Genomic DNA, 144,179 nt, shown 5'->3' with positions numbered 1-144,179 from the left:
ATGAGATATAAATAAGATGGAATGGTGAGTCTCATGCCATATAACAAACATGATAGGCACTTATAAATGATAAGTAGGCCGAACCAGTGACACTTATGACAAGCACATGGAGTTTACTCTTGTCAATGTTTTGTCATAAATCATATCAGTGCATATAATCTTTAGACCTGAGATAACACAGTTATCTTGTATATAGGTAGTTTGAGTTTGATACTGCTTTCATACTTGTACTATGTATGGGTATATCGGCATGTGTTGGCTCCTACTAGTTATATATGGAGGTAGGTGTTGATCAAGATGGAATCTGTTCCTCTAAGTAAATAGAGATAAAATCCTATATTCATTTAATTGTTCTTGATGTTTCAAGTTCCTGGCCAGGACAGATAGATTTACTCAGAAAAGAGTTTCTGATGAGAAAATCTTTTAATCAAGAACTGGAATTAAAAGAGAGCATAATATTCATAGCAAATGGAGTTTGACATAAACCATGACTCCAGCTTGAGTTGGGATTTTGTAACAGAGAGATTCTAGTGCATGGTAACATATGATTATAGGCTCATTTAAGGTAAACCTTATTACTAATTGGATGGCCATGGCATGCTATGCTAGGTATTAACCATGGTCTATGAGGTGCATAAAATGATTTAGAGAAATCATTTATGGTAAGAAAGAGTTCTGATGATATTAAGAGTTGATATCATGTCTCATTGCCAATTAGTGATGAGCCTAGTAAGTCACACACATACACAAGTTATCACCTATTTAAATATGATTTAATTAATTAATTAAAGAGTTTAATTGATTAATTAAATAGGTTTGCTTTGCAATTAAATTGCAAAGTCCCTAGCATGACTTGAAACCAAATCTAGATTATTGGATGTGTAGTATAAATTAAATTTATATTTAAAGTGTTTAAATATGAATTTAATTAATGAGAAATTAATTAATAGAGATTAATTTATTTATTTATATTTGATATAAATTAATTAGAAGAAGAAAAATAATTATTTTGGGTTAAGAACTCAAAATTAAGACACAGGGGCATTTTGGTCATTTCACAGTGTGACACGTGGCACCATGAGATGGTGACACATAGGATTACACATAAACTTGCCAAATGTTTTTTTAATCATGTAAGATGATTAAAATCAAGATTAAATATAGGTTTGACACTTGGCACAATGTGATTGGGTCACTTAAACCTAGAACTAATCAAAGGGTGACATGTGGCAAGGGTTTAATGTGTTAACTTAGCTATTTAAGTGTGGTTGTGAAAAGAAAAATAACCAGCAGCCACTCCTCTCCTTTGTCACGCCATTTTGAGGCTTTTCATCTATTCTTCTTCATCTCTCATCAATTCAAAGAGATTAGTCATCAATCTCTTGAATTAAGAACACTATAAATTGTTTCTAGTGTCCTGTTTACATCTCTAATCTCTTAAAAGGCAGAACTTGAATTTCTAATTAATAGAAAAGGCTTTAGAAGCTATTCAAGGGCTGTCATAGGTGTTCTTGGTGTGGACAAGCTAGAGGGACAACATCTGATGTCCTGAAGACGAATCTCAAAGGCACAGACACGCTGCAGTGCATCAAGAGGTTAGTGTAATCGTTTTTAATTTAATCTAGGGTTTTAAAATTAATCTGATTAATTTTAAAATCTTAAATGGCAAATATAGATCCAAAAACATATTAAAAGAGTTTTAATATGTTGTTTATCATTGAAATCAAATAGATAAAAATAAATCTTGCATGGTGCATGTGACCCTAGGTGAAAATTTTTGAATTCAATGGTATAAACTTGTGTTTTTCACGCTTCTGTTCCTTCACTACCATCCACCCCATCTTGTAAGGATGAATCCAAACTATTGGATCTGAGACAGTTAAAGCATTCTAGCACGCCCCAATCCGCACCTTTGATCTTATTTGTAAGGATAGATATTGGGTCGTTCTATTAAAAGTAACAAACATATGTTAAAGCATTTTAGTACGCCCCAATCTGCACCTTTGATCTCATTTGTAAGGATAGATTTTGGGCCATTCGATTAAAAGTAACAAATAGATTCAACACCTTTCATTCCCAGCCATTTGATTTATTCTGTAAGGCAGAACCCCTAGCCATTGGATTAGAGAGAAGAGGACAATAGATTTTTGAGCTAAATCTCAGCCCTCAATTCCTAGCCTCTTTAATTCTTGACCCTCATATTTTATTCTCAGAAATCCACACCCTTCAATCTTGCCATCAAAAATCTTAGCCGTCCATTTGAAGACCCTCGTTCCATATGAATATCCAAAATCTTCACTGTAGAAGGGGTCATTGGGAGCTTAAGTCTGGAGTTCTTGGTCTTTATTTATGTGAGATTTCTTTTGGTCTTTGACCTTTAATCTTCAAGCTTCAATCCCAAGTTCTTTTGTTTTTCCTCTTAAAGATAGAGTCACTAAAGAGGGGCTTTAGAAATGTGTTTTCTAAATAATCTTGACTCTACAAATCCCAATACACCTAGGTCCCCATCTTCAATAGATTTGTTCAATAGGTTAGTGGTCCATTTTTGGGGTTTTAGTCATCAGGATCCTGTCCTCGTCACTCTTGTCACTTCAAAAGGTGTTTTGGTCGGCCTAGCCCCCAGCAGTCCCATTGTGACGTAAGATATCAACAAATACTCTCCTCCCACTTCTAGAGTTCTTCACAAGTAAATGCTTTTAAAATAGTTCTTCTTCTTATTAGGTATAATTAGACTGCATTAGTGGCATAAGCTAGAATCTGGACTTTTGAAAATGTCTAATCATGCCAAACTTTTAGATAGTTTAGGTTTAGACTGGCATACCTCACAAATATTACTGTTTTCTATTATAATAGCATTTATGTCATTTCATTATCTTGAAAAGCATGTGTTTCTTTTTAGTAATGTAGAAATAAAGTTCGAATGATAATAAATTGTGTTTAGAGTTCAGAGGGAAAGATAAGAGCTTAGATAGGATGGACGAGAGATGAAAAATAATGAGTGAAAAGGGATGTTAATATGGGGAGTTCGATTTGATTAGAGAGATCAGAAATAATAAAAAGGGGTTTTAGCATAAAGAATTTGGATCTTATTACAGATCAGAAATGGTGAGTATTGAGGGTTTGACAAGCCAGGATGAACATGCCGAGTTTGGGTGACTAGTAAAAGATCGAAAAAAAAGAGAGCAGGAAAGGAGTTTGGATAATGGGAAAGAGATCGGAAAATAACATGCACAATTTGCCATTCACATATTCATGTAGAAATTTGAAAGTAAAAACGTTCTATTCTTTAAATCATTTTATAAATATTCTCGTTTTTATCCGCCTACAGTATTCAAAATAACGAAAGTTTAGGAGAGAGTTCTCTCCTGGAGCTCATATCCGTTAACATTCTCTAAAAATTTCTCAAAAAGAGGGAGAGTCCTTTCTCTAAAATTTTCTTAACGATTTTTAAGAACTTTGTAATTCAACATTATTGGTTCACGAGAGAGTCCTTACGTGAGCCTCATGCTAGATCATTTTTGTTTGGGTCTAATGGAGAGTCCTTCTTAGAGCTCTTGCACTTGTAATCTATCTAAATATGAGGGAGAGTCCTCCCATAAAGAACATCCAAAATTAACCATCTATTTTATAAACATGTAAATAATTTAGAAGTGGATTAATGCCGGTAATGCCTTATGAATAATTATGCCGATGATGGGACTTTTTTTCATTAACTGAGAGTTCTCATTAATGAAAAAAACTCTCTAGATATTAATTAACACATCCTTTTTGAATTAGAATCCTAATTAAAAGGAATAAAAATCTATATCTGTATCAGTTCAGATATAAAATTCACTACACGCACACCACTCCCTCAATTATTTAGATGCCGATGACGAAGTGAATGATGAGTGAGCCGAGAGTACTCCTCGTTCATTGTGAATTTTTAGGGACCGAATAATACTTCTTCAGAATTAGAGCCCTAATTCAGGGAGGGAGGGAATTAATATAATATATAACAAATTAAATAAACACAATCTCAACTCACTTTAGGGTCATCCCATTTACTCGTGCTCTTAGGACACCGGGAATAGTGAAATATCTAGCATTTCTATAGTAAACAGGGGAACCAACATCATAATTTTAATCCCAAAATTGTTAGCCTGAAGTTATAAAGAGCACATCCTTAAATCTACTTGCCCTTGTTGAGGGATGATGTGGGGTGCCTAACACTTTCCCTACACGTATACGGACCCTGAACTTAGAATCTTTATCTTAGAAGTGGTCAAACCTTTTTCGAAAATAAAAATAGTTTTTTTTAATTTTTCTCAAAATTAAAATGACGAATCCTCACTTTTCACTTTGGTGAGAATCGTCCAACGACCGTAAAACCCTAGCAACAGCTTGGCGACTCTACTGGGGAACTCCTTAAAACTCAAGTCAAGAGGTCCAAAAGTGGATTTAACTTTGTGCTATTACAAATTAATAATTATGGGGTTTAAATTACGAAATATTGAGGCTTTAGTATTTGGTAAGTTTAAATTATTCTTTTGTCTTTATTACTAACCGTATAATTATTTATTTTGTTTAAGTGTTTTATTGTGTTGCAGCACTGTTATTTTAATTCCCTTGAATAAGAAAGAGGTAGATATGTCCATTCACACACTTAACACTTACACAATATCCTCACACACTTCAGCTCTATACCCGGGCTTTCTTACCCTCTAGAAATTAAGAGGGAGTTGTGTAGTGGTATCCATGGGTTCTACCCTGTTAGTATCCGCAAGGGCTTTTGCTCATATTGAAACTCGTTTCATCTACTGTGATACCCGTGGATTTTCTCATTAGCACCATGATAATGGAATGAGGCTCTACTATTTACAGTAGGGACAATTTGGGGACCTTTTAAACTTTAGAAAGTTAGATCCTGAGCTAAATTGTCACATTAGTTAAGAACTTTAGCAAGCCACCTTTAAGGGTAGAACCATCCCATTAGATAGCACTCGCCTAGTGTTAAAATTATCTCATCTTAGGATAAAAGGGACGTACTTTCTTCTCTCTTACTCTATTTATTTTGCTATTTTTTTGGACAAAGGTAATTTTGAATCGTATTATTTAAACAGTCTAAATATCTTCCTACTTTAATAGATTTGTAGACATTTTTATCTTGACAGTATGATTCAAAATTACTTAAAATTATGCATTTACATTTTACTTTCTAATTTAATTTTCCCTTTTATTACAGGTATTGTAAGTCATGTGTTTGCAAAGAGTAAACAAGAAAAGTTTAGATGGCATCCTCAAGCCAATCAGCTAATGAGATTACAAGGAAAGAACAGAATGCTCAACAATGTTATAGTTTAATTAAGAATTCGGAGTCCTTACAAATGAAAGAAGGGGATATGGAAGCAAAGGCTCACTCACTACCTCCATTCGATCTAGATAAGATTGAGGTCAGATTAGTTGGTCTTGATGATTTTCTCAGTAGTTGGAAATTACCTCCCCCACTCGCCTAAGTAAGGTTTGAGGAGAAATATGGGAAAATTGCCACTTTGACATGGGTCAAAATACAAGTTTTTGCTCTAAAAGCTTTGTTGTCCACTTAGAACCCTGTTTATAGGTCTTCTCTTTTAACGACATCGATACCACCCCAACGATAGAGGAGTATCATGCACTACTAGAGACCCCTATGTGGCCCAAAATCGTGTTTATCTTCACCTCGACTATAGGCAGACGTGAAAATGGTTTGCCAGCATAATAGGAGTTCCAACAGAAGAGACCAAAGCTAGGGAAACTGTCAAAGGCAATACTCACCGGTGGTTTTAGAGTTATATTAAGAAGAGTCTAGACCAGCGTATTCAGAATGGAAGATGGGAGGTAGCTTTGCCAACATTAGCTTTGAGTATTTATGGGTTGATTTTGTTGCCTGGGCCCCTAGAAATGGTGAGCTAGAATGTTGTGGGGCTATTCTGGGCAGTCCAAAAGCAGAATCTTAATCCCATCCCTGCCATCATCGCTGAAACCTTTTTGACTTTGACGTATTGCTGACAAAGGGGGAAAGGAACTGTCAAGTGTTTTGTTTAACTATTGTATCTTTGGACTTTGAGCTATGTTTGCCCATGAGGGTTGACTTGATACTCATATCAGCTCATTATTGAAAAGATGTTAAAGATATCAATAGGCAAGAAAGACGAGCATCAATGGCAAGAGCTAATTCTAAGATTTAATAGTCAAAACTACTATTAGAGAAAGTTGTGGGCTTCTGGCCAACCTTTCATATTCAGCATAGGGGATTACCAATTTGTACCTTTGGTTGGACTAACCAGATGCACAAGTTACTCGCCGGCTTTAGTAATGAGGTAATTCGATTCTACCCAGTTTATCCTATGTATCAGGGGATTTTGCCGAGCTCATTTCTACTATGAGGCTGGTAAAGGGGATGAACTAAAGGTTCTGTGCAAGTCTTAGGAGAAAGTAACCTTGATGGAACAATTGCCCAAAGGACCTAGTAAAACAGAAGGATATCATATATAGAGAGAAAAGAGAGATCAAGGGTACAAAGTTCCTAAGTTCATGGGCCTAAAAAATAAATTGCCTTAAAAGGACACCATAGAGGATTACTTAGAAGAAGCTTATGCCAAGTTGGAAATTCATTTCCAAAGTATGGTTTTAGAGAATTAATAGTTGAAGGAGCAAGTAAAGCAGTTGAAAGCGAAAAAGGATCTATTAGCCCAAAACACTCGATAGGCTTTGAAAAAGGAAGAAAAGAGGGTGAGAGAAGAGATAGAGGCAACGGAGGTATAGTACAAGGAACATAAAGCTCAGTGGGAAAGAGGAAAAGCCATGCTCCTGGGCAAATAAAAGAGGTCTGGATGCAAAACAATAAGTTACAAGAAGAGTTGAGTCGACAAATGATGCTAGTGGCCAAATATAAATAAGAGAACAAAAAGAAGAGGATTGAATTCAAGGGGCACGTGCAGTTGATCAATAACATTCTAAAAGAGTATACTAGGGAAAAGAGTGAAAAAGAGTACTAGGCCACTCTCTATCACGAACTAAAGGAAAAGATAGATAGGTTAGAGAGGATGGCAGTTCAAGGAAAATGGGAGTTACTACTAGAATCAGAATATTTCCTGCGAACATTTGATAAGAGAGGTTGTATGAGTACCTTAAGAAATGCCACTGCATCTTGAAGAATCTTCCTGAACCCAGACAGTAGTAACATTCTGTAATATTTTTTAGCAAGTAAACAAATAGTTGAGTTTTTAAATGCAATGAATTGACCAAGTTTTGTGCCTTTGAGGAACTGTGAATGAATAGCATAACCCCCATAGGATTCAGTCTCGTTAGGGCTATGTGAAATACCATGTGTGTTACATGAACAAGTATCATGGATACATACATGGTCTCGTCATTCAAAGCTGAACTATTGAACAATGCCATCATGAAGTTGACTTGATTTACTCTTCACAAATGTCGTTTTAGCAATCATTTGCCACTGTATCCTTTTAGTCAATAAGGTAAAGAATTATGATAAAAGAATTTAAGATAATCAAACTAATGCATGCATACATTTCTTCCCAAGAAATAACCTACATTGCTTGAGACAAAGTAAGCCTAGTAAAGCAATCTACTATGCCAATAAAGGTTTACTTATCTCGTTCTCGAACAAGAAATATCAGGAAGAGCAGGAACAAGTTCGAAGCCTCCAAGGGTAAGTTGCTAACCTGATGAAACAAGTTTCCGAATTAATACAGATGATGAGGGAGTTAGCACGCAGCAAAGAAGCCATAGTGCCACCAAGCTTGCCAATAATTGCCCCATAAATAATGACTGGGGATTCAAATCCTCCATATTACCAAGATCAAGCCTCATCTTCCTTTGTTTTCCAGCATCCAAATACTGAACCAGTAGTAGTCACCAACCCTCATACCTCTATATTTCAAATTAATGAGCTAGTTTATCCTGCTCACTAGCCTTATAGTTAGACCCTGCTTTTTGCTAAATATCACCTGCCAGCCCCTAATACATCGGGAGAAGCAGTATATGAAACAAGCAAAGAAAAGGGGAAAGTAGAGAGTGAGAAACTAAAAGCCCTAAAAGAACGTCTATGGGCTATTGAGGGGCTAAACATGTGTGGCTCAATACATGTGTCTACTTTGAGATTAGTCCCAGATGTCATGATACCACCAAAGTTTAAAATTTCGAAATTTGAGAAATATAATGGCATTTCGGATCCTCGCATACATTTGGCCACTTATATAGCCAAGATGTTAGCACTTTCAGATGATAATAAGTTACTAATCCACTTTTTTCAAGAAAGTCTTTTCGGCCTAGTTTTGCACTAGTATATTCAATTAGACATAAGTATATTACACATCTGGAAAGATTTAGCAGATGATTTCATAAAGCAATACAAGTTCAATTGTGATGTGGCTCCTACTAGGAGGGATCTTCAAAGTTTGATGCAAAAAGAAGGAGAGAGTTTTAAAGAATACGCACAAAGATGGAGAGAAAGGGCCACGGAAATGCATCCACCAGTAATTAGACAATGAGCTCTGTTCCTTGTTTATTGAAACTCTAAAAGCTTCTTATTTCAATTTGATGATTGGGAATACATCCAACAATTTTTCTGACATCAAATAGACAAGGGAAAGAATAAAGGCTAATATGAGACTAGGGAGATTACAAGAGGCAGTAGGGGAAAGTTCAGTAAGAAGAATGGCGAATTTAGGAAAGAAAAAGGAAAGGTAAGTACATGCGATGACACAACATGCCCATTGACCACGCCCCTCACAAAATGCCTACTATCCCCAATTTCCCTCCCAGAGCCCAATGGTGGTTAATGTCCCCCCACAATTCCTGAACTATTCTCACCCTCGTCCATAATTTCCCCCACAAACCACTTATACTCCAAGACCTCCGACCCAACTAGCTCCTCTCATTCAGCCACCAGCTCCTTAAACTAATCCCAGACCACCCAGAAACCCTAATCCACCCCTCCTAATGCCTTTGTGTGAGATCTATCCCTATCTGTTGAGCATCAACCAAATCGTGCCCATACTATTAGACCCTCTGCAACCACCTTACCCTAGGTGGTATAATTCGGATGCCAAATGTGAATATCATGGGGGTGCAGTTTGTAACACCCTCCCCGTAGCAACTCCGTACATTCTACTGTTCCGGTGACCGGTGTCGGTCCGGACAGCTAGAACTTCTGGAAAAATATTTAAACTAAAGTGAGGAACCATAATTACCTCAAATATTAATGAGAAAAATTTAGTAAAAATTTTAGAAATAAAATACAACCAAGTCAAATGAGCCGGTGCCCAAGCGATGGGTAACCCAGAGGGAAGTTGCGGTTCTCGCAACGAGGAGCCCTAGACCCGGGGGAAAAATTATAAAATAATTTTTGGGACTCCAGAGAAGGGTCATTGAGGTTCCTATGGCATTAGAATGCCAAGAAAATATTTAGAAAAATTTTTCAATCGGTACAGACAATTTTGACCCGTTAAGCCAAACGGAGGGCATTTTGGTCATTTCGCCTTCAGAGACGATTTTTGGCCGACTTGTCCAGTTAAGTAAATAATTATTATGATCTAAAATGTGAATAAATATTACTAAAAATTGAATTGAAAATGAGTAGAAAAGAAAAGAAAAAAAAATGAATTAAATGGGAATTTATGACATCACATGATGTCATTAGTGTACCTTCACCCAATTATATGGTGACACATGGCTATAACCCATTAAAAATCAATAAAATGGGCAGAAAATGAGAGAAAAATGCAGCTTTCTTCTTCTTCCCAATTTCCATACGTGAACCTTTCTTCCTCCATTAAAATTCATTTCATTTTCTCTCTTCCAAACCTTGAATTCTCACCACTAAACCTTAAATTCTCTTCATTAAAACTTGTCCACTCATCTTGGGAAGGTGTTTGGCAGCCTAGAAAGTGAAGGAAAGGGAAGTTTAAGCTTGGAAAATTTTGCCCTACAAGAGGTTAGTGCCTACTTATATATATACTTCTTTGATTCCATGTTAGAAGCTTGAAATAAGTGAGAAATTGTAAATTAAATGAATAAAAGTTAAGTGTATGCATCCCTTGAATTTTGGCAGCCCAAAGGAAGGAATGAGTTTGATTGTATTAATGGACTTAGAGTGAATTGGAGATTATGTTTAAAGTGTATACATATATATATACAAAGAATGAAAGAGTTAACTAAAGAAATTGTGAAAACCATGACTTTGAGCTAGGGTTTAGGAGTGAAAATTTGACTTGGCTTAGGAAATTGTTAGAGAACATTTTAATGGTCAATTAGTGACTATTTTAGGTAAGTTGAACACAATTTGGACTGAAATATAGCATGGCAAAGTGAATGTGTAGGCTACCTAAGGAGTGCAGCAGGGTGACTGAAATTTCAGTCCACTTGGACTGCCATATCTTTGGCTGTGTTGGTCCAATTGGTGTTTGGCCAATTGGACATGAAACTAGGCTTATAATGGCACATTTTTGCTGAAGAAACTATGCCCAAAAGACCAAAGCAAGAGGACCAAAAGTTGGCCCCAATCCGGACACCCTGCAACAGCACTTGCAGAAATGACCAAATGAACAGTAAACTGTTCATTTGGCCATAACTCACTGTAGATTTGGTCAATTGACCTGAAATTTTTACGGCAATAAGTTAAGATATATACAAACAACTTTCATGAAGAAACCTACCCCAAATTATGACCAGAACCTAATCAAATCATTGAGCAAAGTGAAGTTTACTGTACTGAGATTTCCAGAATTTTCATTTGAGCAGCAATGTTTGGAGGACTATAACTCTCTCTAGAAAACTCGGATTTAGGCGATTCTTGAACCGATGGAAACCTAAGGCATAGTAGAACATTTCATATGAAGAAAGTTAGACCAAATTAGGAACTTAACTTGATCAAATTACTGACCAAAGTTGGATCAAAATCTGTAACCCATGATAGCGGCATGAACGATTGCACGTGAACAGTAAACTTATTTTGGCCATAACTTGAGCTACAAAACTCCAAATGGAGTGATTCAAAAAAAGAAATTCAACTAGACAAAATAAGGAACATTTTCTATGAAGGAAGTTTTGTCAAATTCCAACAGTAAATCGACAATTGAAACAGTGCAACTTCGGAGCACCAAAACCGAAAATTGGCAATTTTGCCAAAATGACCTAAGCTTTGAGAAAGTGACCAAAACCAACAAGTTTTAAATGAAAAATGTAGTATGTTTGAAGTGCCAAAGTCAATGTATATATTTTCTATGCAAAAGTCAACATTTTAGTTGACTAATGAAGTGAATAGTGACATGAAAACTTGAAATAAGCTTGGAAATGGATTTGATAATTGATTCCAACAAGTTTTAAATGCAAAATGTGGTACATCGGGAGTATTAAAACCAATGTAACTATTGTCTATGCAAAAGTCAATATTTTTGTTGACCAATGAGGTAAATAGTGACACCAAAACTTGAAATTCAAAATTTGAAATTAGAAATGCGTCTAGGGGACTTTAAATTGCAATTGGCAATTAATACTAGTAAATGTAAAACTCAAAATGTGGGATCTTGGTGTAATTAGAATTAATATATCCATTAAGTATAAAAAGGTCAACATTTTGGTTGACTAGTATGGTGAATAGTAATCAAAATGATTAGTGAATTAAGATGAAGACCTAGAACCAATTCTAAGCTTAAATGCTTAGAATTGTATGACAAATATGGACTATGCATCCTAGTCAAAATTGTTAAAAAGAAATTTAGGCCATAAATTTGAAATCCATAAAATATTCATGGATTACTTGAAACATGAAAAATAAGTCACCTAATTGATGTGAATAGATAGTTAGGGGATATATGCCCATCACAAATGGAATTCATAAAATATTAGTAACTCAACTTGAAGTATAAAATTTGTAATTACATAAGTAGACTCTTGAATGTATAAATGAGAAAGGAAAAATGTTTTGAATACAATGGTACATGTGAACCATTGTTTAGAATTGGGATCAATATGAATAACATAATGAATGGATAAATAAACCATATTAATGTATGAATGAGACATTAGTTCTCATTATTGTAAAGAGGAGAAGTATTTTGAGTACAATGGTATAAAAGGATAATTGATGTGAATTGTGATCATATAAATGATCAAATGAATGTATGAATTATGATTGAAATTTATCATGAAATAATGAAGTCATAAAGCACAATATATTAATATTTTAAAGTATCAAATGCCCTAGTATACCTAACAAGATTGGTTTGGATAGTTTGGCATGCCAATAGGGTATTGTTTTAGCAGTACTGCGAAAGGCTTTATGCTTGTATTCATAGCTTTATGTCCGTATTCATGGCTTTTATGCCCGTATGCATGGCTTTTATGCCCGATTATGTGATATCATGGCTTTTTAGCCATACTGACTGCATACATGGTTGACGTTCTGCGTCCCATGGTATGATGGCCCGAGGCACCGCGGTGTCCAGCGCCAACGACCCGTTATCTAGTCCAGTCGTCTAGTATAGGTTACTTGGGCAGTCAATTAAAGTATTATTCAATTCAGGCAGCTAAGTTAAGTTAAGTATAATGAAAATCCAGTACAATTAAATTAAGTATTGAATGAATAAGCAAAAGAGATTAGGAAAAGAAACATAACAAAAATATAAATTGCGAATCAAATGCAGGACTTGAAATACAATACGGATAGAATAAATTATATACCGCTAGTATTCTTGAAAAGTTATAAACTAAGCACTTCCAAAGAGGAACAAACTAGTATATAAGATCGTTGATACTAGAAATACCATACCAAATTAAATTGATTCTTGAGTATCTGAATTATCATTTATTTCTTTCTTTACTTGTATATATTATTTCTGGTTATATTATTGCACCACTAAGCGAGAAATGCTTAGCGCGATGGAATTGCTTCCTCGCGCAGTAATCAAGGTAAAACCATGGATCGTCGATCGAGATTTTTGGAGTCCGGATCTGCGAAGTGTCGAAGAGTTCAAGATTGTCACCTCCTCAAGAATGCATGTAGATAGGGCTCATTTTATACATGTTATGTATATTGTTCATTCCTAGCACATTGTAAATTATTTGTATATCTTGTACAAAATAAACTCATGTAATTAACCTATGAATTATGGAAGCTATTCAAAGTAAGTATTTTAATATGTGAATTGAATTTGAGTTATAATGAGATTATACTTGTGAATATTGAGATATTGAAAATCTAATGAGATTTCGAGAAATCTGATATCGTATTGAGATACATTATGTTTGAAAATTTTGAGACTATTAAGTTTGAGAAATTGAGTATATATTGAAATTGTCTTTGGCGGAGTTCGGAAGAACTGTTAGTCCAAATTACAGCCCACTTTGTCGGATTATCGTTAAAATTTTTGAAATTTCCAATTTAGTTAGATTTTGATAAAAGCAAAAATAGCCTAAATCTTCAATAAAGTTTTTGAATAAATAAATCAAGGACTGTAATGAAATCAGATAAAATAGAGTGCTCCGGCATACTGAGTGGCATAACTTGCTCACTGCTGTAGTCGGGTAAGGGGTGTCACATTTAATGGTATCAGAGCGCGGTTTAGGCGTTTCTGGACCTAGATAGATTGCATATCATGCATTGCATTCATAAGAGTCAAGGTGACACTATTGCAGATCTGTATTTCCTGTTTATTTTAGGTTAAGGTATGGAATAAGAGAGTGAAGAGACAATGAGATAGCGAATGGAGATGAGAAGGAGACTATATTTAAGATGAAAAAGGATGAGTACATAACTGTTTGAGGATAGGATTGAGACTAAGGAGAAAGTGAAGTAGGATAACACGGAAAGGTGAAGAAACAAGGAGTTAGCAACTCCCGATTATAAGTCGGGTAAATTTGAGGACGAAATTTAAATAAGAGGAAGAGTTGTAACACCCTCCCGTAACAACTCTGTACATTCTCTATCGTCTGGACCGGTGTCGGTCCGGACAGCTAGAACTTCTGGAAAAATATTTAAACTAAAGTGAGGAACCATAATTACCTCAAATATTAATGAGAAAAATTTAGTAAAAATTTTAAAAATAAAATACAACCAAGTCAAATGAGCCGGTGCCCAAGCGATGGGTAACCCAGAGGGAAGTTGCGGTTCTCGCAACGAGGAGCCCTAGACCCGGGGGAAAAATTATAAAATAATTTTTGGGACTCCAGAGAAGGGTCATTGAGGTTCCTATGGCATTAGAATGCCAAGAAAATATTTAGAAAAATTTTTTAATCGGTACAGACAATTTTGACCCGTTAAGCCAAACGGAGGGCATTTTGGTCATTTCGCCTTCAGAGACGATTTTTGGCCGACTTGTCCAGTTAAGTAAATAATTATTATGATCTAAAATGTGAATAAACATTACTAAAAATTGAATTGAAAATGAGTAGAAAAGAAAAGAAAAAAAAATGAATTAAATGGGAATTTATGACATCACATGATGTCATTAGTGTACCTTCACCCAATTATATGGTGACACATGGCTATAACCCATTAAAAATCAATAAAATGGGCAGAAAATGAGAGAAAAATGCAGCTTTCTTCTTCTTCCCAATTTCCATACGTGAACCTTTCTTCCTCCATTAAAATTCATTTCATTTTCTCTCTTCCAAACCTTGAATTCTCACCACTAAACCTTAAATTCTCTTCATTAAAACTTGTCCACTCATCTTGGAAAGGTGTTTGGCAGCCTAGAAAGTGAAGGAAAGGGAAGTTTAAGCTTGGAAAATTTTGCCCTACAAGAGGTTAGTGCCTACTTATATATATACTTCTTTGATTCCATGTTAGAAGCTTGAAATAAGTGAGAAATTGTAAATTAAATGAATAAAAGTTAAGTGTATGCATCCCTTGAATTTTGGCAGCCCAAAGGAAGGAATGAGTTTGATTGTATTAATGGACTTAGAGTGAATTGGAGATTATGTTTAAAGTGTATACATATATATATACAAAGAATGAAAGAGTTAACTAAAGAAATTGTGAAAACCATGACTTTGAGCTAGGGTTTAGGAGTGAAAATTTGACTTGGCTTAGGAAATTGTTAGAGAACATTTTAATGGTCAATTAGTGACCATTTTAGGTAAGTTGAACACAATTTGGACTGAAATATAGCATGGCAAAGTGAATGTGTAGGCTGCCTAAGGAGTGCAGCAGGGTGACTGAAATTTCAGTCCACTTGGACTGCCATATCTTTGGCTGTGTTGGTCCAATTGGTGTTTGGCCAATTGGACATGAAACTAGGCTTATAATGGCACATTTTTGCTGAAGAAACTATGCCCAAAAGACCAAAGCAAGAGGACCAAAAGTTGGCCCCAATCCGGACACCCTGCAACAGCACCTGCAGAAATGACCAAATGAACAGTAACTGTTCATTTGGCCATAACTCACTGTAGATTTGGTCCATTGACCTGAAATTTTTACAGCAACAAGTTAAGATATAGACAAACAACTTTCATGAAGAAACCTATCCCAAATTATGACCAGAACCTAATCAAATCATTGAGCAAAGTGAAGTTTACTGTACTGAGATTTCCAGAATTTTCATTTGAGCAGCAATGTTTGGAGGACTATAACTCTCTCTAGAAAACTCGGATTTAGGCGATTCTTGAACCGATGGAAACCTAAGGCATAGTAGAACATTTCATATGAAGAAAGTTAGACCAAATTAGGAACTTAACTTGATCAAATTACTGACAAGAGTTGGATCAAAATCTGCGGAACCCATGATAGCGGCATGAGCGATTGCGTGAACAGTAAACTTATTTTAGCCATAACTTGAGTTACAAAACTCCAAATGGAGTGATTCAAAAAAAGAAATTCAACTAGACAAAATAAGGAACATTTTCCATGAAGGAAGTTTGTCAAATTCCAACAGTAAATCGACCAATGAAACAGTGCAACTTCGGAGCACCAAAACCGAAAATTGGCAATTTTGCCAAAATGACCTAAGCTTTGAGAAAGTGACCAAAACCAACAAGTTTTAAATGAAAAATGTAGTATGTTTGAAGTGCCAAAGTCAATGTATATATTTTCTATGCAAAAGTCAATATTTTAGTTGACTAATGAAGTGAATAGTGACATGAAAACTTGAAATAAGCTTGGAAATGGATTTGGTAATTGATTCCAACAAGTTTTAAATGCAAAATGTGGTACATCGGGAGTGTTAAAACCAATGTACCTATTATCTATGCAAAAGTCAACATTTTTGTTGACCAATGAGGCAAATAGTGACACCAAAACTTGAAATTCAAAATTTGAAATTAGAAATGCGTCTAGGGGACTTTAAATTGCAATTGGCAATTAATACTAGTAAATGTAAAACTCAAAATGTGGGATCTTGGTGTAATTAGAATTAATATATCCATTAAGTATAAAAAGGTCAACATTTTGGTTGACTAGTATGGTGAATAGTAATCAAAATGATTAGCGAATTAAGATGAAGACCTAGAACCAATTCTAAGCTTAAATGCTTAGAATTGTATGACAAATATGGACTATGCATCCTAGTCAAAATTGTTAAAAAGAAATTTAGGCCATAAATTTGAAATCCATGAAATATTCATGGATTACTTGAAACATGAAAAATAAGTCACCTAATTGATGTGAATAGATAGTTAGGGCATATATGCCCATCACAAATGGAATTCATAAAATATTAGTAACTCAACTTGAAGTATAAAATTTGTAATTACATAAGTAGACTCTTGAATGTATAAATGAGAAAGGAAAAATGTTTTGAATACAATGGTACATGTGAACCATTGTTTAGAATTGGGATCAATATGAATAACATAATGAATGGATAAATAAACTATATTAATGTATGAATGAGACATTAGTTCTCATTATTGTAAAGAGGAGAAGTATTTTGAGTACAATGGTATAAAAGGATAATTGATGTGAATTGTGATCATATAAATGATCAAATGAATGTATGAATTATGATTGAAATTTATCATGAAATAATGAAGTCATAAAGCACAATATATTAATATTTTAAAGTATCAAATGCCCTAGTATACCTAACAAGATTGGTTTGGATAGTTTGGCATGCCAATAGGATATTGTTTTAGCAGTACTGCGAAAGGCTTTATGCCTGTATTCATGGCTTTATGCCCGTATTCATGGCTTTTATGCCCGTATGCATGGCTTTTATGCCCGATTATGTGATATCATGGCTTTTTAGCCATACCGATCGCATACATGGTTGGCGTTCTGCGTCCCATGGTATGACGGCCCGAGGCACCATGGTGTCAGCGCCAACGACCGTTATCGATCCGATCGTCTAGTATAGGTTACTTGGCGATCAATTAAAGTATTATTCAATTCAGCTAAGTTAAGTTAAGTATAATGAAAATCCAGACAATTAAATTAAGTATTGAATGAATAAGCAAAAGAGATTAGGAAAAGAAACATAACAAAAATATAAATTGCAGAATCTGCATGACTTGAAATACAATACAGATAGAATAAATTATATACCGCTAGTATTATGAAAAGTTATAAACTAAGCAATTCCAAAGAGGAACAAACTAGTATATAAGATCGTTGATACGAGAAATACCAGACCAAATTAAATTGATTCTTGAGTATCTGAATTATCATTTATTTCTTTCTTTACTTGTATATATTATTTCTGGTTATATTATTGCACCACTAAGCGAAATGCTTAGCGCGATGGAATTGCTTCCTCGCAGTAATCAAGGTAAAACCAGAGACTGTCGATCGAGATTTTGGAGTCCGGATCTACGTATGTCGAAGAGTTCAAGATTGTCACCTCCTCAAAGAATGCATGTAGATAGGGCTCATTTTATACATGTTATGTATATTGTTCATTCCTAGCACATTGTAAATTATTTGTATATCTTGTACAAAATAAACTCATGTAATTAACCTATGAATTATGGAAGCTATTCAAAGTAAGTATTTTAGTATGTGAATTGAATTTGAGTTATAATGAGATTATACTTGTGAATATTGAGATATTGAAAATCTAATGAGATTTCAGAAACTGGATAATCGTATTGAGATACATTATGTTTGAAAATTTTTGAGACTATTAAGTTTGAGAAATTGAGTATATATTGAAATTGTCTTTGGAGTTCGGAAGAATCATTAGTCCAAATTACAGCCGACACTTTGTCGGATTATCGTTAAAATTTTTGAAATTTCCAATTTAGTTAGATTTTGATAAAAGCAAAAATAGCCTAAATCTTCAATAAAGTTTTTGAATAAATAAATCAAGGACTGTAATGAAATCAGATAAAATAGAGTGCTCCGGCACATTGAGTGGCATAACTTGCTCGGCTACACTGTAGTCGGGTAAGGGGTGTCACACAGTTGGTCATGCAACCAACAGCTGTGGAGCATTGAGGAGTAGAGTACAATCTCTTATTAAAAATGGCTGGTTGAAGATAGAGGGAGGTAATGTAGCTCTAAATGTTGGAACCAATCCATTGCCTAACCATGATGCTGGAAGAGGTGGCAATGTGAATATGATAGACTTTTCTGTTGATGCTTTAGAACTAGAAGTTGAACAATTACAACTATTCTATGATGAAATTTTTCAACTTCATCATCCTACACCTACACTTAAACCACACCTACACTTAAGCCATCAGCTCATCATCCTCCTCCCATTTAAAGCTCACTTAAATCAGACCTTCTATTTCCCAGAACAACACAATCCCATATGAACCCGAGCCGAGTTCAATTTCACAACCTGTGCTTGATAAAGAGATTGAATACATTACAAGAAGTGGCAAGCATTAGGCTCTGAAGAAGTAGAAAAGAAGAAAGGGAAAGAAAAGGAAAAAAAAAGTGGTGAGAAATGATGAGGGTTCTAAAGAAAAAGAAAAAGGAGAATCTAGTGGGAGGAAGTCTGAGGAGGAGTTGCTCTTACAAATCATGAAACAGAGTGAATACGATGTGATTGAACAATTGAAGAGAATACCTGTAAGGATTTCGTTATTGTCGCTTATCATGAGCTCAGAGATGCATCACCAAGGGCTACAAAGGATTTTAAATCAGGCTTTTGCGACTCCCGATATCATGCCGGGTCAATTTGAGAAGATTATTGGGCAAATTTGAGCATCAAATTCTATTACCTTTTTAGAGGACAAAATAGACCCTATTGGCTTGAGGCACACTAAGGCTTTACTTGTGACAGTGAAATGCAAAGGATGTATTATGATAAGGGTTCTGATTGATAATGGATCTACACTCAATGTACTACCGAGTGCAACTTTGGCTAAGCTCCCAGTGGAGCCATCTTCAATACGGCAAAGCAGTATGATAGTCTGAGCTTTTGATGGAACAAAAAAGGATGTGCTAGGAGATATAGAGCTCCCACTCCAAATTGAAGCTTGTACTTTTGACGTCACCTTTCAAATGATGAACATTGAGTTGGCTTACACTATGCTGCAAGGAAGACCATGGATCCACACAGCTAATGCCATTCCTTCTACCCTGCACCAGAGGATTAAATATGTCATGGATGGGAAGATAAATACCGTGAGGGGAGAAAAGGCCATGTTAGTAACCAAGCCCTAATCCATTCCTTATATAGAGGCGGCTAAGCAGGCCTTAGAAAGTTCTTTCCAAGCATTGGAGTTGCAAGGGATGCCCTTGAATGATGGCAGAACCTCAATCATGGTTGCCAAGATAATGCAAAAAAATGGCTATGAGGAAGGCAAGGGATTGTGGGTCAGACTGCAAGGAATGGTTAAGCCCATCATGTTCACCCAAAGAAAGGGGCATTCAGGCTTGGGATTTAAAGAAGACGTTTTGATGGATAAAAGGTTCTGAATGAGAAATATGCTCCAGGATCATAGATTCGATTATTCATCTGAAGAGAAAAGGAGCATTCCTCAAATTGAATACATTTTCACCAGGCCGACTATTAAGAAAGCAAAAGAGGAAGGTGAAAAACCACCATTAGATGTGTCCATCAATGTCTTGCAGCCGAGTCCCATACCTGAGATGCTGATTGTGCCGTTTGCAAAAGACTAGGAGCTAGAAAATTGGGAAGCTAAAGATATCCCGATGCTATTCTTCAAGTAATATATAGTTAGTTACCAACACTTGATCACTCAGTCCATGGTGTCAAGTGGGGTTTTGTAAATGGACCTTTCTTATAATGAAATATTCATAAATTAACAGCGCATTTTCCAAATTCTTTGTCCAATATATTCTTTTTGTTTAAACCCATTATTAAATTTCGTTGTTTAATATGTACCATTTAATTTCTCCAGGTCTGATGATCAACCAAAACACAATAATTCCATTGACCATGAAATTCCTCGCATTAACTTTGAAAGACCCATAATTGCCATGGATTCAAGTAATTCGGATGAAGAGGAAGAACCTGTACCCTTGAAAGAGCAAATGGGAAAACTAGAATGGAATGAGCCTACTCTTATGCCTTGTGGCGACGAGATGAATACCTTAAATTTAGGGACAGAGAAGAATAAGAAAGAGCTCAAAATTGTAGATAATGAGGAGTTAGAAGACATAATTCAGTTGCTAAAAGAGTTCATTGGTATATTCTCATGGAGTTACAATGACATGTCAGGTCTCGATCCTCAAATAATACCTCATAAGATCCCTCTGACCCTGGGACAATCCTGGTAAAGCAAAAGTTAAGAAGAATGAACTCTGATGCACTGCTCAAAGTTAGAGATAAAATCAAGAAGCAGTATGATGCTAGGTTCTTAGAGGTTATAAAGTACCCTGAGTGGATAGCGAACATGGTCCCTGTAATGAAGAAGGATGGTAGAGTGAGAGTCTGCGTGGACTATAGGGATCTTAATAAGGCAAGCTTAAAAGATGACTTCCCACTCCCCTACATTGATATGCTGGTCGATAACGCAGCAGGACTAGGGAGATGTTCATATATTGATGGAGCCTCATGATATAATCAAATTTTAATGGATAAGGATGATAAGGAAAAGACTGCCTTCATCACCCAATGGGGAGTATTCTGTTAGAGGGTTATGCCTTTTGGATTAAAGAATGCTGGAGCTACATATCAACGCGTCATGGTCACATTATTCCACGACATGATGCATAAAGAAATTGAAGTTTATGTGGATGATATGATCATTAAGTTTAGAGGAACTGAAAGCCATGTGTAGGTGTTGAGAAATGTATTTGAGAGGTTAAGAAAATATCAATTAAAACTAAAGCTGACAAAATGTGTTTTTGGAGCAAAGTCAAAAAAATTGCTGGGATTTATAGTTAGTGAGAAAGGGATAAAAATTGACCCAAATAAAGTTTGAGCCATTCAAGAAATGCCATCCCAAAAAATAAAAATGGACGTGCACAATTTTTTAGGTAAATTGAATTACATATCTAGATTCATCTCTAATCTTACAACTAAGCCGAACCCATTTTTAAGTTGCTAAAGAAGAATAATACTTCAAAATGGGATGAAGCCTGTCAAGAAGCTTTTGAAAAGATCAAGCAATACTTGTCAAATCCACCTGTACTAGTTCCTCCAGTGGTCGATAGACCGTTAATTTTATACATGGAAGTCCAACAAAATTTGACAGGTTATCTTTTAGGGCAACATGATGATACTGGGAGAAAAGAAAGAGCTATTTACTGTATGAGCAAAAAGTTTAACAAATGTGAGTCGCAATATTCATTTATAGAAAAAACATGTTGTGCGTTGGCTTGGACAACATACCGACTCAAGCATTATATGTTGAATTACAAAATGTGGCTCATCTCCAGGATGGATCCAATCAAGTATGTTTTTGAAAGCTTATTCATACCTGGAAGAATAGCAAAATGGAAAATCATACTTTTACAATACAACATTATCTATATGATAAGAAAGGCAATAAAAGGGAGTGTGCTTGCAGACCTCTTAGTAGAGAATCCGATCAATGATTATAAGGCTCTAGATTTTGAATTCCTAGATGAACACATCAATGCAATAACTGAAGAAACTAAGGGGTAGGATGATGTTTGAGAGATGTATTTTGATGGGTGGTTAATCTATCTAGAAATGGGATTGGAGCATTATTAGTGTCCCCAAACAGGAAACATTTCCCGGTGGCAGTTAAGCTGAAATTTGAATGTACCAATAATGTTGCAGAATATGAAGCCTGTGTCATGGGTTTGCTAGCTACCATTGAAATGAAAGTCAAGAAATTAAAGGTGTATGGAGACTCTACCTTGATCATTTATCAGATCAAAGGAGAATGGCAAACTAGAGACCCAAAGCTAATCCCATACCAGAAGTATCTCCTAGAACTGATTAAAGGGTTCAAAGAAATCTCTTTTACTCACCTGAGTCTTGATAAGAACCAGTTCACAGATGCTTTGCCCACTCTAGCAGTTATGACTCAAATGGAAGAGGGGTAAAGAACGCAATTATTGCAGATCAAAGCAAGAAGTGAGCTAGCATATTGTCTTATGATTGAAGAAGAAATAGACGGTAAGCCTTGGTATCACGACATTCAACTGTATATCAAAACCAGAGAGTATCCTCTAGGGGCAAGTAGAAATGAGAAAAGGATGATCAGGAGGTTGGCAATGGGATACTTCCACAGTGGTGAAATCCTGTACAACAAGAGCTTTAAAGGTGAACTGTTAGGATGTGTGGATGTAAAAAAGACTAAAAAGATTCTTTTTGAAAGTCATGAGGGAAACTGTGCCACCCATGCCAACAAACATATGATGGCCAAACAGATCTTGCAGTGAGGTTACTATTGGACTACTCTGGAAAGGGACTATATTGAATACTTTCGAAAATGCCACAAATGTCAAATTTATGCTGATCGAATAAATGTCCCACCAACTTTACAACCTTGTAGGTCCGTGGCCATTTGCAATGTGGGGTGTCAATGTCATTGGTCTAATTAATCTAAAGGCTTCAAATGGGCACATATTCATTTTGGTGGCCATCAACTATTTTACTAAATGGGTTGAAGCCTCCTCGTATGCCCACATCACTCAAAGTACATTTGTAAAGTTCCTTAAGAATAATATCATCTATAAATATAGCCTCCCTAGTGAAATTGTCACTGATAACGCTAAGAATTTGAATGGCCCAAGTGTTCAAAAGCTATGTGAGCAGTATAAGATTTCGCTACCTCAATTCTTCACCCTATCGCCCCTAAATGAATGGAGCTGTGGAAGCCACCAATAAGAATCTCAAATGAATAATAAAAAAGATAACCATCACCTATAAAGATTGGCATGAAATGCTTCCATTTGCCCTTCACGCCTATCGGACTATAATAAGAACATCAACTGGGGTAACTCCATACTCACTAGTGTATGAAATGGAAGTTGTCTTGCCAATTGAGATGGAAATTCCCTCTCTGAGGATATTGAAGGAGACAGAGTTGGATGAGACTGAATGGGTCAAATCAAGGTTGGATCAGCTGAACTTAATTGACGAAAAGAGATAAGTAACAATTTTCCACGGTCAGTTATATCAAAACAGGATGGCTAGAGCATTTGATAAGAATGTACGACCACGAGAATTCTGGCCAGGAAATACTGTCAAAATAGAGTGACCCTTGAGGTAAATGGTAACCAACTTATGAAGGACCTTATATGGTTAAAAATACATTTTTTTGGTGGTGCTTTGATCTTAACTCATATGGATGGGGAAGAATTGCCAAGGCCAATAAATGTAGATGCTGTAAAGAGGTATCATGCCTAGCAAAAAAAAAAAGAATGTAAGAGTGAAAACCTGAAAGGGTGCTCCTAGCAAAACGAGGGGAAAAAGGCGAAAACCCGTACAGGCACTTTTTGCAAAATGAGTGAAGGATGAAAACCCGAGAGGGCATTCTGAAAAAGTGAGCATTAAAAAAAAAACTAGGAGTGAAAATTTGAAAGGGCACTCCTGATAGCACCAATAATGGAGGAATAAGGAGTAAATGGCTCGAGGCTGAGAGGAAGCAAGTCACCATGACACAAGAGCTCTTCTGAAGATTGTTTGAATCACTGGCAATTAAGGGGTCTTAAAAGCCAATTGAAAGGAATTCGTGAGATTTTTCCTTTTATCCTTTTCTCTTAAATTTGTACACTTGTCGTGTATTCCCTTTTCATCAAAACCGTAATGCAAATATTCTCATATTTTATGCATAATTCACCTCTAGTCTCTTTACTTTGGTCATGCTCTATTAATTTATCAAAGTTTTATTATAAGGTAAGAATTTAAACACAGGTGACTTTATATATTGCTTTGAGATTGCAGGGGATAAATAACTAGCAAATGATCAGTGTGCTAACACGGGACACTTCCAAAGAGCCGAGACTTAAAAAAAAATGTAGGAGTGAAAACTTGAAAGGGCGCTCCTAGAAAAACGAGAAAAAGAAGGTGAAAACCCGTACGGGCGCTTTCTACAAAATGAGGAAAGGATGAAAACCCAAAAGGGCATCCTAAAAAAGCGAACAAAAAAAAATCTAGAAGCGAAAACCTAAAAAAGTGCTCCTAAGAAAATAAGGTAAAAATGCAAGAAATTACTCCCCGTAACCAACGCTTCAAAATAACACAATGTGGACAGCTAATGAGTCAAGTTTTTGGGTTTGTTCATCAATCATTTAGCTTCAAAATCGCATTAAGTAAACTTTTGATTGGATGAACGTCTTGCATCAGGTCCACTTGGTATTCTGAGCATCAAGGTATACTTATAAAAATTTGTTCATTAGCAAGAAATTAAAATTCAAAGTCAACATATTCATTTATTCCTTAGTAACAGTTAATTATTTTCTTTACATCTACTTTTCAGTAGTTATTTTTCAGTTATCAACCTCTAGATTCAATATCCAAGTTGATTTTAATTTTCAACAATTTACTTTTCTATTATCAACCTTTGGATCCAAGATTCAAATTGATTTTTTTTAATTTTCAGCACTTTAATTTTCAGTTATTAACCTATGGATTTAAGATCTAAGTTGATTTTAATTTTTAGCCATTTACTTTTCTGTTGTTAACCTCTAGATTCAAGATCTAAGTTGTTTTTTAATTTTCAGCAATTCACATTTCTGTTATCAACCACTGGATTTAAGATCTAAGTTGAATTTAAATTTTCAGTATTTAATTTCCAGTTCCAAGTTAATTTTAATTTTTAGCACTTTTACTTTTCTGTTATCAACCTTTAGATTCAAGATCCAAGTTGATTTTAAGCAATTTACTTTTCTGCCATTAATTTCTGGATTCAAGATCTATATCGATTTTAGTTTTCAGCACTTAATTTTCAGTTATCAACCTCTGGACTCAAGATCCAAGTTGATTTTTAATTCTCAGCACTTTTAATTTTAATGATTTTAGTTTTTAGCACTTAATTTCCAGTTATTAACATCTGGATTTAAGATTCAAGTTAATTTTTAATTCTCAACTTTTTTAATTTTTAGCATTTAATTTCAAGATTTAAGTTGATTTTAATTTTAAACAATTTACTTTTCTCTTATCAACCTCTGAATTCAAGATCCAAGTTGATGTTTTTCAATTTTTAGCACTTTAATTTTCAGTTATCAACTTATGGATTTAAGATCCAAGTTGATTTTAATTTTTAGCAATTTACTTTTCTATTATCAATCTCTGGATTCAAGATCTAAGTTGATTTTTAATTTTCAGCACTTTGCTTTTTTATTATCAACCTCTGGATTTAAAATTCAAGTTGATTTTTAATTTTCAACATTTAATTTTTAGTTCCATGTTGATTTAATTTTCAGCCATTTACTTTTCTATTATCAACATCTGGATTTAAGATTCAAGTTGATTTTTTAATTGTCAGCACTTTAATTTTCAGTTATAAACCTCTGGATTCAATATTCAAGTTGATTTTAATTTTTAGCAATTTACTTTTCTGTTATCAACTTTTTGATTCAAGATCCAAGTTGATTTTTAATTTTCAGTATTTTACTTTTCTGTTATCAACCTCTGGATTCAATATCCAAGTTGATTTTTAATTTTTAGCATTTAATTTCCAGTTCCATGTTAATTTAATTTTTAGCCATTTAATTTTCAATTATTAACCTCTGGATTCAAGATCCAATTTAATTTTTATTTTTTAGCTCTTTTGATTTTTAGCCATTTAATTTTCTAGTTATCAACATCTGAATTCCAGATCCAAGTTGATTTTTATCATTCAACAGTTTAATTTCTAGTTATCAACTTCTGAATTCAAAATCCAAGTTGATTTAAATTTTCAGCTTTTTAATTTTCAGCATTTTATTTTGATATTCTGTTTAGATTCTTCAATCTGCCCAAAATATGGTTTTATAACTTTACATGTTTTCTATATAAGAGAATTTCATTCTCTTCAATAGAAAATATGTAAAGAGGAGCAGCTGTAGACACCATATTTTGGTCGACTATTAGATTTATAACTTGTATAATTAATATACAATTTTCTCATTAAAAATTGTAATGCAGTTTTAATTTCATAAAAATGTTATTTTCTTGGATGGATTTTTGATCTAAACATTATCTGATCTCAATAAGTTACTTTAATTGTGGCCCGATCACAAGTCACTTCTTTGAACTCGGCAATGGTCCAAGTTGCTTTCCAAATAAAATTTTCGAGATTATTCGATCTCATGGACATTTATGTTCAGTTATTTTCCAATCTTCTTCTCGGGCCTTTTGGCTAAATAATTCCAACTTCGTGGAATCCCCTCGAAGCCACAGGGATCTTTACTCCGGAGGATAAAGAACCGATCTTTCTAATTTTTTAGCGAGGAAGGGAGATTGGTGAAGAGCCCACAGCGCTGCTTCACTAGGAAGAACCAAAATTCATCTTCTTTTCGCCGAGCAAGTCTGTGTAGTTCAGTAAAGACCTTCACTGTGGGCTTGAGCCCTTTAGCTAGGCATAATCCTCTTAAGGCCACCAGAGTTCTCCAGGAGTTCAGATGCACTTAGGAGATGCAAACTCTGTAGTACCTCAGGACATCCTTGTAAAATTGGTCCAGAGAAAATGGCAGCTCGACCTTCAATTGTTCTTTGTACACTATAATAAGATCTCCCTCCTCAAAGAAGTGATCAGCTCGAAAATCCTCATGACATCAAATGAGCTCAAATGAGTCCGTTGGAAGATTGAACTCTTGGCTTATTAGTTCGAGATCGGATATCCCAAGGATTGAGGGGAGCTCGTCCATGAGTAGAGGCTCCCTCCTTGACACCAGAGCCTGCTGCTGGTTGGTCCCGGTGGGCTGGAGGATGGCAGTAACAACTTTAGGTCGCCCACTTGGTCTGACCTCATCACCTTCATTAGAGGACTAAGAAACATGAACGGAAGGTGGGCTTGCAACTCTTTAGCCGTCGATGCCTCTCATTTTTAGGCAATGAAAGTAAAAGTGACTGAAAAAAGATCAAAACTATTACCTAATCGCAAATTGATGCCGAAAAAGCTAGGAAATTGAGAGAGTCGTCGAAAGGCTTGAGGCAAAGGGAGAAAGCAAAAGTAAAAAAATGATTAAGCCCCTCCCCTATTTATACAGATCTGAACATTAAATGCGCACAAGACCCTAGGCAGCTCATCGATCAGCATAAAATTTAATTATATCCCAATTTTCGATGTGCATTAAGAGAAAATTAATGGAGAGGGGCCAGATGGAAGAGATCGTTTAAAGGAGTTCTGACTAGAGATCAGATAGGAAAGGGTTTGGACGAAAGAGATCTGCTGAAGAGTGTATTAGAAAGAAGAGGGATCGAAAGGACAATCAGGGTAAAGCAAATAATAAAGGACATAATAATAAATAAAAATAGAATAAATAAATAAATAAAAATAAAATCGAGCTTAAATAAAAATCCATTTCATTTCCAAAAGGTCAAATTCCATCATTGGGTGGTCTTCCCCAAACCAATCATTAATTATGTACCTACACTCTACTCTACATTCTACCCATCTTGCTCACACAGTTCGGACTCCTCCCAATCTCAAGATGTCGTTTAATAGATATGTGGAGATCAAGAGGGTAGCTCTCCTCAACTATGGTAAAGACTACGAAAAGCTCAATGTCATTGTCGATGTCATCGACTAGAACCAAGCTTTAATTAGGGCCCCTGAGATGGTTAGGAGCCAAATGAACTTTAAGAGGTGATCACTGATATCAAGATTGAAATTAGCAGTCCCCTTGCTCAAGATCGATCTTTGGCTCAGACTGGTAAGCTGACTAAAGATCGGAATGGTGGTTATTTTGGTCCCAGATCGGCTGTTTAGTCCAGTTTCCTCTCCATCATTGGATGACATTCTCGTAACTCTCTGACTGCCGGTGTCGTCCATTTTCAGGTGATAGGCAAAGAAAGTTATCGAAAAAAGATCAAAACGATTGTTATGATGAAAATTGGCATCGAAAATATAAGGCATACAGGAAGAATACGTTGGAGACTGACCAGAGAATGAAGGTGAAAATGTGAGAATGACAGCCTACCTCCCTTAGTATATATAAGCCTGGGCATTTAATGTTCGCAGAACTCAAAGCAACTCATTAGTTAGTGGAGAATTTAATACTTTTCATATATTTGATGGGCACCGACATTGACGAGATACAGAGAACAGGTAGAAAAGAGATCGAGAAGATAAGGAGAGATCGGGCGAGAAGGTTTTAGGTTGCCAACCATAATAAGAGATTGGAATTGGAAGGTTGGGAAAATCAAAAGTTAAGAAGTTACTTCAAGCCATGACCCTTAATTCACGAGATTAACTCCCCCACCACCAGATATAAGTTTGTTAAAGCATTTGGGGTACGATTCAATCTCCACCATCCATCCCATTTTGTAAGAATGAATCCAAACCATTGGATCTGAGGTAGTTAAAGCATTCTAATACACCCTAATCCGCACTTTTGATCTTATTTGTAAGGATAGATTTTGGGTCATTCGATTAAAAGTAACATACAAATTTAGCACCTTTCATTCCTAGCCTTTTGATCCGTTTTGTAAGGTAAAACTCCCAGCCATTGGATTAGAGAGAAGAGGACAAAAGATTTTTTAGCTAAATCTCGACCCTCAATTCTTGGCCTCTTTAATTCTTGACCCTCAGATTTTATTCTCAGAAATCCATACCCTTCAGATTTTCACCTTTAGTCTTCAAGCTTCAATCCCAAGTTCTTTTATTTTTCTCCTGAATATAGAGTCACTAAAGAGGGGCTTTAGAAACGTATTTTCTAAAGAATTTTGACTCTATAAATCCCAATACACCCTGGTCCCCAACTTCAATAGATTTGTTCAACAGCTCATTGGTCCGTTTTTGGGGTTCTAGTCATTAGGATCCCATCCCCGTTGCTCTTATAACTTCAAAAGGTGCTTTGGTCAGCTTAGTCCCTAGCGGTCCCATTGTGACACAAGATATCAATATCTGCTCTCCCACCACTTCTAGAATTCTTCACAGGTAAATGCTTTGAAATGGTTCTTCTTCTTATTGGGTATAATTAGGCTATGTTAGTGGCGTAAGCTAGAATTTGGACTTTTAAAAATGTCTAATCATGCTAAACTTTTAGAGTAGTTTAGGGTTAGATTGGCATACGTCACAAGTATTACTATTTTCTGTTATAATAGCATTTATGTCATTTCTTTATCTTGAAAAGCATGTGTTTCTTTTTAGTAGTGTAGAAATAAAGTTTGGATGATAATAAATGGTGTTTAGAGTTTGGAGGGAGAGAGTAGAGCTCAGATAGGATGGACAAGAAGTCGAAAATAATGAGTGAAAAGGGATGTTGATATGGGGAGTTCGATTTGATTAAAAAGATTGGAAATAATAAGAGGTGGTCTTGGCATAAAGAATTCGGATCTAATTAGAGATCGAAAATGGTGAGTATTGAGGGTTTGACGAGTCAAGATGAACATAAAGAGTTCGGGTGACTGGTAAGAGATTGAAAATAAAGAGAGCAGGAAAGGAGTTCGGATAATGGGAAAGAGATCGGAAAATAAAACGCACAATTTGTCATTCACATATTCACGTAGAAATTAGAAAGTAGAACTATCTTATTCTTTACATTATTTTATAAATATTCCCGTCTTTTATCCACCTGCAGTATTCAAGATAACAAGAGTTCAGAAGAGAGTTCTCTCTTGGAGCTCTTATTTACAAGAGTTAGCATCCGTTAACATTATCTAAAAATTTCTCAAAAAGAGGGAGAGTACTTCCTCTAAAATTTTCTTAACAATTTTTAAGAACTTTACAATTTAACATTATGGGTTCACGAGAGAGTCCTTACATGAGCCTTATGCTTTATAATTTTTGGTTGGGTCTAATGGAGAGTCCTTCTTGGAGCCCCTGCACTTGTGATCTATCTAAATATGGGGGAGAGTCCTCCCATAAAGAACGTCTAAAATTAACCAACTATTTTATAAACATGTAAACAATTTGGAAGTGGATTAATGCCGGTAATGCCTTATGAATAATTATGCCAATGATGGGACTGTTCTTCATTAACTGAGAGTTCTTATTAATGAAGAAAACTCTCTAGGTCTTAATTAACGCATCCCTTTTGAATTAGAGTCCTACTTAAAAGGAATGAAAATCTATACCTGTATCGGTTCAGATATAAAATTCACTACACACACACCACTCCCTCAATTACTTGGATGCTGATGACGAAGTGAATGATAAGTGAGCCGAGAGTCCTCCTCATTCATTGTGTATTTCTAGGGACCGAATAATACCTCTTTGAAATAAGAGTCCTAATTTCGGGAAGGGAGGGATTAAATACAATATATAACAAATTAAATAAACACAATCTCAACTCACTTTAGGGTCATCCCATTTACTTGTGTTCTTGAAACACCCGGGATAGTGAAATATCTAGCGTTTCTATAGTAAACATGGGAAACAACATTGTAATTTAACTCCAAAATTATTAGCTTGAAGTTATAAAGAGCATATCTTTAAATCTACTTGCCCTCATTGAGGGATGATATGGGGTGTCTAACACCTTCTCCATGCGTATACGGACCCCAAACCTAGAATCTCTGTCTTAGAAGTGGTCAAACCTTTTTCGAAAACAAAAATTGTTTTCTTTAATTTTCCTCAAAATTAAAGTGGTGACTTTTTACTTTTCACTTTGATAAGAATTGTTCGACAATCGCAAAACTCTTGAGACAGTCACTTTTGATTGTTGATGTTACCTCTTGCCTCAACTTGCATTATTCCAATTAATGTACTTTCTTCCAATTTGTAGAGATTTTTTGCACCAATTTTCTCACCCTTCATGCTGATAAAAGCACCTCGGCTAACTCTCATGACTCCACCATAAATAGAACACGCATAACCCAAAGAATCTAGTTTACCCAAAGAAATTAAGTTTCTTTCAAATTTAGGAATATTTCTTACTTCATCGAACACTTTTACTCGATCACCATGCAGCTTGATCTTCACTCTTCCAACACTTTTAACTTCCATCTTGTTTCCATTGGCTAGTTTTACTTTTTCTCCTTTCTTTTTTTAATCACATCAAATCGCTCCTTCTTCGAGCAAATATGGAATGGGCAAGTAGAATCCATTAACCAATCATCTTGTAATGGATGTTTTACCTTTCCTTATCATCATTCACATTCAAACATTCACAGTCAATACCATTATCAATTACAATTGCAGCAGTTTCTTCTTTTTCGTTTCTGCAACTCTTCTAAAATAGTTTAAATTTTGCAAGATCTTTCATCATCTTCATACAATTATATTGAATGTCCCCCTTCTCATGACAGTAGTAGCATTCTCTATCTTTATGGTCTACTCGTGGTCTCGAGTTCAATCTACTATTCCTTCCTTCTACAATTGTTTACATGTGGATTGCTTTTATCTACTAGAACTAGCAACAAAAGCTCCACTTTCATTGTTATACCTGTCTTTTTGAATTTCTCATCATCCATGATAACTGCAATAACTTCCTCCACCTTTAAAGTCTCATTCCCAATTGTTAAGGCTGTTATCAAACTTTTATAAGATTATGGGAGAAAGGTTAAAAGTAAGAGGGTTTTATCTTTTTCAGTAACCTTCACACCAATATTAGCCAATTTAGTAATTAATTTATTAAAAACATTAAGATGATCCCTCACATCAGTACCTTCATCTATTCTAAGTTAATACAGCTCATTCTACAAGTACAAGCAATTTGTGAGTGATTTTGATATGCACAATCTCTTTAATTTCTTTCATAAAATAATTGACGAAGTCTCCTCTAAAATATTATACTTCACATCATGAGCTAATATCAATCAATCGTACTCATTGCTCTTTGTGAAAACTCCTCTCAATCATCATCTTTTATAGTTATTGGTTATTTCTTGTTCAATACGTTAATTAATTCTTGTTGTATAAGGAAATTCTTCACAGTGTTTTGCCCCAGACTAAATTATTTTTTTCATCAAAAGGCTTCACCTCAAATTTTGTATTCCTTATTTTTAACATGTCGAACCACAGTTCTGATACTAATTATTGTAAAAATCACACCCACATAAATTAAAGAACATAAAATTTAACATGGTTGGGTCTGCCTACTCTATTAAATAAATTCACTATCAAGAAAAAAATAATTACAAATACTAATTATTTTTCTCACCCTTAAAATTCTAAAACAAAACTCATGAAATTTGATACGCCTTTCTATTTTGTGAGCTCTTTCTAATATAATATAATAGCTAACCAACTAATCATATATATAAGCCGTTAAAATCTAATTCTTCTAAAATTTTAATTATTAAATTTTATAATTTAAATTTTATTAAATTATTTATTTTATCTAATTTTTTAATTATAATTTAATTCATAATTTTAATTGAGCTTGTGCTCTAATAAAAACCTTTAAATACGATCCCAATCCCCTGAACTGGAAACTATAACGTTAACTAGACAGTGGCGGGCCCACTATGCCAGGGTTTTTAATCTTCCATCCATAAATAAAGAAAAAATTTGACAATATGAGATGTGTAAAGTTATGTTTATAAGTTATAAATCATGAATCCTGCCTTTACAAGCGAGGTCGTCTCTCTCTGGGTTTTAGAGAGAGAAAACTCTCTCAATTTTTCTTCATTTTGTTGCTTCAATGGCGTCTCTTTCGCCAGTCACATAGCTTTGCGTGCCCTTGTTGGGCAGGGGAAACTCCTCTCCTTGCCTAGCGATAGGTCGGCTCTCCCCATTTCAAGTGGCTGTACATATTTACTTTTGGGTTTCTTTAATAGTTTGGGGTTTAGAGAGAGAGCTTTTTGTTTGATCTACCATGTTCTGAGTTTATTCTCCAATTTGTGGTTGATTTGGTGCCAATTTGGTGAGTTTGTCTCTAGATCTACCATATTGTAGGCGTTTGTTTCTAGCCTATATGGTTGCTTGCAGGATTCGTTCTTCATCCGCGTCATGCTTCATGCATCTCTAGCTCTAGGAGAGTTCATTTTATGGGGTGTGGTACCTCGAGGGTCTCTTGCCGGCTTATGCCATCAATGGCCGACCTTTGGCTTCACATGCCGTTTGAGCTCTGCCTCACCACTCTATGCGAGCTGTTAATTTATCTTGCAACAACTTCACCTTGCATGGTCTCAGATCTTTATGGTTTTTAGCTGACCTTGCTTTGGAAGTTCTCTAGGTGCTCTGGGTGTTCTCTGAGTTGAGTTTCTTGGCTTGGTTTGGAAAGCTCTAGGTTCACTGGAGACTATCTGGGTTAATCCTCGGCCCCTACGTCGACGGCGTAGTGGTTCCTGGCTTGTTCTTTTGCCGAGTCGAGTCCTAAACCAGCGTAGCTAGGGTTGTTGTATGGGCTTTGGCCTTTTTTTCTATAGATTTGTATTTAGGGGCTTTTTAAGGTTGCCTATTGTTGTAAACCATGGACTTTGTAATTGGGCTTTTATTGAATGAAGAATATCTTTAAAAAAAAAGTTATAAATTATGAGAGTTTTGTTTGTAAGTTACATTATCAACGGCTATATATACAGAAAACAATTTTGACTGATAATTATTGTTAATTTTGCCGTGTAAACTCCTTCCAAAAATTTAGGGATGCTATTAATAGCGTTTGAACCTTGCATGATCTACATGATTCGTAGTTCTTTTTTTAATCCCAAAGGACAGTGGAGGACTAGTCAAAATCAAGCCCGAGGAAAAATGCAAACCACAACCAAGAAACAAACATATCTTTTAAAAAAAAAAGAGAGAATTAAAGATTTGTAGATACATATAAAATGAACATATGTTGAGAGTAGATTTGCACCATTTCTGGAAAACAAAAGCTAGCCATGACAAAAACATTAGATTTTCTTCTTTCAACCTATCTTTTTCTTTCTTTTCTTGTCTTGTCTAGTGATGCTGCTGCCGCTGCTGGTGGTGAGCAAACAATGTCCCATGGCCAATGTATGGCACAGACATGTCCAGCCAATGCTGACCTTAACCAGTCATTAGTAATTGAGAATGCCACTCCGACTGGTAGTAACTTCACTTTTATATGTGATCCTTTAAGGAAAGCTCAAATTGGAATTGATATGTCGACTTTTGCTTTCTGTGATAAGAAGCTACCTTATCCGGCAAGGGCAAGAGATTTGGTGGGTCGAATGACATTAAGCGAAAAGGTTACCCAGTTAGGAAATAATGCTACGGCATTGCCAAGACTTGGGCTAACTAGATATGATTGGTGGTCTGAGGCACTTCATGGTATGTCTAATGTTGGCCCAGGAACATTTTTTGACAATCTTGTTCCTATTGCAACTAGCTTTCCCACTGTTATTCTCACAACAGCTTCATTTAATGAAGTACTATGGAAATCAATTGGGGAGGTAATGCATTTGATTATTCATACAGCTATACATAAATATGTGGATTTTAATGTAAGATAATCAACTTTGTTGCTATATGCAGGCTGTTTCTACAGAAGCACGAGCTGCTTACAATCTAGCACGAGGTGGATTGACGTATTGGAGTCCAACCATTAATGTAGTAAGAGATCCTAGATGGGGAAGAATCACTGAGACACCAGGGGAAGATCCTTTAGTTGTTGGCACATATGCTGCTAATTATGTGAGAGGTCTACAAGATATTCCAGGAACTGAAAAAACTGCTGATTTGAATTCTAGGCCACTTAAAGTTTCTGCTTGTTGCAAACATTATACTGCCTATGATGTTGATAATTGGCAAGGAGTTCAACGCTATTCTTTTGATGCTAAGGTAATTTCTCTATGAAAATTTGAATTCAATGACTATTAATTTTGATTTCAAAATAATTAAAAATTTCAATTAATTAATGTTTTTCAAGGTAACTGAGCAAGATATGGTTGAGACATTCAATAGGCCCTTTGAAATGTGTGTTAAAGATGGAGATGCTAGCAGTCTCATGTGCTCTTACAACCGAGTTAATGGAATTCCTACTTGTGCTGATCCAAAACTCTTGAATGAAACAGTTAGAGGAGAATGGAATCTCCATGGGTATGCTTAAAATCCAAATCTCGTTATGGAAATAATTAACATTGATTAAAATTTAGATTAATACTAAAAAATATATAAATTGTCCCAGATATATAGTTGCTGACTGTGATTCAGTTGAAGTGATTGTGGATGCCCACAAATGGATGAATGTAACAAATGAAGAAGCTGTTGGACTATCACTAAGAGCTGGTAAATTATTATTACTATTCTTAGTTTTGGCCTGAAATTAACCACTAGTATATAATTAACTAATTACTACCTTTTTTTCAAAAAAAAAAAACTAATTACCACCTTTTCTTTGTTATAAATATGAAACTTAGGATTGGATTTGGATTGTGGAGTTTATTACACAAAATATGGTGAAAATGCAACAAAGATAGGTAAAGTTGAAGAGGCAGACATCGACAAGTCATTGGTAAACCTCTATGTTGTACTTATGAGGTTGGGTTATTTTGATGGTAATCCTACATTCAATAATCTTGGCAAGCAAGACATGTGCACTGCTCAACACATTGAATTGGCAACCGAGGCTGCACGCCAAGGCATTGTTCTCCTAAAAAATGATAATGACACATTGCCTTTAAGCACTTCCAACTTGAGAACTCTAGCAGTGGTTGGACCTCATGGAAATGCTAGTGAAGCTATGATTGGAAATTATGCGTTTGATAACTGGAAGCCTGGAAGACCTTGTCAGTATACCACTCCTCTTAATGGCCTTTCGACATATGCAAAAGTGAACTATGCACCAGGATGTGTTGATGTCCAATGCAAGGATGCAAACTCGATACCTCAAGCCGTCCAAGCTGTAAATGGAGCTGATGCTACTATTCTGATAGCGGGTTTAGATTTATCAATTGAAGCTGAAGGATTGGATAGAAATGATCTTTTACTTCCTGGAAACCAAGTTCAACTCATTAACCAAGTTGTTGATGCTTCTAAAGGTCCAGTTATTCTAGTAATGATGTGTGCAGGAGGAGTTGATATTAATTTTGCTAAGAATAACACCAAAATCAAAGCCATCTTATGGGTTGGATACCCTGGAGAAGAAGGTGGTCGTGCCATAGCAGATGTTGTTTTTGGCAAATATAATCCTGGTAAGGATGTTGTTATTTTGTTAAATAAATGGACTTATGTTATCACTTTATGTTATTATCATATATGCAAGGTAAATAATAAAATTTTATTCTCAGGAGGAAGACTACCCATCACATGGTATCAAGCTGATTATATTAATAATTTCCCCATGACCTCCATGCAATTGAGGCCAGTCGATAGCCAAGGTTATCCAGGTAGAACATACAGGTTCTTTACTGGACCCACTGTTTTCCCATTTGGTCATGGCCTTAGCTATACAAAATTCGCTTATCAATTGACACCACCACCACCCCAAAAAAGTGCAATCACCATAAAACTCAACAATCAACAACATTGCCGTGACTTGGAATACAAAAATGCCACTGCCAAACCCCAATGTGCTGCAATGTTGATTAATGAATTGCAATGCAAGGAGCAAATTCAATTTGATGTTGAAGTTCAAAACGTGGGAAGCAAAGATGGGGATGAAGTCATCTTGGTTTACTCTTCACCGCCCGCAGATATTGCTGGAACTCATATAAAGCAAGTAATTGGTTTTAAGAGGATTTCTGTACCTGCTGGAAAAAGCCAGAAGGTTCCATTTAGTTTCAATGCTTGCACAAGCTTAATGATTGTAGATGTTGGTGGTTCTCGTCTCTTGGCATCTGGTGTACATACAATCACAATTGGAGATGGTTTAGCTTCGTTTCTCATTCAAGTTAATTACAATTGATGGGTGAAATCAGTTCTATAATTGTAGGAATTCTTAATTACTTTGGAAAAAAAAATTGAAATTATTCATGAGTAGGGTTTAGTATGTACTAGCTTTTATTTTAACTGCGTTGCACGTTAATTTATTCGTTATATAAACTCGTGACTTAATTTTTCTTAATTTTTTATATAATATAATATTATTATTGTATATTACTTTTAATAACTAATTTATTAAATTGAGTTATTTATTAGTATGACTATATTTTACTTCTAATTTAAGTTAATTAAAAAAAGTTATAAGAAAATAAAATTAATAAGTTATATTAAATTAGTCAATTGAAATATTATAAATACAACACATAAAATAAATTTTTTAATATACATTACTTCAATAATTAAAATATTATCAATAAAATAATATAAATATGATATGAGAAAATGAATATTTTGATTTTACAAATTAAATTTTATTATTTACTAAAAGTTATATTCAAAATAGTTTTAATTTTTTTAATAAAGTTATTGTACTCCATTTAATTAAAATAGAGATTGTAATGCAAAACATATGTGTTTTATTAGGAGTGAGCATTGTTCAGTGCAAACTGAATAAACAGAATCGAACAGTCTTAATTTTGTGATTCGGTTTGATTTTTAAGGTCATTGGTTTGATTCGATTTTATATTATAAAAATTTTGGTTATTTCAGTTCGGTTCAGTTTTAAAAAGAAAAAATTGGTTAAACCGAACCGAAGTAAATAGTTTTATTGATTTTTAAATTGATTTATTTTTATGAGAAATTTATGAATTATATGTAATTATATATATATAAATTATTTAATTTCATTAATTAATGGTTATTAGGTTCAAACCAAAATCAAAATCAAACTAAATAACTTGAAAATCAAGTCCAAATTAAAAAATAATAAAAAATAAAACGATCGATTTGAACCAAACTAAACCAAAATAGAGCGATTTGATTCGATTCGATTTTTCATCTATTTCGGTTCGATTCGATTCGATTTCTAAAAAATATAAATTAATTTTCATAATTTAATTCTGTTCGATTTAATTCGCTTCGATTTAAACCGAATGCTCACCCCTATGTTTTATTGCTTGACTTTATCTTATTGTAATAAAAATTTTAGAATTAACCTTTTTTTATAAAAATATTTTTATATTTTTGAAAAAAATAAAAATAATAAAAGGTATTTTTGAAAATCCCGCTATTATCCCTTCCTACTTTTTAAATTTTTCTTTATCTTCTTACTATTATAGTCAATTTTTTTATTTTTTGAGAATTTTAGTTTGATTTTAAATATTTATTTTTTTAGTGAGCAGTAAAAATTAAAATAAATTAATAGTCAAAATTATAACTAAAAGAGAAATCAACAATTAAAATTATATCACGCAAATTAATTTAGATCAATTTTGACTATAGGTTAAGAAAAAAAATTAAACCTATGCTAAAATTGTAAAAAAATAGCTATAATTATAAAAATTTTAAAAATATATATTTTTTTAATATTAAATCTTTAAATTTCATATTATTATTTACTATTAATAAAATTATTTATGAGTTGAGATTTTTATTTATAAAAATATTTTTGAAATAATATTTATAGTAAGATTAAGATTTTAATACGTTAAATTATTATTTATTGTAAATTATAAAATTATAAAATAATTTAACCTTCATAAATTCTTTCATTCATATTTTTATATTTATTAATTAATTATTATTAGAAAAGAATACAACACAATAAGTTAAAAAGTTAGATTAATAATTAAATAAATTATTATTATTTATTAATTTATATATACATAATTTTATTTAATGTAAATTAAAAATTAAAGAATTTGAAATATATATATATATATATATATATATGAAAAGTTAAATTATATAATTTAAAAATATATTGATATAATTATATATCATATATTAATTTTATTCTTTAATACATTAATCCTAAATATTCATATATTGATATAATTAAATAATATTAAAAAATAAAAAAACTTTTATGTCAATTATCAATTTTAATAAAAATTTTTAATTATTTCAATTTAATCATAAACTTTTCTAAATATTTTCAATTTTAATAATAAAATTAATTAAAAAAAAATTTACTCATTGGTAAAAATAATTCAAATATTTTTATCTATTATCAATTTTATCTACTTCTTTTAGTTTTATTAATATATTCATTAATTTTAATATTTTTATTAATTTTAACAAACTTCATATTGATAAGAATAAATAAATGAATAATATATCTAATATTATTATATAAATTTTTAATTTTTTTCTCTCTTTCTTTTTACTTATACTTTTAATTCACAACTTTCCTTTCATTTTATTTCAAATTTAAAGTAAAAAAATCAAATATTTAAAAATAAAATATGAACAAATAATAAAAATTAAAATAAATGTAATTATAATTTTTAAAATGATAGATAAATTGAGTAAAATAATATTTTAATCAATTTAAGAATAACTATTAAAATTAATATAAAAATAAAATGAATGCGTAATATTAATAATGTATATAAATATTTGAATTATTTTTATTAATTAAATAATTCAATTAAACTAATTGCTAAAATTGAAACATCAAAGTTTTAGATTAAATTGATAAAATTAAAAAATTTAGCTAAAATTATAGAAATTTATAAAGGCTTTTTTAGTCATTTAGCTATTAAATAATAATATAAAATTTATATAAATAGATAAAAATTTAAAATAAATATAATTTAAATTTGATAATATAATTTTTTTATTATATTTTAATATAAAATTAATATTTATTTTTATTTTAAATAATTAATTATCCAAATAAAATCTAAATAACTTTTATGAATAGTATTTTTTTAAAAAAATTAATATATTTATAAATTATAATATTTTATTGATGTAAAGAATACTAATAATATTAAAAAAATCTAAGAATTTTTTAATTTTACTTAAAATTTTAGTTAATTTTATTAAAATTATAAAATTAGTGTTAATTTTGCTCTATTTACCTAAATTAGCAAAAATTGAAATGTAATTATAATAATTTAATTAAAGTTGTCAATAAAAATTATTTTTAATTTATTATATTGAATAATAATATGAGAATTTAAAATTATTTATTTTTATTCTTAATAAAAATGAAATGAATAAAATTTGTGTATATATAAAAATAAAATTTAAGTTTGATTAAATTTATAATTTTATTAATATAAATAATTAAAAAAAATCTATAAATTTGTGACCAATAATGTGGTTCATGTATTTGAATTAAATTAAAAATTTAAATTCTTAATTTTAATATGTAGTTAATGCAAAATTTTATTTAATTAAATATTTAATTTTTTTTAATAATATTGTTGTAATTATATTAATTAAGTAGTTAATTTTTTTAATAATAATTTTATAATAATGTGAAGGATATTTTTATTTTCCAATTATTCCCCCCCTTTCCAGTTATATATATATTATTAAAATAAATTAAATAATTTTTAGTAAAGTAATAATACTTATAATAAGATTATAATTATAAAATTACGATATTAAGAATTAAAATATTTTTTTTGTATAAGTAGAATCATTATTAAAATAATATTAAAATTTTAATTTATATTAGTTATTGTAATAATAAAATATGAAATTATTATGTATTTAGTGACAAAATATTTTGTTGTTAAAAATTATTAGTGACAATATAATCTATTTGAATTTAATGTAATTAAATTTTATTTATAATAATAAAAAAATTGTAAATTATTTAGTATATGTGTGATATACGTGCTTTAAAATTTAATAATTATAAATTTAAAAATGTTAACATTCATAACTAATGAAAAATAAGTAAAAGATGTAGACAAAATATATAAAAAAATATTTAAAACTAAAAAAATTTTAGAAAAACCAATTTAATGGAAAATAATAATACTATTCAACACTAATCAATCTACATAATTCTATGTTTGTGCATATTCATTAAAAGATTAACAAATCAATCAATTAGTTTTAGTTTAATAATATAAAATCATCTCTAAAATTATGATGTCTCAAATTCAAGTTATACTAAATTAACAACACCACCGCCATCAAATGCTGTAATCATCATAAAACTCAACAATCAACATTGCTGTGACTTGGATTACAAAAATGCCACTGCCAAACCCCAACGTCCTTCAATGTTGATTAATGAATTGCAATGCAAGGAGCAAATCCAATTTGATGTTGAATTTCAAAATGTGGGAAGCAAAGATGGGAGTGAAGTCATAATAGTTTACTCCTCGCCACCTGCTGATATTGTTGGAACTCATATAAAACAAGTAATTGGTTTTACAAGGATTTCTGTAGCTGCCCAAAAAAGCCAAAAGGTTCCATTTAGTTTCAACGTTTGCAAAAGCTTGACCATTGTAGATTCTGGTGGTTCTCGTCTCTTGGCAGCTGGTGGACACACAATTACTATTGGAGATGGTTTACCTTCATTTCCAATTCAAGTTAATTGCAATTGAGGGGTGAAATCAATTTCCTAATTTTAAGAGACAAAAATTTTGGTAGCTTTATCGATTTATTTATTTATTTTTTATACTTATAATCAGGAGTATTTATAGATTAGCTTTCAAGCACCGAGATTAAGTCTCTTCTCGGGTGATTTTAAGAATATACTCCCCCTATCGACTTAGTGTATTTGAAATAAATAATCTTAAAGGACTCTCTAATGGAGTCAAATCTTAATTGATAAAGAATGAGATCGAAGTTCTCATCTTTACCAACTAGACCAACTCTTTTGGGTTTTGATAACTTTATTAATTCATAAAATTTGTCAAAATGTTATTTTTAATCACTAAAAGATTAATATTGTAATTGTCATATTATAATAAGAAAAAAAATATATATATTTCCTCCATGTATCTTTATATGTCGATTTTTAAAAGTTATATTATTCATAATTATTTGTCGTCTTTAAAAGAATAATAATATTAATTATTTTTTTATAATTTTATTATTATCTTTATTAAACACAATAACTATTTATATAATTTTCTAAAACACATCTTAATATCTCCCCTCTCTCCCTTAATTAGGTGAAATAAAGAGTAATTTAGTCAAATTAAAAAATATTTTGTTATAATTTATGTGAATTAATTACTTTCTTAATAACCATACAAAAATCTTAAATGGCAAATAAAAGCGGACGAAGAGTGTATTTAATAAAATTTTTCACAATAAGAACTTTCAATTTTCCTTAAAATGCATTGCCTAATTATTTAGTCAAATAATTAGGTTTTACAAAAAATTCTCAAGGAAGGGGCTCTGCTTTCTCTCTAAAAATTTCTTCTACTCCTCATTTTTCTCATCTTTTCTTTTTTTCTCCTTTTGATCTCCTATTTGGGTGGCCATTCGTGGCAACCTTTCCCCTTTCTTTTTTGTTGTTTTTTTTTTTAATTTTTTTTTCAATAATTTCAAATTCTGTATTCGTTTAGAATAAATTTTAGACATATATCATGAATCTATCATTGTTGATAGATTTTGAGTGAATTAAGTCTCAAATTTTGAGCATATATCATGAATCTATCTGTTTTCGTTGTTAATATATATTTTTTTTCGTATTCTACAAAGTGTAGATCCTTCTTTCAATAAGAAATCTAAATTTGGAGGTCATTTAATAAACCTCATAAAAAAAAACTGTGGACTCGAAGAGTGGAGCATGCAGTTCGTCCATTCACCAATTTCTCTGTCATTACTATCAAATTTTCTAAATTTTTTATATTATTTTTTATATGAGTAATTTGTTTCATTTATATAAAAATATATTTATATTTCTCTTTTATATTTTATTTTTAATTAATGACATTGTTAACATTGCTTCTTGATCTATCTCAATTCAGTTTTACTCTGTATAAAGGGCAATAATTAAATTAAGCTAAAGTTGCCCTTCTTTTTAAAATCACCATATACTCATTTTCGACTAATAAAATCATAAAATTAAAATTCTTAAAATTTTAATTATTAATTCATAGACAATCTAATCAAATCACCAAGGATGATGTGCTTAAATATAAAATTTGAAATTAAAGACATTAAGTCTCTATTTGTTTTGCAAAAAATATATTTTTAAATATTTTCTATATTTTCTAGTATTTGAAATACTAAAAAAATAAATTAACAAAAAATATTTTTCTAATTAAATGAATAATTATGTTATTTTTAAGGAAAATGATTTCATTTTATTAAGAGAAAAAGTGATTTTTCTAATTTCTAGACTTTAATAATTTTATTAAAATATAAAAACACTTATACATATTTAACATAAACACATACTATTAATTTAATATTACAACCAAGTAATTCATGAAAAAGAAAATATTTTTTATAAAAAATATTTTTCATATTAAAATTATTTTATGCGAAACAAACGAGATCAAATCTATAAATTTATAATATTTTGTGAAATATGATCCCTCTGTAAATTTATAAATATGATCAATCTATAAATTTTTAAAAAATATGATCCCTCTATCTCTTCTTTTTAATAGAATATGATCATATATGTTTGCATATACGTTCAACCACCGTTCGGTGATTTATGCTTAGAGACAGTCCAATAAAATGGGCTGCAAACAGAAACTAATTTCAATTAAATATTTTCATTTCAAACTCCACATTAAAATATTAATAAAATTTTTTTAAAAATATTTTATTAATGTTATGAGTAATTTTATAGTGTTTTTATACTAATTAATTATTTTTATTAATTTTAATAAATTTTTAAGTTTACCAATTAGGAAATGGTAAGTTATCGAATTTATTTTAAAATTATTTATTTTTATGATAAAAAGAAAAATATTTACTTCCCTCTTGTTATGTAGCCATCAATTGTTACCTAATCTATTGGCCAAAGATATGTGTTCCCTCAGCAAGCCTATGTATTAAAGAATTTTAAAGCAAAGGAACTGAAAACAAGCCGAGAACATCGGAAGGGGCCATATTCTTGACGTGCAGGCCGTGTAATTGTAGCTAAGTGTAAGTGTAGGCCCAATATTTGGTTCAAATCGAATTAAATCATCAAAATTAAATTAATTATATTATTATATTTTAAAAATTGAATTAAATTAAAATAAATAAAAAATCGAATTAAATTGAATCGCTATATTTTAGTTTGATTCAGTTTGAATTGATTGATTTTTTAGTTTGGATAGATTTTTTAATTTAGATTTAATTTTCAAGTATTTGATGTAATTTTAATCTTGGTTTGAACTTAATGACCATTAATCAATGAAATTATACAATATATATATATAAAATTATATATAATTTATAAATACTTTATAAAAATAAATTAATTTAAAAATCAATAAACTGGTTCAATTATTTTTTTTTTTCCAAAATTAAATTAAATTAAAATAATTAAAATTTTTAAAATATAAAATCAAACTATATCAAGTTAAATTATTTTAAAAATTAAATTAAATTATCGAATTAAAATAATTTGATTCAAATCAAATAATCCTCATTTCTTATACACGTTGCGTCCAATTCACGTCCCATCTGGATATCCAAAGCTCTATAAAAACTCAATTTTCATCAGAATACGTATCTTTGGCCGACAAACACAACCTAGCCGACTTGTAGATTCAAGGAGGAGCTCCCAAAGATTTAGAAGCTTGGACTGAATCACCAGCTAATGGGAATTCAGAGTTTTTATTCAATTTCTCTTGCTTATTTTAATTTCAATTTCTGAACTACATTATTAGAATAATGTTTTTAGATTTTGTATCAGTTAAACTTGTGGTCAATTTTTAACTTTTATAATTAATAAGTATAATCTTTTTCAATTTAATAATAAATAATTAAATAATATCAAAATATAATTTATTATAAAGTAAAAAAATATTAAATTATATATTTAATTTTTTTATTGATAATTTATTACCAATAAAACATTAAAAATATAATGAATCAAAATAAAAAAATGAAGATGCACGAAATTAATTTTTAAATAATTTAAAATTAATTTACATATTCAGCCTTAATAAAATAACTATTGCACTTAGTTATAGAATTTAAACGCTATGCATTTGAACAAAATTTCAGTAAAAAAATTAGCAATTGTTTATGGTTGGAAAAGAAAGGAGTGGATAGAAAATAATGTCAAGTGAATACGAGTGGCTCTAAATGATTATAAGATTACATTTATTTTCCAATAAAAATAAAAATTCTATAAAAAATATTAAAAAAAGTAAAATTTTCAATTTTTTAAATAAAAAAGATATTTTATTAATTGAAAATAAAGTATAAAAATATAATATAAATCTATATATTATATTTTTCTGTTTAAATAAAATTAACCATTTATAAAAAAATATATAAATAATCTAAAAAATTTGATAGCATTAAAAGAACATGTAGGTTAACTAATAAATAGGTTACACGTTACTTTTTTAGTACATGATCTTTTATAAACTCATCTGATAACTTTCAAATTTATATTTTCTATTGACGAAAAGATCTACACTTTATGGAGCATTTTTCTCAAAGAAAAATAATAATTCACCATAAAAACATATACATACTCTATTAAAATAGAAAAATACAATAAAATCATACATTAAATGGTTAAATTGCACTAACCGTCCCTAAATTTAGAGGATTATTTCATTTTCATTTTTAAACTTTAATTTGTTATAATAAAATCCCTTAACTTCAATTTGTTTTGTTAAAAGTTCTTGTAACTTGCAATAATACGTTTACAAGTAAAAAATAATGAAATTACTCTTTTACCCTTTCATTCTCACTTGTCTTTTCTCAAATAACTCTAACCTACCCCACCTGCCTTCTCAATTATCAAATTTACTCAAGCCCATCTCTTTCTTCCTTTGTTTCTTTTTTCAAATAGCTTATATTCTCAAATTGCTTATTTTCTCTCTTAAGTTATTGAAGGTGATTGTCTCTACTTTGCAAGTCTCTCATATCTTCAACCTCCATCCTCAAACACATTTCTATTTGTGTCTCCCATTTCACGTCTTCAAGCTTGAAATTCAACACATCCACATATTCGATGCTTCGGCAGATTCGACGCTTCCATAGGTGGTTTATCTTCGGTTAACCAACTCCTTTACTCCTCCATCAATGAATTAAGATTTTCTATTGTCTCCATCAAAGCCTTATTGGCCATTGCTTGTGGGCAAAGGTGGGTCACCTTGTTAGGTTTTGCTTGGTTGTTCAAGAACAAGGTTTGTTGGATTACAAGAGTTGTAGGGCTTTATGATGTCTAACTATTAAAGTTGTTGGGTTTTATACATTTGTATGCTTATTGTTGAAATTATTAGGTTTTTGTATTTTTGGATTGTTAGAATTATTGGGTTTATTGTTTGGTTGTTGAAATTCCACTTGTTTTGATTGAAATCTATACATTCTAAATTGAAAATTGGTTGAAATTGATGGATGTGAGATGTTAAATGTTTGATTTGAAATTTCAGAATTTGGTTAAAATTGGATGTTAGGGAGTTGTTGGATGTTTGAAATTGATTGATAATTTTAAATTAATTAAAATTTGATTAATAATAATTAATAATTTTATTAAATATAAAAATATATATAATTAATAATATAAAATAATTTTATTAATACATAATTGTCAATTTATTTAATTATGAAAATGAGATAGAAGGATAAAAGAAAGGCAGAGGTAAAGTGGTAATTTTATTTTCGAGAGAGAGGGATAAATGTAATAAAAAAAAGTAAAAAAATAATAAAACTAGAAAAAAAAAAAAAAAGGAATGAGTTGCCAAAATCACTACCACTTAAGGAGAAGATTTATATTAAAAAAAGAAAAAAGAAAAAGAGAAAGATGGATGAGAATAAGGGATTTCTTGAGAGATACAAATTAGAAAAAAAAATTGAGATTTTGATTTTATAACAAGAAAAAAAAATATTTTATTATAATTTAGGTGAATTAATTACTTTCTTAATAACCATACAAAAATCTTAAATGGCAAATAAAAGCGGACGAAGAGAGTATTTAATAAAATTTTTAACAATAAGAACTTTCAATTTTCCTTAAAATGCATTGGTAATTATTTAGTCAAATAATTAGGTTTTACAAAAAATTCTCAAGGAAGGGGCTCTGCTTTCTCTCTAAAAATTTCTTCTCCTCCTCATTTTTCTCATCTTTTCTTTTTTTCTCCTTTTGATCTCCTATTTGGGTGGCCATTAGTGGCAACCTTTTCCCTTTCTTTTTTGTTGTTTTTTTTTTAATTTTTTTTCAATAATTCCAAAACCTGTGTTCGTTTAGAATAAATTTTGGGTATATATCATGAATCTATATTGATAGATTTTGAGTGAATAAAGTCTCAAATTTTGAGTATATATCATGAATCTATCTGTTTTTGTTGTTGACATATTTTGTTTTTTTTTGTATTCTACAAAGTGTAGATCATTCTTTCAATAAGAAATCTAAATTTGGAGGTCATTTAATAAAGCTCATAAAAAAAATTATAGACTCGAAGAGTGGAGCATGCAGTTCGTCCATTCACCAATTTCTATGCTTTGTCATTATTATCAAATTTTCTAAATTGTTTATATTATTTTTTAAATGAGTAATTTGTTTCATTTATATAAAAATATATTTATATTTCTCTTTTATATTTTATTTTTAGTTAATGATATTGTTAACATTGCTTCTTGATCTATCTCAATTCAGCTTTACTCTATATAAAGGGCAATAATTAAATTAAGCTAAAGTTTCCCTTCTTTTTAAAATCACCATATACTCATTTTCGACTAATAAAATCATAAAATTAAAATTCTTAAAATTTTAATTATTAATTCATAGACAATCTAATCAAATCACCAATGATGATGTGCTTAAATATAAAATCTGAAATTAAAGACATTAAGTCTCTATTTGTTTTGCAAAAAATGTATTTTTAAATATTTTCTAGATTTTTTAGTATTTGAAATACTAAAAAAATAAATTAACAAAAAATATTTTTCTAATTAAATGAATATAATTATGTTATTTTTAAGGAAAATGATTTCATTTTATTAAGAGAAAAAGTCATTTTTCTAATTTCTAAACTTTGATAATTTTATTAAAATATAAAAACACTTATACATACTTAATATAAACACATACTATTAATTTAATATTACAACTAAGCAATTCACGAAAAAGAAAATATTTTTTATAAAAAATATTTTTCATATTAAAATTATTTTCTCCGAAACAAACGAGATTAAATATATAAATTTATAATATTTTGTGAAATATGATCCCTCTATAAATTTATAAATATGATCAATCTATAAATTTTTAAAAAATATGATCCCTCTATCTCTTCTTTTTAATAGAATATGATCATATCTGTTTGCATATACATTCAACCACCGTCCAATAAAATGGGCTGCAAACAGAAACTAATTTCAATTAAATATTTTCATTTCAAACTCCACATTAAAATATTAATAAAATTTTTTAAAAAATATTTTATTAATGTTATGAGTAATTTTATAGTGTTTTTATACTAATTAATTATTTTTATTAATTTTAATAAATTTTTAAGTTTACCAATTAGGGAATGGTAAGTTATGGAACATATTTTAAAATTATTTATTTTTATGATAAAAATAAAAATATTTACTTCCCTCTTGTTAGGTAGCTTATCAATTGTTACCCAATCTATCGGGCAAAGATATGTTTTCCCTCAGCAAGCCTATGTATTAAAGAATTTTAAAGCAAAGGAACTGAAAACAAGCCAAGAACATCTGAAGGGGCCATATGCAGGCCGTGTAATTGTAGCTAAGGGTAGGACTGAGTATTTGGTTTAAATCGAATCGAATTATTAAAATTGAATTAATCAAATTACTATATTTTAAAAATCGAATCAAATTAAAATAAATGGTAAATTGAATCAAATCGAACTATCATATTTCAATTTATTTCGGTTTGAATAGATTGATTTTTTAGTTTGGATAGATTTTTTAATTTAGACTTAATTTTCAAGTATTTGATCTGATTTTAATCTTAGTTTAAACTTAATGACCATTAATCAATGAAATTACACAATATATATATATATATATATATATATATATAATTACATATAATTCATAAATACCTTATAAAAATAAATTAATTTAAAAATTAATAAACTGGTTCAATTATTTTTTTCTCTCTAAAATCAAATCAAACTAAAATAATTGAAATTTTTAAAATGTAAAATCAAATCAAATCGAATTGAATTATCTTACAAATTGAATTGAATTACCAAATTAAAATAATTTAATTCAATTTATTTAATTTAAACCAAATAATGCTTATCCTTGTGACACGTTCCGTCCAATTCACGTCCCATCTAGATATCCAAGCTCTATAAAAACTTAATTTTCATCAGAATACGTATCTTTGGCCGACAAACACAAGCCTAGCCGACTCGTAGATTCAAGGAGGAGCTCTCAAAGATTTAGAAGCTTGGACTGGGGAATCACCAGCTAATGGGAATTCAGAGTTTTTATTCAATTTCTCTTGCTTATTTTAATTTCAATTTCTGAACTACATTATTAGAATAATGTTTTTAGATTTTGTATCAGTTAAACTTGTGGTCAATTTTTAACTTTTATAATTAATAAGTATAATCTTTTTCAATTTAATAATAAATAATTAAATAATATCAAAATATAATCTATTATAAAGTAAAAAAATATTAAATTATATATTTATTTTTTATTGATAATTTATTACAAATAAAACATTAAAAATATAATGAATCAAAATAAAAAAAATAAAGATGCACGAAATTAATTTTTAAATAATTTAAAATTAATTTACATATTCAGCCTTAATAAAGTAACTATTGCACTTAGTTATAGAATTTAAACCCTATGCATGTGAACAAAATTTCAGTAAAAAAATTAGCAATTGTTTGTGCTTGGAAAAGAAAGGATTGGATGGAAAATAATGTCAAGTGAATACAAGTGGCTCTAAATGATTATAAGATTACATTTATTTTCCAATAAAAATAAAAATTCTATAAAAAAATACTAAAAAAAAGTAAAATTTTCAATTTTTTAAATAAAAAAGATATTTCATTAATTGAAAATAAAGTATAAAAATGTAATATAAATCTATATATTATATTTTTTGTATAAATGAAATTAACCATTTATAAAAAAAAATAATATAAATAATCTAAAAAATTTGATAGCTTTAAAAGAACACGTAGGTTGACTAATAAATAGGTTACATGTTACTTTTTTAGTACATGATCTTTTATAAGCTCATCTGATAACCTTTAAATTTATGTCTTCTATTGATGAAAAGATCTACACCCTATGGAGTGCTTTTCTCAAAGAAAAATAATAATTCACCATAAAAACATATACTGACTCTATTAAAATAGAAAAATACAATAATATCATACATTCAATGGCTAAATTGCACTAACCGTACTTAAACTTAGAGGATTATTTCATTTTAATTTTTAAACTTTAATTTGTTACAATAAAATCCCTTAACTTCAATTTGTTTTGTTAAAAGTTCTTGTAACTTGCAATAATAGGTTTACAGGTAAAAAATAATGAAATTACTCTTTTACCCTTTCATTCTCACTTGTCTTTTCTCAAATAACTCTAACCTACCCCACTTGCCTTCTCAATTATCAAATTTACTCAAGCCCATCTCTTTCTTCCTTTGTTTCTTTTTTCAAATAGCTTCTATTCTCAAATTGCTTATTTTCTCTTAAGTTATTGAAGATGATTGTCTCTACTTTGCAAGTCTCTCATATCTTCAGCCTCCATCCTCAAACACATTTCTATTTGTGTCTCCCATTTCACGTCTTCAAGCTCGAAATTCAACACATCCACATATTCGATGCTTCGGTAGATTCGACACTTCCATAGTTGGTTTATCTTCAGTTAACCAACTCCTTTACTCCTCCATCAATGAATTAAGATTTTCTATTGTCTCCATCAAAGCCTCATTGGCCATTGCTTCTAGGCAAAGGTGGGTCACCTTGTTAGGTTTTGCTTGGTTGTTCAAGAACAAGGTTTGTTGGATTACAAGAGTTGTAGGGCTTTACGATATCTAACTATTAAAGTTGTTGGGTTTTATACATTTGTATGCTTATTGTTGAAATTATTAGGTTTTTGTATTTTTGGATTGTTAGAATTATTGGGTTTATTGTTTGGTTGTTGAAATTCCACTTGTTTTGATTGAAATCTATACATTCTAAATTGAAAATTGGTTGAAATTGATGGATGTGAGATGTTAAATGTTTGATTTGAAATTTCAGAATTTGGTTAAAATTGGATGTTGGGGAGTTGTTAGATGTTTGAAATTGATTGATAATTTTAAATTAATTAAAATTTGATTAATAATAATTAATAATTTTATTAAACATAAAAATATATATAATTAATAATATAAAATAATTTTATTAATACATAATTGTCAATTTATTCAATTATGAAAATGAGATAGAAAGATAAAAGAAAGGTAGAGGTAAAATGGTAATTTTATTTTCGAGAGAGAGGGATAAATGTAATAAAAAAAAGTAAAAAAATAATAAAATTAGAAAAAAAGAAGAAGGAAGGAATGAGTTGCCAAAATCACTACCACTTAAGGAGAAGATTTATATTAAAAAAAGAAAAAAGAAAAAGAGAAAGATGGATGAGAATAAGGGATTTCTTGAGAGATACAAATTAGAAAAAAAAATTGAGATTTTGATTTTATAACAAGAAAAAAAAAATAATTTTAGCATGATTAAAAATAGAGATAAGTATTCAGTTAATTAAATGGAGTTGAAATTTAGAAAAAATCAAATTTAACTGAAATAAAAATGATAATAATCAAATTAACTGAAAAAATAAAAAATATATTTAATTTAATTAATTAATTAATAAATATTAATAAAAATAAATTTATAATTTATTATTTTAAAAAAATAATAAATATGATTTAAGATTAATAAGAACATAATTAAAAATTAAATATTATTTTAAAATTATAATTAATATATTAATTAATAAAAAATTAATTAATTATCAAATTAAAACATTTAAATAAAAAATTTTTATAATTAATAATTAAAACCAAATTAAACTTCGATTGCAACCGAATAACGTAACGCCTATTTTTTTTGGTTTTTTGAAAGATGCGATTAGAAAGATTCCAATTCTCAAGCAAAGCTGCGCCACCCAGGCACCCACCGCACACGTAAGTCGAAAGGGCGTTTCATAAAGAAGATCCCCACCATCACTTCCACCACCGCCTCCGCCCCACCAGCTCCACCCAGCCACCCACCAGACAGCATAAAAACGTTTCCGTGCGAACCGTACCATACAATCGTAGCTTCCTAATTTAATTAATTGTCTCCTATAGCGACACTTGGAGTTAGAATCCTTCTCCCTTAATATTTTAAAAAATAATAATAAAGAAACAAAAGCAAGAGACGAGACCATTCTCTCTCATGACATCGTCTTTTTTTGACTTTTTCCGAGGTGGACCCATCACCAACCTTGAGTCCTCACCCAAAATATCGGGTCCACGAGAATCTACGGTGTCTCCGTATACGATACGTATGTATGTTGTTGATGCTATACTCTCTGAATTGCCATATCAAAATTGCATCCACAAGAATTTTCTATCTTCCACAAAGGAAAATTGATCTTCTCTCTCTCATGCATTTATAAAGCATGGATTTTTCAAAGGAGAATAACGTCACTACCGCCTGATAGCTATGTACCCTTCTAATGGTATGCCCTCATCTCTCTTTTTTTAATAATTTTGTTTTATTTTTCTTTTTTCAACTCTTTCTTTTCTGCTTTGTGTAATTGCGTCTGTATTCTTATTTTACTTTGTAATTCTTTTTTGGGTTGAATGATTGTTTTGACACAATGATCGGTTTTCTTTCAAGGGTTTAATGGGGATGCAATCATAGCTGTTTCTTTGTTTCCCTGAATAATCGAGCATACTTGCTTTTTTTTTTATTTTTTTTATTTTTTATTTTTTAAATTGAACGAGGTAATTTTTTTAATAATATTTGTTTATTGGCTGCGGGGGTACCACTGTGGGATTTTCCAGGCTTCTACGGAAGGTGCCATTTGACTTTGAAGCCAAAAAAAGCGAGTCAGTTCATCCGAACAAGGATTTGGTTTGGTGGTGGTGGTGGTGGTGGTGATGATCAATGTTTTGATGGTCTCGGAGGATTTTTTTGTTGATGGGTTATGATAGGATTCATGGGATTTTGATTATAATGGAAACGAGATTGAAGTCTGTTATGGTCTCTTTCTTGGTTTCTCTCCATGGGTTTGAATATTCGGTTTCTTGATTCTGGTGAACGCAAAGTTTGAATCTTTAGAGCTAAATTGTTAATGGGATGCGAGAGATTTACTTCCTTTAGTTCTGGAAGGTGCTTGCTTGAATTCGAGCCTTCTTCTTCGATTCAGCTGATGAAGAACACGAAGATAATAAGGTTCGGCTGAGGAGTTCTTTTTTTTTTTTTTTGTCTTTTTGGTATAGCAATTTGTTCTAGGTTTTCAAGTATTGAATTACTGAGATAAAGAAGCGAAAGGGGAAATAAATGGAAGAAGAAAATAGTTCCTGGATAAGGCGGACAAAGTTTTCTCACACAGTTTGCCATCGTTTTGATTCTTCAAGACTGGCCTCTTTCCCTATAGCCATTCAGGCTGAGAGGAATTTCGAGTTGAAGTCAACGCCTGGACTGTCATCTTATAAGAAATCTGATTCCTTTTCCAATCATAAATCATCAGTTCCTAATAATTCTCAGATTCAGAGAAATCCACTCACCAACAGGCAGAGATCTTTGTCTCCTCTCCCTGAAACAGTCCTTTCTGATGCTTTTGAGGAAGCAAGGTCTGATAGAAAGAGATTCTCAACTCCACATCCTCGCAGGAAAGATCATGACAAGGGAATCAAGGGAAAGTTTTTCCGTAAGGAATCTCCAGAAACCAAGCCATCCAGTCCCGCATCAAATACAAGCCCACTTCGGCAGTTGTCTTCAATGAAGGGTCATGAAAAATCAAAGTTCAAGAAAGAATCTTCTTGGACGAAGTTTTTTGACCATGCTGGAGGAAGGGTTAATGCTGTGGAAGCAGCTGATGAATTTAGCGTGGATATGTCCAAGCTTTTTCTTGGGCTTAGATTTGCTTACGGGGCACATAGCAGGCTTTACCATGGTGTATACAAAGATGAACCTGTTGCAGTTAAAATTATCAGGGCACCAGATGATGATGAAAATGGAACTTTAGCTGCTAGATTAAAAAATCAATATGACAGAGAAGTCACCCTTTTATCTCGGCTTCACCATCCGAATGTCATAAAGGTGATCAAATGCATTCTTTTTATTGTTTGATTGCATATGTTATCTGTTCATAAAAGTTAACTAAGAAGTCACTCTTGCTTCTGTTTTTTTGAGCTTCTTAGAGAAATCATGTGATTTGAAATGTTTTATTTCCAGTTGCTGATTGGATTACCTAATTGGAAAATCGTAGAAATAAACTTCTAATTGCGATTGAAATGCTTTCTTATTTAACATTCTTTGATCTGCTAATGCAGTTTGTGGCAGCATGCAAAAAGCAACCGGTTTATTGTGTTATAACGGAATATTTATCTGAAGGTTCCTTGAGGGCATACTTGCACAAGCTCAAGCATAAGTCTCTCCCCTTACAGAGGCTAATTGCAAATGCTCTGGACATTGCTCGTGGAATGGAATACATCCACTCTCAAGGTGTCATTCATCGAGATCTTAAACCGGAGAATGTTCTTATTGATCAAGAGTTTCATCTGAAGATTGCCGATTTTGGCATAGCTTGTGAAGAGGCATATTGTGATTCATTGGCTGATGACCCAGGGACTTACAGATGGATGGCGCCTGAGATGATAAAAAAGAAATTCTATGGCAGAAGGGTTGATGTGTACAGTTTTGGGCTCATTTTATGGGAAATGGTGGCTGGAACAATTCCCTACGAGGATATGAACCCCATACAGGCTGCTTTTGCGGTAGTGAATAAGGTATTATTTTTTCCTTAGCCTTGTGTGTATTCAATGTTGTTGTTTGTTATAACTGTAGCTAGGAACATTTCATCTTATCTTGTATCTCAGTTTTCTCATCCACCAGCAAGTGATTAAGGGTCTGGACCTCCTATTGGTGCAGTATGAAATTAAGGTTTTGTTGAATATGTGCTAAGAACTATAGAATTTGCTTAATTGTATTTATGAGCCTTTATGAAAAATGTTCCTCACAGTCTTAAAGAGAAATAACTCTCCACTCCTTTTATTGAATTCCATTACATTTTCTCAACATAAAATGGTCAGTGCTCCATGGTCCAGAAGAATTTTCTTTTTTTTTTTTTTTTGGTGTGGGCGGGTTAGGTTGTGGTGTGGATGGAATTTATTGTCTTCCTCCTTGGAAGTGGTAGAAATTCCAGCAACATATTAATCATGCCCAGTCAGTGGTTATCCACTGACAGTAAACTTGCATTCCTCAACCAAACATATGAGCAGAGACAATAATCATAGCTTTCTGCTCTTAGACTTTTTTTTATATGTAAAAATTGCATGATAATTCTTATTTTCTTGGCTAAAGATGCGTCATCTATGAAATGTTGTCATCAGTCATCATAGGCATAGGTATAAAGGCTATTGAGATACTTGAATTCCATATCATTTGCACAATTCTTTTGATGTGAGATAAACGAACAAGTAAGTTACTGCCATAAAAACTGCGAACTTTTAATGTGTATTGAAATAGACTTCATCAAGACAAGGATCTTCTTTTCATTCTTTTGGAGCTAAGTGTAGCCAGTGAAAATTTAATATGATGAAAAATATTTGTCTTTCATTGCAATAGTAGTTACAAATTTGTTTTGATGAGATTGGTTATGCAAAGGTTCAAAAAGTAAGATGATCATTGTTTATTCCATTATTTGGTCTAAATGAGAATAATTTATTTATTGCATCTAATTATATGTTGGAAATCCCAATTTCTTGCTGTCAATTTTGGGAAAGGTTTGAACGGGACTGGTAACGAAGCATGAGATTATCATTATTAACATCTTTTTATTTGTTTTGTGTTTCTCATTGTTCAATTAAAAACTTAGTTTTAACATTAGAAAATTGTTGTCTTTGCAGAATTTGAGACCTGTTATCCCTCGGGACTGCCATCCTGCAATGAGAGCTTTAATTGAGCAATGCTGGTCTTTGCATCCTGAGAAGAGGCCCGAGTTTTGGCAAATTGTGAAGGTATTAGAGCAATTTGAGTCTTCGCTTGCCTGTGATGGAACCCTGAATTTGGTAAAAAACCCAACTTGTCAAGATCATAAGAAAGGTCTTCTTCATTGGATTCAAAAGCTTGGTCCCGTGCATCCTAGTAGCTCCCCCATGCCTAAACCTAAGTTCACATGAATCTCTCGTATGACCTGGCTTTTGTAATGCTCTGGGTCACTTGTAATTAAAAAGGTTTGTTTTTGAAGCCTCTTTATTTGTACTTCTCTTCTATGTCACATTCATGTTAGAGTGAATTAATAGATTGGTAGGATCCATTGAGGTGAGGTGTCTTTGCTTCACAAATATACATACAGCAAATTATCACATTTTAGGGTGTTCTGAACATTGTAAGCATTGGAGAAGAAAAATAGTGTTTTTTCAGAGGGCTATAAAGTTCAATAGCATCTCCATTTTGTCTTTTTTCTTTAATCATGTATCTAGTATTTTGATGTTATATTTGTTGTTGGTATGGTAACTTATTATATTCTTAATTTTGTTTATTATCAATGTTAAGTGAATGATATGTCCAATTACCTCAACATTATGGGGAAACTACATGTGTTTAGGTATTAAATGCATGTAAAGTTTCAGTGCTCTCTTTTTAATTTGCCCAAGGTGTTGCTTTTGTTGTATCAGAAATCAGTCATAATAATGTGTTTCAGGTGTTGTGTGGTTGAATCCATACACTGTATGATTATTTCCTTTTATTTAATTTCATCTGCAATTTATTGATGATACTATCACGTTAAGTAATCCTCGAGTGGCTACATCGTATCTTATGTATTTATTATTATAGTATCAGTGAGTAAGTGATGACGGTGAAATCCGTGATCATCTATGCATGTTCACTTGTGACTGAATAATTTTTCATGGATTTGCAAATTGCTTGTAAGTCATTGTCCGAGTCAATTTGATGTTCCTTTTACAAGCAACAATTGGTACATTGTTTCGTCATTATTCAAATTTTTTGGTCAAAGGATATGCCATTGTATGTCTGTCAACATCTTCAACCAACATCTTCTCTTTCATTCATCTTGGAAGCATTTGTGTTTAATGATAAGTGTTCTTCCTCTGCCCAATTTCCTTTTCTGATCATAGTTTGTGAATCTGTGCACACTTGTGCCTGTGAATTTTTTCCATTTCTTCTTCCTGGTTTTGTTTTGGATATTTATGTGGAGTTGGTGTCTAATAGAGCTTAATGGCAAAAAATGATTCGTGTAGCCGACTCCAACTAGTTTGGGATTACGTCTTAGTTGTTGTTTGTTGTTGTTCTTCCTGGTTTTGTTGGATGTATGGAATAATAGGTACAAAAATCCACAAACAAGAAAAGTAGGGCAGTGGATACCTCTGTTAATTCTCACATTGTGTCCGTGCCTGCCTGCCCCATATTGTCATCATCATTGAGTGTGTGCAAGTGGGTTCATCCAATCTTTTTCCAACTGTTATAGCTTTTATCAGTAAAGCAAGAGAGAGAGAAGGAAAATGATGTCTCTGCTTTGCAGGGAATGGCCTTTTTTTGCAATTGCTAGTCAATTTGATATCCTTATGCTATGAGGCTTTTATCTTTCTTTTGACCCATACAGGTAACCACATTTCCACTGGCAAAAATATCCCAACATTTATTGCTTCTACGATAGTTTTTGTAAAAGTTGCTTTAGAAAGTTACATTAATGGCACTCACCCAGCACTGGTGAAGGCTTATTCAAGAGCTGTGTACTATTTTAGCTGTTTGGACAGCTCTCTTTTAATTTTCCCTCTGCCACTTTCATGATGAGCAATGAATCTCCTTCTATAATTAACTTTAATCACGACTTAATAATGTATTTGTTTTAAATAATAGGAAAATTATTATTTAATTTTTATATTTTAATTAAATTAGTTAATTTATATATTTTAAAAAATATATTATTTTATTTTTATATTTTATTTTTATTTAATTATTTAATTATTTAAATTTTTTATGATCTTTTTTGTTAGTTAATTTTTCTAAAATGAAAGGATTAAATATTAATTTAGTTTGTATTAAGATTTATTAATTAATAGAAAAATTTATGGAGTTAAATAGTTTAAAGGATAAAAAAAGAAAATTAAATAAATAATTTTATTAAAGTTTAAAAATTAAATAATAATTTTTTTCTAGATAATTATTAACCAAGAATCAACACTATCTATGGATTAGGTGGGTGAGCTCGACAGGTGCAATGAACCCAGGATCGGATGATGATGATGATGGAATGTGTGGGCCAGATTGAGTGATGTAATTGGATTGTTGCATTTCACATTATCTTGTCCACCAGGCTAGACTTTGGCTGGGCTTGCGTATACTGTTACGGGAGTCAAATTCCAAGGTTTTTCATGTCAAGTTTGCACTGAAGGTTTGAATCATTGTAAACAAGAACAAAGATAGTTCAAATTTTACATGTCTAAAATAAGCTCTGTTAGTTGAATAAATCTAAATATTTGTATTTGTTTTTCATTTTATTTAAATTTTTTATTTTTTATAATTAAATTAAATCTTTCAAAATTAAAGAAGTTTTATTTAAAATTCAAATTAGAATTTGATAAATTATAATTTAGTTTATGAGATTTGATAAAATCTTGCAACTTAGTCCTTTAATTTAAATCATATATTTAAATAGTGTAATAAATATGTTATTCTTTCCAAATTAATTATTCTTCCTGTTAAGAATTTTCCATGTTTGTTTTGAAATTTTTCTGTGAAGTTTTCTAATATATGTTTTTTAGATTTTAATAAGTAAAATTGATTTCTTGAAAAAAAAAAAAAAATCTTGTACCAAAAAACAAAAATCCGATTAAGTTGGGTTTATAGGTTACGACTCAACTAGTGAAATTTGTCTTTATAGCTTCAATCTTTGCATTTCCAATTGCTATGATTTGTCTAGGGACTAATGGTGGATGGAGGTGGGTCTCGATGCGATTGTAGCATGTGAGACTAGATTGGGGCAGGAAAACTCGTGACTTCTCGTTTCTTTCTTAGAAAATATATATAATTAAAGGTATTTTGATCATTTTTGCTATAATTAACAGTTAATTAGATAGATGGACTAAGTTATAGATTTTGGTAAATTTCATGGACTAATTTCTTGGTTGTGAAAGTACAAGAACTAAGTTGTAAGTTTTGCCAAACTACAAGGATTAAATTGTAATTTACATATTAGAATTTGGAGATAAAATTCAAGTGTTGATAAAATTTTTTTAATTTTAAAAATTTTAATTTAATTATCAAAAATTAAAAGGTTTTGATAAGATAGCAAAATTTTTTAACCAATTGGCCTTAAAATAATTTTAAATTAAATATTTAAATATTAGTGATTAATAACTTTTAATCTTTTTACTATTGATTGTGAACTGTTAATAATTTTTAATTATTTATTTAAAAAAAAAAACTTTTTGTTTGGACTAAACTCAGAAAATGAAAGAGTGACTATTGGCAAAGTTTTCAACGTACTGAGACATAAAACTTTTAATCAGTATAATCCCTGTCCCATGTTTGGGTGGCTGTGTATAATTTTGTTTAGGTTTTTCGGGTTATAAGTATTGAGCTTATCGGGTGAGGGTATTTTTTAACCTGCTGGGTAGGCTCACTCGTTGTTGATGATTGTTTCTGCAGAGGAGAGGCAACTTGATGTGCCTTGTAAGGGATTAACAAGAATTGGACCTAGTCATAACGTGAAACGCATTAATATGAATTTCCAAGGTATGAAAAAGAACTACTCAATATTTTTAGCAATTATTATTTTCTTTTTAATAATTGGCTTTCAGTAAACCCGGGTTGATCTCTATGAATAAACCCAGAATAGATTTTTTGGCATAAACAAAGAAGAAGAAAGTGTTTTTGGAGAATTCGAGAAGACGCTGTGGGTGCCATGAGTCTTTCTATGTTGAGCCGAGAGGTCACTCAGGTGGTTTGGTGCTGTGGTGGCGGGATGTTTTCCCAATTCAAATTTTGTAGGCAACGAAGAACTGGATTGATGTTAGTATTAATCAAGATACTCCATGGCATGCAACTTTTGTATATGGTGAACCTGAGGTTCATTTTTGTATTTCTTTTTTGAATGACTTGCGTAAGTTGAAGATGATAGGAGATTTTAATATCTGTAATTCTTCAAGGGATAAATGGGGAAGGAGAAGGATTCATAATCCTAGTGCTTCAGCATGCAATGATTTCTTGATTGAAGAAGAGTTGGGGGAAATTAGTTTTAAAGGAAATCATTTCACTTGGTCTAACAAGCAACAAGGAGACACAAGAATTATGGAGCATATCGACAAAGCCTTAGCTAATGCAGAGTGGAGGATGTTGTTTCCTCAATGTATGTTGGTGCATGAGAAGATGGTTACATAAGACCATAGACCTTTTCTGTTGTTCAGTCATCCGAAAGTTTGAAGGAGAAATTCTTTCCATTTTGATATGAGATGGCTTTCGTCCCGAAGGTGTCACAGCATTATAAATCAAATATGGACTCAAGGATCTGATGTCAATTTATTGTTTAAGCTTGATGATTGTCGAATGGCATTGTTACGATGGAATCAATCTCAATCTCAATCTTAGAATTCTAGAAGGATCATTTTTGAATTATCCAAGAGATTAGATCAGCTTAATTCAACCTAGGAGATGATCAAACTATTGCTGAAATTGCAGAGGTCAAATTTCAACTTAAAAGGCAATGGCAACAATAGGAAATATTCTGGTTCCAGAAGTACGGAGTGAATTTGTTGAAGTATGGGGATAAAAATTCACGGTTTTTCATGCATCAACATTGCAAAGAAGACAAAGGAACCATATTGCAAAAGTTCATAATGCCTGAGGAGAGTGGATATTAAACAAGAAGCTCTAAATTTCTTTGTAAATCTGTATGGGGATGAAGAGGCACAGATATCAAATGAAATTATCCAACTAATTCCTCAATTAGTTTCAGATAACATGAACAATGATCTTTGTAAAGAAGCTTTAGAAGAGGAGATCAAATTAGTAGTGTTTAGTCTTGGGGCGCATAAAGAACCAGGACCGGATGGCTTTTAGGGGATTTTCTATCTAAATTATTTGGAAACAATCAAACATGGAGTGGTGGGATTGGTTCATGAGTTTTTGCACTCGAGAGTGTTTCCCCCCTCCATCAACTCTACCAGTATAGCTCTCATTCCCAAAAAAGGTAATCCCCAAGCCTTTTCAGACTATAAACCTATTAGTCTTTATAATTCCATTTACAAAATTGTTTCAAAAACTTTGGCTAATCAACTAAACAAATGGATGTGTGAGATCATTTCCCTATTGCAAGCTGCTTTTGTAGAGAACAGGAGCATACAAGACAACATTCTTATTGCCTATGAAGCTTTTCATGCCTTAAAGCACTGTAAGAAAGGGAAAGTAGGATCCATGGCAATTAAAGTCGATGTCCATAAAGCATATGACAGTGTTAACTAGCAGTTTCTTCTAGTTGTTATGAGAAGATTGGGGTTTTGTAACAAATGGATTGCTTGGATAGGTCAATGTGCATCAACAGTTGAATATGCAATTCTTATCAATGGAAACAAAACTAAACCCTTTCATCTTTGTTTAGGTTTAGGGCAAGGTGACCTTATTTCCCCCTATCTTTTTCTGTTAATTTCTAATGTATTGTCAAGATGGTTTGAGCAGGCCCAGCTAAGGAATCAGATCCAAGGTTTCAAAATTACAAGACATTGTCCAACATTAACTCATCTTCTTTTTACGGATGATACTATTGCGTTTGGCAAGCGTTGTTGCAGGAAGCCATCCAAATCAAATCCATTCTTGATGCCTATAGTGCATCCTCAGGTCAACACATCAATCAAATGAAATCTGACATATCCTTTAGCTAGAACACTCCAGGAGTAGAGCAGAGATGTAACGACTCGGCCTGGGAGTCGTTACTAGTGTTAGGGATCGGGTCAGCTTAAAGCTGCTGGAATCCATAGCAAGCATAAAACCCGTGAACATACCTGTAATATCTGTACTATCAACCCTCAAATATCTTTAACATTACACTTTAGTCTTTTCATCCATACATAAATATCTTTAACATAAAATGGTTCATAATTTGAACCTTAACATACATAGAAAATCACCAAAGCATAATGGTTCAACATATACACTCCCAAAAGAGTTAACATAAACATAAACATCATCATTTATACTTAAAATATTACATAACTCCATTTTTTTTTTCATAATTACCAGCACAATACCATCCATTCACATTTTATATGTCCATCTACCCATATATCATACATAAAGAAGAGCATTAAAACTACTCCTGCTCTCTCTCCAAAAAACTTTTCTAATCCTGTAAACCTGCATCTGGGGTTAAGGGAAATGGGTGAGCTTACAAAAGCTCAATGAGTAAACTAACCAATATTAATTATATTATTCATTTCATACATATGCAATGAATCATTTACATGGGTTTTCACATCATAAACATTTCACTAAGATGAACTTTGTCACCAATGACTCCCCAAAGCTAATGTGCTGGGCTCATACAGAGGCTCCTTAGAACTTTCGCTTAAAACATGACATGTACCATGCAGTCGGGGCATCGTAGAGATCTCCCCTGATGGGGTATCTTAAAGATCTCCACATGAGATTTTTATGGTTCCATATCATACATAACATAACATAATCATAATATGGAGAGAGTCAGTGGGTCATCCATAATCCATCATGCACCAATAGCAAATATGCAATTATGCAACATATTCCTATTCTAGATACATACATCGTAAATAAAATATGACATGATGCATGAGAATGATCACAAATTAAATTTAAAAAGTTTACAGTTATTAAGGTTAGAATTACTCACCTCTTGCAGCCTATCAATCTCCTATCTTGAACGGTAGCTATCCTCGGATCCTTAGCCTTCTGAGTCTTTCAAGCTTGATCTTATAAAATTGGACCCTAAAGAGTTATACGAGGTTCTAGAACTCTATAAATATACTAAATATCTTATTCTAGGTCTTTAGGAACCATGAAATTAGGTTTTGAAACCTTAGAATCGAAGGAGAAATAAAGTGGGCAGAACCAAGTTCAACTGTCAAAGTCTTAGGCTTCGGCTGTCGAACCTTGAAACATCGAGTGCCTATTTGGGGCAATAGTCACTGCCGCTACTTCTTAAAGGTTAGTTCTATTAAACATTGAGTGCCTATTTGTCAAAATTTTTTTAGTTTTTCTTTCTTTCTAGTGATATTTCTTAAAAGTTAGTTCTTTTATTTTCTTTTCAACACTATGCCATGTAATGTTTAATTCTATGTTCCTTGTTTTCAATTTATCTTGTATGTTCATATAGATCATGTAATCATGTTTAATTTAAGGGGATAAATAACTATGCACATATTCAGTTTTCGATCCCTCATGTTTTATTATTTTTTGTTATTTTCTTAATCTGTAAAAATTTTAGGAAAATTATATTCCTATTCTTCACGAAATTCTATTAATTTTAGGCTCAAGAATCACTGAAAAAGCTTTTGTATTTTGTAAGTTATGGCTGTTTGAAGTTAGGGTTCCTGTAAAATCTGATTTGTAGGATATCCGACTTGTGGAGCCCATATCTCCCTTGTTTCTTAATATTTTTGTGTAAATCTAGCATCTAAAATTAATTTCAGAATCTTATGAATCTTTTTCAATTGGTTTTTCATTCATGTCTGTTGTGGTTAATGAGTTATGAATTTTACAAAAAAGTAGTATGATTCTTTCACTTAGAAAAGTTACGATTTATGTAGACCATTCGGCTAGGGTTTTGTTTGATTTATAAATTTTATGATCTTGTATGATATATAGGCTATCTTCTGTAATTTTTTTTTTTATGATTTTTAGGCATATCTAACTATTTTAAAAAAATCAGATTTCTTGCTACCATTAATTTGCCAGAATTTGGAAATTGTATATTTATGCATGTTATTATATTTTCTTGGGTTTTAATTGATATTTGATCTATTTTTCCATATTCTTTTAATTCAAGAAGTGTTATGAAGTGTTTGGATAATGTTAGAAGACTTGGACCCTTAGGTAGTTGTAACTAATTAGGAATCTTAACCCTTTAGGAGACTAGAGTTAGAATCCAATGTAAATTGTTATTAATATTTTCTTATTTTCTTTTATTTTTTTTGGTTTCTTTATTTTTTATTACAAACAAAATTGGTAAGTAGCCCTAAGGTAAGTACCAAAGAGGGCATTTGCGTAGAGCTTACATGAAGCTAAACGGGAGTAAGCCAGGGATATCATTGCCATACTAGAAGAGAAGACCCTTTTTTAAGGGTAGCTTGCCCCAATAGCAACAACAATTACTAACAAGTAAGTAATCCTAAATTCCCAGAATAACCATTCGCATGAAATTGTAGTGATAATAGGATTTTTATTTGGTAAATTAAAATTAACTTCGTTTTTAATTTAACTGACATTTTGCATGTAATTAATTTAAATAAATACTTTGTAAATAAAAATTAATCTTATTTGTAAATTAAACTAACATTGGCATGTAAAATAAATTGAATTTAACACTTGGTAATTGTAAAATAAATTTGCATGTTAGAAATCTTTATTAGGTTGTTATTGTTTGGGCCTTATGTGATATTAGAATAAATTACACATGTATATAATTAACTTAGTTCAATTATCCTTAGGGTAACTTGGTGAAAATTAATTAATTAGGTTAAATAGAAACGTAGGGTTATTTGAAATTGAATTTGTTTGTAAATTAAATTATCAATAATACATTAATTTTAGTCATCTGCTAAATATCATTTAAATAATTAGCAACCCCATAGATATGAATTACTTGTGCATGAAAATTATGTGCAAACAACAACCCTTTTGTGAATTACTTGCGTGTGTAGGATTAGAATTGCATTTTTAGGATAAAGTTTAATAAAGGAATGATAAACAAGACTTCTAGAAATATTAGTAGAGGACTGGCACTCGAATTAACGAGGTTAGACCAGGCGTAAGGGGTGCCTAACACATTCCCTTTATGTACCCACTATCTCAAACCTAGACATTGGGCTATAGTAATGACGGTTGTGGAAACTCTGCAAGGAGTAAGTTGCCATCCATGATCCTCGGAAGAAACACTGAATATGTCCCGGTTATTATCCGGGTGGCGACTCCTGTCTATCTATGCCTTCGTGGCATAAATCTTAAGTATTATGGTAGTGTTATGGGAAGACAGTATTTACCAATGGTTTGATTCTATTAGGATTATATGAAGTGCATGTCTAGGAAATGCTATCTAAGGAGGTGGTACTTAAGTGAGACCATTGTGACTCCACCATCTTTCCTGGGTATTACCTGGTGTATTTTATATAATTCTAGTGGATGATATATCGCCTCATGCCCCCCTCCTACAGCATGCTTGCTTGAGAGAAATGTTAGGATGGGTGACATCCTGGAAAGTTTTCCATTCCACCTATGGGACAAAACCGTAAGGCTCAAGATGGCGTGGGCCAAAGCGGACAATTCCTCTGGTGGTTGGAGCGGGGCATTACAGATGGTATCAAAGCCGGACCCCCTCTAGTAGATGTGTGGTTCGAGGACGAACCAGGCAGAAGCTAGTGGGCCTGTGATGACCCGACCGGGAAAATGGTCCGATGAGGGCAGGGAGTGACATAAGAAAGTAAACTCCCAATAGGCTTCTAGGATGGCGAGGTTACAATACGGGGCACATAAATAAATCAAATCATACATTGAAATGGGAGAAACTAATCACTAGAGGTGCCTTTTGGTAGAATATCCTGGAGAGTTAAAAAAACTCTGGGTTAAGCATGCTCGCTTGAGAGAAATGCTAGGATGGATGACCTCCTGAGAAGTTCTCCATTCCACCTATGGGACAAAACCATGAGGCTCAGGATAGGGTGGGCCACTCCCTTGTAAGTGAAGTTTTAATTTTCATCAGAATATTTCGTCAAGGACAGATATTTCAACATCGGAAAATAGCGAGTATTACAAGAGAACTATAGTGGAGCTTCTTCAGATTCCAAATTTTGGCTCTTTGTCTAAATATTTAGGTCTTCTAGTTAAATGGGGAAGATCCAAGACTCAATCGCTATCTTTCCTTAAAGACAGAATTATTAGAAAGCTTCAAGGTTGGAACTACAGATATTTGTCGCAAAGGGGTAAAGAGGTATTGATAAAAGCGGTCATCCAAGCCATCCCGTCATATGTTATGTCCATTTTCAAGCTACTAGTTGGTTTCCTTGAAGACATTCAGAAGTTGATAGCAAAATTCTGGTGGAGGCATTCTCTAGAAAAAGCTAACATTCATTGGTTGAGTTGGGACAAGTTGGCATGGAGTAAAAGTGAAGGAGGTATGGGTTTTAAAGATTTATCTCTTTTCAATGAAGCTCTTCTAGCTAAGCAAGCATGGAGAGTCTTGAAGAATCCCCAAGCTCTTTAGGTTCGGATCCTTAAAGGGTTTACTTTCCTTTTTCATCGTTTATGGATGCAAGGCCTGTGTACAATCTATCATGGGGATGGAAGAGTCTCATGGTGGGAAGAGAAGCTCTAAAGCCGGGCTTACGATGGCAAGTGACGGGTTCTTCCTTTATCAATGCTTGGAGGATCCATGGATACCTTCCCTACCGGGTTTTAAAGTCTCCAGCACAAGACGAGATGATAGTCCTATAATTTATGTTGTTGATTTGATCAACTCTCAATCTAATCAATGGGATTCATCAATTATAAGGGACTACTTTTCAGCAGCAGAATGTTTGGAAATTCTTAAAATTCCCATTGGTAATGAAACAAAGGAGTTGGAACTGATATGGCACTTTTCGAAATACGGTAATCCAACAATGAAATTTGTTTATTATATTCTCAAGAAGGAGCAAGTTATAAACCAGGTCAGATCTTGCCCATCTTCATCCTATAATCCTTGTTCCCTTTTTTGGAAGAGTATTTGGTCCCTCCTTGTTCCTCATATGATTCAAACGAAATCTCCGTACTGAAATCTCTAGCTACAAGAGAGAATTTATTCAAACGAAAATGGGTTGAATCCTCTATTTGTCCTTTGTGCAATCTCCGTACTGAAAACTGTGGAGCACCTTTTCTTTTTCTATAACCACGCCAAAGCAGCATGGTTTGGATCAACTTTGGGTTTTATTCCCTCTGAGATCGGGTTCAGGTCTTTTAAAGACTTGTGGGAACTGACGACCGATGTTTCGTATGGTAATGATAAAAGAGAATTGAAATTGGTAGCCCTCTTTTGTCGGTATGTTTGGAAAACTCGTAATGAAGCAATCTTCAAGTCTGTTAATCCGGATCCCCACTTGTTTTAAGGTTGGATGTAAGACTAATCTTTTTGGGTTGGGATAGTGGCACAGCTAGAAACTTTAGTCAGTGGGGTCAATACTGAATCACTATGAAAACTTTCCATGTCAATTTCTACACTAGATTGTTTTTAAGATTTTTGCTCATTTGTTGCCCATTAGTTTTTTTGACAATTTATGATTGCTATAAGGGTTTTCTTTTGATAAGAAATTTATCTATTGTCTAAAAACAATATTTTAAATTAAATTTAATTCTTACAAAAAAAATAAGTAGATGTAATTGTATTAGAATGATATCAAACTAAATGTGTCAAAACAAAATATAAATTTTGATACATATTAGGTTGACATCAAACTAAATGGATTGAAATAATTTTTACATGATTAATTTATTAAAATTTATACTAATTAAGTCAAAGAAACAAAATAATATCCCTAGAATGAAGCAAATAGAAATTTTGATTATTTATCTTTATAATTACAAAAAAAATTTTAATTGAAATTAACAAAATTAGAATGAAAAATTTAACGAATCTTAGTGAGGCTATGTTGAACTTTTGATAATAGAATGACAAGAACTAAATATAAATGGGGGAAATTAAGAGAAATAAACAAAAAAGGAGAAAGTAGTGAATTAGTGGATGGAGGAGACAGAGGCTCGATAATTTATTTCTTTTTCATTTAATTTTCTGGACACTCTTTTTATGAAATTTTTAACTATTTTATGGAGTCAAAAAAAAAAAAAAAAAAAAAAAAAAATATATATATATATATATATATATATATATATATATATATATATATTAATGGGTTATTTGACTCGCAATATATGTGGCACCACTATTAATCCGGAGTACAATTATATTAAAGCTCTTCTTATGAATAGCGATACCATTATTTAAACTTCCATTCAAGTATCGCACATAAATACGAATTACTACATGGCCAACCTTTCACGGGTAGTTTCTTATATCTTTTAAAGGTATGTAAGATGGGAAGCAAGAATGGTTCCCCAAGATGAATAACATATTCAAAAAAATGTTGCTCCAATATTCCAACCTGCAATTGGCGAGCAATCCCAAATTGCGGGGGAGAACAAGACAACAAAGCGACCATACGTACATGTTTGTTCGCTTCTCCTGCACCAAGGCCCAAGCAAAGGAGATATTATATAGTATAATGGTAATTTCATGTCAATATTTGATATAGAATGATCAACCCATCATATAAGGACAATTAAGTATAAAAATATTGTTATCACTTAGAAAAAAGAAACTATTTTTAACATATAGATAAAACTGAAGTTTATGGGACTCATTTTAATTTAATTGTTACTCTATGATTAATTTGTCATTTCATATAGGATTGCTTACATGCAATAACCGATTTATTATATAGTTTTTCATACGTAACAAGATAGGCATAAATTGGATCCGACCTACGTATCGCGATCAACAACATAGAATTTTACTGAAAGCATTCTGATTCCCAAGGAATAATGGTAAAAAATAGTGATGGAAATGGATAGACTATCCGAAAAATATTTTACCTAAATTCACACTTATTTAATATTTTTTATATTTGAACTAATTTTAAATTTAATTATTAATCTTAAAATCATCTCAAATTTAATTGTTATTATTAAAATACTTAAACCTATTTAATTTTATATATTTTAAATATTTTTCTATATAAATTATTTAATTCTCTTTATTTAAAATATAATATATATATATATAAGCGTTAAACAAATTTCAATAACAGATATCCAACACAGATGTTATTCTTAAATACAATACGTGCCCAAATTGATTATATATATGATATTAAATTTATCTTAATAGAGTTCGATTCGCTCGTGTATCCACCAACGCTCTATATTGCAATGGAAAATCTGTTCTCGCACATTGAAAAAGATAATTTAACCAACCTTGCTAATAGGATCCAATAAAGATTTGCTGCTGTCTTTTTTTGGTTTTTGGAAAGCTGTTGTCTCATTTGACACCAGAAATTAAAGTAGGAACCAACAGTAAGGTTCTATAACGATTTGAAAACAAGAAAATGTCTCTGATCCTCTTAGTACCCAGTCCAAAGTGATATGATCTCCCCATTTGGTTCGTAGCTAGTCACTCGCAATCACATTTCTCTCAAGGGTGCAGGGCATACCCTTAACTCAAAGCTACTTTGAAGGTGGGGGCCGCTTTATTCACTGTTTTTTATATAGTGCTCTAGACGTTTCAGCTTCCTGGTGCTTAAAAGTGATACATAGACAGAGAACATTTTGGGTATGTGAATGCGAAGCTATGGAGTTCCCATATGGTCGGCTTCTCTTTAATTATTATGGTTGTCTGAAATTACTTCATCAATCAAAGACCGTGGACCTGAAGAGATTATTGTATGCTTCTAGAGCACATGCTCTCTCTCTCATGAGACATGAAATCCACGGCTCTTTAATTTAGAAAATAATTATAATTATATGTCCATGAAGAGCACTATATTTAGTGCTCTGGGTGCACGTTAAAATTTTCGGTGAACTTGTGCCTTGTAATTCTTTTTCCACTTCCCCTTATCACCCACTTGCTTTTTGAAATATATAGAACCAAAAATTTTTTGGCTAGCTAATTCTGTTAATTAATTAATTAATTAATTAATATAATAAATATAAAATATTCAAATATGTAGGTGTGAGATTCATTTTGTATAATTTATAAAAGAGCTCATATTTATGAGTGAAATGCCCTTAAATTTTTTTTTAAAATATTCATAATTATTCATTCATTTACTATAATATTTTAAGGATAGCCAAGTGAATTTGATAAAACTAGCCAGTCATTAGTACTTATTAGCAAATTAATTAGTTGGTCCATCAATACAAAGTTATGGATTATGAATACCTATTGGATAGGGAATTAAGATATCTAAAAGAAATAAAAGCAATGAAAATAACATTACTGAACTTTAGTTCTATACTTATATCAGCATTTGGTGTATAAAAAAAAGAAAGAAATTTAGGGTAATGAGACTATTTTTAAATTAGAGTTAGAAAAAGAAATCTGCATGGATGAGTGTTTTCTTTATATTTAATTTTAGAAGATTATTTTAATAGAGATTCAGGATAAGTTAATATAGTTGTTTAGTGAAACCATCGCTATATTCTTAAAATCAAACAATTTAATCTATAGTTTTTTTTTATTTCATTACAAGTTGGTCATTTTATTCAATTTTTGTCTAATATACCATTATTTATTTTAAAAATAATTAAAATATCCTTAATATTATTTTTAATTTGAAACAATAGAGTACTTGAAGTGTTATTTTACTAAAAAAATAAGTTCTTGTACATTTTAAATACAATAAATATCAAATACATTTTAATTATATAAAATATAAAATATTTAAATAAATAAATATATTAATTATCTCCAAATATATTTTAAACATAATATATTTAAATTTTATATATAATATAAATAATAACTCTATGAAATGCTAAATTTTAAACATAATAATAAATAATTTAAATATATTTAATAGTAATATTATAGTTGAAGTATAAGTAATTATAAATTAATATAATTATAAATATTTATATTTTTTTTATTAATTTGTCATAATAGTAATTTAGGACATGATAAATAGAGAAGATATATATATATATATATATATATATATATATATATATATATATATATATATATATTTTAGTCATATATAAAATTATTTAAATATAAAATATATTGAATGTTTAAATATTAAGTTTGTATGATGACTATTTTATTAATAAAATAAAATTTTAAGGATATAATTATTTTATATTGAAAATGTTATTAAAGATATTTTTGATATTTTTATATTAATTAACAATAAATTAAATAAAAATTGAACAGAGAGACTATTCTATTAATAAAAAAATAAAAAATTATAATTTATTTATTTATTATTTAATTAAAAATTATAAACATAATCTAAGAGTCCGTGTCTTAATTGAATATTATAGTTGATAGGTGTATTGTTTTTGTCAACTATTTAATGAAGAGTGTTAAGGGCCCGATTTCATCAAGTAGTATAGCGACTGCATTACTTATTTAAATATCAAGCACTGTAGTGACTTCATCAAGTAGGTTGAATCAAATCGACACTCAACCAACATTAAAAACGTTTCATATTTAAACAGAATTGTATTTAATAAATTTAAGATTAAAAAAGAATTTTATTGTGATGTGTCTTATCTCATATTTAGATATATTTTTATTGGTCTGAATTATTATCTGATTCAAATAATTCATGGTATAATATGAATATGATATTTTGTGAATTTCGAATGTAGTAAAAATAGGGCAAAAAACCTATTAAAATTAAAATTTACTGAATTTTGAGAGAATGTAACTTATCTTAATTTTCATTTTAGCAGAACTTATATTTAGTATGTAATGTAGATTTTATAATCAAACCACATAAATCTTATATTTATTTTCCTTATTTTTTTTGCACAAAGTAATGTGCATGCCTTAGATTTATGTCTTTAGTTTTGTTAAATATGATATCAAATATCCTACTAACTATCTAGAAAAGTTGGTGAGATTGTTGTTTACACTATAAACTCCTTATTATAGTGAATCTGTATATATCTTCTTGACTATACTACTTAAGCTATTAGGTCTTAACTTCTCTTAATTTGTTTACTTCTTTTGATCTATTATGGTTTAATCTAATGGCCAAAGGCATAGCATTTATCTAATAAATCCATATTTGAATTCCCTATCAATCCCCTATATAAATTAAACAAAAAAATAAAAAATGTTTACTTCTTTTGGCTACTTTTTACCCATATATCTTTAAGCCATTTAAGTTTTAATTTTATTCTTCATCAAGAAACCATGTAGTTATATCCATAAGTAGTTGAATCAGTATCGTGGAGCTGATCTCTACAAAATCAAGAGTTCAAATTCTAAAATTGTTCTTGCTGGAAAAACTTTACCTAAATATCATTCTTGACTTGCGCGAGGAAATCACGTGTTAAAAAAAAAAATAATTTTTTTTTATCCTCACTCTTAAATGAAACTTTCATAAAAAATTCCATAGAGATACTTTGAAAGAATTTGAATAAAAATAAATGGATTTAATAGGAAAACATTTTCCATTGAAAATGCTTATTTCTTAAACTTAATTATTAAATTTATCTGGAAAATTAAGATCATGTAGTTATTATGCCTTCTATCTACATCATATTTATCAGTCCATCCCTTTATTTTCTTTCTCTTGTGTGTGTATCCATGTTGGACGGATAATCGATTCATTGTGTTCATATAATGTGAATTAAGTTTATGGTTAAGTTTCAAAAGAAGAGGTTGGATTATATGGTTTCTTAAACACTTAGAAATGATTGTGTATTCACTATTAATTAATTAACATTTGGTATAATAAAAAATAATAAATTTATTTAAATATTTTTAATTTTATTTTAAAAATAAAATTAATTTTATTATAAAATAAGGTCCAATTAAATTTGATTTTTTTTTCATTTTAATATTTTTTAATTATTGAATTTAAATAATGATTAACACATTGAGCCCACTTAAAAGCATTCAGCAATAATTAAATGCATTAGATAATGCTTATAAAATTAGTATTCACCAATAATAATTAAAAGCAATCATAAATGTGAAATGGAGTTTAGTAAAAACATATATTCAGCAATGTATTCCAATGCGTATGATGGAATTATTCTTGATCCTGCAATGATGATTCCTATAGATGATTAATTATATATATATATATATATATATAATATTTAAAATTTTATTTTAAAAGTGAAATTAATTTCATCAAAACCAAATCAAGTAAACTTGTTTAGTTACTGAGTAAGGAAAATATCGATTTATAATTTTAATTCAGTTATTATTTCGGTTCAAATTAAATATTATTAAATTTATATATATTAGTATATAAATTAATATATAAGAATAATTTACTAACAGAATTGATTAAATAATTTAATTAAAGAAGTAAGAATAATTTTTTAAGGTCTTGCTGAAATTTCAGCAGAGTCTCCCCTATAACTGAACCTAACTCTCTTGCAAGAAAAATGCAACAGCAATACACAAGGTCTCAGGCCCACCATAACAATTATAATGCCCATCCGGGGCCTACAAGAAACCTAATCTAGGTCCAAATCAGTCAAACTCTAGCTCGAGTCCCTAACTCCTTTACAGTCCAAATAATTATTTTTAGCACTTCAAAAAATTATAAAAATATTTCTGCAGATCCTCCACAATTTTCTTGTATTAATTAAAATCATTTTATTAAATTTTTCTAAGCCAAAAATATTTTACAGATTTATCAGCTAGCTTAGTTAAGGTAAAAATTACACTACTTGAGTTTGGAACTACCTTTGCAAATTTTGCTACTTGGAATGCGTCCGAGATGTCTGAAAATGCTGGGAATAACTGTAAACACGACCTCTTTTTGGGACAGCTAGCTAGACACCAGACCGGGTCAAAACTCAGCGCCGAGTGCCAATGAGTTATCGCCGATCCGATCGCATCTAAATGAAGCCCAAAATTATTAATAATTATTACATAATTATATTTAATTTATGAGCATTGAAAATGCTTGAAAATCTCACCAAGTGATCTGGACAGTTCGATGATCACCTATTTCATCACTTTGAGTCCATCGGTGATCTCATATCGTTGCTCTGACGGTCGGATCATTGGGAAAATGGCCGAAAAGCCGCTGCCATACCCATTTCTCTCCCATCTTTCTCTCATCGGATGTTCTCTCTCCAGCCACCGTTGGAGGAGAAGTTGGTCAGGTCTTGAAGCTTGTTGTGCCAAGAGTTGAATGAGCCCCGCCTTGCCAAAAACAACCAACTGATGACTTCGGAATGAGGCTTGGAAGTTGCTACCTCACACGCGTGTCCTCCCCTCTCTCTCTTCATTCTGGCAGCTGTGGGAGTTTTTGCCAACATCCATGGCTGTTGGAGGATGGCTAGATGGTGCTGGAGCTGCTGGGGGAGGTGGTTGGACTCTTGGCCAGTGGTGGGTTATTTGGGTGGTGGTCGAAAAACAAAGAGAAAGAAGGGGAGGAAGAAAGAGTCGCGAAGAGAGAGTGTGTTGGGGGGGGGGGGGGGGGCAGTCTTGTTGCCCGTAAATTGATTGGTCTCCTTTTTTTTCTTTTTTTTGGAACTTTCAATTACCCTTTTAGTCCTTAAACTTTTAGATATATTCAAATAGGTCCAAAATTCTTTTCAATTAGGTCTCAAAATACAAATATATGTATAATTTAATAATAAAGAAATACAATAATTAATATTGATAATAATAATAATAATAATCAAATTAATAATAATTAAATTAAATCTTAGAACAAGGTTAACAATAATGAAATAATATATTTTATTAATTGATTTAATATTAATTTATAAAACTAATCATTCCAATTAAAATTAGACTATTAAATAATTTATAAAATATGTTTAGAAATAACATTAAAAAAAATATATAAATGAAAGTTTCACAAAAATTATAAATTAGTTAGATAATATTAAAATGATATTTAAATACTATGTAAAAATATAAAATTTATATTTTAAAATTGAGGTTATTACAATTAATTTCAAAACTTATGTTACTTTTATTTTTTAATATGTGTTATTTAATTTATTTATTTTATAATAATGTGATTAATTTTTTATTATTATAAACAAATATTTTTCTAGATAATTATTCAATTTTAATTAAAGAAATGTTATAGTACAAGAAGAATTATGTTTTTCATTTAAAAGAAAGCTAAAAATATAACTTTTCTTTAAAAAAAAAAACAAAATATAACTTTCAAAACAGTGAAAAAAATTGAAGTAGTTATTTTTTAAATTATTATTAAATTTTAAAATTAATTCTTTTATTCCTTTATTTAAAAAATTATCACATATAAATATAAAACTATATTTTCTAATTTTTTTTTAAAATTTATCATAATTTTTCGTAAGTATCATTTAAAAAAAATTGTTTTTAGCTAATACAAAGACAAGTCATTTGTATTTGGACAATAAATCACCTTTTTTGGTATAGATTTAATATGGGTTTTGTGACATGAACCCACCTAACTCCATCTCAAAAACTAGTTCGAGGTGGAGATTTGCGAACCCATATAAATAGTATTCAAGACCTTCCTTATCAATCGATGTGGGACTTGGAGATCTAAGAACGCATCTGTCACGACCCAACCTATGGGCCAGACTGGCACTAGGACCTAGGCTAGCCTAAAACCCCCGAGGCCCATAGTACGCCTAACTACTTCTCAACCCAACTCTAAGGCCCATTTGGGCCCAATTTCAAGTATTCAATCGAAGAGAGTCCGACCATAAAATGGACCTTTTAACGGGGAGTTTTTGACTCACCGGACCTATAAACACAATATATAATCAATTGGGGAGCTCAGCTCACCCTCCACATACTCATAATAACATAAAATCAAATGGGAGCTCAGCTCCCTCATCTAATCCAACCATACATGCATTTAATAAGTTTACAGGCCCAACATGACAATTATATTACAGTCCCAAATCAAATAAATATTTCTAACACATGTGGAAATTCTAGGAGTTAATAGAATTACACAAACATAAATAAACGACCTGCGAAGAAGAAAAGCAGGTTAACCACAACAATAATCCTCCTGTAGCCTGGAAAAATAATGAACAGGAGTGAGCGTTTGATTCAGAGAGTAAAATATCAATTTTAACCATAATATCTATAGCTATCTAAAGCTAATGCACTCTGTGAAGTAAAATGCAACATCGTCATAAATTTCATACAAATCACATCAAAAAGGCAATTTAGAGCACTCACACACCCGATAATGTCAAACAATACATATATGGGAGCTGATCCCCTATACAGCCCTCTTAATCCAACCTGTGCCAGCGAAGAACTCAAGTCGGACTTTCGCTTAATAAACCAAATCGGGGTCCCAGCGAAGAACTCAATCCGTGTCTACCCCGAAGGACTAGGTCCCAGCGAAGATCTCAAGTCGTGTCTACCCATCCTGTCCATTGCCAACACCATACCACATGCACGCCAACTCATGCACACTGCTCCAAATTACCACAACAACATCCATGGCACTTTAACAATTATGAATGCAACATAAAACATGCCTAGTGTTTAACTACATAGATACATATTTATAAGTGATGTATGGGCATGCTTGCACATATAATAATTGTCACACCCTACCCCTTAGTAAGATGTAACATGATCCCTTAGTATATTTAATGATTTACCGTACTTCGCATACCGGTAACCCATTAAATATACTACAAGGGATTTTAAAACTATTTTCTTACATTTTGGAAGTGGTAAGCATTTTGGTAGGAAATAAAAACATTTAATTGAAGTTTGAAAACTAGTTAAGATTTTTGTCCCATTTTATTTTTCTGTAAATTTTATAAAAATTTCGGCAGAGTGCCGTCTGTATTTGGAAAAAACAGTTCTTCAAAAACCTAAAAACAAAAACACTTCCAATGATTTATCTCATCAACTTCATCAAATCAAGATCCATCACAACCAATCTCAACAGCATTTCTCAAATTCTAAAAATTCAAATCAATAATTTCCAATTCAAATAACATCCAAAATAATATTAAATAATTTCATTCAAATTAAAACAAAATACTTTCATTCAAGTTAAAACAAATTACATACATCATTCAAAAAATTTACATAAGGAAAAATCCAAAATAACATTATTACAATTTACTGTACAATTGCTCAACTTTACATTAATACATATGACATTAAACTATTTACATCAAAATAAACTATAAGGGTATAACTAAATACCCGTACAAAAGCCTCCGTGTAGTACCAAAGATCAGTAGCTCACTCTACTGCTTTTTCCTTGTTTCTATCTGCGACAGCAAAGAAAGCTATATCTGAGTATAAAAGTACTCAGTGGTGCATAATAAATATAAAATGCAAAATATAAAATATTTGTCATTAATTCATAGTTCAAAAATTCACAATCACATTTCGCAATTTCTTTTTTTCAAATCACATTTATAACACAACTTTGATCGAACAATTTAATAATCATAGTATTGCCAATCAATAATATAACTTAGGCCATGACACAAAATTTCCAAACATGCCGTGTTGTACACCACGACAAGGCAAAGTCACCCCACTAATCGAAATCAATGAGGGAGGTGGCTAGCTAGCTAATGAGTACTCATCCAAACTCACCTCCTGACTGGGAAACCAAAGAGGGAGAAATATAGTCAAGCTCACCCCATAAATGGAGGAGGAACATAATAGGGACTGCCATGCCAAGTGTGAATCAAAACAATTTAAAATTATAATGTTCAATTATAATTGATACAACAATTAAACAAACTTCATTTCAAATCTCCATTTCCAAAGTAGGCAACACACAAATTCTCAAATAAAATTTCCAAGGCCATAACCAAATTCAAAACCATATTGTTCAAATATTTCATACAAATTGATAAATAATTTTCATTTTAAAATTCCATTATAAAATAGACAACACAACATTCTCAAAATTCATAAGGAATAAAACACATTCACAATGTATAACAAATCAATTTTCATTGTGAAAACTATAATTTATAAATTTTTGTGCACAAACCTGATGTGAGTCGCCTCTAGGCCTTGACTCAGTTTGCCCTATCCTTTTCTAGGTCTTTTTCAGCTGAAACACGCAATATATAGTGTTTCAGTATCTTATCTCACAATAAATCCAATAATTAATTCATAAATACTTAATTCTAGCCTCGATATGCTTAAACTAATATTTTTGGAAATTTTCATTTCAGAGTTACTATTCACGATACTATTTAAGTCAATTTGTTGACTTTCTAATGCTTAATAGGTATGGGAATTCTAATTTCACCCACATATCACATTTTGGTTACCTAACTTGTTGGTTTTGGTCATTTTCTCAAAACTTAAGTCTTTTAGGCAAACTTTTAAATTTTTAGTTTTGGTGACCTATTTTGCACTGTTCCATTGGTCATGCTACTGTTAGAATTTAGCCAAGTTTTCTTCATAGAAATTGTTCCTTATTGTCTTAACTTTATTCTCCTTTTTGAATCACTCAAATTGGAGTTTTTTAGCTCAAGTTATAGCCATTTGAATCATGGCTGCCGGATTGGCCTAACCCAGATTTTCTGGGTACCAAAACTGATTCTGGCAGTTTTAGGTCACTAATTTTGGGTGGCCAAATGACTTGGTTAAGGGCATAATTTGGGTTTGTGTTCTTCATGAAAGTTGTAAGTATACATCTCAGCTTTCTACTGGTAAAATTTTAGGTCATTTGAACCTACCTAGCCCAAGATATGGCCAAATGAACAAATACTGTTCATTTAGTCATTTTTGTACAGGGCAGAACACCCATTTCCGGATTTGGTCAATTTATTCACTATCCTATGGTCACTTTTTGGGTATGATTCCTAAACGAAAAATGTGTCATTTTGTGTCTAGTTTCATCCTCAATTGACCTCACACCAATTGGGTTGGTAAATTTCAGTTTTGGTCCCTGAAAGGGACCTTGGTCCTGCTGCCTGCAGAATGACCATATCCAATCCGAATTCAAACTCAATTCCAACACTTCCTACACATCACAATTGGTCATACATGACCATTCCTCAACTCAAGCAAGGTCAAACACATCATTTAGCTAATTCTCACATTTTTCCTCCCAAACCCTAGGTGCCAACCCCTAATTTTCATGCAATTCAAATCTAATGTATTCCAATCACCAATCCATAGTTTACATACATAATTCAAATTAAACACCCATTCAAATGCATCAAATTCACCCATTTCAAACCCTAACTAAGGCTGGATGAATTTTATGTTTGGTCATCCAACAAATATTTTCTTTTGATTTTAAGTTAAACTCTATGCAATTCCTACTTATTCAAGTTCATTCCTATGCAATTTATTCAAAGTAATTTAGAAAGAAGCACTTACTTGTTGAACAGAATTTTATCTTTAATTTCTCTCAATTTTCTTCAATTCTTCTCCTTCTAATCTTCCTCTTGAGGTCTAATTTGAGGTTTCTACTATTTTTCACAAAAGATTTATGGTGTAATTTGGGGTTTAAAAAGCTTGATAATAAGCTTTAATGGAGGAAATTGGAAGAGAGGGTGAGGAGGAAGAGAAGTCACGGCAAGAAAGAAGAGAAAAATAAAAATTTCCTTTTTTACTTTGTCTTTTTATTAGTGTAATTATCCTCAAAATAATTAAATTAGAAATTAAAATAATTTTAGTGTCATGCATACATCACTTAAGTGATGTCATAATGCCTTTACTTTTTGAATTTTTCATTTTCTTTTTCATTTATTTTTTCATTAGTTCTTTAATTTAATTCCCGACTCCGAAATTTTCTTTTCTCCGATTTTATTTGACAGTCAGGTCAGGAGTCAGCTCTAGGGGTCAATTGACCAAATTGCCCTCACAGGTTCGACCCGATTTGCAAATAATTTAATATTTCTTTCGGATCCCTGACCTAATTATTTGACTGACTTAACAATTCTTTTTCGTGATTTTCTCTTTTCTACTGTGTTTGCAATAGTCCTAAGGACCGCGACATCACATTTTACGGTTCGAAATTTAAGTTTAAATCGACCTTGCAGTCCTTCCCAAGAAGGTCACTCATCGCTGTGACTCTCGGCTCATTTAACTTCTTGTGTTCTGTTTTTCTTATTTATACTTAACTAATTGACAATTACTAATTATTTTTGTTCAGGGCTTATCTAGTTGTCTTAGATGTGGTTCTAATCCTTTTAATTGTCCGGACCGACACCGATTACCGGAACAGTGAAATATACTTGGCTATACAAACAGGGGTGTTACAATAATATTGAAATTACAATTAAAATTAATATTTTACTCACAGACTTGACCGCAATCACTGTGGTGACTGGGCAGAGGAGGAAGGCTGTCCCGGCTCACCTGATAATTTTATTATAATTATTTAATACAATTGACTCAATACAAATCAAATAAAGACCAAATATGTCCGAAGTCGTGCCAAAAATTCGGCAGAGTCTCCCCTATACCTAGGACCTACCCAACCTGCAAAAAGGCTTAAAACACACTCCCATATCCACAAACCATATATCCACAACTCAATCACATCACACAGCCCCTCCTGGGCCCATCCAAACAGTCATTAATCACAACATGTAAAATTACAGTTTAGTCCTCATAATTTAACCTTCTTGCAAAAACTACCCAAATGAGTTCTAAAAATTCTAAAACTTTGCCCTGTAGTCCTTAGCAATATTACTAAGCTATTGCAAAAAGAATCAAAATTTTCTGAGCTATCATGAATATTTGATGGATTTTCAATCCCATTCAAGCACTAGAAAATAAAGAAAAAGTGAGGTTCGGGTTTACCTATGCCGATTCCGATCTCGGAAACACGCTCGGAACATCTGACAATGGTGGGGTAGCCAAAATCTCGATCCAATTCCAAGACTTTTTCGGTAGTCGGTCTGTCTGGCCGAAAATTCACAGACCCGGGCAACTGTCGAATTTCTGTGAATTGAAGGTATCTACACGAAGCCCACAATATGAGGGTTAGTATATAATTTTTACGAAATTTTCTAAGCTCATTTAATACTTGGAAAAACACTACGAAGTTTCATGGGACCCACTGAAAATGGTGTTAGAAAATTTTGAAATTTATATTGCTGCGAAGCTCTCGACGAGTGGAGCGCTCTGGTACTCTTGGTTTTCTCGTGGGGTTCACAGTTTGCGAGAAATCTAACCCAAAAGTCGAAATGGGCTAAAACTTCTTGGACAAAAATTGGACAAACCGCTCGATGGATTTTGGTGTTCTTGGTGTCTATGAAAAGCTCTCGAGGTGTAGATAGTGTTTGACACAAAACCAGGCCCAATCGGTAGCCAAATCGGCCGGATTTCGGCCGGGAAAGCGAGGCATTGCGCTCCATGTCGCGTGGCTTCGCATGCATTTTCTCGGCGTTCCAGGCGGCGGCCGGAGATGGGGAAGCACTAGGGCGGCGCGCCGGTGAGGTGGGGAGGTTGGGGCGGTGGCTTACCAGCGTGGGGTGGAGGGAGGAGAGAGAAAACGAGAGAGAAAGGAAGAGAGACGAGACGCGCGCGGAGAAGAAAGAAAAGGAAGAAAGGGGCCGGTCCGATTTGATCAGTCCGATCCAGTCCGGTTCGATTTAGTCGATTCGATTTAGGATGCAAAATTTTGAATTTTTTCTCTACCTTGGGACCGAAAACAAGGCCCAAAAATTCCAAAAAAATTTTAAAAAACTCAGAAAAATTCGTATAGTCCAAATATATTTTTAGTTTTGCCATGTGGTCTTTAAATTAATTTTTAAAAATATCAAAGTTTTATATTTTTGAAAAATAATAAATTTAAAAATTAAAGGTGTTACAGCATCGTTTTCAACCCCTTTAAACTGCACGTTCTCATGCAGGGGATCAATGTTAGGTTAGGCTGGAGGTTTGCGAACCCATATAAATAGTATCTGAGACATCCCATAGCAGCCGATGTGGGACTTGGAGATCCATGGACGCATCGTTCCCAACCTCTTTAAACTGCACATCCTTATACAGGGGATTAGTGTTAGATCAGGCTGGAGATACACAACTAGACTCTAATACAAAATGATATGAACCCCCTAATTCTACCTCAAAAATTAATTCAAGTTTGTGAACCTATATAAATAACACTCGAGACCTCTCTTACCAACTGATGAGGGACTTGGAGATCCAAGAACGCATCATTTTGGATCATTATCAAAAGAGTTAAAGATTAAAATAATCTAGAACAATTTGTTAAACTATGAGTGTGATTTACTCAAATTAATGTCAAATAAGAGAGGTTAAAGCCGAAATTGATAATTGATTATAGCTTGGTTTTCTAAAAAAATAAGTGGTCAAAGAAGGTCTACGCAGCCTCCCATGATAAACAAAATGGGGCAACCCCACCACTCTCTCAAATCAGTAAGCTTTTTTCAATAGCATCTAATCATATATATTCCTTTTGCCTTTGCTTCTTGCTTTCAATGATAAAAGCCTCCGAATAAATCAATGAGCAGCAGGATCTGTTACTAGTTGCAGAGAATTGGTTCCCTTTTAAGCTATACATTGATGGAGAACAACCCTAATTCTTCAAGAACTGATAGGAAAACCATAGAGAGGAATAGAAGAAATCAAATGAAGGCTCTCTACTCCAAGCTCAATTCTCTTGTGCCCGTCAAAGCTCCAGGTTCCCATCTCTTTCTTTCTCTCTATCTTTTTCGCAGCATTTTTTTGGTAAAATGGACAATGTTAATTATGCTTAGAACGTAGCAAAACTAGCTAACCGCAGGCTATTTATTACAAATATATGAGTTTGGCTAACTTCACGATACATATCTATGGATCCCTTTTTTCTTAATTTAGAATTCATGGTGTTGCAGAATCACTGCCGCCTGATCACTAGATGAGGCTGCAAAGTATATAAAAAGTCAGACAAATCTGGAGAAAATGAAGGAAAGGAAAGAAAGTTTAATGGGAACTCAAGAAAGGCCAAATACAAGCGTGAGTAGTGGAGCAACAATGCGCCTAAGATATCCAAAAATTGAGATTCATGAAATTGGTTCACTTTAGAGGTTGTTTTGATAACTGGATTGGATAGCCGTTCATGTTCAATGAGACTATTCGAGTTCTTCATGAAGAAGGAGCCGAGATAGTTAATGCGAGCTTTTCTGCTCTAGACGATATCGCTTTTCCACACAATACATTCCAAGGTAGGAGATGATATGATGTTCTTCATTCTTCATCAATCACCTATGCTTGAAAGGCGTTGATCGTGTGATTTATTACAATAATTGTAGCTATATTCAAGAAATCCAGTCCCTTTGAATTCTTGCAGGTTGGAGATTCTTTCCCTTTTTGTGGAGCTGCAAGCATTTCTGAGAGGTTAAAGAAGTTCGTTCAAGATGCTAATTCATTTTGAAGTTTGAAGCTTTAATGGTGAAAGTTCTGTGAGAATTAACTAGTATGTTTTTCATACATATGTCTATACTAGGAAGTAGGAACCCCATGCAATCTGACTATTTCTCGAATGTAGAGTCGGGCGTACTGTGCAACAGAATATGTGGTCTTCACAGGCAAGAAATGAGCTGATTTGGTTAGGCGGTCTACAATTACCCATATCGAATCATATCCCCACGTGGTACAAGGCAACCCAGTCACAAAATCCATAGTAATCATTTTCCACTTCCATTCAGGGATAGGGAGCTCTCGCAGCTTCCCTGACGGCCTCTGGTGTTCAAACTTCACCTTCTAACAAGTCAAGCACTTGGACACAAACTCTGCTATGTCTCTCTTCATGCCATTCCACTAGTAACTATCTTTCACATCATGGTACATCTTGGTGGAGCCTGGGTGAATATTGTACAGTGTATAGTGTGCCTCTTGCATAATTTTATTTCTGAGATTGTCCACGTCGGGCACACATATCCTGGAACCATGCATAAGAACGCCATCATTGGCAAATCCAAACTCACCACCTTCACCCTGCTGTACTCTTTCTATGATCTTCATCAATTACTGGTCTCTGTGCTGGGAAACTCTAACTCTGTCTCGTAGGTCTGGTCTCACTGAAAAATGAGCTAACAATACCCCCTTAGCTGAAAGATCTAAGATCAGACCTTGATCCATCAACTCATGTACTTCCTGAATCAACGGTCTCTTTTCTGCTCAAAACATCTGCTACTACATTGGCCTTCCCAGGGTGGTACTGGATGGTACAATCATAGTCCTTCAGAAGCTCCATCCATCTCCTCTGTTTCAAGTTTAAATCCCTCTATTGGAAGATGTACTTCAAACTCTTGTGGTCGGTGTATATCTCGCACACTTCACCATACAGGTAATGTCTCTAGATCTTTAGTGCAAAGACTATAGCCGCCATTTCCAAATCATGGGTGGGGTAGTTCTGCTCATGCCTCTTCAGCTGCCTTAAAGCATAAGCCACTACTTTTCCATTCTGCATCAAAACACACCCTAAGCCAACTTTGGAGGCGTCACAGTACATGGTATATCCTTCACCACTCGTTAATAGTGTCAACACAGAGGTGGTGGTTAGACACTCCTTAAGATTCTGGAAACTCTCCTCACAGTCATTTGTCCAAATAAATGGAACATTCTTCCGAGTTAACTTAGTTAGGGGAGCTACTATCCTGGAAAAATCCTGCACAAAACACCTATAGTAGCTAGCTAGGCCCAGAAAACTTCACACCTCAGTGACTGTTGTAGGCCTAAGCCAATCAGTCACAACCTCAATTTTCTTGGGATCCACTTGAATGCCTTCACTAGAAATCACGTGTCCCAAGAATGAGATGCTTTCTAGCCAAAATTCACATTTTGAAAATAAGGCATATAGCTGGTGCTCCCTCAAAGTCTGCAACATCATTCTCAAATGCCACATGTGTTCTTCCTCGGTTCGAGAGTATACCAAAATGTCATCTATGAATACGACGACAAAATGGTCCAGGAATGGCCTGAACACTCTGTTCATCAAGTCCATGAAGGCAGCATGGTGCATTAGTGAGTCCAAAAGACATCACTAAGAACTCATAATGACCATATCTTGTCCTGAATGCCGTTTTGGACACATCCTCATTCTTGATTCTCAACTGATGATAGCCTGATCGTAGGTCTATCTTGGAAAAGAATCTAGCCCCTTGGAGCTGATCAAATAGATCATCGATCCGAGGAAGTGGATACTTGTTCTTCACAGTCACCTTATTCAGCTGTCTATAGTCAATACACAACCTCAAGGACCCATCTTTCTTTCTCACAAATAGAATAGGAGCAACCCAAGGTGAAGTGCTCGGATGTATGAAACCCTTGTCCAAAAGCTCCTGTAGTTGCTCTTTTAGCTCTTTTAATTCTGCTGGTGCCATCCTGTAAGGCGGCATTGATATGGAGTTTGTATCCGGTACAACATCAATGCAGAACTCTATTTCTCTTCCTGGTGGCAATCCTGGAAGCTCCTCAGGGAAGACATCCATGAATTCTCTGACAATAGGAACATTTTCTATGTTGACACCTTCTACAGATGTATCTCTCACCAATGCCAAACAGCCTTGACATCCACGCCTCAACATTTTTCTAGCACTAATTGCTGACACTAAATTATATAGAGCTATGCTTCTATCACCATCAAAGCTAAACTCTTCCACACCAGGTATGTGGAAATACACCTTTTTGTTCCTGTAGTCTAAAGTGGCATAATGAGTTGCTAACCAATCCATTCCCTAGCAAAGTGACCCGGCTAGCCACACCTGAAACATACTCCTGAACCCATCATACAAGGTCCTAAATGTCCTCTTTCACACTGTGCGCAGGGTGCCAAGGAGGATCCTAAACCAGACCCAGAACTGTTATATCCCAAACTGTGACCACTGCTGGATCCGTACCCTGGTCTGAATCCTAGAGATTTATGTCTAAAACCACTCTTCTTATTCTTATTTCTTCCTCTGCAATGACTTTGGCTTCCGCTATCCGTAGTACCCATGTGGGGAACACCTGAAGAACCCTCCTCTCTATTTTTCTTTGCTCTTCCACTATCATCTCCTGTGTAGTTAATCTCAATCTTTCAAGCTCCATCAACTACCACATCAAAAGACTGATCAGACATCATAGCCAGGTTTGCATACCTCCTGTCTAGCCCCTTTAGGAACCTTTTCACCTTCATACTTTCTGTAGCCACTGCTGTAGGGGCATATCTTCTCAATTCCAGAAATTCTGTAGCATATTCATCTACAGACCTGCCATTCTCCCTTAAGGCCTCAAAGGCCCACTGCTTTTGATCTCTGAAAGTTTTTGGTACAAGTCTATTGATAAACAGTTCACAAACTGGTTCCATGACAAACCTTCCATCCGAGGTAATATGTAGTCATTCATCCATTGTCTAGGCATAGGCCCCATGACATGCTGTATACACTCTATAAATCTCCTATCAGTCAACTGCAACTCCGTCCCTACCTGTTTGCAGGAATCCAAAAACTGATAGGCATCGTCTGACACATCATAAGTATCAGGCACGAACTTCTTGAAATTTATTATTTGTTTGTACGGTTCCTCTCTTGGTGCGGTGGACTGCTGCTGTTGGGGAGGGTGGATCATATACTGTGCCATCATATCAATGGTTCTCTGCAAACCAGCTAGAGTAGCTGCCATTGGGTCCATGGGACCCTGTGCCATAAAAGACTGATCCTGAACTGGTGGCAGCTGCTCTTCTACTTGAGCAGCTCTAGGCCTCCTACCCTGCCTCCTCGGGGCAGGTGCCTCATCCTGTGTCGACACCTCGTCAGGCACATCTGGTTCTGGTACAGTGGCAGCTCTCCTGCTTCTACGCATTTTCCTGAAATTCTGCAGCATTAGTCCACAAAATTTCAAAACTACATATTACACAGCTCTATAGACTCATATTTATACACAATGTATGAAGCAGAAACTAGAAGCAAAGATGACAATGCAAGATGAATGTGGACCCTATTTTCCGTATATGACTCCTATTAGACTCTTCCCAACACTTTAGACAATTATTCCCTATGAATCTGGAGCCTAAGCTCTAATACCACATTTGTCACGATCCAACCTATGTGCTGAACCGACACTAGGACCTGGGCCAGCCTAAAGTCCCCGAGGCCCATAGTAAGCCTAACTATTCCTCAACCTAACTCTAAGGCCCATTTGGGCCCAATTTCAAGTATTCAACGGGACAGAGTTCGGCCATAAAATGGACATTTTAACAGGGAGTTTTTGACTCACCCGACCTGTAAACACAATATATAATCAATTGGGGAGCTCAGCTCACCCTCCACATACTCATAATAACATAAAATCAAATGGGAGCTCAGCTCCCTCATCCAATCCAATCATACATGCATTTAATAAGTTTACAGGCCCAACATGACAATTATATTACAGTCCCAAATCAAATAAATATTTCTAACACATGCGAAAATTCTACAAGTTAACAGAATTACAGAAACATAAATAAATGACTTGCGAAGAAGAAAAGCAAGTTAACCACAACAATAATCCTCCTGTAGCCTGGAAAAATAATGAACATGAGTGAGTGTTCGACTCAGAGAGTAAAATATCAATTTTAACCATAATCTCTATAGCTATCTAAAGCTAATGCACCCTGTGAAGTGAAATGCAACATCGTCATAAATTTCATACAAATCACATCAAAAAGGCAATTTAGAGCACTCACACACCCGATAATGTCAAACAATACATATATGGGAGCTGATCCCCTATACAGCCCTCTTAATCCAACCTGTGCTAGCGAAGAACTCAAGCCAAACTTTCGCTTAATAAACCAAATTGGGGTCCCAGCGAAGAACTCAAGCCGTGTCTACCCCAAAGGACCAGGTCCCAGCGAAGATCTCAAGCCATGTCTACCCATCCTGTCCATAGCCAACACCATACCACACGCACGTCAACTCACGCACACTGCTCCAAATTACCACAACAACATCCATGGCACTTTAATAATTATGAATGCAACATAAAATATGTCTAGTGTTTAACTACATAGATACATATTTATAAGTGATGCATGGGCGTACTTGCACATATAATAATATTAAAATTACAATTAAAATTAATATTTTACTCACAGACTTGACTGCAGTCACTGTGGTGGCTGGGGGGAGGAGGAAGGCTATCTCGGCTCACCTGACAATTTTATTACAATTATTTAATATAATTGACTCAATACAAACCAAGAAAAGACCAAATATGTTCTAAGTCGTGCCAAAAATCCGGCAGAGTCTCCCCTATACCTAGGACCTACCCAACCTGCAAAAAGGATTAAAACACACTTCTATATCCACAAACCATATATCCACAACTCAATCACATCACATAGCCCCTCCTAGGCCCATCCAAACAGTCATCAATCATAAAATGTAAATTACAGTTTAGTCCTCATAATTTAACCTTCTTGCAAAAACTACCCAAATGAGTTCTAAAAATTCCTGCAGTCCTTAGAAATATTACTAAGCTATTGCAAAAAGAATCAAAATTTTCTGAGCTACCACGAATATTTTATGGATTTTTAATCCCATTCAAGCACTAGAAAATTAAAAAAAAGTAAGGTTCAGATTTACCTATGCCGATTCCGATCTCGGAAATGCGCTCGGGACGTCTGACAATGGTGGGGTAGCCAAAATCTCAATCCAATTCCAAGACTTTTTCGGTAGCCGGTCTATCTGGCCAGAAATTCACAAACCCGGGCAACCGTCAAATTTCCGCAAAATTGAAGGTACCTACATGAAGCCCACAACACGGGGGTTAGTATATAATTTTTACGGAATTTTCTAAGCTCATTTAATGCTCAGAAAAATACTACGAAATTTCGTGTGACTCACCGAAAAACGGTGTCGAAAAATTTTGAAATTTATATTGCCGCGAATTTCTCGATGAGTGGAGCGCTCTGGTACTCTCGGTTTTCTCGTGGGGTTCACGGTTTGCGAGAAATCTAGTCCAAAAGTAGAAATGGGCTAAAACTTCCCAAACAAAAATTGGACAAACCGCTCGATAGATTTTGGTGTTCTTGGTGTTTATGGAAAGCTCTCGAGGTGTGGATGGTGTTTGACACAAGACCCAGCCCAATCAATGGCCAGATCGGCCGAATTTCGGCCGAGAAGGCGAAGCGTTGCGTTGCGCGTCTCGTGGCTTCGCGCGCATTTTTCCGGCGTTTCAGGCGGCAGCCGGCGATGGGGAAGCACTGGGGGGGCGCGCCGGCGAGGTGAGGAGGCTAGAGAGGTGGCTAGTCGGCGTGGGGAGGAGGGAGAAGAGAGAAAATGGGAGGGAAAGGAAGAGAGACTGGACGCACGCGAGGAAGAAAGAAAAGGAAGAAAGACGCCGGTCCGATTCGATCGGTCCGATCCGGTCCGGTTCGATTCTATCGGTTCGATTCAGGATGCAAAATTTTGAATTTTTACTCTGTCTTGGGACCGAAAATGAGACCCAAAAATTTCGAAAAAATTTTAGAAAACTCAAAAAATTCGTAGAGTCCAAATATATTTTTAGTTTTGCCACGTGGTCTTTAAATTAATTTTTAAAAATATCAAAGTTTTATATTTTTGAAAAATAATAAATTTAAAAATTAGAAGTGTTACAGCATCGTTTTCAACCCCTTTAAACTGCACGTTCTCATGCAGGGGATCAATGTTAGGTTAGGCTGGAGGTTTGCGAACCCATATAAATAGTATCTGAGACATCCCTTAGCAGCCGATGTGGGACTTGGAGATGGACGCATCGTTCCCAACCTCTTTAAACTGCACATCCTTGTGCAGGGGATTAGTGTTAGATCAGGCTAGAGATATACAACTAGACTCTAATACCAAATGATATGAACCCCCCTAATTCTACCTCAAAAATTAATTCAAGTTTGTGAACCTATATAAATAACACTCGAGACCTCTCTTACCAACTGATGGGGGACTTGGAGATCCAAGAACGCATCATTTTGGATCATTATCAAAAGAGTTAAAGATTAATATAATCTAGAACAATTTGTTAAACTATGAGTGTGATTTACTCAAATTAATGTCAAATAAGAGAGGTTAAAGCCGAAATTGATCATTGATTATAGCTTGGTTTTCTAAAAAAATAAGTGGTCAAAGAAGGTCCACGCAGCCTCCCATGATAAACAAAATGGGGCAACCCCACCACTCTCTCAAATCAGTAAGCTTTTTTCAATAGCATCTAATCATATATATTCCTTTTGCCTTTGCTTCTTGCTTTCAATGATAAAAGCCTCCGAATAAATCAATGAGCAGCAGGATCTGTTACTAGTTGCAGAGAATTGGTTCCCTTTTAAGCTATACATTGATGGAGAACAACCCTAATTCTTCAAGAACTGATAGGAAAACCATAGAGAGGAATAGAAGAAATCAAATGAAGGCTCTCTACTCCAAGCTCAATTCTCTTGTGCCCCGTCAAAGCTCCAGGGTTCCCATCTCTTTCTTTCTCTCTATCTTTTTTCGCAGCATTTTTTTTGGTAAAATGGACAATGTTAATTATGCTTAGAACGTAGCAAAACTAGCTAACCGCAGAAGCTATTTATTACAAATATATGAGTTTGGCTAACTTCTGCTGATACATATCTATGGATCCCTTTTTTTCTTAATTTAGAATTCATGGTGTTGCAGGAATCACTGTCGCTGCCTGATCAGCTAGATGAGGCTGCAAAGTATATAAAAAAGCTGCAGACAAATCTGGAGAAAATGAAGGAAAGGAAAGAAAGTTTAATGGGAACTCAAGAAAGGCCAAATACAAGCGTGAGTAGTGGAGCAACAATGCGCCTAAGATATCCAAAAATTGAGATTCATGAAATTGGTTCAGCTTTAGAGGTTGTTTTGATAACTGGATTGGATAGCCAGTTCATGTTCAATGAGACTATTCGAGTTCTTCATGAAGAAGGAGCTGAGATAGTTAATGCGAGCTTTTCTGTTCTAGACGATACTGTTTTCCACACAATACATTCCAAGGTAGGAGATGATATGATGTTCTTCATTCTTCATCAATCACCTATGCTTGAAAGGCAGTGATCAGGTGATTTATTACAATAATTGTAGCTATATTCAAGAAATCCAGTCCCTTTGAATTCTTGCAGGTTGGAGATTCTTTCCCTTTTTGTGGAGCTGCAAGCATTTCTGAGAGGTTAAAGAAGTTCGTTCAAGATGCTAATTCATTTTGAAGTTTGAAGCTTTAATGGTGAAAGTTCTGTGAGAATTAACTAGTATGTTTTTCATACATATGTCTATACTAGGTTTCTGTTTGGGAGGAAATTTTATAAAGTATTGGTAGGTTTTTGAAGATTTCAAAACTTTAAATTTATGTTCGTGAGAATTCTGGGTTTTTAAAGTAAGATTTTTTGAGATTTTAAAATTAAAAAAAAACCTTTATTTTAGATCCACTAAATTAGTGAGTGGAGAATATTTTCTCTTTAAAATCTATTAATATTTTAAAAACAAAATTTCCTCTCCTAAATAATAAAAAATTATAAAAATTTAAAAATCATGAAAATTTTATTTTTAAATATTTTGTTTAAAAAAACTTATTTTACTTTAGCTCTCTCAAACAGGACATAAAGAGAATGTTAATATTAAGATAGATCTATTGTTCTTATAACTACTCTTAACACTTAATTGTGAATCATTGCAATGTAATCATACTAGAACTAAGCGAAATGACACCTTGGAATCCTTTAAAATTAAGTTGTGTTAATTGTAGATTAATTAGAGTTACCACATCAAATCTAATTAACTCGGGCTTTTGATCATGGATTAATTTTATGTTAGTTCTCTGTATCCTCTCATTTTTCTTTATTATCACGAATAAAATTCTCTTGCCCACAAAATAAAAAAAAGGTTGTAAATGAATTGGCAAGGTTTCCATAGATGCCTCATACATCTATGGCATTCCATGTTCAATTCTCAATGTTCTTGAATTTATCTGTTTTCCTTGTATGCATTTTTTAATGAATTGTGTTTCCCACTCATAATTGTAGAAAATGTTTTATGTATTTTTTGCAGTTGCACTATATAAGTAAAATTCACATATTAATTTGTATCTTAAATTTATAATAGACCAAATCAAATAAGTATTTTTTCAATATTAATTCATTGAGTTAATAATTTAATCAATTTTTTTTTATATTACAAAATATGAATATTTAATCAGTGATTAAATATTCATATTTTGTAATATAAAAAAAATTATACTCCAAAGACTTGTTTGCACAGAATTAAAATTATTAAAAATGATAAGTCAATGTATGTAGATACGTACTATAATCATAGAGAATGTGATGAGATTCAATGAATAATTAATTATTTTTTTAAGTTAAAAATTAAGAGAGTGAATACTCAAATTTAAATCTATTAGATAAATAATATGCCTTTTAACCAATTAACTAAACTAAGCTAGAAGAATAATTAATTAACTAATTATTGAGAAAATTGATCGAACCAAACTCTATCCCAAAAACTAGCTCAAGGGATTTGATTTGCTTAAGTTTTATACTTAAATACTTTACTTCAAATCAATATAAAATAATATATCCCCTCACATCTGGGTATAAATATTTGAAACTTGAAATTTACGAATAAATATATTTGTTAATGGCTTAGCATTAGGACATAATAGACTCTAATATACCATGTAGAAAAGATGAATCAGATCTGTCTCTATACAAAAAAAACCTTATCCCAAACCAACGAGGACAATACTGTTACATATGAGAAAGTCTCCATTAGGAATATAGGTTAACTTAAAAAGATGGTAAAGCAAGTGATTATTTACTTTAGCAAATATAATATTTACTGAAGCCATATCTTTAGGTTCACTGGGGAACATTTGTTTATTAGGAGCTGATACACGTTCCTTAGGTCAAGTCATGTTGGTGGGATATTGCTATATATTGGGGCCATCGGGTGATGTCATGGAGATGACGATTAATATATATATATATATATATATATATATATATATATATATATATATATATATATATATATATACCTTAGAATTGAAGTGTAAAGTAGGTAAATTAAATTTCCCATCTAAGGACGGTCCAATTAGAGAGAGGATATATTATATATGATGCTTGTGGCTTAATGAAGATAAGGACGGTCCAATTAGAGAGAGGATATATTATATATGATGCTTGTGGCTTAATGAAGATCTTTATAAGTGTAATTTTAATTAGCAAGTAATATATATATATATATATATATATATATATATATATATATATATATTATTTTGTTTCGATGCAAAGTCGATAACTTCTTTATGGAAATAGAATATATTAATGGATACAATAATTTGATAAAAAAACTACTCACACCTTATTATTTAAAATCAACGAATAGAAGAAAAAGTAGAAGATAATAAGTGATTAATTATAATTCAATTAATTAATCGAATGAGGTGATTGCATATGAACTTGATTGATGCTGTTTTTGTAACATCCCTAATTTTTAAATTTATTATTTTTGGGTAAATATTGATATTTTATTTTATTTGAATTTTAGGAAATTATTTGAAATTTTTCGGGTTTTAGAAATCGGGTTCGATTTTTTGAAAATATAAACTTTGATGATTTTTTAAAAATTAAATTTAAAGACCACGTGGCAAAATTAAAAATATATTTGTAGTTTATGAATTTTTCTGAATTTTCTAGAATTTTTTTTGGAATTTTTGGGCCTATTTTTTGTTTCCAAGGCAGAGTAAAAATTCAAAATTTTATATCCTGAATCTAACTGGCCGAATCGGGCCGGCTCCTTTTCTTCTTCTTCTCCTCTTCCCACGCGCATTCTCCTCCCTCTCTCTCTCCCGTTTTCTCTCTCCTCTCACCTCCCCTCGTCGGCCAGCCGCCTCTCCAGCCTCCCCACCTCGCCGGCGCGCCACCCTAGCCTCCTCCATCGCCGCCCGCCGCCTGGAACACCGGAAAACGTCGCGCGAAGCGACGCGACGCGCAGCGCGCTGCTTCTTCTTCCCGGCCGAAATTCGGCCGATCCAGCCACCGATTGGGCCGGGTCTTGTGTCTAAACCCATCTACACCTCGAAAGCTTTTTATAGACACCAAGAATATCAAAATCCATCGAGCGGTTTGTCCAATTTTTGTTCAGAAAGTTTTAGCCCATTTCGACTTTTGGGCTAGATTTCTCGCAAACCGTGAACCCCACGAGAAAACCAACAGTACCAGAGCGGTCCACTCGTCGAGAGCTTCGCGGCAATATAAATTTCAAAATTTTCTGACAATATTTTTCGGTAGGTCCCACGGAACTTCGTAGTGTTTTTTCGAGCATTAAATGAGCATAGAAAATTTCGTAAAATTTTATACTAACCCCCGTGTTGTGGGCTTCGTGTAGGTGTCTTCAATTCGCGGAAATTTAACAGTTGTCTGGGTCTGTGAATTTCTGGCCAGATAGACCAGCTACCAAAAAAGTCTCCGAATTGGATCGAGATTTTGGCTATCCCACCATTGTCAGATGTCCCGAGCACGTCCCCGGAGTCAGAATCAGCATAGGTAAACCCGAACCTTGCTTTTTCGTAATTTCTAGTACTTAAATGGGATTAAAAATCCATAAAATATTCGTGGTAGCTCAAAAAATTATGATTCTTTTTGCATTAGCTTAGTAATATTACTAAGGACTACAGGGTAAAGTTTAGAATTTTTAGAGCTTGTTTGGGTAGTTTTTATAAAAAGAGTCAATTATAAGGACTAAATTGAAATTTTACATATTGTGATGGATGACTGTTTGGATGGGCCCAAGAGGGGCTGTGTGATGTGATTGAGTTGTGGATATATGGGTTATGAATATAGAAGTGTGTTTTAAGCCTTTTTGCAGGTTGGGTAGATCCTAGGTATAGGGGAGACTCTGCCGGATTTTCGGCACGACTTAGGAAGTATTTGGTCTATTTCTTAGTTTGTATTGAGTCAAATTTATTAACTGATTGTAATAAAATTGTTAGGTGAGCCGGGACAGCCTTCTTCCTCCGCCCAGCAGCCACAGTGACCGCTGTCAAGTCTGTGAGTAAAATATTAATTTTAATTATAATTTCGATATTATTATATGTTCAAGCATGCCCATGCATCACTTATATGTATATATCTATGTAGTTAAACTCTAAGCACGTTTTATGTTGCATTCACAACTGTTAAAGTGCCATGTATATTGTTGTGGTAATTTAGAGCAGTGTGCGTGCGTTGGCATGCGTGTGATGTGGTGTTGGCTATGGACAGGACGGGTAGACACGGCTTGAGATCTTCGTTGGGACCCAGTCCTTCGGGGGTAGTCACGGCTTGAGTTCTTCACTGGGACCCCGATTTGGTTTATTAAGCGAAAGTTCGGCTTGAGTTCTTCGCTGGCACAGGTTGGATTTAAGAGAGCTGTATAAGGGATCAGCTCCCATATATTATGATTGATATTACTGGGTGTGTGAGTGCTCCAAATTACCTTTTTACTGTTATGATGTGAAAATATTGCTGATATTGCATTTCACTCTACAGGGTGCATTAGCTTTAGATAGTTATAGAGATTATGTTTAAAATTGATATTTTACTCTCTGAGTCGAACGCTCACTCATGTTCAATATTTTTCCAGGCTACAGGAGGGTATTGTTGAGGTTAACCTGTTTTTCTCCCTCGCAAGTCGTTTATTATGTTTGTATAATTTTGTAAACTTCTAGAATTTCCGCATGTGTTAGAAATATTTATTTGATTTGGGTTTGTAATATAAATTGTCATTTTGGACCTGTAAACTTATTATTTTATGCCTGTTTGATGGACTGGATGAGGGAGCTAAGCTCCCATTTATTTTTATGACATTTGAGTATGTGGAGGGAGAGCTGAGCTTCCCAGTTGAATATATATTGCGTTTACAGGTCGGGTGAGTGGAAAACTCCCCATTGAAAGGTCCATTTTATGGCCGGACTCTGTTCGGTTGAATTCTTGAAATTGGGCCCAAATGGGCTTTAGAGTTGGGTGAAGGAATAGTTAGGCTTACTACAGACCTCGGGGGCTTTAGGCTGGCCCAGGTCCTAGTGCTGGTCCGGCCCATAGGTTGGGTCGTGACAAATGTGGTATCAGAGCTTAGGCTCTAGATTCATAGGGAATAATTGTCTAAAGTGTTGGGAAGAGTTTACTAGGAGTCACTTGCGGAAAATAGGGTCCACATTCGTCTTGCATTGTCATCTTTGCTTCTAGTTTCTGCTTCATATAATTGTGCGTAATATGAGTCTATAGAGCTATGTAACATGCTGTTTTGAATATTGTGGGCTAATGCTGCTAAATTTCAGGAAAATGTGTAGAAGCAGGAGAGCTGCCACTGCACCAGAACCAGATGTGCCTGGCAAGGTGTCGGCACAGGATGAGGCGCCTGCCCCAAGGAGGCGAGGTAGGAGGCCTAGAGCTGCTCAAGTAGAAGAGCAGCTGCCACCAGTTCAGGAACAGTCTTTTATGGCACAGGGTCCCATGGACCCAATGGCAGCTACTCTAGCTGGTTTGTAGAGAACCATCGATATGATGGCACAGTATATGGTCCACCCTCCCCAGCAGCAGCAGTCTGCCGCACCAAGAGAGGAACCTTACAAACAGATAATCAATTTCAAGAAGTTGGTGCCTAGTACTTATGATATGTCAGACGATGCATATTAGTTTTTGGATTCCTACAGACAGGCAGGAACAGAGTTGCAGTTGACTGATAGAAGACTTATAGAGTGTATATAACATGTCATGGGGCCTATGCCTAGACAATGGATGAATGACTACATATTACCTCGGATAGAGGGTTTGTCGTGGACTCAGTTTGTGGAACTGTTCATCAACCGGTTTATACCAAAAAGTTTCAGAGATTAAAAGCAGTGGGCCTTTGAGGCCTTAAGGCAGAATGGCAGGTCTGTAGATGAATATGCTATAGAATTTCTGGAATTGAGCAGGTATGCCCCTATAGTAGTAGCTACAGAAACTATGAAGGTGAAGAGGTTCCTAAAGGGGCTTGACAGAAGGTATGCAAACTTGGCCATGATGTCGAATCAGTCTTTTGATGTGGTGGTTGATCGAGCCAGACAGATTGAGGTTAGCTATGCTGTGGATGACAGCGGAAGGGCAAAGAAAAATAGAGCAGAGGGTTCTTTAGGTGTTCCCCACATGGGTGCTCCGGATAGTGGTGGCCAGAGTAATTACAGAGGAAGAAGTAGGAACAAGAAGAGTGGTTTTAGACACAAATCTCGAGGGTTCAGGCCAGGGTACGGATCCAGCAGTGGTCATAGTTCGGGGTACAGCAGTTCTGGGTCTGGTTCAGGATCCTCCTTTGCACCTTGTGCACAGTGCGAAAGAGGACATTCAGGACCTTGTATGATGGGTTCAGGAGTATGCTTCAGGTGTGGCCAACCAGGTCACTTTGCTAAGGAATGCCCCGTGTTCAGCGAGCCACAGATGGGGTCACAGGGTTCTGTTGCAAATGTTCCTCGTCAGTTGTATCCTGGTGCTTCCAGCATGGCAGGCAGTCAGTTTAGTGGCCAATAGGGCCGAGGACAAGGGGGACGGGGATTTGGAGGTAGATCAGGAGGTAGAAGTCAGTATCAGGGTTCTGCCACTCAGGGTAGGGGTCAAGCTTGGGTTTTCACCCTCACCCACCAGGATGCTCAGGCTTCCAATGCAGTTGTGGCAGGTATTCTTCTAGTCTGTTCCTATGAGGCTCGTTTTTTGATAGATCCGGGTGCTATGCACTCATTTGTCTCCCTAGTGTTTGCCATGAGATTGGGTAGAAACCCTACAACTTTAGAATGTCCTTTGTCTGTAGCTACCCCACTTAGTGACAACATAGATATAGATATGGTTTTTTCGGGTAGCCCAGTAGCAGTGGATGGAAAGATCCTCCCAGCAGACTTGGTTCCTCTACCAGTAATGGATTTCGATGTAATCTTAGGAATGGATTGGTTGGCAACTCATTATGCCACTTTAGACTACAGGAAAAAAAAGGTGTATTTCCACATACCTGGTGTGGAAAAGTTTAGCTTTGATGGTGACAGGAGCGTGGCTCCATATAATTTGGTGTCAGCAATTAGTGCTAGAAAAATATTGAGATGTGGATGTCAAGGGTATTTGGCATTGGTGAGAGATACATCTGTAGAAGGTGTCAACATGGAAAATGTTCCTGTTGTCAGAGAATTCATGGATGTCTTCCCTGAGGAGCTTCCAGGGTTGCCACCAGGAAGGGAAATAGAGTTCTGCATTGATGTTGTGCCTGGTACAAACCCCATATCAATGCCGCCTTACAGGATGGCACCAGTAGAATTGAAAGAGCTAAAGGATCAACTACAGGAGCTTTTGGACAAGGGTTTTATACGTCTGAGCACTTCACCCTGGGGTGCTTATGTTCTATTCGTGAGAAAGAAAGATGGGTCCTTGAGGTTGTGTATTGATTATAGACAGCTGAGCACGGTGACAGTGAAGAACAAGTACCCACTTCGTCAGATCGATGATCTGTTTTATCAGCTCCAAGGAGCTAGATTCTTTTCCAAGATAGATCTGCGATCAGGCTATCATCAGTTGAGAATCAGGAATGAAGATGTGTCCAAAACAACATTTAGGACAAGATATGGTCATTATGAGTTCTTGGTGATGTCTTTTCGACTTACTAATGCACCAGCAGCCTTCATGGACTTGATGAACAGGGTGTTCAGGCCATTCTTAGACCGTTTTGTCATCGTATTCATAGATGACATTTTGGTATACTCTCGGACTGAGGAAGAACACATGTGGCACTTGAGGATGGTGTTGCAGACTTTGAGGGAGCACCAGCTGTGTGCTAAAATTTCAAAATGTGAATTTTGGCTAGCAAGCATCTCATTCTTGGGACACGTGGTTTCTAGTGAAGGCATTCAAGTGGATCCCAAGAAAATTGAAGCTGTAACTGATTAGCTTAGGCCTACAACAGTCACTGAGGTGCGAAGTTTTCTGGCTCTAGCTGGCTACTATAGGCATTTTGTGCAAGAATTTTCCAGGATAGCGGCTCCCCTAACTAAGTTAACTCGAAAGAATGTTCCATTCATTTGGACAGATGATTGTGAGAAGAGTTTCTAGAAGCTTAAGGAGTGTCTAACCACCGCCCCGGTATTGACACTACCAATGAGTGGTGAAGGATATACCGTGTACTGTGACGCTTCCAGAGTTGGCTTAGGGTATATTTTGATACAGAATGGAAAAGTAGTGGCTTATGCTTCAAGGCAGCTGAAGAGGCATGAGCAGAACTACCCCACCCATGATTTGGAAATGGCGGCTATAGTATTTGCACTAAAAATCTGGAGACACTACCTGTATGGTGAAGTGTGCGAGATATACACCGACCATAAGAGTTTGAAGTACATCTTCCAACAGAGGGATTTAAACTTGAGACATAGGAGATAGATGGAGCTTCTGAAGGACTATGATTGTACCATCCAGCACCACCCTGGGAAGGCCAATGTAGTAGCAGATGCTTTGAGCAGAAAATCTTCTGGCAGTTTGGCGCACATTTCAGCAGAGAAAAGACCGTTGATTCAGGAAGTACATGAGTTGATGGATCAGGGTTTGATCCTAGATCTTTCAGATGAAGGGGTATTGTTGGCTCATTTTTCAGTGAGGCTAGACTTGCGAGACAGAGTTAGAGTTTCCCAGCACAGAGACCAATAATTGATGAAGATCATAGAAAGAGTACAGCAAGGTGAAGGTGGTGAGTTTGGATTTGCCAATGATGGCGCCCTTATGCAAGGTTCTAGGATATGTGTGCCCGATGTGGACAATCTCAGAAACGAAATCATGCAAGAGGCACACTATACACTGTACAATGTCCACCCAGGCTCCACCAAGATGTACCATGATGTGAAAGATAGCTATTGGTGGAATAGCATGAAGAGAGACATAACAAACTTTGTGTTCAAGTGCTTGACTTGTCAGAAGGTAAAGTTTGAACACCAGAGGCCGTCAGGGAAGCTGCAAGAGCTCCCTATCCTAGAATGGATGTGGGAAATGATTACTATGGATTTTGTGACTGGGTTGCCTCGTACCACACGAGGATATGATTCGATATGGGTAATTGTAGACCGCCTAACTAAATCAGCTCATTTCTTGCCTGTAAAGACTATATATTCTGTGGCACAATATGCCCGACTCTACGTTCGAGAAATAGTCAGATTGCATGGAGTTCCTGCTTTCATAATATCTGACAGAAGGCCCTAGTTCACTTCTCGATTTTGGAGGAAGTTGCAGGAGGCACTTGGCACGTAGTTGAACTTTAGTACTGCTTTCCACCATCAGACAGACGGACAGTCTGAAAGGACAATCCAAACACTGGAAGACATGCTTCGCATGAGTGTTTTGGATTTTGGAGGTCAATGGGATGATCAGCTAGCTTTGGTGGAGTTTGCCTACAACAACAGTTACCATTCCAGCATAGGGATGGCACCCTATGAGGCACTATATGGAAGAAAGTGTAGGTCTCCTCTGTATTGGACGAAAATGGGAAAAGCGAAGGTGCATGATGTAGACCTAGTGCAGTACACTTCAGAGATAGTTCCTTCAATTAGGGAACGATTAAAAATAGCTTTCAGTAGGCAAAAGAGTTATGCAGACCCCAGAAGGAGGGATGTAGAGTTTGCAGTAGGCGACTATGTATTCCTGAAGGTTTCTCCGATGAAGGGAGTCATGAGATTTGGAAAGAAGGGCAAGTTGGCACCTCGGTATATTGGACCTTTTGAGGTTACTGATAGAGTTGGAGCAGTTGCCTACCGGTTGGAGCTACCATCTAACCTTTCTCATGTTCATCCTGTGTTTCACATCTCCATGCTCAGGAAATACATTCCTGATCCTTCTCATGTGCTACAACCGGATGTAATAGAGCTGAAAGAAAACTTGACGTTTGAGGAGCAACCTGTAGCCATAGTGGACTACCAAGTGAGGCAGCTAAGATCAAAACAGATCCCTATGGTTAAGGTTTTGTGGAAGAGCCAGTCAGTGGAAGAGTGCATCTGGGAGTCAGAACGGGACATGCGTAGTAAGTACCCTTATCTGTTTAATGTGTAATCCTGTACTTTAACAGGACGAATTTTCTATAAGGGGGGGAGAATGTAACACCCCTACTTTTTAAATTTATTATTTTTAGGTAAATATTGTTATTTTATTTTATTTAAATTTTAGGAAATTATTTGAAATTTTTCGGGTTTTAGAAATCGGGTTCGATTTTCCTAAAATATAAACTTTGATGGTTTTTAAAAATTAATTGAAAGACCACGCGGCAAAACTAAAAATATATTTGGAGTCTACAAATTTTTTTGAATTTTTTAGAAATTTTTTCAGAATTTTTGGGCCTCGTTTTCGATCCCAAGGCACAGTAAAAATTCAAAATTTTGTATCCTGAATCGAACCAGACCGGATCAGACCGGCTGAATTCGGCCAGCTCCTTTTTCTTCTTCTTCTCCTCTTCTCGCGCGCGTTCTCCTCCCTCTCTCTCTCTCTCCCGTTTTCTCTCTCCTCTCACCTCCCCTCGTCGGCCAGCCACCTCCCCAGCCTCCCCACCTCGCCGGCCACTGCCTGGAATGCCGGGAAACGTCTCGCGAAGTGACGCGATGCGCAGCACGCCGCTTCATCTTCCCGGCCGAAATTCTGCCGATCCGGCCACCGATTGGGCTGAGTCTTGTGTCTAAACCCATCTACACCACGAGAGCTTTCCATAAACACCAAGAACACCAAAATCCATTGATCGGTTTGTCCAATTTTTATCCGGGAAGTTTTAGCTCATTTCGAGTTTTGGGCTAGATTTCTCGCAAACCGTGAACCCCACGAGAAAACCGAGAGTACCAGAGTGCTCCACTCATCGAGAGCTTCGCGGCAATATAAATTCTAAATTTTCCGATAACGTTTTTCGGTGGGTCCCATGGAACTTCGTAGTATTTTTCAGAGCATTAAATGAGCTTAGAAAATTCCGTAAAAATTTTATACTAACCCCTGTGTTGTGGGCTTCGTGTAGGTATCTTCAATTCGCGGAAATTCGACAGTTGTCCGGGTCTGTGAATTTCCGGCCAGACAGACCGGCTATCAAAAAAGTCTCCGAATTGGATCAAGATTTCGGCTACCCCACCATTGTCAGATGTCCCGAGCGCGTCCGCTGAGTCAGAATAGGCATACGTAAACCCGAACATTGCTTTTTCATAATTTCTAGTATTTAAATGGGATTAAAAATCCATAAAATATTCGTGGTAGCTCAGAAAATTATGATTCTTTTTGCATTAGCTTAGTAATATTGCTAAGGACCGCGGGGCAAAGTTTTAGAATTTTTAGAGCTTATTTGGGTAGTTTTTGCAAAAAGAGTCAATTATAAGGACTAAATTGAAATTTTACATATTGTGATGGATGACTATTTGGATGGGCCCAGGAGGGGCTGTGTGATGTAATTGAGTTGTGGATATATGGGTTGTGAATATAGAAGTGTGTTTTAAGCCTTTTTGCAGATTGGGTAGGTCCTAGGTATAGGGGAGATTCTGCTGGATTTTCAGCACGACTTAGGACGTATTTGGTCTTTTTCTTAGTTTGTATTGAGTCAAATTTATTAAATGATTGTAATAAAATTATCAGGTGAGCCGGGACAGCTTCTTCCTCTGCCCAACCGCCACAGTGACCGCTGTCAAGTCTGTGAGTAAAATATTAATTTTAATTGTAATTTCGATATTATTATATGTTCAAGCATGCCCATGCATCACTTATATGTATATATCTATGTAGTTAAACTCTAGGCACGTTTTATGTTGCATTCACAATTGTTAAAGTGCCATGTATGTCGTTGTGGTAATTTGGAGCAGTGTGCGTGCGTTGGCGTGCGTGTGATGTGGTGTTGGCTATGGACAGGACAGGTAGACACGGCTTGAGATCTTCGTTGGGACCCAGTCCTTCGGGGGTAGTCACGGCTTGAGTTCTTCGCAGGGACCCCGATTTGGTTTATTAAGCGAAAGTCCGACTTGAGTTCTTTGCTGGTACAGGTTGGATTTAAGAGAGCTGTATAGGGGATCAACTCCCATATATTGTGATTGATATTACTGGGTGTGTGAGTGCTCCAAATTCCTTTTTTGCTGTTATGATGTGAAAATATTGCTAATGTTGCATTTCACTCTACAGGGTGCATTAGATTTAGATAGTTATAGAGATTATAGTTAAAATTGATATTTTACTCTCTGAGTCGAACGCTCACTCCTGTTCAATATTTTTCCAGGCTACAAGAGGGTATTGTTGAGGTTAACTTGCTTTTCTCCCTCGCAGGTCGTTTGTTATGTTTGTATAATTCTGTAAATTTCTAGAATTTTCGCACGTGTTAGAAATATTTATTTGATTTGGGTTTGTAATATAAATTGTCATTTTAGACCTGTAAACTTATTATTTTATGCCTGTTTGATGGACTGGATGAGGGAGCTGAGCTCCCATTTATTTTTATGACATTTGAGTATGTGGAGGGGGAGTTGAGCTCCCCAGTTGAATATATATTGCGTTTACAGGTCGGGTGAGTGGAAAACTCCCCGTTGAAAGGTCTATTTTATGGCCGGACTCTATTTGGTTAAATTCTGGAAATTGGGCCCAAATGGGCTTTAGAGTTGGGTGAAGGAATAGTTAGACTTATTACGGGCCTCGGGGGCTTTAGGCTGGCCCAGGTCCTAGTGCCGATCCGGCCCATAGGTTGGGTCGTGACAGTTTTTTTGTTATGCTAATATGGAATGTTGGATCTATCCGTAAGATAAGATAAAAGTAATTTTTATTTTAAAGTTTTATTAAAAATAAAAAAAATAATATAAAAACGTGCTCACCTGTTAATTAATAATAATTAAAAAAATAATTTTTTAATTTAAATTTTAAAAACATTCATATCTTTTATAATTAAAATAAATAAATATAAATTATTATAAAATTAATTTTAAAACTTTTTTTAATTTTTTAATATGTGTTATTTAATTTATTTATTTTATAATAATATGATTAATTTTGTATTATTGTAAACAAATATGTTTTTAGGTAATTATTAATTTTAATTAAAGAAAAGTTATTGTACAATAATTATGGAAGTGTTCTTCATTTAAAAGAAAGCTAAAAATATAGCTTTTCTTTTTTTTTTTTTTTTTAAAAAAAAGCAAAATATAACTTTCCTTATAAAAGAAAAAGTTAAAAAAAACTTGAAGTTATTTTTAAATTATTATAAAATTTTAAAAATTAATTTTTTTATTTCTTCATTTAAAAAATTATCTCAAATGAAAACAAAACTATATTTTTTATTTTCTTATAAAATTATCAAAACGTTTCATAAGTATATTTTTAGAAAAATGTTTTTAGCTAGTACAAAGACAAATCATTTGTATTTGGATAATAAACCGATGTGGGAATTGGAAATTCAAAAATGCATCAGTCCCAACCCTTTTAAACTGCACGTTCTCATGCAAGGGTTCGGTATTGGGTCAGGTTGGAAATCCACAACCAAGCTCTAATATGATGGTCGTATCTGCAAGTATACGGGTCGTCTCAAGTAATAAAGTAACGAGTCAAGTATCGTTCCCACGAGGATTTGCCGTTTGAGTACCGAACTATGAATGAAGCGAATGATTAATGAATAAATGGTAAATGTAAATGAGCAAAGTAAATTAATTAATCTAATTGAATGGGTAAAGAGCAAGCAAATAAATTCTAAATTTAGATGCAATTGAACTAAATTAATAATGGGTAATTTGAATCAAAGTCTAATTATGTTTAAAGTGATTCCAGAGTTGGGATTTATGCATAAATTATTTGGGATTTATCTTGGGCATTCCAATTTTTAGGGAAAAATAGAGTTTGAAGATGATTGATTCTAAATTCCTTTGATATCTTTTTCAAGCAAACCAAAGTGTGTTCTAAAATAGCCAAACCTACTTTCGTATGTTATTTGATTACTTTAAAACCCATTAAGTTTTGTAACCAATCATTAATTCCTCTCAAAATCCTAGTTTATTTCTAAATCTAGGTAATTTTAAGTTCCAATCCTTGATTATCTATCAATTATTTTCACATTTCGGTCCTTCAATCAAAGATTAACGCAATACTCAATGGGTACCAACATTAGGTAAGTAAATCAAGCACACAAGGAAGGAATCAAAACTCGTATTTATGTAAAATAAGGAAATACCCAGTCCAAATCCACAAATTAATCTAAAACATATTTCCCAACTCTGAAATCTAAAGAGTTTACTCACTCATAATGGTATTTATAAGAAAGATTGATGGAAAAGTAAAGAAAAACATGATAAGAGGACTAAAATAGAAAAACCCAGGTAGAAGAACCCAAAACTCTAGTTTCTGGAGCTCCAAAAGATAGTTGCAGTAGCTCCTCTCCAGAAAAAAAAAATGGTGTTTCTCCTCCTCTCTCTATTTATATTTCTTTCCTTTTTGTTTTCTCTCGTTTCCTCTTATGGCAAAAACTAGGAAATGATGAATTTATATGGTCCTAAAAAGTTACCCTAAAAGTAAATAAGAGCCAAGGAGTGGATAGGAAATGAGGTTTAAAACTATCCAAGTCAGCAGCATTATTCATGTTCTGGCAGTTTGCTTAGGGTACGGCTTAACCCTAAGCAGCTTCTTAGCAAATTTCAGCATCTGGTTGCACTGTCTACTTAAGGTTAAGCAGACCCTCAATAAATCTCGGCAGACTTGAAGTTAAATGGACTTTTCTGCTCATGATTGACTTCCAGCTTGACTTGTGCTGCACCTTAAGCACTGTCGCTTTACCCTAAGCAGGATCTTAAGTAATTCTCGGCAGGTTGTAGAGTAAAAGCTTGAATGTGCAGGATTTAAATAGTGCTTGACTTTCAGCTTGAACAAGCTTAAGGTTAAGCTTATATGACATACCTTAAGCAACATCATAAGCAAAGTCCCAAGCAAATTTTGGCTAACTTGCTCTTTCAAAGCTTGATTTCTTCAACTTTCCTCCATGCTTAAAGAATTTCAAATTTCTTCAAATCACTTCCTAATGTACTCATTGATCTTCGATTTGCCACAAAATCCTATCAAAAATAACAAAATTATAAAAATCAAATATAAAGTATCTAAAGTTAACAAATAAGTTAAAATAAAGCTAAAAACATAAAATATACTAAAATATAAGGGAAAAATGGATGCAAAACTACCCTAAAATGCCTATATGAAATGAGTGTAACAAATTCCCCCAAACTCAAACTTTTGCTTATCCTCAAGCAAATTAAAACAATTAATGCAATTTGGGGTACCTTACCTTGAATTTATGAAAATTACTTATTCAAACTCTCAAGCTTACCATTAGCCACCAACAAACCATATACCCACTTTCAAGATATAAAGAGTTTAATCCTTACCAAAGTTATCACTGCTTAGCCATGGGTCAATTATCCATATCATCAAGCCCAAACCAATCAATCACAAAGAATAATCATGCCTAAATAGACTTTAGAGTAATCCATAAACTAAAGTGTCTCAAATAATGATAGAAGTAAATAAATGGATTAATGATATCCCAATCCCATAGGCAATTCACCTATTCCAATCTCCACTAATGTAGCAAAACATCATCAGAAATTAAAAGGACTTTTAAGGGTTGTAATGAGGCTAAGGGGGTGATAATGTGGCTAACAAGGAAAGGATAAAGGTAACAAAATATGAGAATAATCAAATTATTAAAAGATCAAGACACACAATTTTTTTTTTGAATCAAAACTTTTGCCCTCACAATTCCCCCAAACTCAAACCTTTGCTTGTCCTCAAGCAAATTAAAACAATTAATGCAATTTGGGGTACCTTACCTTGAATTTATGAAAATTACTTATTCAAACTCTCAAGCTTACCTTTAGCCACCAATAAACCATATACTCACTTTCAAGATACAAAGAGTTTAATCCTTACCAAAGTTATCACTGCTTAGCCTTGGGTAAATTATCCATATCATCAAGCTCAAACCAATCAATCACAAAGAATAATCATGCCTAAAAAGACTATAGAGTAATCCATAAACTAAAGTGTCTCAAATAATGATGGAAGTAAATGAATGGATTAATGATATCCCAATCCCATAGGCAATTCACCTATTCCAATCTCCACTAATGTAGCAAAGCACCATTAAAAGATCAAAAGGATTTTCAAGGGTTGTAATGAGGCTAAGGGGGTGATAATGTGGCTAACAAGGAAAGGATAAAGGTAACAAAATATAAGAATAATCAAATTATTAAAAGATTAAGACACTCAATTTTTTTTTTTTTGAATCAAAACTTTTGCCCTCAACCCCAAACTCAAATGAAACATTGTCCTCAATGTCTAAAATGAATGCAAAGATGGGCAAAATTGTGTGAACTAATTAATTAATGAAATATATACAATTGGGGATTAAATCAATATAAGCTCAAGAATTTCAAAATTAGCTCAAAATGATATTAACAATGAAGCTTAGAGAGAAGAATGTGAAAAAGTATCCCAAATGTATGAATTTACACTGCTTAAGAAATTGGTTAAGATATTACTTAAGGTTAAGCGAGATCTGCATAAGTTTAGGCAAGATCTTAAGCTCTGGGAACATGCTAAAAAAAATATAGAAAGAACTGCAAGTGATTCAGTACCTCATGATGAAATGAAACTGATTTGGCTGAAGGTAAACTGTGCCACTCATTAATATCCACAAAATTAGAACTGAATAAAGGAGAAAATGCAAAGATAATGTGTATTAAGGTGGAAAATAGGAGTATTCAGAAAAGAACTAGATTCACTACTGCAAAAACATATAGTATAATAAAACAGGAAAGAATAAGCTAAAGAAAATATGTAAGTGTGAGCACAACCATAAAATAAGATAAATCACATATGTTACCAAAGTTTGAAGTTTAACAAACAAAAGATAAAATGAAACCAAAGACTGGAACAAACACAGGAATAAATACAGAAATAGAAACTTGTTAAACTAAATAAACTGCTACTACTGCTATTGCTGTCAAGGCTTTGTTGCTGCATCAGGGTCTACTCCAGTTTCTGCAGTAGTTTCATTGTGATCTGAAGCTTTAGAAGCAGTCTCCAAGTTTTCTGTGAGTTCTTTCATTTGCTGGAGCATGTCTTGGCCCCAATGATATAAATTGTTATAAGATTGGGCCAATTTCTTGTAGAGCTCCAACATTTGAAATTGCTGCTGCTTCTGCTTCTTTTTAAGAGATGAAAATCTCTTTTTAAGTTTCTTTTCTAGCTTCTTCTTCTAGTTGACCTGCTGTTGACCCATGGTATCAATTTTAACTTCTAAGCCCTTCAAGGTTGCAAGGATATCTATGGTGTCAGGTGAGGGAGTAGATGGTTGGGCAGTGAAGCTAGCTACTTTAGATTCCAAGGATCTTAGGATGGACAAAGTATTTGCTGAAAACTGCTGAGCAATGGCTGCTTGAGGTTCTACTAGTGCAAAAGCACTTGGTTCTGCAGACCCACTAGTATCAGCATGCTACTATAATAAGACATATGTATGTCCTACCTTCTCATAAAGATCCATGTGTAGCAACATTGTGCTGTCTATAAAGGACTCACCAGACACTGGCAGCAGCTTATGTAAACTAGCATCAAAGCCAAATGAATTGGCTATGGCAGTTATATAGCCTCCAAAAACTATGCTACCTGTGGTATGCCTTGTGATAGTTTGGTGCCAATGAGTAGCTAAAAAATGGGCTGTGCTAACTGGTTTTCTCTCCTTGATGCACCACAAGAAAAATAAATCTCCAGCACCCACAATGCTATTACTGTGGCCCCTTCCTAAAATAGTGTAAGAGATAAATCTATGGAGGTATTTTAACACAGGATCCACTATCCTAGAGGCCTTTGCTGTCCTCTGCCTGTAATAACCCCCATAAGGTGCAATTTCTTTCCAGAACTTAACAGGATCATAAATGGTTTGTTGACACTCAATGCTCTTATAGCCCGAATCCTGAAAACCAAAAATTTCACTCATAGAACCCATGTCTAACTCCCTATCAATGCCAGCACATCAAAAATAGATCACATCTTTATGCTCAGGAACAGTGGGTTTGAAATTCAACCTTAAGGAACTCAAAAACTCCAAGGTCAAATCTTTGTACACTGGTTCCCTAATCCTAGCAAACTTAGTTCAGTTGATAGCATCTAAATAAGCAAATACATAGTCATAAATTCCTAACTCTTTTAAAATCTGCTCATCCATATATTTGTTTGCCGAAATGGGCTTAGAGGCTAAACTTTCATAAGCATTTTTCATATTTATGTCTTTAGAACCCCAAGGTAACGGAGAAAATATCTCCTCTATATCATCGCCAGATATCGCAGGTGCTACTGGAGCATTGGTAGGTTGGGGAGAGGCTAAGGGTGACTAAGATACAGGGATTGGAGCCACTAGTGATGAAATTGACGATGATGACCTAGTTCTTTTACTGACTGGTTCAGATGAAACCTGAGGTGAAGAGTTAAAGTCCAAAGAAATAGAGGGGTTTCCTTTTCTTTTTCTGACAGTGGCTTTCTTGGGTCTAACCGTAGCCATTTTGGTTTTAGCTTTAGATTTGGCTTGAGTTGGCGCTGGTTCAGACATCGATTCTTGAATCTTGGTTTCGAAAATGGGTGTTTCATTTTGGGCTTGATTTTATGGTGCGAGGGGGGTCAGCAAGATAAGGGTCAGTGTTTGGTTTTGGGGTAGTGGTGGTGAAGACAGTGGAGGCGATTGAGGTAGTGGTGGTGTTTGCGGTGGTGACTGGGATGGCAGCGGCAGACTGGGACTGGGGTTAGGGTTCGTAGAAGGTGAAGATGAAGTAGCCATTTTCGATTTAACAGAGCGTTTGGATTTTTTGGGTTTGTGGGTGGACCACATCTTGGTTCTCACCATTTAATAAAGAGAAATAATCTCTTTAACTTCCCAAGAATGGCCGAAAAAAATGGTGGAGGGAGTGGAATAGCGCTTTGTTTTATCGGGAGTGAGGGTTTCATAAAAATGGTAGAAATTTGGGACTTTTAAAATATAGGGCAAACACTTGGTAACTTGGGGTTATGCTTGGGATTAAGCAGAAATTTGCTTAGGGTTAAGCAGAATTTGCATAGGGTACAGCTTAGGGTAAGTATGTAGCAATTGTTGAAATAACGATTCTGGTGTTGCTTAGGGTCAAGCACAAATTTTCTTAGGGTTAAGCTGAATTTGCATAGGGTACAGCTTAGGGTAAGCAACATCATCAGCAAATTTCGGTAGGTTTTTGGGAAAATTTGTGATTTTACTTACCAAAAATAGTCCAAATGTTATGGAATGTTATCATGACCCTCAGTGATTACCAAATACACATTAACACCGCAAAATTGAAGAATTTAAGCTCATCATCTCTCATAAACTTATCAAGCATAATACAAGAATGTAGTAATTAGCTCAAATTAGGCACAAATTGTGATTACCCTTTGCAAACTTAATGAAATGGTCTTATTCCTAAGCTTATACCCAAAGCACATTCAGTAGCATTAGAGACAAGTTCCAGGCATTCAAAAATTGCAGAAAAGACATAGAAATTGACTTCTTAAGCAGTATGAACAGTAGGGTGAATAGTAACAAAAACTAACAGACTGCAAAAACTAGCAGTAACTTAATAAAAAACATGCAAATTCTAACTAATTACAAAACTATATATACACTAAAAGGTAAAACTTAACAAACAATATTTTTGCACTTTAATAAAGCTCACATCAGTCCTAAATATCAAAACTGATCCTCATTCAAGTTGCATTTCATAAAATTTACACAAGACATAAAATTAAACATGTGCTATCTAGTAGATTTCAATATCAGCAATTTAGCACAAGTTTAAAAGTGTTACTGTTCACAGGTACTGGATAAAGTGCATAAATTTGCTTTATACTTGCTCCCTTTCAATTCTTTCTTTTTGCTACAAGTGTCAATTTACCCAATCTTCATGAATGACCTACAAAAGATAAACAAATATCACTTTTGAGTTTAATGAGGGTAAAAACTGAAAATGAAATGAAATGGAAAATTAATAAACTATAAAAGGATAAGCTTGGGTTGCCTCCCAAGAAGCACTTGTTTAAGGTCTTAAGCTTGACCTTCCACTCCAAATTACTTAAATATCCCCAATTGGGGAACTAAGCCATGAAACCTCTACAACCTTTTGTGTGGGTTCTCTAATAATATAATGCTTTAATCTCTGCCCATTAACTTTGAAAGTACCTGAGGTTTCATTCCCTATCTCAACAGCTCCATAGGGATATACCTTTATAACAGTGTAAGGCCCTGACCATCTTAACTTTAATTTTCTGAGAAATAACCTTAACCTAGAATTATATAAGAGAACAACATCCCCTTCCTGAAATTCTTTCCTCCTAATATGCTTATCATGCCATCTCTTAGTTCTTTCTTTGTAAAGCTTGGCATTTTCATAAGCATCCAATCTAAGTTCCTCAAGTTCATTTAGTTACAACATTCTGTTTTCTCCTGCAGTTTTTAAGTCAAAATTCAGTGTCCTTATGGCCCAATATGCTCTATGCTCCAACTCCAAAGGTAAATGAAAAGCTTTCCCATAAACCAATCTAAATGGGGTGGTGCCAATAGGAGTTTTAAAAGCTGTTTTATAGGCCCAAAGAGCATCATCTAACTTTAGTGACTAATCTTTCCTTGAACTATTCACTGTTTTCTCAAGAATTCTTTTCAACTCTCTATTTGAGATCTCCACTTGACCACTAGTTTGTGGATGGTAGGGTGTTGCAACTTTGTGCTTTACTCCATATTTTTGTAATAATCTCTCAAATTGATGGTTGTAAAAATGAGAACCTCCATCACTTATAATGGCACGTGGAGTTCCAAATCTTGTAAAAATGAACTTCTTAAGTAATTTAATCACAACTCTAACATCATTAGTTGGAGATGGTATAACTTCAACCCATTTGCTCACATAATCTACCCCAACTAAAATGTACTTGTGTCCAAAGGATGATGGAAAGGGTCCCATGAAATCAATGCCCCACACATCAAATAGTTCCACTTTCAATATGTTTTGGAGGGGCATTTCATCTCTTTTTGAGATATTATCCATCCTTTGACACCTATCACATGCATTTACAAACTTTCTCACATCTCTAAACATATATAGCCAAAAGAACCCTGCTTGAAGAACTTTTTCTGCAGTCTTTGTCACACTCATATGGCCCCCATAAAGTGAAAAATGACAATCTTTAATAACATTCCCTATCTCCCATCAGCTAAACATCTTCTAATCAACCCATCTCCACATCTCTTAAACAAAAATGGCTCTTCCCAATCGTAATCCTTCACATCAAAAAGAAATTTCTTCTTTTGCTGCCATGTTAGATCAGGTGGAAGGATTCCACACACCAAATAGTTCACGAAATTTGCATACCAAGGGATTTTTGCACTCATGATTACCAACAGCTGCTCATCAGGAAAATAATCATCTATTGGAAGCTCTTTCCCCAAATTATCTCCTTGTTCTTGCCTCAATCTAGACAGATGATCTGATACTACATTTTCTACTCCTTTCTTATCTTTAATTTCCAAGTCAAACTCTTAAAGGAGTAGTACCCACCTTATCAACCTAGGTTTGGCCTCTTTTTTCTGAAGGAGATACTTGATAGCTGCATGATCTATGTACACTATTACCTTAGACCCCACAAGATAGGACCTGAATTTATCTACTGTGAATACCACTGCCAAAAACTCTTTCTCTGTAGTAGAGTATTTTATTTGAGCATCATTTAAGGTCCTACTTGCATAGTATATTGCATACACCTTCTTATCTCTCCTTTGTCCCAAAACAGCCCCAATGGCATAATTGCTAGCATCGCACATCAACTCAAAAGGTAATGACCAATCGGGTGGTTGCATAATAGGAATAGATATCAAAGCCTCCTTTGTCCTGTAAAAAGTATTCATACAATCAGTGTCAAAATGAAATTCCACATCTTTATTCAATAAATTGGTAAGAGGTTTAGAAATCTTAGAGAAATCCTTGATGAATCTCCTGTAAAATCCAGCATGCCCCAAGAAACTCCTCACTCCCTTCACAGATGTCGAGGGTGGCATTTTCTTGCTTTATCCACCTCAATACCCCTGTTTGACACAAGATGTCCCAAAACAATTCCTTCTTGTACCATAAAATGGCACTTTTCCCAATTCAAAACTAAATTAAACTCTTCACATCTCTGCAAAACTTTAGACAAGTTAGTTAAGCATTCATCAAAAGATTTAACATACACAGAAAAATCATCCATGAACACTTCCATAATATCCTCAATCATGTCAGAAAATATGGACATCATGCATTTTTGAAATGTAGCTGGGGCATTACATAGTCCAAATGGCATCCTTTGATATGCAAAGGTACCATAGGGACATGTGAAGGTGGTTTTGTTTTGATCATCTGGGTGAATAGGGATCTGAAAGAACCCTGAATAGCCATCCAAATAGCAGAAATAAGAATGATGAGCTAATCTCTCAAGCTTCTGATCTATAAATGGTAATGGAAAATGGTCCTTTCTAGTTGCATTATTCAACTTCCTATAGTCTATACACATTCTCCATCCAGTTACAGTCCTTGTAGGTATTAGTTCATCATTTTTATTTTTCACTACTGTGATGCCCCCCTTTTTGGGTACAACATGAACTAGACTTACCCAATTGCTATCAGAAACAGGGTAAATGATACATGCATCAAGCAATTTCAAGATTTCCTTTTTCACAACCTCTTTCATATTTGGATTCAATCGCCTCTGTGACTCTCTAGAGGCTTTATGATTATTTTCCAACAAAATTCTATGCAAGCACACAGAAGGATGTATTCCTTTAATATCATCAATGGTATAACCAATTATCCTTCTATGCTTTCTAAGAATTCTTAATAATTTTTCAACTTCACAATCATTCAGTTTAGCTCTAACAATCACAGGATATGTAGAATTTTGACCAAGAAAAGCATACCTGAGATTTATTGGGAGAGGTTTCAACTCTACCTTTGGTGCTTCACTTTTTTCAAGCTTTGATGATGAAGTTGTATCTTGCTTCAAATCTCTAATCTTCTCAGTATTAGCCATAGGCAAAGGTGGATTTCCTTCCAAGATTGTAGCATATTCTGCAGCTTTTTCAATCTTATCCCCCTTTTTGATGTTATAAACCAAACAAGCTTCTAAGTGATCTTCAGGATGTTGCTTTTTGAGCACTTCTCTGACCACTTCATCTATCACATCAATTCTCAAGCATGAATTTGAATCATCTTTCTTTTTCATTACTTGAAACAAATTAAATTCAACTTTTTCTTCCCCAACTTCTAATGTAAGCCTTCCATTTTTTACATCAATCACAGCTCCAGCAGTAGCAAGGAAAGGTCTACCAAGAATAATAGGAATGTGTACATCCTCCTCCATCTCTAATACTACAAAATCTACTGGTATGAAAATTTTCCAACTTTCAGAGGAACATTCTCAATCACCCCAATTGGAAATTTAATAGACCTATCTGCTAACTGTATTGAAATGGTGGTAGGCTTCATTTCTCTAATCTTCATTTTCTCATAGATAGACAATGGCGTTAGACTAATACTGGCTCCAAGATCACATAAAGTCTTATCTATACTGATATCCCCAATGTGAGATAGCATGGAAAAACTACGAGGATCTTTTAGTTTGGGTGGAAGTTTATTTTGTAAAATAGCACTGCTTTCTTCTGTGAGAGTTACGGTCTCAAATTCCTCCAATTTCTTCTTGTTAGACAAAATATCCTTCAAAAATTTAGCATATGAAGGCATTTGTGCTAAGGCATCAGTGAAAGGAATAGTCACATGCAAAGACTTCAATACCTCCAAAAACTTCCCAAATTGTTTATCCAACTTCACTTTTTGGAACCTTTGTGGGAATGGTAAAGGTGGCGTGTAGGCTTTAAGTGCTACATATTTAGGTTCTTCCTCTTTACTCTCTCTCTCTTTACTTCCTTTTTCTTCCCCTGAACTCTCTTCCTCAGCTTCAATTCTAACTTCAACTTTAGTTTTTTCATCTCTTTCTCTGTTTTTTTCTTCAATCTTTTTATCTCCACTCTCTAATATTTTTTCACTTCTCAATGTAATAGCCTTGCAATGCTCCCTTGAATTTTCTGGTTGGCTTGGGAGCTTCCCAAATGCTTTGTTATTTGAAGAGCTAGCTTGTTGAGCTATTTGATTTTCTAACATCTTGTTGTGTGTTGCCATTTGATCCACTTTAGATGCTAATTAAGAAATCATATCTTGTTGACTTTGATGGCTCACAAGTAGAGTCTCAATCATAGCTTCTAATCTAGCTGTCTTGTCTGGTTGTGCTTGTTGTGGTAGAGGTGGAGCAGGTGCATTTTGAGGTTTTGGAATCCCAAGAGGAGGACCTCTATTCTGCTGAAAATTCTGATGTTGTTGATAACTAGAAGGTTGCTGAAAATTTTGGTGCTGTCCTTGTCTACCTCCCCAAGAGAAATTTGGATGGTTTCTCCATGCTGGATCATAAGTTGCAGAAAATGGGTTACCACCTAGTCTTTGATTGTAGCTCCCCACATAATCTACTTGCTCACTTGAAAAATCTTGACTAAGTGCAGAAAAATCAGCTACACAATTGACATTTGCAGCTCCAACTTCTACTGAATTACTAGAACCTCCAGCTGAATAATCTACTTTTATGCTTAGCTTGTCCATTTTTCTTGTCAAAGCATCAAACTTAGCATTAATCATATTCATGGCATCAAGCAAGAACATACTAGCTAGTTTCTTGATCTCATTCCTCTCACAACTCCATTGGTAGTTGTTATAAGCAATTTTATCAAGAGTAGAAAAAGCTTCATCTTCAGATTTCTCCATAAGATCACCTCCAGAAGATGCATCAATTGTACTTCTAATAGCTGGTGAAACTCCATTGTAAAAGTGTTGAACAAGCATCCACTTAGGAATCCCATGATGTGGACATCTTCTTTGCAAATCCTTGTACCTCTCCCATGCTTCATATAAGCTCTCATCATCTCTAGGTTTAAAAGAAGTTAGCTCATTTCTTAGTTTAGCTGTCTTGCTTGGTGGAAAATATTGAGCTAAAAATGCTTGAGAAAGTTCATCCCATGTTGTGATAGAACCCGGTAGCAAAGATTGTAACCACTCTCTAGCTCGGTCCTTCAAAGAAAAAGGAAATAATCTGAGTCGAATTGCATCATCAGAAACTCCATTTATCTTCAACATATCATTGATCTCAAGAAAGTGTGCTAGATGCACATGTGGACTTTCACTTGGACTTCCCCCAAATTGTGATTGTTCTACCATCTGATAGAGTGCAGGCTTCAGTTCAAAATTATTAGCTTCTACTCTTGGTCTTGTGATACTTGGCATGAAATCCCCAATGTTAGGTGTCATAGGGTGTTTTTTATCGCTGAACGACCCTCTCCCAGTAAAGAAAGAGAGTGAGGTCCACCACCTTTTTTTTGAGAAAAAAAAAAAAAAAATTTGTGAAAAAAATATGAAAAAAAAACAACTTCAATTCGAGATTAGGTAGGGAGGGGGTCCGGTAAAGGGGGGGGGGGGGCCCACCCACCCACACTCCCTAAAAAAAAAGTAGAAGTTATTTTTTATTGCATTAGGAGAGAGGGATTTGTTGATGTTAATGAATTTTTTAAAAGAAAAATTTAAATTTCACTTTATTCGGGATCACCTATATACATAAAAGTAAATGTACCTTAGTTTGTTTTGTTGTTGTTTGTTTTTTTTTTTTTTTTTTTTTTTTTTTTTTTTTATTTTTAGGATAAGATAAGAACTCTTTCTCTTTTTCTTATATTTTAATTAAATTTTTGAGTTGAGACCTTATAAGAACTCTCCTTTTTATTTTTTTTTTTTTTAATTTTAAAATTTTTGATTGAGAATCGAGGAACTCTCTGATTGATTAAATTGAATTGAGATAGGATTGGATCCTCTGATCTCTCCTAACTCTCTTTCTTTTTATTTTTATTAATTATTAGAATTTTTTCCTCCCTCCCTCAAATCTCTCTCCCTTTTTCTTTTTTTTTTTTTATTATTTTTTTTTCCTCTCTCCTCCTCTCTCTCCTCCTTTTTTAATTTTTTTTTTTTTTTTTTTTATTTTTTATATTTATCTTTAATCTCGATCTCTTTTAAATTATCTTTATTATTATAAAAATTAAATAGAAGAATCTTCCTCCTTCTTAAAAATTTAAATTTTTTGGTTTTTGTTTTGTTTTTTTTGTTTTCTTGAGACTTCTCTTCTCTTCATCTGAGCCTAAATAATAAGTAAATAATATAGTTTAAGATAGTAAGAGTTTATAAGTTCTAAAGGTTTTAAACTTTAAGACTTTTTTTAGACTTTTTTTTTTTACTTGTGACTAATTTTGTTGACTAAAGTCACTTTACTCCTAAAGATTTTTTTTCGTATTTGTTATTTATTTTTTTTTTTTTTATTTTATTTTTTTTTTTTTTATTTTTTTATTTTATATTTATTTTTTTGCATCCTGTTACCTCTAGTCATTTTTTTTTTTTTTTTTTTTTTTTTTTTTATTTCACATTTTTCTCTTTTTTTTTCTTTCAAAAAGAGACTCTCTTTTTACACAGTTAGCTAAAACTGTGTGATAACATATTTTGAAAAAAAAAAAAAGAATTATAAATAAAATAAAAAAAAGAGTGGTGTGGAAAAAAAGAAATTAATACAATTTTTTTTTTTTTTTTTTTTTTTTTGATGAAAAAAAAAAAAAAAACAAAGAATGAAGAAAATGAAAAAAAAAAAGAAAAAGAAGAAATAGAAATAAAAAAGAATAAATAGACTTAAAAAAAAGTGAGTTGAACTAATTAACTTAAATTAAAAGTAGCAAGATTGCAGAGATTGTAAAAATGCGGAGGTGAAATTTAAGGAATGAAAAATGGTGTTAAAATGAAATGAAAAAAAAATAAAAAGAATGTAAAAGTTGAGTGAGCTTGAGCTTGAGTGAAGTAGAGATGAAAATAGAGAAAAACAGAAAGAGAAAGTGAAAGTGAGAGAGAAAATGAAAATAAAAAAAAAATAACAAAAAAAAAAAGAAATGAAAAAAAGAAAAAAAAAAAAAAAAAAAAAAAAATTTTTTTAAAAAAAAAAAAAAAAAATTCAAAAAGAAAAAGTTTTTTTTAAGTTTAGTAATTTATATTTTTTTTTTATATATATGTTTATTTATCTTATTTTTTTTTATTTTTTTTTTTTTCGCCCTTGAGGTGGGTTTTTATAGATTTATGGGGGGGATTGAGGGGAAATGGGAGAATTTTTTTGAGATTTGAGAGGATTCTTGAGAATTGAAGAGAATGGAATGAGAATTTTGAATCTTTCTTCTTCTTCATCCTTTTCTTCTTTTCTTCTTCCTTCTTCATCCTCTTCTTTGTTCCTCTCAAAGCTTGAAGAGACAGAGGCTCGAGCGTCTCTGGTCTTTTCGTCTTCTGTCTTCTGAGGCTTCACTAGCTTTCTCTAGATATCCAACTGAGAGATTGAGATAGAGAGATTGAGATGGCAAGATTAGGCGTCATTGAGATTTGCGCGTGTATTTGCTCTGCGTCGTTTCGCGTGCGAGCGGCTCTGATTCGGCGTGCGGTCTTTTTCTTTCTCTTTTATTCTTTTCTTTTTTTTTTTTTTTATTTTTTTGCTTCTTTTCCCTTTCCTTTCCTTCTTTCTTTCTCCTCCTCTCCTCTTCCTCTTCTGTCTCTCTCTCTCTCTTCCTTCTATTCTAATTTATCCCTTTCCTCATCCCTGGTCTCCTTCTTTTTTAAAAATTCATTCTTCTCTTCGTAAATTCCTAATTTCTTTTATATCCTTTTCTCCTTCTATCTTTCCTTTAAATTCTTCATTTTTTTTCTTCTTTTTTTCCCTTTTTTCTTTTTTGATTCCTTTTTTTCAATTTCTTGATTGATGATTTTTTTTCCTTTTCCTTCTGTTTTCGATTGTTCATCGATCCGAATTTTTTGATCGATGATGATGATTCGATTGAATCGATATGATTATCTCGATGTAATCGATATCGATCGATCATGATCGTGGCGATCGAATTCGACGTCACGATTTGAATCGCTTTCGGACTGCCGATGTTGGCACCATATGGCGATGTCTTCCCGACTGAACTATTTCTTTTCACTTAATTCGCTTCTCACAATTTTCTTTCCTTCATAGATGTTGTTCCGAATTGGATGATTCTGACCGCCCCATTATACGTTTCGTCACAAATGTGATGGATCGATGGTTCGATTTTTAATTTGATGTAACGATTGATCTGATCTATCTCTTTTTTTTTGTTGATTCTCTAATGTATTAGATCTTTAGATGATTTTATTATGTCGAATTTGAAATTATTTATTTGATTATATCTCTCTTTTGATCGAATTTTATATCCGATCTTTTTCTTTTAAAGATTTTTTTTTGTTTTTTTTATGTTTTAATTATATTTTATTTTTTAAATATTATTATTATATTATTTATTTATTATATTATTATTCTATATTATCCTAATTTTTGATATACACACATATATTATGAGATCTCTTTATGGAATCTCTCGAATCTCTTTATCTAAACTGTGTGAGAATACAATCTATATGCTATGGAATGCCGTGAGCATTCGCGTGTAATTGCAAATGTCTCTTGAGATAAATAGTAAATATTTTCTGCCTGCTTCTTTTATTCCCCATTTTTATTCACAAACCAAAAACTCTTTCCTCTCTTTCTTTCTTTTCTCTCTTCTTTTTTCTTCTTCGGCTTTTTTTTTATTTATTTTTTAATTTTCTTTTTTTTTTTTTCTTTTTTTTGAGAAGCCGGCCTTTAATTTTTTTCTTTCTTTCGGTTGGTTCCTTCCTCGAAGAGGGCGTGGTGGGCGGAGGTGGGTACCTTTCCTCCTTCTTCTCTTGGGCTCTCGTCTCTTTCTCTTGCGGGCGAAGGAGCTGAGACTTGCAGGTGAGGGAGAAAAGAGGGAGAATCTCATCGACTCGAGAGAGATCGATTCTTTCGAATCTTTCCTCATTCTCGATTGGAGAATGCTTCTTCGCTCCGATTCAATCGATTGATCACCGAGCATATCGACGCATCACTTCGGCATTGAGAATGACAGTTATATAGTCCAAGAGAGTTATAAGAATGCGGTCTTCGGCGTTCTCTGGATCATCATTCTTGAGAAATCAATTCTATCACGTAAAATATTGCTCAAGTTCACTAACTCATGGCCTATCTTAGTTCAAATTAATCTGAAGGATCAATTAGGATCAGATCTACCTGGCTCAGAAGCTCTCTTTGTAAGGTGGGGAAGCCAGCAGTGGCTTTGAAGCGGCCCTGAGGAACAAAATTCTTTTTTTTTGGCGAACTCCTCTCCTCCTTGAAGCCTCACTGGAGGGCTTCTCGCTTAATGTGAAGGCCGCTTCTTTTCCGCCGTTTCAATCCTTCGCCCTCCAGTGAGAAAGTTTGTGAATTGGAAGAGCGATGCAGGAGGCAAAGGAACCCCACCTAGGTTAGGCAGAACTAAGAAAACCCTTGGATGAAGCGAATTAGAACGCAGAGATTTAGAAGCACCTGCTTTCGGAGGCCGATCCGGTGGGACAGATCGCCGATCACCGCATCATCGATCTCAGCTTCTCTATCTCATTGGTTTTTTCACATTTTTGTTTTCCTGAGTGTCAGATCTTTCTCCGATTCTCATCTCTTCTTCTTGGGTGGAGAGAAGGGTGGTGAAGAGAAGAAAGAAAGAGAGGGAAGAAGTAGAAGAGAGAGGTGAGACTTCTCCTCCGGCACACAACTTGAGACAGGGATGAAAAAAGAGAAGAGGATTCTGAACTCGACCCAGCGACCCTTCGATGCCGATCCGCTCCGATGCGGAGAAGATCAGCCTCCACTCTCGGCCTCCAGTCTCGGTCCAGTCTCCTCTCGAGCTCTCGCCTCCCTCTCCTCGAGCTCAAGTCGTCCTCCACTTCCAGAAGTCGCGGAGTCGAGGAGAAGCGCTCGAGCCTTCTGCCGATACTTCTCTGATCCTGCTTCCCCTTGTCGGACGGGGATCGGACAGACAATCTGAACGACATCGGAATCCCCGAATCTGATGGACATGAGAGTGAGAGGTGGAGTGAACAGCAAGAGCTCAAGTGCTCACCGCCTTGGTCAGGAAGGCGCTTTCAAAAGAAGAGTAGGTTTCGAATCCCGATCATCGAGGAGTGGCAGCAAGAGAAGGCTTGTTCAGAAGAAGAGGCAAGTGAAGAAGAGTCAAGAGAGGATGGCATGCCAAACTCAGTTCAGCCATCTGAGGGATTAAGTGAGGAGAAAAGGCCAAAGCAGAAGGACAGAGCTGTCCTTGCAAAGCAGAGAGGCAGCGGCAAATGAGATGAGAGATGGAGAGAAAGAGCGCTTGAGGAGATGAATCAGAGGGCTGATGAGGGCTCCTGAGGCGATTTAGGAGGAGGAGGAGAGGAGGGAGGAGGAGAGTGAGGAAGGACTAAGAGGGGTAGAGAAAAGTGAGGAGAGGAGAGAGGAACTTGGAGGAATGAGCGAAATGAAAGGAAGTGGAATGATTTGATGAATGAATGAATGAGGGTGAATATGAAAATGGAATGAAGGAAATGAAAAAAATGAATGAGAGGCCGAAATTGAATGTATTTGATGATTTGATTTAAAAGATCACAAGATTTAAAAAAAATGATTGAAGATGAAAAAAAAAGGAAAAAAATTAAAGAAAAATCAAATCAAAGAGATCTAAGAAAGAAATGAAGAGAAAAATTTGAAAAAAAGAAAAAAAAAAGAAATTGAAATTGAAAAAATAGAAAGCAAAAGAAGAAATAAAAAATTTTAGTTTGAAAACACAAAAAGATTAAACTTTGAAAAGAGATCTAAAAAGAAAAAATCAATTGTCGAAAAATATCATTCGAAAACTTTTGATCGGTTTTGATTTTTGGGAGATTTTGACAGAATTGATGATGAGGATAGAGTTTGAGATTTTAGAGATGATCAATAGTATTATCAATTTTCAATGAGAGGAGAGATGATCGGAGAGGAGAGATGAAGAGATCGAATATGGAGATCAGATTTTTGTCGTTGAGAATATTTTTGAGTTTATTAGTGCAGGTGGAGATCGATATGAGATATTAGGATAGGCATAATCATTCACATAGCAGTTTTTATTGTTATTGGCCATTTCTTCTTGTAATTACTCTTGCTCTTGTGCTCTTTCTTGTTGTTGTTGAGCTTTAAATTCAGCTTTTCTCCTTTTAGATTCTACTCTTAAAGTTCTTGCTGTCTTTTCTATTTTTGGATCAATGAATAAATTGATTTCTTCACTTTTTGTCCTTCTCATAAAATAAAGTACCTGAAAAATAAAATAAACAAATTCTCAAAGTAAAATGGTAAAAAGAAAATAAAATAAAATGCCCAAATTAACCAAACAAACAATCGTTCAATATCAAACAAAAATAAAATCCCCGGCAACGGCGCCAAAAACTTGATGGTCGTATCCGCAAGTATACGGGTCGTCTCAAGTAATAGAGTAATAAGTCAACTATCGTTCCCATGAGGATTTGCCGTTTGAGTACCGAACTATGAATGAAGCGATTATTTGGGCTAATGATTGATGAATAAATGGTAAATGTAAATGAGCATAGTAAATTAATTAATCTAATTGAAATGGGTAAAGAGCAAGCAAATAAATTCTAAATTTAGATGCAATTGAATTAAATTAATAATGGGTAATTTGAATCAAGGTCTAATTATGTTTAAAGTGATTCCAGAGTTGGGGTTTATGCATAAATTATTTGGGATTTATCTTGGGTATTCCAATTTTTAGGGAAAAATAGAGTTTGAAGGTGATTGATTCTAAATTTCTTTGATATCTTTTTCAAGCAAACCAAAGTGTGTTCTAAAATAGCCAAACCTACTTTCGTATGTTATTTGATTACTTTAAAACCCATTAAGTTTTGTAACCAATCATTAATTCCTCTTAAAATCCTAGTTTATTTCTAAATCTAGGTAATTTTAAGTTCCAATCCTTGATTATCTATCAATGACTTTCACCTTTTGGTCCTTTAATCAAAGATTAACATAATACCCAATGGGTACCAACATTAAGTAAGTAAATCAAGCACACAAGGAAGGCATCAAAACTCATATTTATGTAAAATAAGGAAATACCCAATCCAAATCCACAAATTAATCTAAAACATATTTCCCAACTCTAAAATCTAAAGAGTTTACTCACTCATAATAGTATTTACAAGAAAGATTGATGGAAAAGTAAAGAAAAACATGATAATAGGACTAAAATAGAAAAACCCAAGTAGAAGAACCCAAAACTTTGGTTTCTAGAGCTCCAAAAGATAGTTGCAGCAGCTCCTCTCTAGAAAAAAAATGGCGTTTCTCCTCCTCTCTCTATTTATATTTCTTTCCTTTTTGTTTTCTCCCGTTTCCTCTTATGGCAAAAACTAGGAAATGATGAATTTATATGGTCCCAAAAAGTTACCCTAAAAGTAAATAAGAGACAAGGAGTGGATAGGAAATGAGGTATAAAATTATCCAAGTCAGCAGCATTATTCATGTTCTGGCAGTTTGCTTAGGGTATGGCTTAACCCTAAGCAGCTTCTTAGCAAATTTCAGCCTCTGGTTGCACTGTCTGCTTAAGGTTAAGCAGACCCTCAGCAAATCTCGGCAGACTTGGAGTAAAATAGACTTTTCTGCTCATGCTTGACTTCCAGCTTGACTTGTGCTGCACCTTAAGCACTGCCGCTTTACCCTAGGCAGGGTCTTAAGCAATTCTCGGCAGGTTGTAGAGTAAAAGCTTAAATGTGTAGGATTTAAGCCGTGCTTGACTTTCAGCTTGAACAGGCTTAAGGTTAAGCTTATATGACATACCCTAAACAACATCATAAGCAAAGTCTCAAGCAAATTTTGGCTAACTTGCTCTTTCAAAGCTTGATTTCTTCAACTTTCCTCCATGCTTAAAGAATTCCAAATTTCTTCAAATCACTTCCTAATGCACTCATTGATCTTCGATTTGCCACAAAATCCTATAAAAAACAACAAAATTACAAAAATCAAATATAAAGTATCTAAAGTTAACAAATAAGCTAAAATAAAGCTAAAAACATAAAATATACTAAAATAAAAGGGCAAAATGGATGCAAAACTACCCTAAAATGCCTATAAGAAATGAGTGTAACATAACACTAAATGATATGAATTCTTGCAGGTTGGAGATTCTTCCCTTTTTTATAGAGCTGTAAGCATTTTTGAGAGGTTAGAGAAGTTTGTTCAAGATGCTAATTCATTCTGAAGTTTGAAGCTTCAGTGATGAAAGTTCCTTGAAAATTAACTAGTATGTTGTCATACATGTGTCTAGACCAACTCTTTGTTTGGGAGGAAATTTTATAGAGTATTGATAGGTTTTTCAAGATTTCAAAACCTTAAATTTGTGTTCAGGAGAATTCTGGATTTTTAAAGCAATATTTTTTGAGATTTTAATTTTTTTTAAAAAAACCTTTATTTTATAATCCACTAAATTAAAAGTTAAGACTATTTTCTCTTTAAAATCTATTAATATTTTAAAAAAAATTGTCCTACCTCTTAAATAATAAAAAGTTATAAAAATTTAAAAACTATAAACAAATTTTATTTTAAAAAATCTTACTTGAAAAAAAAATATTGTTTTACTTTACCTCTCTCACACAGGATGTAAAGAGAATGGTAATGTTAACGTTAATGTTAAGATAGAGCTATTGTTCTTTTAACTACTCTTAACACTTAAGTGTGAATTATTGTAATCTAATCATACTAAAACTAAGCACAATATTAAAAATAGTTAGTGATATAAAAAGTTGTCCAATGTCAAAAGAGTTATGTCTATTTATTAAAATGTATCAAAAGAAATTGTTTATTACTAATAGTTATATCTGTTCTAAGAGGTATAAGTGAACATATATAATTATTCTGTTATAAGAGGTGTAAATATTTTATAAATAGCAGTAGTTTTTGAATAGAAATCTATTAAATTTTTTTCTTCTATCTCTTCTCTTTACTTCTGCTTACAATTAACATTATTATTATTTAATTCGTTCTTGGAAGAATTATAAAATTGCTGTCTAAAATTCTGTTTTGGCTTTGTTTTCCTGAAGGGATCTGCCCAAATTATCCAGCAGCAACATAGAGGGGGCATAATTCCCTTAAGAAAAATAACTACACGATCAAAGTCTATTGTTATTATTATTATTTTTTTCTAATAATCTTAAGGGAATTATTCAACAATGGAGGCTTCAAGTACTAGTGTTTCTGATTTCGTCTTCAAATTGGAGCATTTTAATGGAACCAATTTCACTCGCTGGAAGGATAAATTATTATTTTTGCTTACTGAATCGGGTATTGTGTATATGTTGAGCGACAATCTGCCCAAAATTCTCAAACCATCTGATAATGAGGCTGCAACTATCATAGCATCTCACAAGAAATGTGAAGAAGTTGAAGTTCGCTATAGAGGAATTATTTTGAATTCTCTTTTTGACAGACTGTATGATTTATTTCGACCTATCAAATCTCCACATGAAATCTGGCAAGCCTTAGAGAATAAGTATATTTATGAAAAACAAGGTATGAATAGATTTCTAAGTACGAAGTTTTTTTAGTTTCAAATATCAAAAAATAAATATGTTATGAATCAATTAGATGAATTACTTGTTTTAGTATCTACACTCAGATTTGAAAATAGAAGTGTTTAAAAAATTTCAAGTGGCTACTATGATTACAAAATTACCTACCACTTGAAATGATAAATTAAGATAATTATAAATATTTATATATTTTTTTATTAATTTGTCATAATAGTAATTTAGGACATGATAAATAGAGAAGATTTAAAAAAAATTATATTTTAGTCATATATAAAATGTGTTTATATTATACTTTAAAAATAATATATATAAAATTATTTAAATATAAAATATATTGAATGTTTATTAATAAAATTTAAAGGATATAATTATTTTATATTGAAAATGTTATTAAAGATATTTTTGATATTTTTACATTGATTAACAATAAATTAAATAAAAATTGAACAGAGAGACTATTCTATTAATAAAAAAATAAAAAATTATAATTTATTTATTTATTATTTAATTAAAAATTATAAACATAATCTAAGAGTCCGTGTCTTAATTGAATATTATAGTTGATAGGTGTATTGTTTTTATCAACTATTTAATGAAGAGTGTTAAGGGCCCGACTTCATCAAGTAGTATAGCGACTGCATTACTTACTTAAATATCAAGCACTGTAGTGACTTCATCAAGTAGGTTGAATCAAATCGACACTCAACCAACATTAAAAACGTTTCATATTTAAACAGAATTGTATTTAATAAATTTAAGATTAAAAAAGAATTTTATTGTGATGTGTCTCATCTCATATTTAGATATATTTTTATTGGTCTGAATTATGATCTGATTCAAATAATTCATGGTATAATATGAATATGATATTTTGTGAATTTTGAATGTAGTGAAAATCAGGTGAAAAACCTATTAAAATTAAAATTTACTGAATTTTGAGAGAATGTAACTTATCTTAATTTTCATTTTAGCAGAACTTATATTTAGTATGTAATGTAGATTTTATAATCAAACCACATAAATCTTATATTTATTTTTCTTATTTTTTTTGCACATAGTAATGTGCATGCCTTAGATTTATGTCTTTAGTTTTGTTAAATATGATATCAAATATCCAACTATCTATCTAGAAAAGTTGGTGAGATTGTTGTTTACACTATAAACTCCTTATTATAGTGAATCTGTATATATCTTCTTGACTATACTACTTAAGCTATTAGGTCTTAACTTCTCTTAATTTGTTTACTTCTTTTGATCTATTATGGTTTAATCTAATGGCCAAAGGCATAGCATTTATCTAATAAATCCATATTTGAATTCCCTATCAATCCCCTATATAAATTAAACCAAAAAAAAAATTGTCTACTTCTTTTGGCTACTTTTTACCCATATATCTTTAAGCCATTTAAGTTTTAATTTTATTCTTCATCAAGAAACCATGTAGTTATATCCATAAGTAGTTGAATCATTGTCGTGGAGCTGATCTCTACAAAATCAAGAGTTCAAATTCTAAAATTGTTCTTGCTGGAAAAACTTTACCTAAATATCATTCTTGACTCAAGCGCGAGGAAATCACGTGTTAAAAAAAAAATTAATTTTTTTTATCCTCACTCTTAAATGAAACTTTCATAAAAAATTCCATAGAGATACTTTGAAAGAATTTGAATAAAAATAAATGGATTTAATAGGAAAGCATTTTCCATTGAAAATGCTTATTTCTTAAACTTAATTATTAAATTTATCTGGAAAATTAAGATCATGTAGTTATTATGCCTTCTATCTACATCATATTTATCAGTCCATCCCTTTATTTTCTTTCTCTTGTGTGTGTATCCATGTTGGACGGATAATCGATTCATTGTGTTCATATAATGTGAATTAAGTTTATGGTTAAGTTTCAAAAGAAGAGGTTGGATTATATGGTTTCTTAAACACTTAGAAATGATTGTGTATTCACTATTAATTAATTAACATTTGGTATAATAAAAAATAATAAATTTATTTAAATATTTAAAATTTTATTTTAAAAATAAAATTAATTTTATTATAAAATAAGGTCCAATTAAATTTGAATTTTTTTTCTTTTTAATTTTTTTTAATTATTGATTTTAAATAATGATTAACACATTGAGCCCACTTAAAAGTATTCAGCAATAATTAAATGCATTAGATAATGCTTATAAAATTAGTATTCACCAATAATTAAAAGCAATCATAAATGTGAAATGGAGTTTAGTAAAAACATATATTCAGCAATGTATACCAATGCGTATGATGGAATTATTCTTGATCCTGCAATGATGATTCCTATAGATGATCGCATGTTTCATCAAAAGTATGGCGTATTTGATATATTATTTTTTATGCTTATGCATAAACATTTATGTACAGGTCAAATTATGAACATCAATATTTCAATTACAAATATTTTAGTATTAATTATATATATATATATATATATATATATATATATATATATATATATATATAATATTTAAAATTTTATTTTAAAAGTAAAATTAATTTCATCAAAACCAAATCAAGTTTGTTAATTTTTTTTAAACCTGTCACGACCCAATCTATGAGCCGGACTGGCACTAGGACCTGGACCGGCATAAAGCCCCCGAGGCCCGTTGTAAGCCTTACTGTTCTCAAATCCATAACCAGGCCCATAATTTAGGCCCAACATGCATATAAAAATAATTTAAATTAAAATATTATAATTTTATTCCGGACCAACTTAACCCAATAATTATCAGAAACTCAAATTAGGGTAGCCCAACTCAACCCGATTACATCATTCACAAATTATTTAAGTATCATATAAATATTTATTTATTAACCTCAAGAATTTAAATTAACACAATTCCTAATAGGGTTTATACTACTGCTAACACATGCGGAGTTGTAGATTTCAAATTTAGAAAAAAAAATAATAAAAACAATTAAATAACCGACGTTAAACATGCAAGGAAGAAGGCAAGTTGCTCTGTAAAAGAACTCCTCCTATAGCCTGGAAAAATATGTGAACAGGAGTGAGTGTTCGACTCAGAGAGTAAAATACCAATTTTAAGTACAATTTTATAGATGTCTAAAGCTAATTTACCATGTGAAATGAAATGCAACATCATCATAATTTTCATACAATTCACATCATAACAGGAAAAAGGTAATTTGGAGCACTAACACACCCAGTAATGTTCAGACAGTACATATATGAGAGCTGATCCCCTATACAGCCCTCTAAATCTAACCTCTGTCAGCGAGTGTCTCTCAAGCCGGACTTTCGTTAATAAACCAAATGTGGGGTCCCAGCGAGTGTCTCTCAAGCCGTGTCTACCTCGACTTATCCATAAAAGACCGGGTCTCAGCGAGTGTCTCTCAAGTCGTGTCTACCCATCTTGTCCATATCCAATACCATACCATACGCACGCCAACGCACGCACACTGCTCCAAATTAACACAAACAACATTTATGGCACTTCATCAATTATGAATGCAATATAAAACGTGCCTAGTGTTTAACTACATAGATAAATATTAATAAGTGATGCATGGACATGCTTGAACATATAATAATATCGAAATTATAATTAATATTAATATTTTACTCACAGTATACCGAGGACTATTGTGGCTGCTGGATGGAGAAAAATAGCTGACATCGATCACCTAAATAATTATATTATAAATTTATTAGTATAAAGTCAAAATAAAACTATAAAGAGACAATAGACAGCCTAATTCATGTCGAAAATCCGGCAGAGTTTCCTCTATACGTGGGACCTACCCAACCTGCCAAAAATGATTCAAATAGCACTTCTAAACTCAACCCATATCTCATCATCATTATATGGCCCCTCCTAGGCCCTCCAAACTAAGCAATACTCAAAATCTTAAAAATTATATTTTAGTCCCTATAATTGACATTTTGTAAAAATCCACTCAAACAAGCTCTAAAAAGTCTAAAATTTCGCCTCGCGGTTCTTAATAAAGTTATAAAGCTCTCACAAAAGTAATTGTAATTTTCTAATCACCCATGAATATTTTATTCAAGAATATTACTCAATTTCATAAGTTTTCAACAGCTAACATATTCTTAATTCAACCCAATTCAATATTCACATATTTAAACCTCCATCCTTAAGCTTCAACCAATCATATAAAATTTAAATATAATAATTTCAAATAATCTTATATGCCCATGTGCTAAAAATCTAACTAAAATCCATCTATATTTTTCAAAAATATTCTACAATCACTCAAAAATTCAATAAACACTATAAAATATCTCCAAATAATTTGACTTTCATCATATATTTTTCTTAAAATTTTTTTCCAATTTTTCCTGTTTAAGAAACACTGCATTTATGCTCCACAGATAGAGAAATAATGAAAATAATCTTACCCGAAGCTTATCTATGTCTCAAAAATTCCAAAAATTTATGAGGAAGTCTCTGAAAGTTGAATCATATCCAAAGCTCACCGGAGCCACCACCGAAACCACTGCGCACGGTGGTCGGCCATTAGTCGCCGGCGACATCTGCCGGAACTGATCATACCATCATGTTCCTCTCCGCTCCCTCAGTCCATAGGTGGTCTTGGATCGTCAATCCAATGGTCGGATTGTCCTAGATCTGATCTAAAAGCTTAAAAAACCCGAAATTTCTCTCCATACTTCACTCATCCGACCTCCATTTGCTGCAAAATTGATATCAAAAGAAAGCTCTCAGAACAAGCTTTCCAACGCCACCTGAATCGCCTCAATCGGACGTCAGATGAAGCCGAAATTGCATCGAAAAGTTGCTACCCACTATGCACGCGTTGATGGGGAAAACTCCTCCATTTGCGCCACTGCTGGCACTGCTCCAGCCAGTTGGTAGCTCACCAGCTTCTCCCAGGGTGGGGGGATGCCTCGCCGGCTGGCCATGGTGGCTGGAGGCTCGCCGGTCGAAAGAAAAAGGGAGGGGGAGGGAGAGTGACAGGAGAGAGTTTAAAAGGGGGGGGGGGGGGGGGGCGGCTAGGTTTTCTTTTTTTTGGAATGAACCGGGACAGACATGTTGTCCATATTCATTCTTGGAAAAATTTTAAATTTTAAATGTTTAATTTAATTTTTAATTAATTATTATTATTATTATTATTATTATTATTACTATTATTATTTAATTTTTGGGTTGTTACATTTTGCCCCCCTTAAGAAAAATTTATCCTTGAATTTTCAAATAAACAAGGGATAAAGAAAGAGGGCTATTGGGATAGGTGCGAGCATTTACTCCTCCAGCTAAGCAAAGATGGTTAAAATGCTTTATTCTCCAAACTCTTCGTGCAATATAGATTGCATTCTCTCGCTCTCAGATTTTTTTCTACTGTAGTGCCCTAACTATCATCATTTTTTTTTTTACTAGAGATGCTCTTATCTCTTAACTATTCATTGACCATTTTTCTGACATTTCAAGTATTCACTATACCTCTCTGTACTTGACTTTATGTCTCTTAACTTCAATCAACCTTAGCGCTTACCCCTCAACCTTCTGCTTCCCAAGGACATGACTTATGTTCCTTATCCTATAATATTCTATAAGATGTTTCCTGTAGCACCTATCATAGGCATCTTATTCTAAATCTTTACTTGTCCTTTGACTTCAACGATTAGTACCTATGCATCTTTTCACTCCTATGATACTTTGAATTTTCAATTTCCTTTGTGTCATTACTAAGGTTCTCAAATCAACTCATGTCCATCTTATGTAACTAGTTATGTAGAGCTCCATCTAAGCATTGAGCGTTCATAATCTATCTATCAATATTAGAAAGTGGATTGGGTCTTTTCTCTGACCTAACAAAAGTTTATGTATTCCTAAGCCACCCAGTTAAAACAATTTATCATATCCTACCATCTTTTCTCAAAAAGGGAGTTCCTTGCTTTCTGAAGGAACGGAAGCGTAAAAAACACAAGTTTATACCATTGAATTCAAAAATTTTCACCTAGGGTCACATGCATCATGCAAGATTTATTTTTATCTATTTGATTTCAATGATAAACAACATATTAAAACTCTTTTAATATGTTTTTGGATCTGTATTTGCCATTTGACATTTTAAAATTAATCAAATTAATTTTAGAACCCTAGATTAAATCAAGAACGATTACACTAACCTCTTGATGCACTGCAGCGTGTCTGCGCCTTTGAGATTCGTCTTCAGGACACCAGATGTTGTCCCTCTAGCTTGTCCACACCAAGAACACCTATGGCAGCCCTTGAACAGCTTCTAAAGCTTTTTCTATTAATTAGAAATTCAAGTTCTGCCTTTTAAGAGATTAGAGATGTAAACATGACACTAGAAACAATTTCTAGTGTTCTTAATTCAAGAGATTGATGGCTAATCTCTTTGAATTGATGAGAGATGAAGAAGAATAGATGAAAAGCCTCAAAGTGGCATTACAAAGGAGAGGAGTGGCTGCTGTTCACTTTTCTTTTTCATAACAACACTTATATAGCTAGGTTAACACATTAAACCCTTGCCACATGTCACCCTTTGATTAGCTCTAGGTTTAAGTGACCCAATCACATTGTGCCAAGTGTCAAACCTATATTTAATCTTGATTTTAATCATCTTACATGATTAAAAAAACATTTGGCAAGCTTATGTGTAATTCCATGTGTCACCATCTCATGGTGCCACGTGTCACACTGTGAAATGACCAAAATGCCCCTGTGTCTTAATTTTGAGTTCTCAACCCAAAATAATTATTTATCTTCTTCTAATTAATTTATATCAAATATAAATTAATTAATTAATCTCTATTAATTAATTTCTTATTAATTAAATTCATATTTAAATACTTTAAATATAAATTTGTTTAAATATAAATTTAACTTATATTATACATCCAATAATCTAGATTTGGTTTCAAGTCATGCTAGGGACCTTGCAATTTAATTGCAAATCAAACCTATTTAATTAATCAATTAAACTCTTTAATTAATTAATTAAATCATATTTAAATATGTGATAACTTGTGTATGTGTGTGACTTACTAGGCTCATCACTAATTGGCAATGAGACATGATATCAACTCTTAATATCATCAGAACTCTTTCTTACCATAAATGATTTCTCTAAATCATTTTATGAACCTCATAGACCATGGTTAACACCTAACATAGCATGCCATGGCCACCCAATCAGTAATAAGGTTTACATTAAATGAACTTATAATGTTACCGTGCACTAGAATCTCTCTGTTACAAAATCCCAACTCAATCTGGAGTCATGGTTTATGTCAAACTCCATTTGCTATGAATATTATGTTCTCTTTTAATTCCAGTTCTTGATTAAAAAGATTTTCTCATCAGAAACTCTTTTCTGAATAAATCTATCTGTCCTGGCCAGGAACTTGAAACATCAAGAACAATTAAATGAACGTAGGATTTTATCTCTATTTACTTAGAGGAACAGATTCCATCTTGATCAACACCTACCTCCATATATAACTAGTAGGAGCCAACACATGTGTATATGCCCATACATAGTACAAGTATGAAAGCAGTATCAAACTCAAACTACCTATATACAAGATAACTGTGCTATCTCAGGTCTAAAGATTATATGCACTGATATGATTTATGACAAAACATTGACAAGAGTAAACTCCATGTGCTTATCATAAGTGCCACTGGTTCGGCCTACTTATCATTTATAAGTGCCTATCATGTTTGTTATATGGCATGAGACTCACCATTCCATCTTATTTATATCTCATATAAATAACTTGGGAACAAACATGAATACAATCTTTCTGGATAAGTCATGTCCTTATTATGAAGTATCCTCGATTGTGAACCTATTTATGATACTTTGTGCTAGAAATATTGTCACTCATATTCTTAACAACTTAAGAATAATATTTCTAACAAAATATCAATGGACCTTTTCTATTACACATAAACATATTATGTAAACAGAAAAGTGGAAATGCCTTTTATTAATAAAAATATGTACAAGATACATACTAAATGATATGCTCTAGGGCATACTACTAACAATCTCCCACTAGCACTAGAGCCATTCATTATAATATCTTACACCTATCTTCTCAAGATGTCAGTCTAACTGAGCTTGTGAAAAAGGCTTAGTGAATGGATCAGCTGGATTTTTCAGCTGATGTTATTTTTCTGCATGGCTATATCGCCTTGCCCAACTATATCTCTGATAATGTGGTAGTGCCTTTCTATGTGTTTGGATTTTGGGTGAGACCTTAGTTCCTTAGCTCAGTATGATCGCTCCATTATTGTCACGAGGTAATGGAACCGCACGACTCAATGGAAGGAACTACTGTAAGTTCTGCTACAAACTTCTTTATCCAAATGCTTCCTTTACAAAGATCTCGATGCAAGAATATACTCACCTATAATGGAATCTGCAATGCGTTCTGCTTGGAACTCTTCCAACCGATCGCACCTCCATTACAAATGAACACATATCCAGAGGTAGACTTTCTATCATCGATATCCGATTGGAAATCGAATCGATAATCATCCAATTGCAAGTCTCCACCTCCATAAATCAAGAATAAATCCTTAGTTCTTCTCAAGTACTTAAGGATATTCTTGACAGCTATCCAGTGTTCCAAACCTGGATTGGATTGATACTTGCTAGTAAAACTAATAGCATATGCGATATCCGGCCTAGTAAACAACATTGCATACATTAAACTTCCAATAGCCGAAGCATATGGAATCCTGGCCATCTTATCTCTTTCTTCAGGTGTCTTTGGAAACATCTCTTTAGAAAGGTGGATACCATGTCTCACTGGCAACAATCCTCTCTTGGAATCAAGCATGTTAAACCTCTTTAACACCTTTTCCAAGTATAGACTTTGAGATAAATCAATTATTCTTTTCGCTCTATCTCTATAGATACGAATCCCAAGAATATAGGTTGCCTCCCCTAAGTCTTTCATGGAGAATGTATTTGACAACCATACCTTTATAGTCGTCAACATACCTGTGTCATTACCCATCAACAGTATGTCATCCTCATATAAGATAAGGAAAGTGATAGCACTGTCACTAACCTTCTTATATACACATGGCTCATCCTCATTTTTGATAAAACCAAAGGATTTAATGGCTTCATCAAAATGGATGTTCCAACTCCTCGAAGCTTGTTTCAACCCATAAATGGATCACTTTAGCTTGCATACCTTGGAACCATCTTGGGATTCAAAACCCCTAGGTTGTTCCATGAAAATGTTTTCTTCAATGTATCCATTGAGAAAGTCGCTTTGACATCCATCCGCCAAAACTCATAATCATAGTGTGCTATTGCTAATAAAATCCTAATTGATTTAAGCATGGCAACAAAGAGAAAGTCTCCTCATAGTCGATTCCTTGCCTTTAGCGAAACCCTTTCGCTACTAGCCTTGCCTTATAGGTCTCTACCTTTCCATCAGAACCAATTTTCTTCTTGAAAACCCATTTGTTCCCTATAGGTACAATATCTTCAGGTGGTTCAACAAGATCCCAAACTTGATTCTTATACATGGAATCAATCTCGGATTTCATAGCATCAATCCATTTTGAAGAGTCTATATCTGATATAGCTTCTTCATAAGTAAGTGGATCATCTCCATGATCTACTTCTTCATGAGTAGACAACTCTTGTTCTTCTTCATGAAGAAAACCATATCTCACTGCTGGGTGAGATACCCTGGTTGTTCTACGAGGAACAGCTGTATATGTTTCATCAACGGGTATAGGTTAACTAGATGGATCTATATCCATCTGATTTGTTGGTTGGTCAGAATTCTCCAATTCTAACTCTATTTGCCTTCCTTTGCTTCCTTCTTAAACAAAATGTTGTTCAAGAAATGTGGCATCTCTACTTATCACAACCTTTTGTGAAGTAGGCAAATAAAAATAATATCCAAAACTATCTTTTGGATATCCAACAAATCAACCTTTTTCTGATCTGGTCTCTAATTTATCAGTGTTCAGCTTTTTGATATAAGCTGAACAACCCCAAATCTTAACATGTTTAAGACTTGGTTTTCTTCCATGCCATATCTCATAAGGTGTGGAAGAAACTGATTTTGATGGAATCCTATTCAGAATATACAAAGCTGATTCTAATGCAAATCCCCAAAAGAAGATTGGCATATCAGTATAGCTCATCATACTACGTACCATATCCAATAGGGTACGATTTCTCCTTTCAGATACACCATTCAGTTGTGGTGTTCCTGAGAAACAATGCCATGCTCTCTCAAGTATTCATCAAATTCAGTACTCAAATAGTCACCTCCACGATCTGATCGAAGAGCTTTAATACTCTTTCCTGTTTGATTTTCTACTTCAGATTTAAATTCCTTAAACTTTTCAAAGGATTCATGTTTGTATTTCATCAAATACAAATACCCAAATCTTGATTTATCATCAGTAAAGGTAATAAAATAATGAAAGTCCCCTCTAGCCATTTCCTTAAATGGACCACATACATCACTATGTATTAGCTCCAAAATATTTTCAGCTCTTAGCCCTTGTCCAACAAAGGGTAATCTAGTCATTTTGCCCTGAAGGCAAGATTCACAAGTTGGAGTAGGCTATTTTCTCCAGTTTTGCAATCCTATCTTCTGCAACATGACATAACCTTAAGTGCCAAATATATTTTGAACTTGAGTTGGTTTTCACCATGGCATTGCATTCTTTTAGATCACTTGCATTTAATTTGTGTTTGTCATTATTATCTAAATAATAAAGACCATCATTCATATAACCCGAACCAACATATTTATTTCCAAAATAAATATTGCAAACATCATCTGTGAACTGAAATTCATAGCCATTTCTAGTCAAACTAGATATAGAAATGATGTTCTTAAAAGCATCAGGTACATATAAAATATTATCCAAACACAAAACATGTCCAAACATGTAAAAAGATTTAGATCCTATGGCTAAAGCTTCAACAGTTGAGCCATTGCCAATCCGGACTCTAATATCTTGAGAACGCAAGCTGCTATTATTTGCTAGTTCTTGCATATCATTAGAAATGTGAGAATTGGCACCAATATCTAAAACCCAAGCTGTAGATGAACTATGAGTATCATCAGAATCTAAATAACAAGATATGGACATACCTTCCGAAGGTGTATCCTTCTTGTCCTTCAGAGAAGCAAGATACTGCAGCGCCTTTTCCAAAGGCCCATCCTTTTGGCAGTGGAAACATTTTTCTTTGCCTCCATCAACTTTAGTCTTCCTTTTCTATTTAGCTAATTTCTTGGAAGGACCAGGAATCTGAGGTTTCTTTTTCTTATTGCCCTTCTTCTTGTTGGACTTTCTAGCAGAAGAAGATGCAACCAAAGCTACCTCTTTTCCTTTATTGCCTGGCATATTCTTTTGGGAAATAACCAGCACGTTGAGTAAACCAGCTAAGGTGCATTCCTGTTTAGTCATATGGAAATTTGTCACAAAATTCCCAAAAGACTCAGGAAGGGACTGAAGGATCAAATCCGTCTGTAGTTGGAAATCCATGTTGAAGTCAAGATGTTCCAACTGCTCAATCAGCCGAATCATCTTGTGGACATGATCCCCAACATTCTGTCCCTCAGACATCCTCATATGGAATAGCTGTCTAGATATCTCATACCTAGCATTCCTGCTATGCTCACCATATAACTCTTGTAGGTGAAGGAGGATCTCACTCGCACTCTGCATGTTCTCATATTGCTTCTGTAACTCATTACTCATGGAAGCAAGCATGTAACACTTAGCTCTCATATCATGCTCCTTCCACTTGTCCAAAGTTTCATGTTCCTCTTGTGTGGCCTCTAGAGGTAAGGAACTAGGAACATTTGAATCTAGAACATATCCTATATGTTCAAGGTTCAGGACAAGTTTCAAATTTCTTAGCCAATCAGACACATTAGGTCCTGTCAACCTATTGTGATCAAGTATGCTTGCATGGATATTGGATGGTGGTGGTTGTTTTGTGCTCATTTTTATCAGAAAATTAACTACAGAAAATAACCAGATTAATTAGTAAATGTATCATGTAATTAACCAAAATGATTATGGTCTTTTAATCAAATTGGTCCTCCCACTAACTTAGCGAATCCTACACTTCCAAAGTAGAAAACGAAAATCCTAGTTGGATGGATTTCTAGTGGGTGATTGAATTCTTATAATTCTATTGATCATCCTCAAGTACATCCATTATTGGAATTACAATAAACTATAAGTGAGCAACTCCTTGCCCATCACATCTCATGCGAGGTTCAATCCTTTACCTAGCCCCTAATGCTCAAAATCTCAGGTACATCCATTATTGACTTATCTTGCATTAGTTAAGTTGATCCCATTGAGCCAGTAATTATGCAAATAATTTTAATGTCCTCAGGTACATCTAATATTGGCCACTAAACCATTTACATATTTACAACATCTCATGCTTAACAATTATTCTTAAGAAAATCTCTTAAATTAATTGCATCTTATGCAACTATTTAAAATTTCTTAAAATAATTGCCCCAATGGAGAGCCTATATTATAATTACTTTAATTATAGCATTTCCAACTTAATCATTTGTTTGGAAGATTTTATGGTCATTCTAATTACTATTAAGGTCTCACTTTGCACATTATCCAATTAGCATGCATATATTATATAATAGCATACATTCCCATACATCTCATACATTCATGGATAAGCAATAAATATGGTATGATCATGGACTTTCTAAGGGATTCAATTCTGAGCCACCAAGAATTGAATCAGGGCATTCCTAGCTGCATTTCATTCATTCATTCATTTTACAAGAGTTGCTGAAGGAGTACATAATCAACACTTGATCTTGAATTCCTCCCACTGGTCCCACCAATGCTCTTGACCTCCTTGAACTTCTTGCAATCCAATATTACATGGTAATCCTTGGCATACCAAGGCGAATTTACAAGAACTTAAATAAATGAAATTACAACCCAAAAATTATTACAAACTTAATAATACGTGCCCAAAATAAATTAAAATAAATTAATTAATTTACAATCCCAAAGAAACATAAAAGAAATAAATCCAATCACATTGATCTTTTATAGTCCATGATCATCCATCATGCATATCACTATTTAACAATTAAATAAAACATACATACTTAAATTAAATTGAATATCTCATATTCAACTTAAAAATCTAGATTTGAATATGATTCAAATAAATTTAAAAATTCAGATTTGAATCTCATTCAAACAAATTTAAAAATTCAGATTTGAATCACATTCAAACAACTTTAAAAATTCAGATTTGAATCACATTCAAACATTTTTTAAAAAATCAGATTTGAATCACATTCAAACATTTTTTAAAAAATCAGATCTGAATTTTATTCAATCAATTTTAAAAAATCAGATTTAAATATGATTCAAACAACTTTAAAAATTCAGATTTGAATCACATTCAAACAACTTTTAAAATTCAGATTTGAATCACATTCAAACAATTTTTAAAATTCTGATTTGAATCATAATTTAATTGTGTGATTAAAATTCTAATTAAACAATTTAATTAGACATAGGATGAGCTTTTAGATCATACAACAATTGTAAATTAAAAAGCAAACCTTGCGCCACCTTGAAGAAGCTTTGTTGCCGCCACCAATGGTGGCTTCACCATGTGTGCCGCCACACATCCATTGCAACCAGCAATGGATTAATCATCTCATGATCAAATCACACAATTAAATCATATAATCAACAATATAAATGTCAAATATAGTGGCTCTAATACCAATTGAAGGAACGCAAGCGTAAAAAACACAAGTTTATACCATTGAATTCAAAAATTTTCACCTAGGGTCACATGCATCATGCAAGATTTATTTTTATCTATTTGATTTCAATGATAAACAACATATTAAAACTCTTTTAATATGTTTTTGGATCTGTATTTGCCATTTGACATTTTAAAATTAATCAAGTTAATTTTAGAACCCTAGATTAAATCAAGAACGATTACACTAACCTCTTGATGCACTGCAGCGTGTCTGCGCCTTTGAGATTCGTCTTCAGGACACCAGATGTTGTCCCTCTAGCTTGTCCACACCAAGAACACCTATAGCAGCCCTTGAACAGCTTCTAAAGCTTTTTCTATTAATTAGAAATTCAAGTTCTGCCTTTTAAGAGATTAGAGATGTAAACAGGACACTAGAAACAATTTCTAGTGTTCTTAATTTAAGAGATTGATGGCTAATCTCTTTGAATTGATGAGAGATGAAGAAGAATAGATGAAAAGCCTCAAAGTGGCATGACAAAGGAGAGGAGTGGCTGCTGTTCACTTTTCTTTTTCATAACAACACTTATATAGCTAGGTTAACACATTAAACCCTTGCCACATGTTACCCTTTGATTAGCTCTAGGTTTAAGTGACCCAATCACATTGTGCCAAGTGTCAAACCTATATTTAATCTTGATTTTAATCATCTTACATGATTAAAAAAACATTTGGCAAGCTTATGTGTAATCCCATGTGTCACCATCTCATGGTGCCACGTGTCACACTGTGAAATGACCAAAATGCCCCTGTGTCTTAATTTTGAGTTCTCAACCCAAAATAATTATTTATCTTCTTCTAATTAATTTATATCAAATATAAATTAATTAATTAATCTCTATTAATTAATTTCTCATTAATTAAATTCATATTTAAACACTTTAAATATAAATTTAACTTATATTATTCATCTAATAATCTAGATTTGGTTTCAAGTCATGCTAGAGACTTTGCAATTTAATTGCAAATCAAACCTATTTAATTAATCAATTAAACTCTTTAATTAATTAATTAAATCATATTTAAATATGTGATAACTTGTGTATGTGTGTGACTTACTAGGCTCATCACTAATTGGCAATGAGACATGATATCAACTCTTAATATCATCAGAACTCTTTCTTACCATAAATGATTTCTCTAAATCATTTTATGAACCTCATAGACCATGGTTAACACCTATCATAGCATGCCATGGCCACCCAATTAGTAATAAAGTTTACCTTAAATGAACCTATAATCATATGTTACCATGCACTAGAATCTCTCTGTTACAAAATCCCAACTCAAGCTGGAGTCATGGTTTATGTCAAACTCCATTTGCTATGAATATTATATTCTCTTTTAATTCCAATTCTTGATTAAAAGGATTTTCTCATCAGAAACTCTTTTCTGAATAAATCTATCTGTCCTGGCTAGGAACTTGAAACATTAAGATCAATTAAATGAACATAGGATTTTATCTCTATTTACTTAGAGGAACAGATTCCATCTTGATCAACACCTACCTCCATATATAACTAGTAGGAGCCAACACATGCCCATATACACATACATAGTACAAGTATGAAAGCAGTATCAAACTCAAACTACCTATATATAAGATAACTGTGCTATTTCAGGTCTAAAGATTATATGCACTGATATGATTTATGACCAAACATTGACAAGAGTAAACTCCATGTACTTGTCATAAGTGTCACTGGTTCGGCCTACTTATCATTTATAAGTGCCTATCATGTTTGTTATATGGCATGAGACTCACCATTCCATCTTATTTATATCTCATATAAATAACTTGGGAACAAACATGAATACAATCTTTCTGGATAAGTCATGTCATTATTATGAAGTATCCTCGATTGTGAACCTATTTATGATACTTTGTGCTAGAAATATTGTCACTCATATTCTTAACAACTTAAGAATAATATTTCTAAAAAAATATCAATGGACCTTTTCTATTACACATAAATAGATTATGTAAACAGAAAAGTGGAAATGCCTTTTATTAATAAAAATATGTACAAGATACATACTAAATAATATGCTCTAGGGCATACTACTAACACTTTTTGCTTGAAACTTCTTATTATTTAAGGTGTTTTCCTGAAACATTGGTACTTAGATCGAGGCTCCACTATTCCCTTAACCTATCATTTTACAATAACTTGCCCTAGACATTCTTTAGTGTTCTTCTCATACTATTCCTCTTTGTCTTTCCTTGCCTTGTGCCTTTCACTTGACGATATTCATCCCATTAGCATTAATTGTACCCTTTATACTTTTTATTCTCAACTTGATTACTAATTCTGTTACTTCTAGAATTTTAACTCTGCGATTGGTTACCACTAGGATATTCACCATAGATGATTCTCCCTGTACTTCCTTCCTAACATGACCATCAAAATATTATTATTTCCTACAATCCTTGAGCTTATAAGTTCCACCTGAACTGACAAGGTAGTGGTAAATGCATGTTTGGCCACAATTCCCAACTAGATACTTAGTTCATTCTCCTTGATATAACCACATATACTGCCCACAGCTTTCCAAACTTTAGCCTCAACTTTTTCCATTAGTAATAATTTCATCTACTGAAACTCATCCACAATTAGTATTTCCTCCAGCTCATAGTTTAAAATAGTTGCAAGCCTTAGTAGCTAACTCAATTTAACTCCTGTCACTACTCTGACCATCCTTTCATACTTAACACTAGGTATGCACTTACTGTCATTCTCATATAAGGAAATTGTGTATGAATTGGTGCCTACCAAACTCTCAAATAACTAGGTCTCCTCCTTGACTCAGTCTTTATTCCTTATATAATCCTCTAGAACTAAAAGCACGGGCTAAACTTGAAAAGAAAGAAAAATATCTTCTTATATTCAACTACGCCCGATTGTCCATATAATAAAGTTTAACCTATGTTTCTTGGTCTTTCTCTTCAAATTTCATCATCTCCTAGCATAATTGTGCTCTACCTACAAGGTATCATCTGACATAATATTTTATAATTTATTAACTTTACTTATACTCGACCTATGATTCATATCTATCATTATTTATATTGTGCCCTTAACTTTTATTGAATCTTGAAAAATTTCTCTCACTAATAGATTCTTCCAGCACTAATTCCACCCTTATCTATGGTCATTAATTTGATCCTTGAACTTTCTAGTGATTTATAACCACCCATACTTGTCACTTCTCGTTCTATCCCTACTGTTGTTCTGTCGTTATTGCTTCACTACAAAGTGATTTTGTTGATCACATAAAAAATGTTTGCCTGACATTCATAACGAACCTCTAACTACCTTCTCACTATCTCAAAAGTCTAAACTAAAGCCTATGTGTCATTATCTATAATTCTTTTACTCTCATCATATCTATTTGATCCCTTAGATTGACTTTTATTCAACTTACTATTTACTAACTTCTTTTTCTCTACCTAATTAGATAGTCCACAATACCATCGCACACTTTTAGCTTTTGCTCATTATTATTGTATTCTTCGCCTAATCTTCTTGATACTGTTAACAAATTAAAAGAATCTTGCCCCATTGCTATCCACTTCACTTTAGGAATAGAGAATAGATAGAGTATGATCCAATCATGCAACTCCAAGCTCTATATTTTAGCCCTTGACACTACCTCAACTTCATCATGCTATGAGTATCACATTACTAGATTCCATACCTCCATCACTATTCTCACTAATGTGGTCCCATTTTGGGTTCTCAATCCTTATTATTCACCTTTCCAAGAATAACACTTAGCCTACCTTATATCTTAACTTTGTTCTTTTTATTCTACGCCCTTCAGGTTGTCCTTTCATTTATTTCCTTTGTCTTACTCAAAGTAGAACTTGACTATTCTATCCGTGGTTCCATTCTTCTTCCTAACATGACAGCTGTACTTGCTAACTGTATCTTTCAGAGTCTCTACCAGGTTATCACATATCTGTGCTACTCAAATTTGGTCTTTTGACCACTCTAGCTAGTACTTTCACTGGCATTTAGATTATGTTGCATCTACAATCAATTGTCTAAATTTTCATTTTGTACTTTCTCTATCCACTGGCCTTCTATGATTTATCTTCGCTAATAATTTTTTTTTTTTTTACTCTTAACACTATTATAATTGGATTATACTATTATTTTGAATAATATGAAGTTAGAAAGGAACTCAGAAAATTGTAGTCATACATTTATTGTGTGATCTCTATTCTTATCTTGTAGCCTACATAATACTTTTACTACCTCCAGAACTGGTTTTGCAGCAATTTTATTTATTATTATTAATTTAATTTTTTTTCCATGTTCACT

The 144,179-nt window shown here is 33.3% G+C and overlaps 3 protein-coding genes, 1 non-coding gene and 1 pseudogene across 4 annotated transcripts; all 5 read left to right on the top strand.

The window, feature by feature from the left end:
- Positions 1–33,982: 33,982 nt before the first annotated feature.
- LOC110658814 (probable beta-D-xylosidase 2) lies at positions 33,983–37,322 on the top strand. The gene is made up of 6 exons (XM_058130275.1): positions 33,983–34,763; positions 34,846–35,151; positions 35,240–35,409; positions 35,498–35,598; positions 35,730–36,503; positions 36,600–37,322. The coding sequence occupies exons 1-6, from the start codon at positions 34,230–34,232 to the stop codon at positions 37,214–37,216; spliced, it is 2,502 nt and encodes an 833-aa protein (XP_057986258.1). The 5' UTR covers positions 33,983–34,229; the 3' UTR covers positions 37,217–37,322.
- Positions 37,323–52,686: 15,364 nt separating this feature from the next.
- On the top strand, positions 52,687–56,911 carry LOC110658842 (serine/threonine/tyrosine-protein kinase HT1). Its single transcript, XM_021816601.2, has 4 exons — positions 52,687–52,950; positions 53,279–54,539; positions 54,773–55,228; positions 56,348–56,911. Exons 2-4 carry the CDS (start codon positions 53,778–53,780, stop codon positions 56,618–56,620), a joined length of 1,491 nt encoding a protein of 496 aa, XP_021672293.1. The 5' UTR covers positions 52,687–52,950; positions 53,279–53,777; the 3' UTR covers positions 56,621–56,911.
- A 26,030-nt stretch (positions 56,912–82,941) lies between these two features.
- LOC131170462 (transcription factor bHLH162-like) lies at positions 82,942–83,791 on the top strand (annotated as a pseudogene).
- Positions 83,792–90,652: 6,861 nt separating this feature from the next.
- LOC110649474 (transcription factor bHLH162) lies at positions 90,653–92,366 on the top strand. Its single transcript, XM_021804055.2, has 3 exons — positions 90,653–90,816; positions 91,017–91,355; positions 91,481–92,366. The coding sequence occupies exons 1-3, from the start codon at positions 90,697–90,699 to the stop codon at positions 91,562–91,564; spliced, it is 543 nt and encodes a 180-aa protein (XP_021659747.2). The 5' UTR covers positions 90,653–90,696; the 3' UTR covers positions 91,565–92,366.
- A 23,981-nt stretch (positions 92,367–116,347) lies between these two features.
- LOC131171018 (small nucleolar RNA R71) lies at positions 116,348–116,454 on the top strand. Its single transcript, XR_009141777.1, has one exon. It is a non-coding gene; the product is annotated as a small nucleolar RNA R71 (small nucleolar RNA).
- Positions 116,455–144,179: the final 27,725 nt, after the last annotated feature.

The sequence above is a fragment of the Hevea brasiliensis genome, chromosome 11, assembly GCF_030052815.1.
Source record: "Hevea brasiliensis isolate MT/VB/25A 57/8 chromosome 11, ASM3005281v1, whole genome shotgun sequence".
NCBI classification, from domain to species: Eukaryota; Viridiplantae; Streptophyta; class Magnoliopsida; order Malpighiales; family Euphorbiaceae; genus Hevea; species Hevea brasiliensis.
Note: the sequence above shows the minus strand (reverse complement) of the source record. Positions and strands in the feature narration are given on the sequence as shown.

Coding starts and splice junctions, on each gene's coding strand:
- LOC110649474 (XM_021804055.2), top strand. CDS start 90,697: ATGGAGAACAACCCTAATTCTTCAAGAACTGATAGGAAAACCATAGAG. Junction 90,817..91,016: donor TGCCCCGTCAAAGCTCCAGG/GTTCCCATCTCT, acceptor ATGGTGTTGCAG/GAATCACTGTCGCTGCCTGA. Junction 91,356..91,480: donor TCCACACAATACATTCCAAG/GTAGGAGATGAT, acceptor GAATTCTTGCAG/GTTGGAGATTCTTTCCCTTT.
- LOC110658814 (XM_058130275.1), top strand. CDS start 34,230: ATGACAAAAACATTAGATTTTCTTCTTTCAACCTATCTTTTTCTTTCT. Junction 35,410..35,497: donor GGAGAATGGAATCTCCATGG/GTATGCTTAAAA, acceptor AAATTGTCCCAG/ATATATAGTTGCTGACTGTG. Junction 36,504..36,599: donor TTTTGGCAAATATAATCCTG/GTAAGGATGTTG, acceptor TTTTATTCTCAG/GAGGAAGACTACCCATCACA.
- LOC110658842 (XM_021816601.2), top strand. CDS start 53,778: ATGGAAGAAGAAAATAGTTCCTGGATAAGGCGGACAAAGTTTTCTCAC. Junction 54,540..54,772: donor ACCATCCGAATGTCATAAAG/GTGATCAAATGC, acceptor CTGCTAATGCAG/TTTGTGGCAGCATGCAAAAA. Junction 55,229..56,347: donor CTTTTGCGGTAGTGAATAAG/GTATTATTTTTT, acceptor TTGTCTTTGCAG/AATTTGAGACCTGTTATCCC.